This window comes from Xenopus laevis, chromosome 9_10L (assembly GCF_017654675.1).
Source record: "Xenopus laevis strain J_2021 chromosome 9_10L, Xenopus_laevis_v10.1, whole genome shotgun sequence".
Classification (NCBI taxonomy): domain Eukaryota; kingdom Metazoa; phylum Chordata; class Amphibia; order Anura; family Pipidae; genus Xenopus; species Xenopus laevis.
The window spans coordinates 43,398,614-43,541,012 of NC_054387.1; the positions used below are offsets into that span (position 1 = coordinate 43,398,614).

The following is a 142,399-nucleotide window of genomic DNA, read 5'->3' on the forward strand; positions in this document are numbered from 1 at the left end:
ACAGATTTGCCCGCTCCCCTCGGCATTTTCGAGGAATGATCTTCAATCGCAGCCATTTAGCATCTCTTCAGCGTGGAGACATTAAAGCCTATTCATGTTGTGCTGAAGCAATAATTCTGGGATTTATGGCTTGTCATTCCTATAAATTTATTTAAAAGAGAGAAGCTGGAGAGCAAATAATAATGTTATTTCTAACTCTGTTAATGGGGCAGTAACCATGCTATGGTCATTGTGCCCCTAACTGGAAACATACATTGAAAATTATTCCATGGCATAATTAACACGTTCCCCACAGTCCATTAATGGACTGGTACATTAATAAAAGCCAATTCAAAGCAATTCCTGCATGGAACCTATAGGCTAATGCCACAGGAGGCTGAAACCTGACCAGCTGAAAAATGCAGGCCAAAAATCAGCCCCAGTGCTGGCATCAGCCTTCTTCTTTGCATGCACCTGGAACCATTGCATTGGGTGGTGGAATTGAGTTTGCATTTTGCAGCCAAAATCTGCTACGTTGCCATGTTGCCCTACCATGGTATACTTCAATAACCCCCAACCAGTGGCTCATGATCAACATGTTGCTCACCAACCCCTTGGATGTTGCTCTCAGTGGCCTCAAAGCAGGTGCTTATTTTTCAATTCCCGGTTTGAAGGCAAGTTTTAGTTGCATAAAAAACCATGTGTACTGCCAAACAGAGCCTCCTGTAGGCTGCCTCCACATAGCGGCTACCAATAGCCAATCACAGCCCATATTTGGCACCCCCGGGAACTTTTTTTATGTTTATGTTGCTGGCCAACTTTTTTTACATTTGAATGTGGCTCACAGGTAAAAAAGGTTGGGGACCCCTGGAAAACATACTGACTCTCTTCTGACACGTGGCCAGTAAATATGGGGTCTTGGACAGCTGCTCTTAGTCTGTATTGCTGGATTTAAATTATAAACCAAACCTGACATACTGAAGAAGGGGTCCTTGTCAATTTCTTTGGCCCAGATTTTCCAGATCACGAAAGAGCCCCAGGGCCCTATAGAAAACAAATTCCCATTAAAAAACATTCTAAATCAAGCTCACAATTAAAATGTAAACCACTCTCAGCTCCCCCAACTGCTGTTGGAATTGCTTTATAGACATTGCCTTTTAATTGGAGGTATAAATTTTCTTTTCTAATTATTTTTTTTTTTCATTCTTTCCCGGTATAGATCCTGGGCTCCTGATATATTGCACCATTCACTAGTCTATTCCTCTATACAGTTTAATGTGTTGGGGATTTATTTTACTTTAATGGTGAAATATGAAAAGCCTTTATTATTTCTGTTGTTATATGTTTATTTATACAATAATTGAAGAGGCTGGAGAAGAGGATGTAAGAGCAGCCCAGCAGACAAAAGAGGAAAGAACACGATTATTTGAAATCCCATATAAAATAGCTGCACTGAGACAAATGCTCGAGGAAGAGGACAATGGGTGCTTGGAGAATGCTAAAATATGTCATGTAATTTTAACTTTATAAACAAGGCCCAGGGTACGGAAGAATGGGAGACCTTGAGAGACATTATGAACATGTGCTGGGTAGAAGAGCCAATATCAGGGCTTTATATTGTCTTAGGAAACAGTATTAACTATAAAGAAGAAAAAATTTAATTCAACAATAGTTACACCAGCAATAAATCATAATATGGGGAGAGAGAGGGATAATGGATTATAATGGATATATTCAAGAAAATATAGTAGGATTCCAATGCTATTCTTTCTCATTATTTGCAGGGTTTATATTCTAAGATGTAAACAGTATGGTGTGAGCAAACAGCTTCCAACATAGATCATTTCTTCTCTCTGTATATGTATTTTAATTTTCTCTTAGACAGTATACATATGAGATCAATATGACTTTATTATGCCAGTAGGAAGTTTAAAGATTTACATAAGTAAACTGCTCACGGTTTGTATGAACCGGTTTGTATCAACTAAACTGGTTAGAGGGATGGAAGACTTAAATTATGAGGGTAGTCTGTCAAGGTTGGGGTTGTTTTCTCTGGAAAAAAGGCGCTTGCGAGGGGACATGATTACACTTTACAAGTACATTAGAGGACATTATAGACAAATAGCAGGGGACCTTTTTACCCATAAAGTGGATCACCGTACCAGAGGCCACCCCTTTAGACTAGAAGAAAAGAACTTTCATTTGAAGCAACGTAGGGGGTTCTTCACAGTCAGGACAGTGAGGTTGTGGAATGCACTGCCGGGTGATGTTGTGATGGCTGATTCAGTTAATGCCTTTAAGAATGGCTTGGATGATTTCTTGGACAGACAATATATCAAAGGCTATTGTGATACTAAACTCTATAGTTAGTATAGGTATGGGTATATATAATTTATGTGAAAGTAGGGAGGGGTGTGTGTGTAGGGATGCTGGGTTTTCATTTGGAGGGGTTGAACTTGATGTACTTTGTCTTTTTTTCAACCCAAATTAACTATGTAACTATGTAAGTATGAATGAGAGCAGAGCAGGCAGTAACCCAAAACACTCTCCTTTGTCACTGTCCCTATATATTAGGCACCTATCTAGTGCTACCAATCCCTATTTCTGCAGGGGAAATGACAGAAGAGAAGGGAGAAACCCTTCCAACTCTTTCCCCTTGTCTCTATATATTAGGTACCTACCTAGTACTACCAACAGAGCTAGGCCAAGACAGAAGGGTGCCTAGGCCATCATTCACCCCCACTTGCCACCTTCCCCCACTCCACTTGCCAACTTTTTCTGGACTTTTGTTTCTGTGTTGGGGGTCACCCAATATTTTGCATGCACTCCAGGTTGTGCAGGTGACCCACAACGGGGGTCTTCTACCTCTATAGTTACACCAGTGCTTAAAGAATCCCTATACTTCCTCCTTATCTCTGTCCAGGCTTGCTTTTAGGCTACCCAATTATACTGCCACACCTATTTGTCCTACACCCAGTCTTGGGGGCGGAGGGAATATCTAGTCTAGAAAGGACAATTTTCAGGGCTGTTTTACTAAAGGGGCAATTGCCCGGGGCCTACAAGAACTCACGGAGTATGGCACACCTGGCACCCATGTCAACTTCATACTACAGAATTTCTTTATTTCCTACTTTATTATATTCAAGTTCTCTGTCTTGAGAATGGACGTGTAAGAAATGTCTTAGGATAGCAATAGGGGCCCACCTATGAGATCTTTGCCCCAGGCCGACTGGTACTGTAAATCAGCCCTATAAATTCTCAACTGAAAAAAAAAGACATTCTGTTCAGGGCCTCCTTTTTAAGAGACAATAAAAATGGAATGGCTGCGTATGATGCTAGGAGATGTCACTCGGGCGCATGACAAATGATGACATTCCTCTGAACACACCATCAAGCGTGTGCTGAGTGTAGAAACAGTTTATGGGGGAAAAGATCAATGAATAATTTGAATATATAAATAATTTCAAGACTGCCAGCACAATATTGTTATTTATTAAGAGTATTTGCTGAAGGACACCGATATCCTTCTGGAATACTGACTGGTTCTAGCCCTAACCCCTGCAATACCAAGGGGCTGGTCACTTGAGCTATTCTAAATAAAAGTAGTTGTGGCCTAGAATTGGTCTTGTCCTGAAATGGTGATACTATTGGACCACACATTTGAAACTCACATACAAATTCAGCCGGAATCAGTTGATTTGAGTGTTTCATTCAAAGCACTTGAATCTGATTTACACTACAGACAGACACTCCAACTACAATCAAACTGATGTCTGTAGTCTGAACCAGCCCTTGAGCACTTTTGCTTTACATCTTTTGAAGGACAAGTAAGCAGAAAATAGCTCCCGCTTTGACTTGCTCTGAGCAATGATCCCATTCCACCTTCTTTCCATCAATCAGCAGATTATTATCTCATCTCTATCATTCTGTCTTCAGAGGAGCCCGACCATTATACATGAAAGGACAGAATTATTAAAATACATGTTTGTCTTACACAGTTTATTGAATCTTCAAAGGATTGGGCCTCAGTTGTGGGAAGGCCTTTCAAGAGGAACCTTTACCCCAATGTTTCTATATACTGTATCTGTAACCTTGTTATGAGCTAAGGGTTTCCAGCCTGAAGACCAGGTGAGATTTGGGATGAGTGCTTATTTGTGCCCTGGGTACCCCCTGGAACTATAGCAGGGTGACTGTTAGCCCAATGTTTCTATATATCTGTAACCTTGTTATTGGCTAAAGGGTTCCAGCATATAGGTCAGTTAGGGTGAGATTTGGGGAGAGTGCTTAAATGTGTCTTGGGTACTCCTAGAACTATAGCAGGGTGACTATTACCCCAATGTTTGTCATTATGAGTTAAGGACTAGGGGTAGGAAGACATAAGAGGTATATGCAGGGGTGTAACTACAGAGGAAGCAGACCCTGCGGCTACAGGAGGGCCCCGGAGGTATAGGGGCCCCATGAGGCCCTAATCCATATAAAATTATAAATAGATATTGGTAAGACAGGTCAACCTCTAGGGGGCATGAAAAATAATTTTCTGTGGAGCCCAGTAATATCTAGTTACACCTCTGGGTATATGCCTAGTGCCCCCCCCTGTTGTGCCTCTTCTGTCAACCTCTAGTTCTGACTTTGATGTTTGTAACCCTTTTACAGTTATGTAGTTGAGGTCCCTTATTCTAAATGATGAGGAAATTAGAATCATCGAGTCAGTTTGCAACCATAAAAGAGACTGTGTGCCACAATGTATTCCATTCTGTAAATTACAAGGATATTGGAAGTCACTGAGGGGTTCTGTGACCTTATAAATGCACAAGGCTGCAGGTTGAGTTATACAGGGAACTCTGAGTATCACTCGTGTATTATAAGGGATAATGTACCCCCTACTGTAAATTATAAGGATATTAGAAGTCATTGAGGGGTTCTGTGACCTTATAAATGCACAAGACTGCAGGATGAGTTATACAGGGAACTCTGAGTATCACTCATGTATTATAAGGTATAATGTACCCCCTACTGTAAATTATAAGGATATTAGAAGTCATTGAAGGGTTCTGTGACCATATAAAGGCACAAGGCTGCAGGCTGAGTTATACAGGGAACTCTAAATATCACTCATGTATAATAAGGGATAATAAACCCCCTTCTGTAAATTATAAGGATATTAGAAGTCACTGAGGAGTTCTGTGACCATATAAAGGCACAAGGCTGCCGGCTGAGTTATACAGGGAACTCTGAGTATCACTGATGTATTATAAGGGATAATGTACCCCCTACTGTATGTTATAAGGATATTAGAAATCACCAAGGAGCTGCATGCCTATTTAAAGGTACAATTACAGATGCAATAACAATTCCCCGTTCAGTAGTTTATTATAATCCTACCTGAACTCAGCACAGTTCCTACTGAATATTCAAGAAAAGAACAAGCCATGCTATTTGTCTTGATTTCTTTGCAGCATATTGCTATGTTTCATACACACTTTTTTCACCAGTTATATTATGGTTCAGTGCCCAAGCTGAATGAATCTGGACTGAAGCCAGAGTTTTGATTTTCCAATTTCTGCCAGTTTGTAACATAGGGAAAATACATTTTTTTTATTACACCATGCTGGTTTTAAGGGGAAAAAAATCATGCTGGAAGCCATATTAGGGTTTATAGACAATCAGTGGCCTATAGCATAAGGGGATTGAGTACACATGGCCATCAGTGTTCTTTTGCAATACCTTTACTATACTTATTCATGTGTGCTCCATGGTGATAGGACATTGGAAAAAATATACAGAGGAGCTATATATAGCTATTCATTCATCTACCCCTCTGTCATGGGCAGACCTCTTAAAGGAATAGTTCAGTGTGAAAATAAAAACTGTATAAATAGATAGGCTGTGCAAAATAAAAAATGTTTCTAATATAGTTAGTTAGCCAAAAATGTAATGTATAAAGGCTGGAGTGAACAGATGTCTAATAAAACAGCCAGAATCCAACTTCCTGCTTTTCAGCTCTATAACTCTGAGCTAGTCAGCGACTTGAAGGGGGGCCACATGGGACATTTCTGTGCAGTGAGTTTGTAATTGATCCTCAGCATTCAGCTCAGATTCAAAAGCAACAGAAATGACCCATGTGGCCCCCCCTCAAGTCTCTGATTGGTTACTGCCTGGTAGCCAGGGTAACCAGTCAGTGTAAACCAAGAGAGCTGAAAAGCAGGAAGTTGGGTTCTGACTGACAAGTTATACATCCAGTCACTCCAGCCTTTATACATTACATTTTTGGCTAACTAACTATATTAGAAACATTTTTTATTTTGCACAGCCTATCTATTTACCCAGTTTTTATTTTCACACTGAACAATTCCTTTAACCCTTTTGGATTCTTTGGGAGTCAACCCATAAGGGTAACTCCTAGAAGGTTGATGTCTATTCATGGGCAATCCTGAATATCCTGTTGGTGTTCTCTTTCACTTATAAATACATTGTTTAATACTTAAGTTTGGGTTTTATATATATATTCATATATATATAGTAGTGCTCAATGGAACGGATAACCAAAAGTCCAGTAAATGCTTGGGTGCCAGTCTGATTTTAAGCAATATAAAGATCCACTAGTGACAGCACTCCAAGGACAGTAATCAAAAACAACAAATAGAGTAAATTAAAGCAGGTTTATTAAATCCAACGTTTCGGTTCTATACTTGAACCTTCATCAGGGAAAGGACCTTTCCCTGATGAAGGTTCAAGTATAGAACCGAAACGTTGGATTTATTTCCCCAGTTTTTATTTTTATACTGAACAATTCCTTTAAACAGAATAAGCTATCACAACATCACCTGGCATGGCCTTCAACAACCTCACTGTGAAGAACCACCTACACTGCTTCAAATGAAAGTTCTAGTTCTCTTATCTAACGAGGTGGCCTCTGGTGCGTTGATCCTTTTTAATGGGAAAAAAAGGTCCCGTGCTATCTGTCTATAATTTCCTTTAATATACATGTAAAGTGTAATCATGTCCCCTCGCAAGCTCCATTTTCCAGAAAAAACAACCCAACCTTTATAATCTACCCTCATAGTTTAAATCTTTCATCCCCTTTACCAGTCTAGTTGTACATCCCTGTATCCTTATTAGACTAAAACCAAAACTGCACTGCATACTCAAGGTGAGGCCTTACTAGAGACCTATAAAGAGGCAAAATGATGTTTTCATCCTTTAAAGGAACAGTAACACCAAAAAAATGAAAGTATTTAAAATGAATGACAGTGTAATGTAGTGTTGCCCTGCACTGGTAAAACTGCTGTGTTTGCTACAGAAACACTACTATAGTTTATATAAACAAGCTGCTGTGTAGCCATGGGGGCAGCCATTCAAATGTAGGATGATACACAGTAGATAAGTACTGAAGAATCCCATTGTATACTACAGAGATTATCTGATATATGCTGTGTACCCTGTGCCTTTTCTCCTTTTTCCCAGCTTGAATGGCTGCCCCCATGCCTACACAGCAGCTTGTTTATATAAACTATAGTAGAGATTCTGAAGCATACACATCAGTTTTACTAGTGCATCGCATCGCAACATCATATTTTCATTACTTTAAAACACTTTAATTTTTTGATGTTACCGTTCCTTTAAAATGCCATTCTTATACAAGACAGCACTTTTAGTTGCCGCAGAATGACACTGCCTGGATTACCACAATTTATCAACAGAAGTCCCCAGATCCTTCTCAATTAATGAAACCCCCAACACACTGCCATTTAGTGTATGACTCACATTTATAGTATTTCTACCAAAGTTCATAACTTTGCACTTATCAACATTGAACCTCATTTTCCAATTTGTTGCCCAAATCACTCTGCAAAGTGGTAGCATCCCGCATGGAACTTATAGTAGAACTTACAGTATATATTTTAACCTTAACCTGGTGATCCCAAATCCAGCATGGATTTGGGATCAGGGTGAATTGATGCATTTATTCAGGCTTCTATAAAAAAATAATTTTGATCATTCCCATTTTGCCCTCCAATCAAATCAAATGATTGGTGTGGACCTATTTGTCCTCCACTCCACCCAATCAGATAAGGATTGTAGCCTAATGAGTGAATCTGAATGTGAATAGCCTTGGACTGACACACTGGGAACCAAGATTATATACCTTGGGTGCCATTGAGTACTATGCAGTTTATATACCCTGATTTTAAGTTTTCCATTATTTTTACACCATTTTTGTGGTCTCACCAATACTCAATGCATAATGCATTTCCCCGATTTTACTGGACTTGACATTTTTTTTCTCGTCCACTGAACGACATTAGATGAGGGTTCTACTGCATGCGTCGGGAGGTGTGGGTGGTCTAAGGCTCAGGTCACCACTTTTGATGTTCAAGAAGACTTCAGGCAATTGGTGGCTCTCTGGTCAACTAATTTCCCTGTAATAAGATGACAATCGCATAGTGATACTGTATATGGAACTATAAAGGCATGTAGGGTTACAAAGGGCTTACAGGTGCAGCTGAAATTATGTTATGTAAGTTTGAGCAAAACATTTTTGGCAGAAAGTAATTTATAATCCAAATATTTGCAGAATCAGAACATTTCAATGTAAGTTCCCCAGAGATTCCCAAGAATTTGGATGTTAGCGGAAATCTTTGTACAAAATAGAATGTTTGAGGTGGGGGATTATAGTGTTATCAGTTTTAACACAATATTGCATCATTTGACGGGGCTAATTATACTAATTTTATCATTGTGCTTGCTGCATCATCAATAACTGACCTCTGCACAGTGGCAAATATTGTCGGGCTTGCAATTTCCAATGAGGCAACATTCCTGAATCCTTGATGTAGTTTTAAAGTTAAAGTCACAGTGAAACTATACAGTATATATATATTATACTATTATTATACTATTTTTATGAAAGAGAGTAATATAACTGTCTATCTTTATCATATACTGGTTATACACATCCTTATCATAATTGGCTATGCAGTAAATTAAGTGATTCTGCATGGGCTGTTTTTGTTTTCTGCTGGATAGAGGAAGGTAACTGCAGCTGGTCTTATCACTCTTGCTTTGTCTTGTCATAATTATAAAAATAAATACATTTTACACAGGGAAGAGAGACTTGCAATAGGAAAATCCTTCTCCTGTTTAAATTACAGTTTATTTCACAAGCTAAAAAATTAATGTATTTGTTTGTTTTGCAGACATGTGTTTTTATGGTAGTGTTACTGTCTCTTTAATTACAACCTGTTCTACTATTTACCAACCTGTTTTACTATTTACTTACTATTTCTTACATTTTTTGAGAACTGTTTTAAAAAAGTTACATTCCTTCCTTTCTTACAATATTGCTTTGTGGCTGAGATTCTAGCTATCTTTATAACAGAGCATTCTGTCACAGTGGCTGCACAGATCCTATCTGATACCCATTGTAAGCAGAAGCCATGTTCTTACCAACTCACAGTAAACAGTAAAATAGAACTGGTTATATTTAATAATAGAAAACATTCCACTATTACTTACACTATTAAGAAATTCATTTAATTACACAGACATACATACATGTACAGACATACATCCACCCAAAGAAGCATGGCTGAGGAGGGAGGAGTGAGGAGCAAGGACCCAGGTCGGATGGCTGAGGAGGGAGGGGCGAGGACCCAGGTCTATGGCTGAGGAGGGAGGAGCAGGACCTGACAGCTGAGAAGGGAGGAGCGAGGTGTGACGTCTGCTTTGAGAAGGGGTGAGTGGAAAAGCAGGCAAAGTTGCATTCCTCTAGCATAGGAGATCACATACCGGAGATGGATTTCCCCTGACAATGTCCTTATATGCATTCCGTACTGCTCTCCTGCTGATCTCTCTGACTACTTTACTGAGCTGGCTGACTACTGTTACTTTGTATCAACAGCCATTTGTCCTCAGCCTGCATCCTACAAACCCCACAATTCCCTGCACATGTGATTTCAATAAGGAGCAGAACATCATAGTGCAATGCATTGTGGGTTATGTAGTTCCTGCATGTTGTCTGTAAGCTGTGGAGAAGTTCTTACAATTTGTAACATCAGTGTTTAGTCCCTCCTTCCCAGCCAGCATTTCAAATGATGCAGAAAGAGAAGAACTGTTACACAGCTGGATTTCAGCATAGAAAATGCCATTTATTCATACTTTTTGAAGAAACAGGTAACTGTGATGGGTATATTAGGGGTTTCTGTATTATGTGGGCCTCTTTATCAAATTATGGTTTGGAAGCCCGAGTTCCCCTTTAAGATTTTTCATTTAGATTTTGATATCACACTGCTAACATCATGAATTTGTAACAGGAGCACCCCCTGCTGTGGCTGAAAAGAAAGCCGAAAAGGAGGAGCCTGAAGGATGAGATATCATCTGACTCTTTACCCTTCAATATAAAGAAAGCTAAAAATGTAATTAATGTAAAATGCAAAAGTGCTGGGAGGAGCACAGTGAGCAATTTTACACTGAGCGGGTTTGACTGGGTATATGTCCCCTTTAAAACAAAATAAATCTTGTTGGTGTACTTCAAAGTTCTCCTTTGAAATATTGTAAAGCACATTAACAAAGTTGTTTGTACAATCCGGCTCTAGGGAAAATATTGGCATTTGCCACTTTAGACTGTTGTTGCTTTTATGAATACATTGCTTTGATACATTGGTCTGGACATAGCACCAAATGGCAAAAATATGAAAAACAGGTTTCTTGTACACCTCATTTACACAGATTTATGAGAATCCGATGGTTTTATTCCAATACTGTAAATCAGCGGCTACTACTAATATGTTATAGTGGTTTTGTACTTTTTTATTTATACGTTATGACATCATAAAGAATGTTGTTACATCAATCTGTCCCATGCGGCCTAGCTGCAGGCAGCGATACATGCATCCTCGGTGCTTGTAACGTCTAATAAATGAATCTGTACCCTCTGTTTGTCCATTATATAGAACGTTAATAAACCAACCATTTGGCTTTTGGAAAATGTATTGAGTAATTGGATGACAATGAAATAGGCCTGCACAGAGAAAGGTTGAGAAATGCAATTGTATATGTATTTACTCATCCCCTTACATCATCCTGCACATCATTACATCATTCCTAAGGTCACGCAATGCTCAGTGTGGGTCTGCAGTACTGTGCATATTAGCTAATTCCTTCACACTGAAAACTAATGTTATAATATTGCATTCCATACTGTAAAAAAGAAAGCAGAGGTTACATGTACCCATAATACCCTCTACCGTTAATAAATTAACCACCACTGCTTAGTAGATAGTAGTATAGAGGATTTACTGCCATGAACACAGTTCCTCTGAAAAATGTCCTGCTATAAACCCATCACTCATTGCACAGGTGTAGAATAATGCAGGGGGCGCCAACTTTATTCTTGCCATTGAGTTATTGCTTGGCTAGCTTTTGGTTACTGAACTGATAAGCCAGAGGAAGAACCATAATAGCTTAAATATTGCACATATAAAAGCATTTTAACTGAGGATATCTTGGTAAAGTTTTAAGAAGTAGTGGTAAGAAAAAACGTTTATCTGAGCGTTCATTTCTTACAATAAAAGAAAAGGGGGTCATGTATAACTGCCAAGACACTGTTCATTGCACTCTGTTTTGGAGCACAGAAATCTGTGGCACCCCAATGAATATAACTGCCTGTATTGTGCAGTTTTATATTTAAGAGGGCTGGGCAGTGGCAGCAGGTATGCGTCTCACCCCCAACCTGCCACCTTGTACGTCATTAAGATGCACAAGTTAGAAATCAGCAGAGGATGCAGACAGTCTGGGCCCCGTGCTGGATTTTTTCATCCGGCACAAAGTGCAGACCACAGCCAGACGATGGAAAGAAGTGCCAGCTGAATAAGCATTAAGTGGTTTCCTCTTGCTCCCCTTAGTGCTTTGCACTTTAACCCCAGTCTGTCTTAAAGGGCATGTAAAGGGAAGAGAGACTTGCAATAGGAAAATCCTTCTCCTGTTTAATTTACAGTTTATTTCACAAGCTAAAAAATTAATGTATTTGTTTGTTTTGCAGACCAGACCACACTGAGCATGTGCACAGTCTTGGTCTTGCAAAGATGTATAACAAAGTTACAAGATGGTGACCCCCTGTGGCCAACTTTGAAAGCATAAAGCATTTGTTTGATTAGGCTTGTGGTGCAGTAAGTTCATGTTTATGTTTAAAATACAGCATTTCTAGCCTTATTCTATTTTAGAGTTTACTTCCCCTTTAAATGACCCCTAAGGTACTCCAGACAAAATATCCCATTTCTATATATCCTTTCCTCTATAAAAAACAATATAGCCGCTCACTACCATATGTGCAAATACAAATATACATAGAATGAATGTCCTATGTAGACAATAAGCTACACTCTGAAACTGTACTCTTTAAATAGCTTTATAAACATGTTTTATTGTTCTGTTTATTTGGGCTGACAGAACGATCGGAAACGAAAGAAGGTGAGGAAGAGATAATACATCATGCACTGGCCAACATGGTGAAGAGGATGGAAGGAGAATGGGTCAAAAAGGCCCATGTCCTGGTATGCATGGCCATAAAGTTGGGCAATATGGTTACAATTAGTCAGACTGTATGATGATATCTAGGCATTTATGGTTAATATTTTGACATCTTGACACCATGGGGGTTATTTACTAAACTCCAGAAACCCGGAAAATTTGTGTTTTTTTAGAATAAAATCTGAATTCTTAGTGAAAAAAAAAATCACAAATTTTTTGAAATTTATTATACCCTGAGGGTGGAAAAAGTCAGAATCCAAAAATCCGGCAACTCAGACCTGAAGAGGTTGCATACAAGTCAATGGGAGAAGTCCCAAAGATTTTTTGATCTGCGCTGGGATTCGTGCAATAATCCAAAGTTTTTGGGGGGTTTTGGCAAAAATCTTTGTTTTCGAATGGAAATTACGAAAAATTCGTATTTTTCACGATTTTTCCAGACTTTTCTCCACAAACAACATTTTTGGCAAAGTGTATTAATAAATAAGCTGAAAAAACCTGTGAGGATTTGGTCGGATCTTTTCCAGAAAATATTGAGATAAATTCGGAATTTGATAAATAACCCCCCAATATGTATAAGTAGCAATCTACACAAGGAAAGTTCTGTGCGTACAATAAGTTATATGCCATACTATACTATCTAAGTAAAACAAAGTGTCAGCCCCCACCTATGTGTATGTATGTCAGGGGTGACTAAAATGTAGATGGGGATCTACCAGTAGACCATTAGCTGGTGATCAGAAGATCTCAAGACACTGTCAGCAAACAGCTTGACTAGATCTTCCTCCTGTTTCATTCAGATATTTATTATGTTAAGGCTACATAAGAAATAGTTAAATATAGCAATATACATTTTCTCAAAAATCAATATAATATTCAAAGTCATATTTTCTATGAAACTGAACAATGTTTTTATGGCTGTAGATGATAATGGGACACCATCACTAAGGGGCAGATTTATCAAAGGTTGATCATTTAAATTTGAATTTCGAGCTATTTTTTGTATACTTCGACTAGGGAATAGTCCAAATTCGATTCGAATTTGAAATTAAGTCAAAAATTTGAATATCGAAATTTATCATGTACTGTCTGTTTAGCCTATGGGGGACCTCCTAGAACCTGTTTGGAGTCAATTGGTGGACTTTTGAAAAATCTTTTATTTGGGAAAAACTTTGAATCGAATTCGATCGAATGCGCTGTTCCTGCGTGTCATACACTTCGAATACGGACCAATTTGATCAAAAACGGACCTATCAGGCCAAAAAAACCCTTTGAATTCAAGTTTTTTCAATTCAAAATTCAACCCAAAATTCAACTGTAAATATGCCCCTAAAGGTAGACCCCGCATTAGTAAAGTATGGGCCTTCCTCATTTATGTAGTTATACTGAGAATAAATGCTTTGTGTAAGCTATTCCCCCATACTGCACTTTAAACAGAACATAATATAGCAGATCCCACCCATATATATTAAATAGGTATAAATAAAACATACAGATTGAGCAATACATTCCATGCACACATTTAAAAGAAGAACTCTCATGCATTTGGAATGCAGGTGGCTATAGAGTAATTATTATTATTATTGATAATAATAATAATAATAATAATAATAATAATAATAATAATAATAATAATAATAATAATAACACTATAAGTATTTATATTTGTATTGATAATAATAATCAATAAATTATTAGTATCAATATTATTATTAACACACAAGTGCCAACTTATTCTGCAGAACTGTACAACAGAAGAGTGTGTAAATGAAGTACTGACATATATAGGACCTTATTTTATAGGAACACAAGCCCTGTCTTATTCACATTTATTCCCTAGTAACCTGTGCCCCGTTCACTTGCTTTCTCTGCCCCCCATCATGGTGCCATTGCCTGGATTTTTAAGAAATGCAGTATGATTACCAGTGAAATTACATAAACAGATCAACTGCTATTTTCCTTTATTCTAAAAAATAAAAGAAATTCAGACTGATTTTTATAATTCTCTGGCCTCCTCTGTCAGCGCCAGATAAAGCCGCAGCATGGTAGAAAATCTATTATTCTAATAACCCAAAGCAATTAAGTGTAATTGATTTGTTAAAAGCTGGTTAGCATGTCTTCCAGACTTAGGGCAGATTGTCCCTATTGTCTAGTAATAAAGCCTGGCTCACGGATCACTGACACCGCATGAATGGCAAATTGGGAACAATATGCAACGCTTGCGTGTAAGTGCATTAAAGTATTTCCTGCGTTCTAGTTGGAGACACCTGGTATATGTGTTGGAAGTTTATCTTAATGGGCCAGTGCATGATAAATCTCGAAAATCAAATTCGAATTTTTAAAAATTTGTAACAATTCCCTAGTCGAATTTCACAGTTTTGGCCATAAAAAAAATTGCATTTGAAATTAGAATTAGAAAATTTGAATTTTCACTTCGACCCTTGATAAATTTGCCCCTAGATGTTTACATGATTTTCTAGTAGAGTTAAGTTATAAAGACCCAAATTACGGAAAGATCCATTATGAGGAAAACCTCAGGTCCCGAGCATTCTGGATAACAGGTACCATACCTGTAGTTGTGCCAGATCTATGCTGAGCCTGAAAAACATTACCTATATAAACTAGTCATAGTTTTTAGTATGTTTTTAGGATGTGAAATAAGATATAATACATTTTCAATAAAGATAACATTCAACTGGTTGCTTATTTTGCTTGTCATGCCTGGATTGGCTGCCAATCATCTCTTGCATTGCACCAAAATTATTGCCTACTAGTAGCAGATCTGGATATGTTCATATACAAGTTAGCAATGGGCGAATAAACTCGCCAGGTGCGAATTTGCAGCCAATTTCCACGTTTTGCTGGCGTCTAATAAATTAGCGAAAATTCGGAAGCATCAAAAAACATTATTTGGACACCCATTGACTAGAATGCGGGTGTCAAAATTGACGCGAACATTAAAATTGAAATAAAAATATATTGCTGCTTCATGAATTTCGAGGGGAAATTCACAGATTTTTCGGCGAAACGGGACAAATTCGCCAATCACTAATTACTGCATGTAATTAAGGACATGATCGAGCAAACAGGGCCATAAATGGTACAGGTATAGCAAAACCATGGCTATAGCCAGTAGAGTCCGAACTTGTACGTGTATTCTTCTGTACAAAACACAATTAGGCATGGAAATTTCAAGGTTTAGTGGCACATAACTTATAGACCAGAGAAGATCCTGCAGAGCAGAAGGAAAGGTTTAATAAAAACGTACCGTCCCAAGGGCAAGTGGAGGTCATCCTTTATGAAAATCTGGTATCTCAGGGCTTCTATTTATGTGTAGGTATGAGCTCAGTGACCTGTAGTGACAGTATAAGATGATATTGTCATAAATGCTGGATTGATAGACAAACGGCATCTTGAGAGAGACAGGAGATGATCCAGATTTGAGGAATGGTATAAATGGGCCCCATTTTATTTAGTTGGCAGCGTTGGCCAAGGCAGACAAGGCTAATAACCTGTGTCCTCTGGTGGGTGGATCTGCCAACTATTTAGCATGGGGCCCATGACTGATTAGGGGCCAGAGGCAAAAACCTCCTCTGCCCTTCTTTAAACCAGCACTGATCAATCACCCCAATTTATACCCTACCCATCACTGCATACTGAGACGGCTTGCTTCCAGAGGCAAGGATGCAGAAGGAAATCTATATATACATCTGATGGCAATGTTGTGGAAGAAATTACTATCTCCATAGCCATTAAAATGGAAGTGAGTCATTTTAAGCGACAACCAAGAGAGAATCAATATAGCAAGAAAATAAAAGGCTGCAGTAATGCAGATAAAAGGGGTCGTAATTGCTGAAGATCCCTTAACTAAATGAAGATTTGCCATGTTCCCTTGTAAATAGACCTAACATTTAGCACTCAGCAACCTACATTCATTTTTATTCTCTTCAACACCTGCACCATGGTAAAAGGAGAATAAACCCTGTCTCTCTAGATTAACTCTCTCTTCCTCTTGCCTATAGTATAAAATCCCATTGGAAAGAGTAATGCGTCAGCTGATCTATTATTGTCATTGGCCAGGGGTCCAAATGGACTGATCAGCAAGACTGGGCCCACCACCTCACCAAATGACCACATCTTTGTTACAGAGCCATAATAAGATTAATAAAATGAGTATGGTCCAAACAAATCTTATTAGCATCTCTGTGGAGCCTGAATTAAATATGGAAAAGGCAGTTGGTGATAAACAATCCAGTACCATTGCCTCCCATTCATTATGTTGGACCCTTACCGCTCTAAGTCCTCTTTGAACTGGTTCTAGGAAAAGGTATTCACTTCTGGACATTATTGTGATTGTGGGGTACAGCAGGTGTTATGAAACAACAATATTTTTTTACTATGAAGGAAGATGTTATCTCCACTTTTTCAACATCATTGTGTGGCAAATGGTACAGAACATCCAGCCTTTATTTATTTTTAATGTTAAGCGTAGCAAGTCCACATTTTTGTTCTCCCGAGTTAAGTGACCTCCACTGTGAAGGCAAACACAACCAGGACCCTTTGTGATATTATACACATAACTAGCCCAAAAAGCTGTGCACTCTGGAACCTATATTGGGCATGCTCCCCAAATAGCACCCTATTGGCCCAGCAGTATTAGCTGTTATTGGTCCTATCATAGTTCAGGACTGAACTGGTCTCTATAATGGCCTACCAAGAATATCATGGGATTGGCCCCCTATGGAAGCTGCCTTTGGCTGGCAGAAAGAATCAATCCCTGTTCTGCAGTTATGACAGGGGCTGTTCCCATTCTGGCTTATAAAGGTGGTTGTCAAGAATTCCAAATTGTTAGTATTTTTATATACATGGAAGATCATAGAGACTGCCCAGCTGCAACCATCAGTGACATGCTCCAGTGACCAACACCGACCCTGGCATTATTCTTAGACAGAACCTCTAAGTGAAGGCTGGCTACCATTGAAACTCTAAGGAAATTTATAACGTGGAAGTTGCCATGCTACAAAAAAAAGAGCCTCATTCACTAAAGGAGTTGTAATGCACTCCTGGAGACCAGCGCGCATTGCTACCTTTAGACGCACTGGTCCCCAGAAACGTGCATGCGCGTCTATGTGCATTAATGATGCACTGTGATGTCGGCGTTCGTGCTGACGTCATGCAGGGTGCCAAAGTTGAAATTTAAAGGGGCCTTTTGCTTGAACTGAGTGCCCAAGCTGGTTCTCAGTTTTTCTGACTCAGCCGAGCCTTAATTTTGTTTGGATCTTCTGATATTTACCTTTTGCCTGTTTTTTGACCTCCGCATCTTGCTGCCTGCCTTTTGACCTTTTTGCCTGTCCACAACTGCCTGATCCTTATACCTTACTCCAAATACCTTGGCCGTGTTTAGGATCTTCGCCTGTTCCGCAGCAGAAAGTCCGGGGCTCAGTGAAAACCGGAATAAGGTGAGGCTCTCCAACAGCACCTAAATTATATTCTTTCTGTACTTGGGCTCCTATACCTACAGATCATAATAGGAGTTTTGTGTGTGTGCAACTATGCCCATGTGTTCACACGGCTTTATAACATCTTAATTGGCCAAAAAAGACTAAAACTCCCATATGTGAGGCAGTCCTGAAATTAATTGATGACCCCTCTCGAAACAAAAGATGCGATTGATAGATAAAATATGTTTTGCTGTTATACATTTTTGTTTGAACATTGCTTGATATTTATGACAAATCCATTTATCGTATCCATGCATACTCACTGTATTGTTTTCTCCATCCTTATTGAAACTCAACTATGTATTTCAAAACCCCAATAAAAATGATTGAAAAAGAATCTTAGTTGGCCACTTATTTACACTAAGGTGCATATTTATCATCAGTTTATGGGAGTTAATAAAAACTCCCATAAACTTGAAATTCGAAAAAAAACACCAATCGAAATTTATTAAAATATTCGAATTTTTTAAATTCGGGTGAATAGAATCGACCTGCAAACTCCACTCGAATTCGAATCAAATTAGATTCAAGTTTTTTCAAAAATGTTTTTTTCAAAAGCCCACAAATGACTCCAAATTGATTGTTGGAGGTTTAGATGGCGAATAGTCGAATTCAAATTCTTAAAGGGACAGTACATCGAATTTCTAATTTTTTTAAACTCAAATCGAAATTTGGACTATTCCCTAGTCCCTATTAAAGTAAAATAAACTCAAAATTGAAATTTAAAAATTCAAATTTTCTATTCTACCCTTGATAAATCTGCCCCTTGGTCACATGTGTCAGTGAGATGTGCACATGATGCACATCTCAAGTTACCCGCCAGGATATACAACTGTTCCGTTATTTCCGATTGAGGCATGCATTCTATGCTCAATTCCAATCATACCAAATCACACCAACGCATCTGACATGGGAGGCCAGATTATGGGATCCAGACCCAAAGAAAACACCATCTCAACTGTATAACATAATCCAAACCTCGCAGCCTGTTTTTTTTTATGCCTTCCTAATCTCCCTAAGGGACAAAATGGTCCAATTCAAGATGGTCCACCAAATATACATCACACCCCAGATGCTCAAGGTTATGGGTAGATCAGAAGGAGTGAAATGTGCAAAATGCGGTACAAGGGAAGTAGGGTTCCTCCACCTAATCTGGGAATGTCCTAGAGTAATATCATATTGGAAGGAAGTAACTCAATATAGTAACGAAAATCTCTCTCTCCCTGGAGTCACTACTCCTGAAATGTGTTTGTTAGGTGTAGTAGATGAATTAGTGCCCTTACAAAGAACTAGAACATTGTTACGCTCTATAATGTTCTATGTAAAAATGTTTGTAATTATGAGATGAATGAGTCCCAATGCTCCCACACTTCAACAGTGGATTGACTTAAGAAATGCTACTCTGCCCCTAATTAAGTTCACTTATAATGCTCGAGGAACTCCTGATAAATTTGAGAGAATATGGTATCCATGGCTGGATGGCAACCCCCATGTATTGTTACTAGATGGTAACTAAACCTTAAGTATAAATTGGGATAAACTGAGATGTTTTGGGACCAGGTGTCTCTTGACAGGATGACAGCCACTTCTGATATGTAAACGATTGTACCCAGTATTTTCTGTAAGTGACAAGTATGATTCTTATATTATCATTTATTGTTAATTTTCTTTATTTGTTTGTCTAAAATGCAAAATAAAAACCTAATAGAAACCTTATAGAAAACATTTCTGAAAATCCAAGTTGGAATACAATAATAAAGTGATAATGTCAGATAATAAGTGTGTTTTGAGCACTCAGGCAGCCACTAAGAAATGTAATACTAAGGGGCAGATCTATCAAGGGTCGAATTTCGAAAGTGGAAAATACAAAGAAATTCGGCCATCGAATAGAATCCTCCGACATTCGAATTCGAAGTCGGAGGATTTTATTCATCGTACGATCGTATTCCGATCATAGTATGATGGTACTCCGATCATACTTTCTAATGATTTTATCGTACGATTTTCCATCAAAACCCAAAAAAAAACCCAAATATGCTCTGGCAGGTCCCCATAGGCTAACATAGCACTTCGGCAGGTTTAAGTTGACGAAGTATTGAAGTCAAAGTTTTTTTTAAAGAGACAGTACTTCGATTATGAAATGGTCGAACAGTCGAACGATTTTTACTTTGAATCGAAGTAAAAGTAAATTCGAATTTTTTTACTTCGAAAATTCCCTCAAATTCACTTCAACCCTTGATAAAACTGCCCCTAAGCCTACATAAATTGGAATTGATAATGAAATTATATTTTTGCATTTCTATCCATTATTGGTTAGACCACAGTTTGTGTCTGGGGTGTAGTTATGAAAATCTATCAAAAGAAAAAAACAGGAAGCAAAAAAGGCATAAATAAGGCCAAGCAGATTTATTAATTAATTAAAAGGATGATTCAAGCTATAAGGAAATGCTTTATACACTAACCATTTTCTATGGTACAGTATATACAGTACTAGGTAAATAAAGGATTTATCCAATGATGACAAGATATTAATTTGTTGGGACAGAATGGCTTAAATGTCTTTCTAGTATTTGAAAAGTAAGAGGTGGGGAAACCTTAATGCCTACTGTCTCATATAGAAAGGCAAGTTAGTCTCTCCCCTGGAAACACTCCTTGCTGGGGTAAAGTCAGTTATTGTCTCTTCTTGGTTTCAGAGTAAGTAGATTATTTTTCTTGGGGGTCAGTTGGTTTCACTTCTTAGAGAAAGTTGATGTCTCTTGAGTAATTTGGTGTCACTTTTTCTTGAGGGCAGAGTAAGTTGGCTTCTCCTGTTGAAGGTAGAGCAAGTTAATAGGGTAAGCAATGGTGTCGATGCACATCAAACAGCAATAGGTGTTCATAGACAAGCAAGGTATGGCTTTTCAGAAAGCTTGAGCTATTTTAATTTAACCAGAAACAAACAAGCAAATACTGTTATGGATTTCCCTGAGATGTTTGCAAAAGAGTAAAGCAAAGAGTCCAGTCAAACATCTCTCTGTTGGAGATGATACACAGTGCATAGAAAATCCACTTAATGAATGTTCCTTAGAGTAATACATTAAACAGCATGGATGCTTAAATGCTAAATTTGCTGATTAAATTATTTGAGTGTCATGTTTTCCCCAGCTCTTATTTCCCACCCGTTCTAACCATACCCTACAGACAGATCTCCCTCCATGCACATTGTATCTTATTGGGACTGTCCTCTAACTAGCGATGGGCGAATAAATTCACCTGGCACGAATTTGCGGCTAATTCCAGCGTTTCGCCGCCAGCAAATACATTCCGGACTCTCTTGTGAAAATTCACTGGTGAAAATTGAAAATTCTCCGGCGTCAATTTCCGATTTTCACGATTTTTTCCTGAAAATGTCAGATTTTCAATATTTTTTGTGAAAACCTTCAAATCTCAAAATTTTTGAGTGAAATCCTTCAAATTTCCAGATTTTTGAGTGAAATCCTTCAAATTTCCCGATTTTTTAGTGAAAACCTTTGAATCTCACGATTTTTGAGTGAAAAGGTCCGAATTTTAAGATTTTTTAGTGAAAACGTTCGAATTTCACGATTTTTTCGCACATTTTTCGCCTGTTTTGCAAATTTTGCAGGAAATTCATGAATTGCTCAGCGAAACGGGACAAATTCTCCCATCACTACCTCTAACCACATACTGTACAATGTGGGACCAGACTGGCAATCTGGTGATTCCGGCAAATGCCAGAGGGGCTGCTGTGAGTTACAATAGACAGTCACTATTTAGTGTGCTTGCGGGTGGCTGATTGGTCCTCTTTGTACTTTGAACTCAAGGGCCTATTTTGAATCCCAGTCCAGGCCTGAACAGAAGTCCTGACCTTTTCATCCCAGTGGTCCCCAAACTATAATGTTGGCTCCATTGGGGGGTGGTCTAGTGAAAACAAGGGTCCTCCATAAAGGCTAATTAGTGTGTAATATAGGGGTTTGTGAATCCCTGGAGATATAGACAGAGATATAGACAGGTGATTTTTAAGATTACTATATACACAGAACACCAACCAGGTTGTATGATAGACCAGGCAAGTCTTAGCCATGCCTTGTTCCTCTCAAATGTGCCCCAATTCCGCCTGGGTCACTCCCTCTAACGGAGCTCCCTAGAGGATTTAAGGCACATTTCATTACTTTTTAGTGGTGGGGGGGGGAAATTCTGACAGCATATACTGTAACTAGACTGTTATTGCCAGTGACAGGGTGGGAGGGGGCATGTCTGTATATGTAACCATATGAGCTAATGGGGTGCCTGAGCAAGGTTTACCCTACATAGAGCAGCCTAAAGGAAAAGTAACACCAACAAATATAAGTGTTTTAAAGTAATGAAAATATTATGTACTGTTGCCCTGCACAAGCAAAACTGATCTGTTTGGTTCAGAAACACTACTATAGTTCATATAAACAAGCTGCTTTGTAGCAATGGCGGAAATTAATAAAAGGCTATATGGCACTGGTTAAATAGTGGATAACAGATAATGTTGAGTGTAGGAACTGTAGAAAGGATTAGAAGTCAGCACTCACCCATAGAGCATAATGGATGGCGTGCAAGTCTTTGGTGGCCACTTCCACCTGTTCTGTAGACACAATCAGCAAGCAGACAGCACCACATGTTAGTAATATCTTAAAAGGCCTTTATTGCAAAAGGGCTTTTTCTTTGGACAGAAATACAATAGCGACGTTTCAGGCTCACAATCGCCTTTCCTCAGCTGTGTCTTTTCTCCTTTGAATGTCTGCCCCGATTGCTACATATAAACAATAGTAGTGTTTCTGAAGCAAACACATCAGTTTTACCAGTGCAGGGCAACATTGCATTATATTTGTATTACCTTAAAACACTTTCATTTTATGATGTTACTGTTCCTTTAAGAACACAAAGTCTTATGACCCATCACTGTATAAAGGTGGCCATACACAGGGAGATGCGCTCGTTTGACGATGTCACCAACTGAGCGAAACTTTCCCCGATATGCCCACATTGAGGTGGGCGACATCGGGCTGATCCAATCATGGACACTAGGGCCCAATGATCAGACCAGAATGGAGGCAATACGGGCGGTTGGATCGCAGGACCACATCACCGAACAGATATGGCCGCAATCCGACGGGATTTTTTACCCTGCTCGATCGGCATCTGGCTGGCATTCGGCCAAATATTGATCGCCCCACACACGGACCAATTCTTGATCTGTCGGCAGCTTTTATAGGCCACTGTATGGGGTCCATGTAGTGTTACCACCCGGCCGGTATTTTACCGGCCTAGCCGGTAAAACACCAGCCAAGGCCGGGGCCGGTATTACAAATTTACCGGCAATGTAGCTGCCGGTAAATTTGTAATACACTTTTAAAAAGCCCGTGGCCTGCCCCAAGCCTGCTCCAAACGTACCTTTTTTCCTGGACCTCTTGCCAAATTTGCACGTTGGCTCCGCCCCCTTTGACGGCAGCCAATGGCGCGCCCGCGCCCTGCCCCTTTACCATCACGGCCCCGCCCCTTTAAGACCGCCCCTCCACCTGCCGGTAAAGTTTATTTTAAAAGGTGGCAACCCTAGGTCCATGGCATATTACCGATACACCTTTTTTAGGATCAGTAATGCCATACAGTTTTTATTTGTTTATCCAACACTTACAAAGAAAAGAATCCTTTGCAACAAATCTCCTATTTTTTATGTGAGCAGTCTTATCTGTTATTCTCTGTGCAAGCATGTGTCCTATAGCCCTATTGCAACTTCAACTGCTTCCCCCATGGCTACACTGCAGTTTATTTATATCAACCGTAGACGTGCTTCTGCTGTAACATATTTTTTTACCAGTGCATAATAACAGTTGATTATGCATATGAAACCCTTTATTTTTTTTGTGTTACTGGTCCTTTAATAAAAACCCCTATAATAATAGAAATCTGGAATAGGATATTCTGTTGCTAAAGGCTTAATGGCACATATCAAGCAAAGTCTTTATCTTGTGAGTAGGTAAAATACAGTATTTGTTTTGGAAAAGCTGTAGGGTGACAATGGAGTAAAAGTACAGTATATATCTTTATAAAAGCTTTAGTAAGAAAGAGATTTAGCCATTACCCTTTAGTGCTGCTGCACTTGCAAGCCCAAGAGAGGACCTTTTGAGTATAAAATTGCAGATTGCAGTAATAAGCCTGGACTTGCAGCTGATTTAAACGTGTGCTTCTGATAGAGCGAGTCTGTTTTTTTTCTTCCTGGGCCTTAACAGCATTGGTTTTTTTGTGTTTATTGCTTCCCTCATCCCGGGCAGTAATTTCAGATCCGGCAAGGTGTTATTAACCTCATATTGCAGCCATGAACACGCAGTGTCGGTGTCAATAACTGCGAAGGAGCCATATTGATAAGCATGCGGGATGGTGCTGCCCACTCAGGCTTGAAATAAAGCAGATGGCTCTCCCGGACTCTTTCCTTCTGCCTGAATTCAATCTGATTTTTATTTCCTTTGCATAATAAAAACCTGAGTGTTTTTGTGGCTCAATAAGGTATCCTGTACATATCTGTATATTATTATTTCAGGGCAAATAGCTATTTCTTTTTATCTTAATGGAAGTGCTGAATTACTTTGGGTTTAATATTAGGTGTTCTTTATAAATAATGTGCCATGGATATTTAACTGTTAGAGGAGTGAGCGAGTTTTATGTTTAATGCCTGTGTTTAATTTACTAGAAATGAGCTAAATGTTTCTCCTTAACTGAAAATCATAGCAAGACCTTGGTTGGAGAAGGTGAAATTGTTCCATTACTGCAGGCCACCATTCCCATTAGGTAACATCACCAAGCCCTACCCAAACAGTAGATAATACTCATTTATTTTTTAAGCATTATATTAGTTCCCAAACATATTGGGCCAACAGTAGTGGATGAGGGCCAGTCATTGCGGGGTAATGGGCTTGGGCCCAAATATGTGTATTGAGTTACAGAGGGTTCTACAATTTGCCTAGGAGGGGAAAAAATTCCTTCCTGGCTCCAAAATGGCAATAGAACTAGTACCTGGATCAACCTATATTATGAGCTATCTTGTATCTGGTTGCTAGGGTCAAATGGAGCCTAGAAACCGGGCCACTGTTTCTGGAAACAGAAACAGAAATATGGCTACATAGAAAGTGAAGTTCTAAAATCAGTAAACTATGACCCTCACACACAAATGTTGGTATTGCCGTCAATCCAGTTTAAAAATGACAAATATTGGGAAGAATGAGATATGCAAAGAACATTTCCACATCAAAAATGGGTCCCATTTTCACATTCCTAATCCCCCCTAAAAAAACATGGTCTACCATGTAAGGTAAAGGTCAATCCACCTTTGACGTTGTATAATAGTATGTCCGTCTATATAATCTATCAATCTAATCAAACGATGTAATCTATCCATTTTTATATACCTAAATAGTGTCTAATTTCTATGTTAAGGGTGGGAGGGGAGGAGAGAGATAATGAGAGGGAGATATTATATTGAAGGTAAAGTTACACTAAATCAAACATTCTGCATTTGTGTAAGGCAGTGATCCCCAACAAGTAGCTTGTGAGCAACATGTTACTCTCCAACCCTTTTGATGTTGCTCCCAGTGGCCTCAAAGCAGGAGTTTATTTTTGAATTCCAGGCTTGGATGCAAGTTTTGGTTGTATAAAAACCAGATGTACTGCCAAACAAAGCCTCAATGTAGGCTGACAATCCACATAGGGGCTGCCAAATGGCCAATCACAGCCCTTATTTGGCACCCCAAGAACATTTTTCATGCTTGTGTTGCTCCCCAACTCCTTTTACTTCTGAATGTTGCTCATGGGTTCAAAAGGCTGGGAATCCCTGGTGTAAGGAATAGCATCAGAATTTTGTGAACATTCTGGCATTTGCTTATGGATGATTTTTGTCTTTTTTTACAGATCAACAGCTAAAAAAACAAGCACCATCCACAAGACAATCTTGTGCTATAGCCAGGCCAGGCCAGGATTTGTGGAAAGGCCACCAAGGTCCACGCCTAGGGCGGCAGGATTTTTAATTTCCGGTGTGCTGGTCCTCAGTGCTCTCGACCTGCTGATGAAAATTTTTGTAGGTGAAGGCAAGTATGAAATGGGCCTAGGCACTACGTAAATCTGGCCCTGGCTTTAGCACAAAAAAGCAGCTTGGCCAAAGAAAAAAGCACATCTTCTAATAGTTTAACAATGGATGCTTTTTCAAGTCACACTCCTAATCTAACAGAAAACAAAATTGCCCATCATCCTGAAAATATAATAGAGGATCACATTGCTAGTAGGGATGGGCGAATTTTTTCGCCTAGTTTCGCCGAAAAAATTACGCCCATAGACTTGTATGGCGGCGTGCGTCAAAAAAAAAAGACATGTGTCAAAACAATTTCGCTGCGCGACAAAAATTTTTTGACGCCCATAGACTTTAATGGGCGTCTGCAACATTTCGCCGGTGGCTAATTTTTGGCGAAACCAAACGGGTCAAATTCGCCCATCCCTAGTTGCTAGGCACCATCCATCTTTTCCTAGCTGGCCAGCACCACAACCATTTCATGTTTATGGTGCAACAATACCCAATGTATATGTTAGTTATAACCTAACAACAACACCACCACTTTATGATGTTCCATCAGCTACAAATCATGATCCTTTTTTACACACTTATCATCCACACCCTTATTCCAATGTGCCTCCTTATATGTGGCCTACACAAAGGACTTTTTTGCAACAAATTATGCCTACAACATCAATGTCCTCTCCAACTGTAACAAATACTTAAACACTCAAACACTGCATTAGAAGAAAATAATCCAAGATCTTTACTGAGTGTTTGAGCAAGCCCAACTATTGAAGTTGCTGATAATGCAACAATCTGTAGTGACAAAAATGTAGACAATACAAGTCATCCTGTAAGTGGAGTAGAATGTGAGGAAGAAGCACAATCCCATGATGATGTTGTATCTTCAGAGAAGAATCCGGAACCATCTGAATGTGCGCTGGATCCATTACAAGTGTTGGATAAGGCATTACAATCTTTCAACCTTCCTAAATGCAAACACAAATAAGATGCTGAATTTGCATTGTAATAGAAATAGAGAACTTAAATTACATTTGCAGCTACTAAGAATGGAGAATTAGAATTATGATTTGGTCGCAACACTGAAAAGAATGTTGCACAAACAAAACTTGACCACACAACACCTGTTTGAAATCAGTCGTCCATTGGCATATATCGCTTCATTAATGAGTAAGCTTGTAGAAAACACTCAAAAAAGTGCTGACATAACTCCCATATCTAGTGTGGACAACACACAAACCACTTTGTGATCTGGTATTTGACACAATAGCCAAGGAAAAAGAGATTTTGCAAATAAGATTGCCTGGGTTACGTAACCGACTGAGATAACAAAGTGTTATACCATGTCCCACTTCATATATTCCAAAGAAAAAGGCTAAAAAACAAATACAGGCACAACTACGGTAATCTGACCACCAACAGATAATATCTGGGTGTCCAATCCCATTGCTTATTGTGGAAGGAGAGGGGAGGATGTGTGACTTTTTTGTCTGCTGTGCGTCACGTGCAAAACTGACCATGTGCTGAATTTTTGCTGTTTTTTTCGCGAAACTCAGAAATTCTTGGCGAAACCGTACATGATGAAAAAATGATTACTAGTTACTCATTGCAGCCAATCAGATGTTTGTTTTCAAACAGAAAATCAGTAAACGTTACCTGCTAATTGGTTGCTGTTGGGTTACTAGACAAGTATCAAGTTTAAGGATAAAGGCAAGTAAAGCTACTGGGGGAGATTAGTCGCCCAGCGACAAATCGCCTCTTCTTCGGGCCTCTTCTTTCCGCTGGCTAGAATCCGAATCGCCGACGGGATGGCACTCACGAGGAAACTTAAGGCGACTTCGGAAAACGAAGCTTTCCGAGTGCCATCCCACCGGCGATTTACATTCTAGCCATCAGAAAGAAGAGGCCAAAAGATGAGGCCATTTGTCACTGGGCGACTAATCTCCCCCAGTAACCTTGTCTGCCACTACCCTATGACCATTTATTACATTATCTCACAAGGAAAGCCAAGATAAGTTGAGCTATGGTTGTGTCACTTATGGGATTGGGAAACAAGCAACCAATTTAATGGAAAAGTGGGTTAACCTCCAATCTGTTGCCTTAGAACAATATTGTTTTTGGGTATTGGACTGATTTATACAGATATTTAAAGGAGACATTTTGTGTAAAAAATTAGAATGTACCAGTGCATTATACTCATTTAGAAATAGAAGAATTTTGCTTAAAAATGTAGTGTTTATTGAATATTTCAGCAAAAACCGTAATAATCCCTCCCTTCTCTTCCACTTCCTTCTCCCTGAATTCCCATGTTGTACAGGGGAGCCGGCGGCACTCAGCTCACTGCACTATAGGACAGGAACCAATCAGCAGCTAGCAGGACCTGATAGGGAACTAAAGCCTGTCTGTGCTTGTGTGGCTGCAGGGCTGTGATTGGCTGTCCCCCTCCTAATGTGCTTCTGGCAGGGACCGTTAGGACACGCCCACCCCTCATTTGAAACACAGACAGAGAACATCTTTAGGGAGCTCCAATAAATGGGCTATTTTTAAAGATAATATGAATTTTTAGCACCATGTAAAATCAACAACATATATCACTTATAATTGCCTACAAAATTAGAGGTTTTTTTTATTTATCCTATACGTCTCCTTTAAAGATTCTGATTTTGATTCTGCCTCCTTCCTCTCTTGCATACTGCTGTTACAGATAAAAGGTGTAATTTAAGGTGCCATTTATCTAGCATTATTTCAGGGAGGGGAAGAAAAAACATATACGTAGTGAGACAATGGATCAGGCTTTCCTACAGAATGAAATGTAAACCTATACTTTAAAATTCAGTGTGAAGATGAACAAGAGAGGAATAGGAAGAAAAAGGAGTGATAAAAACAGGAAGGTGGGAAGGTTAGGAATGTGTTCAACATGTGTTCAACCCTGATATAACCAGAGGAGGTGGGAAATGGGTGGTGAGTTTTCCTGCTTTTCCACGGTTCTCTAAGATGCAGTAGGACAACTAAGATTGTTGGTGCTGAATACAAGAAATCTTTGGTTTCTAGAATATAATTTAAACATGCTTTACTTCTGTCATTTGCTACACTACTTCAGACCCGCAAATGCATCTTGTATACAAACAAGAGTCCTCCCCTTCCTATAAAACAATATAAAGTCAAATTAGGATAAAACAAAAATCTCAACAAAATTAAAAGGTTGTCTGCTTGTTTTTGCTGCACTTTACGACACTGACCAGACCACAGACAGATTTGTAAAAACATTAGATTTTTGATTACAAATGTAAAAAAAAAAATAAAAACTACAAGAACATTCACTATATTTTTCAGCTTGTAGTGAAAAGTAAATCACAACAAAATCATTTAAAATAGGATTGTGTGTAATTGAACTGTCAACTATATATGGCTGTTTATAGATAATTTAAGCATAAAATATATGACTGGTAGAAAGTACACAAACATGATTCAATTAAGATTTATTTATCCATAAACCAAAGTGACTATATTTCCCTCAACGCTTGATACACTCAATATGCAATTAAACAGAGACCAAACTTGTTTTAGAAAAATATAGGTTGCCATGATAAATTAAATTCCTAGGGTGGGTACCAAAAGTGATGTATCACACCTGCTGGCTAGCATCATTATTTAATATTGTAAGCTTCGCTGGAGCAGGAAGAGGAAGAAGAATGCTCATAAATGAGACTTAAAGGGGACCTGTTACCCAGACATAAAAAGCTGTATAATAAAAGTCCTTTTCAAATTAAACATGAAACCCACATTTTTTTTAAATTAAGGCAGACAATTACTTTTCATTCCTCACTTTCTAGTTGCAACTGCACTTCTCACATCCCCCCCCCCTCCTTGCCACCTAATTGTGCAGCCAGTTCTTGGGCAGGGCCAACAGGCACTTAAACAAGGTTTTGGCAAGATGCAAAGATGAACTGTTAACAAAATGGCTGCTACCTGCTAAATATGATTGCGAATTCCAAGACTCAAGGAAACAAAATCTAAAGAGGTTGCAAATTATAAATAAAGTTTATTTTGCTTAACACCTTATAAAAAAGAATTTGGGATTATTACTTCCAGTGACAGTTCCCCTTTAAGATTATAAATAATTTCATAATTCAGAAATTGTTCAGTTGGACAGAATGGGAGACTTTCAGTTGCACAGTTGTCGTTGTATTGGCATCTCTAACAGCACATACATTGTGCAATTATGCTATTAATAGTTGGTTTGTGCAATTATATTGATCTTAGAGGTCTCAACAAACTTGTGGGCCAGTGATTACAAACAGTGGTTTGCTAGCAACATTCACATCAACACATTTGATGATATTGCTCATAGGCCAATCACAGCCCTTGTTTGGCACTCCCTACAAATTTTTTCATGCTTGTGTTACTCCCCAACTCTAAGTACATTCAAATGTGGCTCACCAGTAACAATTGATCTGGGAAGACTCAAAATCAGGTTGGGTTTATGTGATACAGTGAAGATTACAACCACACTTGCTTAATGAATGATGCCCATTAAGCAAACACTTCATCTGAAATGGCATGTCCTCAAATGGAACCCTCACTATTAAAGGAGAAACAAACCCTTACCAAAAGGATCTGGTGGAAACGCATCAAAGTCAGTTGTGTAGTCCTACCCTAAATGGAAGAATAAAGAATGTTCTAAGCCTTCTCAGAGGAGTAGAGGTAGCAGAAGAGGGACACCTTCATAATAATGCCCATCATTTGGGAATTAGATATTGGACAGGTAGGTGCCCAAATACTTTTGGCCATATAGTGCATCAGCACCTGAATGTATATTTATTTAATTTTTTTACCCTTAGCTCTTATGAAGCTTTTTGGGGATTTTTACAAAGATCTGTGGCAAATGTGCAATAGACTATTGTTGGCTAGCCACAATGTAGTTGCCAGGAAATTTGTAATACCCTTACCAAAAGGCCTTGGCTCACCCTCAATCTGCCTGAAACGTACGTTTTCTCTGCCAGGATGGCACCTCAACCCGCCTTCTGGCCATCTTTTACAGCACAATCTGCCCCTTCTGCCCTCCTTTTCTTCCCGACCCCCATTGGATGGGTTTATCAAAAGGTGGCAACCCTAATTGCTAGGCCAATAAACCTCTTTAGATTCCAAACTCATCATAGGTCAAAACAATATACCTGCTCTGAAAAGCTGAAACTATTTGTTACTCTGTTATAAGTATCCACTATCCTTCATTAGCACATTAGGACAATTTCAATTCATTGGAGAGATGATTCAGAAGCCTGCGTTCCTCTCTTTATGGAACTTAAACTCTCCAATTGGTCTTGTGTGCCATTACCCTTAGCTACAGAAAGTATATGTTATTTTTGTATTGTACCGTTTAGGCACCTGTTGAACTGAATCATTTTCCAAACTGTTCCTCCATCGTTTTAAAAAAAATAAACTCAACAAATTTTCCTTTTTTCAATTTCCTTGATATGTCATGCAGCAATGTATATTCTTCTTCCATGTTTATCTTGACATACTTAATATGTGAATAATAATCTGTTGTGTTTATGAAAACCCAATAAAATTGTTGTATGCAAAAAAACAATTTTCCTTTTGTTTTTGCAGAAATCGTCATGTTTCCACTCTGGGTTACCTGCAGTGAAACCAGATTCAGACAACGAAAATTTTGCAAGGCAGCCAAAACGGCGGTGCATATTTTTATTTCTTCTTTCCAGACAACAACCTGAAATAATCAGGAAACATGCAATGTGCAAAAGAGACGACAGAATTAGCATATATAATACATAATCTTCATTAACAGAGGGAGTTCCGTGTTCAGATTCCCAGAGACTTTGGGTGAATATATTAGCTCAAAAGGTGAATGGAGCAGTGGATAATTATACCAAATAATTATACAACCCCTGCAGTTCCGTTCTACCACCTCACACTGTTATCTTTTGTATTTATTACCCAGCCCCCGCCAGCCTTTTAATATGAAATTTCTTTATAACCCATTCAGTAAGCTGAAGGAGTTGAAGCCTCTGACAAGACCTTAAAAGGAAAAAATAAAAGGTCACAAAGGAAAAATGTTTCACGGCTGCAATTTCATTAAAGGAAAACTATACCGCCAAAATGAATACTTAAGCAACAGATCGTTTATATCAAATTGAGTGGCATATTAAAGAATCTTGTCAAACTGGAATATATATTTAAGTAAAGATTGTCCTTTTACATCTCTTGTCTTGAACCACCATTTCTAACTGTAACAGGAAGAAGTGTGGAAACAAAAGACAGAACTCTGTCTGTTTATTGGCTCATGTGACCTAACAAGTATGTTATGCTTGTGTGCACCATGAATCATACGATCCCAGGGGGCGGCCCATATTTTTTAAAATGGCAGTTTTCTATTTATGATTACCCAATGGCACATAATACTAAAGAAGTATATTATTATGAAAATGGTTTATTTACATGAAGCAGGGTTTTACACATGAGCTGTTTTATGCAATATCTTTTTATAGAGACCTACATTGTTTGAGGGGTATAGTTTTCCTTTAAGCTTACAGGTGATGTAGCCAACGGCTGTAAGAGTTGGTCAGCAGAGCTATAAGTACCCCTAATAATACCACTATTACAACCTAAGTAGGTAATGTCCCTTTTTAAAAATAGCATTTGCCAGGACAGACCTCTGTTGGGGGTGCCAAAATTACCTCTTATATGATTTCCTTATTATATTAAAGCTTCCCTGCCTCAGGGTACAACTATCTAATAGTTGCGGTGGATGCAGGAGCCCACCAATGAGATTATTGCCTTGGATCTACTGGTACCTTAAATCAGCCCTTGCTGCCAACCCTATAAAATCAGCTGCATTCACCATCCTCTAAAAGCTGTAGTATTTTGAGCCCAGTAGAATCCCCTTTCCAGGGTATGAGTTGTCTCATCTACCTAAGCTGAAGACCAATCATTTATTGGAGGAACCGTGTAATATAAAATCACATTTATATAAAAGTCATCACCAAACACTGCAGCTGTCGACTGAAGATTTGTTCTTTATCTGTAATAATATTTCAGCCAATGTACGTACCAGCACTTTGATGTAGACAATGGTAGTAGCAGCTAGAGTTCCAGAGTTTGGGGGCACATTTACTAAGGGTCCAATTTCGAAGTGTAAAAAACGTTGAAATTCGACCATCAAATTGCATGACTACGATATTCGAAGTCAAAGTTTTTTTTAAAGAATATGGCCAAATACGATCGAAGTAAAATCGTTTGATTAAATCCTTCGAATCGAACGATTTTCCAAAAATAAAAACTTTGACTTCTAAAAACTTAGCCAAATGTTGGCTATAGGTTCTAGGAGGTCCCCATAGGCTAACATAGCAATTCGGCAGGTTTAAAGTGAGAAAGTGTCGAAGTCGATGCTTTTTAAAGAGACAGTACTTCGATTTTCGAATGGTTGAATAGTCAAAGCATTTTCACTTCAAATCGAAGTCAAATTTGGCCTATTCGATGGTCGAAGTACCCAAAAATTACTTCGGAATTCGAAGTTTTTGAATTCGAAAATTCACTTCGAATTCACTTCGACCCTTAGTAAATGTGCCCCTAGGTATCCCTGGGATAGTTCATGTGAGATAACATCAGGGGAAGCTTCTCTGTGGCATATAATATGAAAGTATTTTCCCAGTTGCAGTGAGGCAGCATTTCTGTTGTAGCTATAGAAAGGCTTGTTGAACTTGAGAAGCAGAGGACTCAGGGTAGATGTTGTGTGTCCTTTTTCTAGTAGTTATACATAGAGATACAAGTAAGAGCTCATATAGTAACAAGGAAAGGGCTGAACTCAGTGCGGCTTGTTCTGATCCAACGCGATGAGAGGAAGCGGAGATGGATGAACCGAATATAATGTAAGTTATAGACCTACAAGACGCGACTGTCGGATGAAGATGCAACATGCGCCGTTCATATACGTCAGTCGTATGCACGCAGCTTGTAGGTCGGACATTCCTATTATATTATATTCGGCGCATCCGTCTCGTCACATTCACTTCCTCTCATCTCGTCGGATCTATAGAAGGAGGCCCATGTGGTTCAGCCCTAGGAAAAGGTTTTGGGGCAATGAACAAGTTGAAGGGTAACGTAATACTCTAGAATGAAAATGACACATCACATTCCCTCCCTTACTCAAATAAGCCCTATTTAGTTTCCAGCTGATCCAGAAATGGAAAAAGACTCATGTGAAGTTGTCTGAAGAATATAAATATTTCCTGACACCAAAATGCCAAGTGAACCAGTCCCCAGGGCAACCTTGTAATACATATAATTATTTTTCTCATTCACAAGACATCCAACAATTAATTGAATGTACTGTATCTATTGTGTATGCTATTGCAATAGGTTCCTTGCACTTAAGTTTCTCTGTGGTGTCACTGTTTATTCTGGGCAGCAATGTATTTGTTTGAAACACATTAGCAACCAAGTGTTGTAGCATGAGTGGGCAGCATGAGGTCTTCTGTCTTGGAGATGAAGCTAATTAGCATCTATAAACCCACACATCCCAGAATCCTCAGCTGGCTCCAGTTAGTCAAGCATTGCTGTTGAATCTAAAGGTGGAGGCACACAGGGAAATTTACTCGCCTGCGATAAATCCTTGCTACTGTTGGCGACTAATCTCCATAAAATGCCTTCCCAATGGCAAGAATGTGAATCATCGGCGCGATGATTCTCCGAAGTTGCCCAAAGTTTCCTTATGAGGCAATTAAGTTAAAAGATGGTGCTCACAAGGTGGTTAAGAGAGAAAAAAATTTTTTGCATTTAAGTTTTTTTAAAACATTCAGTACAGTTTTTTAAAATGTATTTGATGGGAATTAATAACCAATTTGTTTGAAATTTTCTTGCAAGAATATTTATTAAATAATTTCCTCCTATTGCTCCATATAACCCTCCCTATAACTCCGCCTATTGCTCCATATATCCACCCCTATAACTCCTCCTATTGCTCTATATAACCCTCCCTATAACTCCTCCTATTGCTCCATATAACCCTCCCTATAACTCCTCCTATTGCTCCATATATCCATCCCTATAACTCCTCCTATTGCTCCATATAACCCTCCCAATAACTCCTCCTATTGCTCCATATAACCCCCCTATAACTCCTCCTATTGCTCCATATAACCCTGCCTATAACTCCTCCTATTGCTCCAAATATCCATCCCTGTAACTCCTCCTATTGCTCCATATAACCCTCCCTATAACTCCCCCTATTGCTCCATATAACCATCCCTATAACTTCGCCTATTGCTTCATATAACCCTCCCTATAACTCCTCCTATTGCTCCATATAACCCTCCCTATAACTCCCCCTATTGCTCCATATAACCCTCCCTATTACTTCTCCTATTGCTCCATATAACCCTCCCTATAACTCCTCCTATTCCTCCATATAACCCTCCCTATTACTTCTCCTATTGTTCCATATAACCCTCCCTATAACTACTCCTATTGCTCCCTATAACTCCTCCTATTGCCCCATATAACCCTCCTGAATGACTCCCCCTATTGCTCCCTATAACTCCTCCTATTGCTCCATATAACCCTGCCTATAACTCCTCCTATTGCTCCATATAATCCTCCCTATAACTCCTCCTATTGCTCCATATAACCCTCCCTATAACTCCTCCTAATGCTCCAGGTAACACACCTAGCTAAGATAGAAGCTGAAGATCAACAATAACTGAAAGGGCCACAACAAATGTAATTCAAAGTCTGCTACCTGGTTGGGGATCACCACATAGATCGGTGATCCCCAACCAGTGGCTTTTGAGCAACCTGTTGCTCCCCAACCCCTTGGATGTTGCTCCCAGTGACCTCAAAGCAGATGCTTATTTTTCAATTCCAGGCTTGGAAGCAAGTTTTGGTTGCATAAAAAACAGCTGTAGTGCCAAACAGAGCCTCCTGTAGCTGCCAGTACACATAGGGGCTACCAAATAACCAATCATAACTCTATTGTGGCACCCCAAATACTGTTTCATGCTTGTGTTGCTCCCCAACTCTTTTTACAATTGAATGTGGCTCATGGGTAAAAAAGGTTTTGCACCCTTGTCATAGACCATGCGACATCTAATGACAGCCTCTATGAATTGATGCAGAACAATGTGACAAACACAACACTGAGCTATATAGCCTTTTTTTATTTGCCAGGCGTTCCACTTATAAAGATTGAGGATGAATATTTGGCGATTTCCTTTAGGGATTTTATCTCCCCCTGCGTTTCCTTCACTGCGCTGTGTTTATTCATCTGTATGTGTTAATGAGCTAAATACAAAGCACTGCTTTCAAATGAGCTGTTAATGACGGTGATTAGGGAGAATGGGATTAGAGATTAATGTATCCAGGATATTACTCCCATACTACTGCTGGGCTGCGGGCGCTTCCGTACAGGTGGAAAGTAATGGGTGGGTGCAGATGGCTGAGTGATAATTATACAATGGCAGGTTAATGAGGATGGTCTGTGCCATTTTCTACTTTATATTGAATAAAAAGCTCTTCTAGGGTAAATCTGGCTTAATGTTTAAAGTGTTATGCCACTGGTTTCAGCTGTAAACTACAGACAGCAGGTGACAAACCTGTTACTTTGGCTGACTAGGTAAGCTGGGGCTTAAACAGGGAGACTCCAGAAAAATAAATTGACACGGCTGCCTTTAAAGGAAAACGAAACGCTAAAAATGAATATGGCTAAAAATGTCATATTCTATATACTGAACTTATTGCACCAGCCTAAAGTTTCAGCTTGTCAATAGCAGCAATGATCCAAGACTTCAAACTTGTCACAGGGGGTCACCATCTTGGAAAGTGTCTGTGACACTCACATTCTCAGTGGGCTCTGAGCAGCTGTTGAGAAGCTAAGCTTAGGGGTCGTCACTAATTATCCAGTAGAAAATTAGGTTGACCTGTAATAAAAACTGATGCTACAGGGCTTATTATTAAATTCTGATGCTAATTGCCCTGGTTTTTGTGCTGCTCCGTAGCAATTATCTGTATTAATTACTAATCAGCCTTATATTGTGACATATATTCTATTGAACTGTTTATTGTGAGTGGTTCCCTAAGCTCAGTAATTGACAGCAGCACAGAGCATGTGCAGTGAATCAGCAGAAAAGAAGATGGGGAGCTACTGGGGCATCTTTGGAGAAACAGATCTTTACTGCTAAAGGGCTGTGGTTGCCTTGGGCTGGTACAGAAGCCCAAAACATAATGTACAACATTTCTAGCTACTTCTTTAGTTAGGCTTTAGTTCTGCTTTAAACTTTGAGAATGAGACATATACTAGAAGGGCAGAAGCTCAGATTCGGGGAGATTAGTCGCCCAGCGACAAATTTCTTCTTGTTCAGGACGACTAATCTCCCCGAACTGCCTCCCGCCAGCTATGTAAATCACCGGCGGGAAGGCAATCGGTGCGCTTGCCTCACAAGGAAACTTCGGGCGACTTCGGAAAACGTATCGCTCCGAGTTCCATCCCGCTGGCAAATTAGGCAGGTCGGGGACATTAGTTGCCCCAAAGAAGAGGCGATTTATCGCCAGGCGACTAAATCTCCCCGATCTGAGCGTGTGTCTATGCCCTAAATATATACTGAAACTGCTTATCAGTAAGTACCCTACTGGGACCTCTGTAGCTTTAAAAATGTTGAGAAATTGGTGCTTAATAAACATTTTCTTAGTTTTCTATTAGCTATTAGTATAATGCCTAAATGTATTCTTTTTTTTCCTGCTGTGACCAACTTATTCATGCTGTTTGGCAGATGGAGATTCCAGGTCGCTGACTCTTGCTGGATTCACTTTGCTAGACCAGAGAAAACATTTGCATGCTCCCTCAGTCTAACAAAAAAACATGATAGGAAAAAGATCTACTATAACTATTTGGATTTTTTAATCAAAATGACAGTTCCACAATAAATACCATTTGTAGGAAGGTAAACTGTAATTATAAATCGGGGATACTGTTCAATTTACCAGCCAATAGGGATGTAGCGAACTGTTCGCCGGCGAACTAGTTCGCGCGAACTTCGACTGTTCGCGTCTGCCGAATGTTCGCGAACGTCGCGCGACGTTCGCCAATATGAGTTCGCGTTCGATTCGAACAAAAATCATTCGACCATTCGACCATTCGATTCCTTCGACCGCTAAAATCGAAGGATTTTCGTTCGAATCGAACGATCGAAGCCATTCGATTGAATGAAATCATTCGATAGAATGGCTTCGATCGTTCGATTCGAATGAAAATCATTCGATCGAACGATTAAAATCCTTCGATCATTCGAATCGAACGATTTTGCGGGTGTTCGAAGTTCGCGAACTGTTCGCGAACTGTTCGCATTTTTTGCCGGTGTTCGCGAACGGCGTTCGCGAACACATAAACGGCAGTTCGCTACATCCCTACCAGCCAATGAAAAACAGAAAATGGTTTCATCAGCACACAGGAATCTGTGGGATCCAGAAGTGCATTAGCAATGACCTTGTAGTGAGTAGTCGTAGTTTATAAAGAAAATTGCCTCCCTGGAACAGAGCGTGCCAGACATTACTGACACGAAGCATTTGCCCAGCAGAACATTCTCACACCTCCCCTGGGTCTGTTATTTTGGTTAAAACACTGACCTCTTATTCCTCAACTCCCATCATTCAGAAAATTCTTTCTATGCCTCCACTTCTATTCTGTTGTATATGAAATCCATTAATGCGCTACCATTCCCTTAATACCAAGCCTGACAGAGAAATGGCATTGTTCTCAGATGCAGTACACAAAGCTCAGGCAGGGACAGGGTTAATCCCCAGCAGCCACCGGTTCTGTAATTGACAGCGGGTTGCTGCACTTGCTTGTAGTTGTTATCCACTTGTAAGGGGAAAGGTTATTGATCGCGAAAGCCTGCGGGGACGTGGTGACCGTAACGAGACACGCACGGGTTACTGCAGTTCCCTCGCCATTTAATTCCCAGTTTGTTAAAGGATGGATGGTTTTAAAAGATGCTGTTGAGCGTGTGATGGGCCGCCTATCAAGCAGTTCTTTAAAAGTGATTTTGGAGTCGGAAAAGTATCCCATGACTTCTCAACCATGCTACATTTCTCTAGGTTCTAAGCCCTCTTTTGTTGTCAAAATATTGGTTAGTCCCCAGTTTATACCCTTAGACTAATGTCCCTAAGAATGGATACTCTGCTGGTGGAGAGACACCTATAAACGCCCAGTACTGTCCTTATGACTGCCATGAAATGTATAGAAATAATTTCCATTAATGAGTTCATAATTGCAGGTTCAGCCTTGCCTAAGCTGCCGTTGTCTCTCTGGTTGGCATGTGCATAGCCATAACTGGAACTCTGGGGAGCAGGGATAGTTCCCTGTGTTTCACACAGCTGGTAGAAATACCAAAAGAACAATAGCCATTCCCAGGTAGTAATTATAATTCTGCAAGAACAGCCCCTAAAGCTGGCCATAGATGCAAAGATCCAATCGTTTGAATCCTCGAACGATCGGACTTCCCCATCTCCAGACCTGCCACTAACCATTCTGATCACATAAAGTATTAAAAGAACAGATCAGCCGATGTTCTGCCCCTGAAAACAAATGTTATGTCCAACAAAGCTGGTGACAGTCTCCCACTGAAAATAATCCGACCGGCAATACATAAAGAGAAATTATCGGCTGCAGACAGAAGTCGACCAAACGACCGATCTCCGTGGGACGAACAATGTCGGGGCTCTCCACACACGGTCCGAAAATCAGATGATCGGATCTTTGCGTCTATGGCCAGCTTAAAGGGATACTGCATGGGAAAAAAAAAATTTTCCAAAATGAATCAGTTAATAGTGCTGCTCCAGCAGAATTCTGCACTGAAATCCATTTCTCAAAAGAGCAAACAGATTTTGTTATATTCAATTTTGAAATCTGACATGGGGCTAGACATATTGTCAATTTCCCAGCTGCCCCAAGTCATGTGACTTGTGCTCTGATAAACTCTTTACTCTTTACTCTTTTCCCCCAGCAGCCAAACAAAAGAACAATGGGAAGGTAACCAGATAACAGCTCCCTAACATAAGATAACAGATGCCTGGTAGATATAAGAACAGCACTCAATAGTAAAAACCCATGTCCCACTGAGACACATTCAGTTACATTGAAAAGGAAAAACAGCAGCCTGCCAGAAAGCATTTCTCTCCTAAGGGCTATTCCACACGGGGAGATAGCCACGCGTTTGCGGTCGCGGCGACAAAGCGCCGCGCCAGTCGCCGCGACCGGCGCAGGCGACAGTTTTGTATGGGCGCCTATGTAAAAACGCCTGTGCTAACCACACGAGGCGATGCGCTTTTCAACAGTCGCCTGAAAAAGCCTGGCGAGGCATTTTCAGGCGACTGTTGAAAAGCGCATCGCCTCGTGTGGTTAGCACAGGCGTTTTTACATAGGCGCCCATACAAAACTGTCGCCTGCGCCGGTCGCGGCGACTGGCGCGGCGCTTTGTCGCCGCGACCGCAAACGCGTGGCTATCTCCCCGTGTGGACTAGCCCTAAAGTGCAAGCACAAGTCACATGACTGGGGGCAGCTGGGAAATTGACAAAATGTCTAGCCCCATGTCAGATTTCAAAATTGAATATAAAAAAATCTGTTTGCTTTTTTGAGAAATGGATTTCAGTGCAGAATTCTGCTGGAGCAGCACTATTAACTGATTCATTTTGAAAAAAATTTTTTTCCCATGACAGTATCCCTTTAAGTGTGTTCAGTGATATATCATAAAGCTGTAACATAATAGGTTTTCCTCAGTACTAAGTGACTATGAAGATTTTCATTCATCCAGGTCATGTTATATCTAGTAAAGGTCAATCTAAAAACAACTGGACTTTTATTGATTACTAGGGATGTCGCGGACTGTTCGCCGGCGAACTTGTTCGCGCGAACATCGGCTGTTCGCGTCCGCCGCAAGTTCGCGAACGTCGCGCGACGTTCGCCAATAGGCGTTCACGTCAAAATCGTTCGACCATTCGACCATTCGATCGCTAAAATCGAACGATTTTCGTTCGATTCGAACGAAAATCATTCAATCGAACAATTAAAATCCTTCGATCGTTCGAATCGAACGATTTTCGGATGTTCGAAGTTCGCGAACTGTTCGCGAACTGTTCACAATTTTTGCCGGTGTTCGCGAACGGCGTTCACGAACACATTATCGGCGGTTCGCTACATCCCTATTGATTACTCAGCAAATCCAGTTGTTTTTAGATTGACCTATATTAGTAATAAGTACAATTCAGCAGGAACAGCCCTAACTTTGCTTAAAACCTATATAAAGAGATACTAGTGAGTCTCAAGTTTGGTGGGACCCAAAATGAATGATATCCTTTACCTTGCCCATAACCTAGTCTACATATTTATGTCTGGTCCTTCCCTCTCCCCACACAGACTGCACTCTCTCCACGTTGTAGCATATATAGCTTCTCAGCTGGGCACTTAGAGATGGCTGGGATAAACTGTCTAATTTCTAGAAGTGTTCTCTGGGCAACAAACATTAAAACACAACTGAAGATTCAGTGCAATCATTCATAATCCCAAGAACTCGGCAATTAAAAGAAAAACAGGCAAGTTAAAGCAGTAATTTTCTACAAGAACATAGTTTGACAATTGTCCTATTCTCTGTCCTCAAGGAAAGTTGATGGGATGAAGGAGGAGTATAAACTGTACAGTGACTGTTCAACCAATCACTGCATTTATGGAACAAAAATAATCAGAACCTTAAAACAGAGAACCCATAACCCTGGTAAATGGTGAAGGTTCATAGAGAGTGATAAAACTATAGTGACCTATTGGTTAAATGGACACCATGCTTTTTTTTTTTTTTTTGTCACAATGTAGTTTTCTCCCACAAAAATTCCAGCCTAATTGTTGGGCACATAAACTTGGGCTTTGTAGTTAAAGGGAGGGTTATATCAAGCAATAGACAAAGTAATATGGAGGGTTTTTTAAAGCAATAGGAGGAGTTACAGGGAGAGGGTTATTTGGAGCAATAGGAGGAGTTATAGGGAGGGTTATTTGGAGCAATAGGAGGAGTTATAGGGAGGGTTACATGGAGCAATAGCAGGAGTTATAGGGAGGGTTATATGGAGCAATAGGAGGAGTTATAGGGAGGGTTATATGGAGCAATAGGAGGAGTTATAGGGAGGGTTATATGGAGCAATAGGAGGAGTTATAGGGAGGGTTACATGGAGCAATAGGAGGAGTTATAGGGAGGGTTATATGGAGCAATAGGAGGAGTTATAGGGAGGGTTATATGGAGCAATAGGAGGAGTTATAGGGAGGGTTATATGGAACAATAGGAGGGGTTATATGGAGAGTTATATGGAGCAATAGCTGGAGTTATGCATAGGGATATATGGAACAATAGGAGGAGTTATAAAGAGATATGGTAAGCAATGAGATATCAAATCCAAGTACATATTTCGGAATATATTATGTAGTGGAATTCAGTGTTTAACTATTCACTTTTCAGCAGTAGCCTAACCTGTAAAGGCTGTAAAGAAGGTTTGAAATAAAAAAATGCCATTATGCCAAGAAACTGACCAGCAGAGAAGGCATTTATAGGACAATACACCTGATTACTTTAATGTACTTGTGCAGTGAGCACTTATAGATACACGCTAGAGACATCCTGCTGCCTTTGGGCAATTTAACACCAGATTTCAAGATGGATTTCAACCAGCGCTGGTACCTGTGATGGGCTCTACAGAGTCTGTTTATAATTGCCTTAGAATTAACCTCTTTATGAGCAAAAAGTATTGCAAATCTCTGAGCAGATAGCAATTGAGCTGATGAAGCCCACTTCTCTATGTAAAGTAAACATCGGGCAAGCTTGCCTCTGAAACAGTTAAGTGCCGGCAGAGTGAGCAATTCCCATTTATCTGTTATACGCACATTGCAACCTGCTGCGTCTCTCCTTCCAGCAGATTCTGTACCATCATGCTTTGCTACTGCCACTCTCCCTCCTCACTGCGCTGCAATTACAACCCCCCCAACACCTGCCCCAGGCTCTGAGTTTGAATTACTGGTCTCACCGTTTTTTGTTTTTTTCTTAAATCTCAGGTTTGTTATAATTTACAGGGAACGACAGAATCTGAAGGCTGACTCGCTTCTAGGAGCTGTCAATACCTGCAAATTCAGTAGTGGTGGAACACAATATATTGTTTGTCATTTTCAATATACACACACATCTGTTTCTCTTCATGCAGGAGTTGGGTGTCATATTAATTGACAGTTAGATCCAATATATCTTATAGGGGGGTTCCTTTTGCCTAGAAATATTAGAGCTCACTCTATTAAAATCACCAGATATCATGTCTCTCTAGATGCAGAGTTTGTGCAAAAGGCAGTTAAGGTGGCCATAGACGCACAGATAATATCGTACGAAACTAATTTTCGTCCGATATTCATTGCGTGTATGGTGGAAAAAGAGCCGACCGATATCGGCAGAAGACTTGGATATCGGTCGGCTCGTCGATCGGGCTGGACGGAAAATTTTGATCGGGTGCCTTTGAAGGGACCCAAACATCAGCCATTGTTAGTGCTGAATCGTCAGATAAAGGTAGAATTCTATTGTTTCTTCCCGTATATCTACCTGTATATCTGACGATTCAGCTCTACACGTGTGTACTGAAATGAACGATCTTTCTTGGAAAGATCGTAATTGTTACGTCTATGGCCACCTTTATTCTGTTAAGCTGGCCATAGATATTGAGATTTTTAAAAGATCCGATCCTCATTGTGAGACCACGATTTTCTCGGAACGATCGTACGAATTGACCATCAACTAAAAAGACAAATTTGCCAGGAAAACAAAGGGGAGCTGCCTGCTTGGCCCTGCAAACATAGATAGATTGCACTGGGGTCGAAAAAGATTTTTTGACTTGGCCGATCAATTTCCTGACAGATGTCGGCCGGAAAATCGTAAGATGTACGATCGTTCGAATCCCACTAACCGCACGATAATTTCGAAGGATTGGTCGGGCTTCCCTAAAATTGGTCGTTCGGCAAGAAGAATCGTCGCGTCTTTGGGAGCTTTAGATTTTGTTTGTACTGGAATCTGTTATTTGAGTGAGCTCTAAAACATCTGCTAGGAAAGGAAGCCCCCCTATAAGATATATTGGCTCTAACTGTCAATGTATATCTGACACCCAACTGCTGCATGAAGACAGAATGAAGAGAAACAGATGCTGAGAGAGGAACAGTGAAGATAAACTTAATTATTTCAGAAATGATGCAGAATATTTAATTGATTGTATTTAGAAAGCTTCTTATTTCAGTATGATAAAACATATTACATTTTCGCGACAGTTCCCCATTAAAGTTTATTTCTAATTAGTGCATAAGAACCAATGTTTAGGTCCCTTTGCGAGCCTTGTTTTTTGTTGCAAGTTTTGTGTTTTGATTTTGCACACCCAGCCATTTGTTCTACTATACTGTGTGCTACTTTATTTCATATATATCACTTACACAGCCCTCTCGAAATGGAAGTTTGCCTCAGTCCCTCTCATAACGTATATTTGTCTCACTTTTGGGCAATGGGAAGTTGGAACCCCCTGGATGCCAGATGTTTTAGCATGGTCGTTTCTGATGGGAAAGCATTTTTACATCAGAAAAAAAGAAAGAAACTCATCTCCAAAATGAGAGGATAGAAGGTAGTAGCATATTTATCTTGATGAGCTCAGTTTGAGGGTAAAAATGGATAAACGTCCCACCTATCCCACCTACAGCAAGAAAAAAGCGCCTTGGTGTGCTAAAATCCCCCGTTTTACTTTCTTATCCAATGTTTTGATGTTAATGTTGGCAGTATGAGCAAAGAATGACCTCAATTCAGTAATTGCACTCTAAAGTTTACATGCAGGAGAATCCATAATTAAAATGAAAGGAAATCAACTCATTTGAGGAGCTTCCATTCCTGAAAACCACATCCAGCTTGTCTTTTTATAAATCAAAGTACTACATTGCCTCTGCTTGTAAGGCAGCCAGCATTTACTTGAATGCCAGCCCATAAACGATAAATGTTATTTTAAAGAATGATAGAACTGTACGGTTTTAGAAGTCCTTGACTAGAATTAGCCAGAAGAAGAATTAGAGGAAGACGAAAAAGGAGAGAATGAATCAGATTTCTATTTCTTTGAGTTGTGTATAATAATCGTAATAATAATGTGAGTTTCAGTCAACACCCATGGTTCAATTGAACCATTGTGATTGGATATTGGTGACTGTTTCCATAAAGGCGTTGTTCACCTTCCAATCACTTTTTTCAGTTGAGTTATTTTCAGATTATAAACAAAGACTTTTTTCAACTGCTTTTCATTTTTTACTTTTTCCCATTTTCCCAAAATGTAAGTTTAAAGTTTAATGTTCATGTCTCTAGTGTTTCAGTCTGGCAGCTCAGTGATCCTGGAGCATCTGAACAGTTACAATTTGCTTCATTTAGTTGATACAATTAGTTGATACATTTCTTCGCAGTAAATGGGGAATATTAGCAACTATTGTATCAATTCACCTTCCTCTGGATCAGTTTGGCTACTTTTACTTACACACAAATTTTGTGTTGATGGTTGAATGGAAGTTTTTTTCATCTACTGTTATATTGCATTATTTTGAAACTGCAGTAAAAAAGCAGCTACTGTTTTTGCAAGGGGACCAACATATAGCTACATTATAATTTCTATGAACAAGGTCTCCCATAAATGACAGTTAATATATTCCTTGTGTTTTATGTGAAAGTAGACCAATAAACATGCTTTAATGTTAAGCAACCCAAACATTAGCCCTGATTTCCAGTAACGGGGATGAACTGAACTTTGTCTATACTTTTGATAAGAGAGTACAATGAATATTATTTTCAAATTAGTCTGGGCTTTGTCTATATCAAGTGAAAAATGACTGTGTATTTAACCATGCAGTAGGAGCATCAGTTAGTAGCACTTTGTTTTTTTCCAGTGCTTATAATATGGGACCCGAATCAGCTGTTTCTCTGCCAGTGGAAATTCACAGGTGAAGAAACATTAAAGGGATACTGTCATGGGAAAAAAAATTTTTTTCAAAATGAATCAGTTAATAGTGATGCTCCAGCAGAATTCTGCACTGAAATCCATTTCTCAAAAGAGCAAACAGATTTTTTTATATTCAATTTTGAAATCTGACATGGGGCTAGACATTTTGTCAATTTCCCAGCTGCCCCATGTCATGTGACTTGTGCTCTGATAAACTTCAATCACTCTTTACTGCTGTACTGCAAGTTGGAGTGATTATCACCCCCTCCCTTTTCCCCCCAGCAGCCAAACAAAAGAACAATGGGAAGGTAACCAGATAACAGCTCCCTAACACAAGATAACAGCTGCCTGGTAGATCTAAGAACAACACTCAATCGTAAAAACCCATGTCCCACTGAGACTCCTTCAGTTACATTGAGAAGGAGAAACAGCAGCCTGCCAAAAAGCATTACTCTCCTGAAGTGCAGGCACAAGTCACATGACATGGGGCAGCTGGGAAATTGACAAAATGTCTAGCCCCGTGTCAGATTTCAAAATTGAATATAAAAAAATCTGTTTGCTCTTTTGAGAAATGGATTTCAGTGCAGAATTCTGCTGGAGCAGCACTATTAACTGATTCATTTTGAAAAAAAAATTTTTTCCCATGACAGTATCCCTTTAACATTAGACATTAGCCTACCCAAACAAAAAAAATCACCCTCCGCCTATGCAGGTAGGTGAGTCGTAATTGCTACAGCTGTTGATCACAATGATGGGATCATTCTGTACTAATCATCATTAAGGGGCAGGAGTCATTCTACTCAGGGGGGGGGGTTTCATCTAGATTCATATAGATTGGCCAGAAAAGCCAAGAGACAATCAACCGAAAAAGTATTTCGAAGTCTATAATTAAGAAGTAATTAAATCTTCCAAAAGGCAGATTTTTCAAGCTTCAGGTACCTGATGGGGCTCTATTATTATATATAATAAGCAATGCTCCTTTATGCACCTGATAAATACACACATTATGCAGAGGAGCAATAATATCCAGAAAACATTTTCTATCATGTACTGACTGTATATAATGTTTATATTTCATAAACATGGTTTAGCATCTGTGCATATTTATATTAAGCATGTATACAGACAGTTCCAGAGCCAGACATACTGCATGAGTCAGGACTTACCCAAAGCAACCTGCCTTCAGCATTATACTGCCTTAACTTAATGCCAGGAAACCATCATGAGACAGCAATAAGGAGACTACTGGTGGCACTTCAATTTTATTGTATTGAATCAGTTGTTCCATTCTAGCTTTGGAACATCCGAAGTCATGAAGTTACCCTTTTATAAAAAAAAAAAAAATGATTAAAATAAATACAGACATTTTAGTCTAAACACTTTAATTAGATATAAACATCAGTGTTTAAGAATGAAAAGCCCAAATAGCACATGATATATCCCCTTTGAAGTCATTTTAATCTGGAGTTTAGTTGCTCTTTACCCAGAAGAGCTTCCACGCACCATGGATAATATATCCTATCCCTTCCAGGTAAGATTGAGCAGTATTTGGAGTCAGAGGAAGGGTTAAAAGGATTTCATATAAATTGGATTTATTTATTGCTTTTTTCCTATATCAGAATCAAATAACCTATTTTCTGGTTCCACGACTGGCCTGCAGAAATGCAGGGGCTTCAGCTATCTAGCGAGGATTTTCTACCCGGTGAAAAAAAGAAAAAAATAAATTTTGCAGAGAGAGAAAATCTTCTCCTTTTAATTGCTGCTAGAATAAACCTTAGCAAGTAAAAATGCATCTTAAATCCAACATGAATAAGTACATCTCTCAGGCATCTGGCCTCCAGTTAAATCGCCTAATGCACCACTTTTCTCTCTGCAATCCTAATTCAGCTGTGCTTTATTGAGAATAAAAAACGAATATACGAGCGCAGCCATGGTTGTCCTAAAATGCGAGTTAGTGGAATCTTTTCTCATTTAAAGGAATAGCAAACCATGTTACAGAAGCCACAAGTCAGTGTTATAGACTTGGATCAAACCTATATCTGATACTAAAGTAGAGGAACAAGGGCCACACAAAGGGGGGAGAAGAGTGCAGCCAAAGACACTGTCCATTTCTTTGGCTGGCAACATTTCTCTATGCTGGCAACAAACACAAATGGTAGTCTGCATCAGTAATCATGGCATCGCACCACTAGAAGTTAACAGGGCCCTCCCCCATGGGGCCCCATTTACTAGCCCACTGGGCTCATAGGCCCCCTGGCTGATGGACCTTGTCAACAATTAAAATGAGCCCCAATGGAACAACAAAATGCCCTTATGTGCTTGACCACTCCAATAATCTGCCCCCAAGATATACCACTACCATGGAAGCCACAGCTTGGGTTGTCACTTTTCATAAAAATAATACTGGACAGGGAGCAGATAATATCAGGAGGTGGGATGATGTTAGGGGCAGACGTGTGGTGCCAGAGGTGGGGCTATCATGTGCCATGTGACTGATGGCTGACCACCACGTCATACTGTGTAGAGTCCTGTCCAGATTTCCATCTAGGCTGTACGATTCAAAAGATGGCAACCATAGCCACACCCCTTTCAAGGCCACCTAATACTGCTTTTCCATTTCAGGGTCCCCCTCTGCCACAGGGCCCCTGACTACAATGCCTCTTGTGCCCCCTGACAGCGACCCTATCTGCACAGATCAATAAGCATTACACAATATATACCAAGCTACAATAACAGTGATCATGTTCCAATAGCAATATATAATATCACACAAGATGACTTAGAATCAGGTCATTGATCAAACAAAAAGCATCATGGATAATATATCCTACCCCTTCCAGGTAAGATTGAGTGTATAAATATGTTAAAAGAGAATTTTATTTCTCTGTGGATTCCATGCAAAACCGGTAACTTCTTCCCAGGAAAAGGATAATATGGTATGTTTGCTTTTCTGCTGTCTAAAGCTGTGCTTAATCTGCTCTATACACAGATACCAACCTATCCATTTAGCTCCAATGTTTACAAAGCATAAAAGTAAAGAGTAAGCAGTAAAAAATAAAAGCTTCCATAAACTAAGCAGAAGATTATTGGCTTTTTCTTTTAAAAAAAAAAAAGTTAAAATTTCAGATTTGGTTGAAATCTTAACGTTTTGCTGAATATTCTTATGACAAAACTATTTTTTGTCATATTTTTATGAAGATATTTTGTTTTAAAACACATTTTCTATATATTTTTCTTTGCCTAGGTCCTTGAGAAATTCTGTTTTTGGCACAGTGTATCTGCTTGATATTTACTTATATACTTAATATCTACATAAAACAAGGTGGCGCTCTAGGCACCGCCTCTACCCCACCCCAATCCAATACAGCTTGGCTCTCTCTCTCAAGAAGGCTAAATCTAAGGTTTAGACTGCACTGCTTAAAGCTTTGCTTGTTTTAGCTGTTATACACTAATAAAAGTGGTGATTTATAAACGCAAGAGCAGTATGAAAAATGCAATTTCAGACTCAAATTGCCATGTTTTTTATCCATAATGCAGCATATCCCCCCATAGTTCCAACATTGCCTCTGCTGCAGTTGCACCCAATGTGTCAAAATGCTTTTATACAGGTATATGACCTGTTATCCAGAATGCTCTGGACCTGGGGTTTTCCAGATGACGGATCTTTCCGTAATTTGGATCTTCAAACCCAATAGACTGGTTTTGCTTCAAGGTACAGTTTTATTATTATAGAGAATAGGGAAATCTTTTATTAATATTTGGACTATTCTGATAAACTTGAGACTATGCAAGATGGCCTTTCCATAATGGGTAACTTTCTGGATAAAGGGTTTCCGGATAATGGATCCCATACCTGTACTTGCACTGGATGCAAATCAATATTTCTACCATTTTCAGTGGAGGGGATGCGTTACTCCTAGAACGCATTTTCAAAGTGACATTTTACTTTGATTCAGTGGAAGCTGGTGCACCTAGTGACACAACCCACCTTTCACTATAGAGCACCCACACTTGCATGTGCATGTGCATTTGTAAATGACCCCTAAAACTTTTTTCCCCCTGGCGCAAGCAAATTTTAAAAGGACGTCTCTTAGGATCATCATACTCAGGTTGAGATAACCAGCTGATCAGGCCCCTCCAGTCCAAATCAGCGTCTTATTGGTCCATGTATATGTAGCACACCCATGGGTGGAACTGAGAATGGTATTTAAGTAGTTTGCAACTCCCAGCAGTGTGTGTTGACCCCTTTAAGCATGTTACCCTCAGATGGATCCTGTATGTCTCCTGGTGCACAGACCAACCAGGTTGGAAGTCACATCAGTCCAGTGGGTTGCTTCAAACACATAACTTGTTTATTGAACAAATGGCAGAGGATCTGTTCACAGCAATCAGGCAATATAGATCTTCAAATACATTCACAGCAATCAGTGGAAAACCTTCACATGTTCAGATATTACAAGCAGACACCCGTCAGGGGGTAGTGCAGCCTGTCTTGGTCCCAAGCACTATGGATCCCATGGGGTATCTTACTCCTGGGCACTTGCCCTGCTCTTGAACTTATCCACTTGTGTCCCTGTCTGTGTCACCGCAAGGGTACTAACCCCAACTTCTCTCATTGTTGGAGCCAGAAAAGCTGCTCACTAATTGCACTGCCTCTAACTTTCGCTCCTAGAGCAACTATTACAGAACTACTGACACTAAATAAAACTCACCCTAACCAGGGCCTGTAACCTGCTCAGACCTAAGCCTGTACCCATCTCCTCACAAGGTGGGATGCAGGAAGAGAGAGCCCTGAGCATGTGTGCTCTCCATTTTATACTCATAAACACTGCCACCTACTAGGCAAGCAATGAACCAGATCAGATTACTGATAACATTTAGGAAAAGAGTATTACACCCAGGGCTCACTAAGGACCACTTTAGGTGTCCAAACTACAGGGAGAAACTGCCCACGGAGATGCCTACCCATCAAGGTCTCCACATATGGCTGCCCCCCCCTCCTGACTGTCTGGTATGAGCAGGATAGAAAATCCTATTGGATGAGGTGCATTGAAACGGTTCTCTGATCTCTCATCAGGTCTCTAAGGAAGTACTTTGTTACGAAATGCGTCAGACCTTGGGCTGGTTTTAAACAGACTTCGAACCGATCAATCATTAACTCAGGTGCGCTGCAACCTCCAGTTTACGTGGCAAGATTGCCTTCCATAGCGACAGACTCGGAGAGGCAGCACCCGGGTCACACGAAGTGGGTAAGACAATTTAAATATAACCGCTTGTGAGGGATTGAACATTGGGACAGCTTTTGTTACGGGTGGATTTGCCTAAAGTTTCAAGAGCAGGGTTCTGGACTGCTCTTGCACGGTGAGCAACTATAGAGCCCAGCGAGTTGTGTTCTAACTGGATTGGTGGGAGAAAATCACATACGAAAAAACTCCCGAGCGGAGTGCTGGATTTTTTGTACTCTCATCCAAGAGGCCTGCCTAATCCCTTGTTATGAACTTAATGTTGACCTGGGGGCCAACAATCGGATCAGTCTAATATAGCCCTCCATGTGAGTGTCCAAATCATGCAAAGATCCACTCGTTTGACAGTCTAACGTCTATTGAACTCTGATGTCAATAGATGCACTTGCTCTCAGTTCCATAATGGAGGTGGGACTGATGCTGAGGCGCCATGCACTATACATAAGTGCAAGAAGTGGCTTTGGACACTGGTTAAGGTGGCCATACACGGGCAGATTAAAGCTGTCGGTATCGGTCCTTAGACCAATTCAGCAGCTTATCTGCCCGTGTATGGGGGCTTTCAAAGGGTCTTCCCGATTGATATCTGGCCACAATATCGGTCAGGAAGATGTAATTTTTCAGGCGATCGACCCGTTGGAGCCCATTGCTCCTCGTTGTAATCCGATCGTTCAGCCCAAGGGCCAACGTTCATATTAACCCAATATAGCCCAGCCGTTGGTGGGCATATCTGGGAAAGATCTGCTCGTTTGGCAATGTCGCCAAACAGGCAGATCTTATAGTGTATGACCAGCTTTACTTTAATGAATTTAACTAATTTGGCAAAAGTTACATGACCACAACTGCATTTAAGTAATAAATGAGCCAAGTGATGTACAAGTGATGTTAGCCAGAAGTACAGTATCTTCTTAGTGGGCCTTCTTTCCATCTCCACAGGCTCCCGAGGTAACAAACCCAAAACACAGGTGACAGCTTGCACCTCACCAGCTGACTTCCGCCACTGTCTTTAAACATGTTCCGCCTGCTTAGCTAAGGAAATAAATAAATGGCCCTGGAAGAACCACAAAGCTGATCTGAGATGGAGGCATGAAGCCTGTGTGCTATTGGCGGGAATCAAATTCAACTTGCTCCAAGGTGACAGCTTCTGCTAAGCGTGACTAGGCCATGACCTTTCATGAAGCGACTTATATTGTAATTATCCGGCTCTGGCTGTGTTGGTACAGGGCCGCGTGACTTTGCCTGCCGCAAGGTCAGAATTATTGGCATTTATAATCTTGCTCATTAGTCAGTAAAGAGGCTATCACAATGAATGAAATGGAGAGAAGGCTTTCCATAAGGAGCACTAATCCCTGTCCAATTGCAGCATGGCTTCCGTTCACGCAGGGCTTAAATGAAGAAAGCTTATTTACCCAGGTTCACCACACCCATCTGGAAATATTCAGATTTTCTAGCATTGCTTCCCTTTGAATGCTTAATGGGTGAATAAAAACATTATTTTTTTATTTATAATTATAAGGCTGATTCAGGGCTGCCATACAGCTTCCCATGTAAAGCAAAACTGCTCACTAATATGCCACTTGACTAGTTGAAAAGCTCTTATTAACCACCAGATATATACCCACACCGTATTCCAATTAGTATATAAATATATCCCTATAGAGATAATCCATAAAATGTAACATTCAACAATAGTCCCATGGGCGCTAGCTGTGGTGGTGTCCTTCCAGCCAAAATGTGCAAGTGTTGGAATGCAACAAAATATTACTGCCCATGGAGCCTTCATAGCTAATTTGAACTTCAGGCCCCCACCACGGAGAGTGTCCACTACCACATCTTGGGTACTACTCAACATCTTAGTCAGGGCCCTTTAAAGCTGGCCATACAGCTGAAGATAAGCTCATTTCCCATATCAGAATCTTTGCCCAGCATGGCCACCTTGTACTGGGTAATAGCAGCTTAAATATACCCGTGTATTGCAAGCTCAAATTCCATCCTGCATACTTAATAGCAGTGCTATCCAATTGGCGACATGCTGGCTGCATCTGGTTCGTGACCCCCCTTGTGTGGCCCCTCACATGAAAGTCTGCATGCTGTGACTGCTTACTTTGCTTAAGATTTCAAATGTATCAGTACTGAGATTTACTGGCCCCTGCATTGTTTACTCCTTAAATTCACACTGTAAAAGCCCTGTATTGTTCCAGCCTGTAACACCTCTATTGTTCACACCCCAGACTCAGACTGAAAGTGTCCACATTGTTCACCTGTTCACGCTTTGTAGAAACTGCTGGAGGGGCACCAGCACTGTGTCACTTTATGTGACATAGTATGAACTGTTCATCTAAAAGTAGTCCTAATAGGTTTCCCTGTCTACTGCTCGGTTCTGCCCTCCCTATACTCCCTGTGTGTCCAATACTCTACCTGCCCTATGCTCCCTGTGTGTGTCATACTCTGCCTGCCATATGCCCCCTGTGTGTGCCATACTCTGCGTGCCCTATGCTCCATGCATGCTCCATACTCTGCAGGCATTATGCTCCATATTTGAACCATACTTTGCCTACCCTATGCTCCCTGTGTGTGCCATACTCTGCCTGCCCTATGTTCCCTGTGTGTGCCATATTCTGCCTGTCCTATGCTCTCTATGTGTGTCATACTCTGCCTGCCCTATGCTCTCTATGTGTGCCATACTCTGCCTGCCCTATTCTCCCTGTGTGCCATACTCTGCCCGCCCTATGTTCCCTGTGTATACCATAAGCTGCCTGCCCTATGCTCCCTGTGTGTGCCATACTCTGCCTGCCCTGTTAGCATTTGGAAATAGTTGTCAGGGCCCCTAAGGTGTTTTACCACTTGCTGATTGGGGGTGGGGTGCTGTGTTATCCACAGGGGAGGAAGAGGCATATGGATTTAAGGGTTGGTTTTAATATGACTCAAATATTTCACATATGAGTAATTAGTGATAGCTCTGCAGTGAGCACCGACCATTTCTTTTTTTGGAGTAATACCACCATTAATACATGGTCTTAAAAGTTTATTGTGGTAACATGGGTGTGGTTTAAAAAGAGGGAGTGGTAAACACTGGTTTCCATTATCGGCCCTCCACCACATAGGCCAGAAAAATGTCAGCATTTGGTACCACAGAAGTTTGATAACACTGCTCAAGAGAAATGTGACCCAACTAAAGTTGCACTTTATTTCACCTAACATTGGCCTAAGACACAGAACTAGGACTGCTTAAAATGTTAGAGAGGTGGTATATACCGTATACTCAAGCTTGCAAGTGGGGAGCATGGTAGTTAGGCAGTCGCATAGGGTATGAGAGAGAACCAAAGTCATAGCAGGCCAAGTCCAAAGAAGTTGCAAGAGCAACTTGGGAAATGCTCCCAAATAACAGGATATGTCAAGCCAGGCATGTGTGCTACAAGCTGAAGTTCAGGCCAAATTTATAACTCCTACAGCATCTAATAGCAAATAAGAGTCAGTGCCCATACCCTAGTGCAAAAGTGAATTGACATCACCAATCGTGACGTAACACCCAGAAGGTAACTTTGATTGGGGGATATCCATGCACTTGGTGCAAAGGGCTTTAGTACAAGAGAAATCGTACAACAGCACCGTGCACCTTATATTTTCGATGCTTTTGGGTGCTGGATTCTGGAAGGCAAAGGGGACACAAGTTTTTCATTGTTATAATCTTGCCCTGTTACACATGATTCTCCAACTGCTGCAGCTCCCACTGAATATACTCTGGGCAGGGCCCAGGGCAAAGGCTTTTATCTGGCACAGCTCTGATAATAAGTGGTTTCTACCCACCTTCAAGAGTTGTTTTCCATCCAGTTTTAGCAGAGCAAGAAGCCCCCAGGGGTTGGCATCAGCAGTATGATCAAAGTGTTTTGTTGTGTCACGGAGATCTAAACATGGAAAGGCTTTTTAGATCTGACGTCCTACATCAACTACTTTCCCTTTCTTAATTAAAATGTCACAAAAGAAAAAAGCTTGACTGACAGTAATCACATTAAAGTGACATTATAGTCCTTTTAATTTAAGAAAAGCTTTATTTCAATTTGGTGGGTGGGTGAAAGCTGCAACTGATCCCTGTACTTACCACCTGCCCTTTAGGCAGAGAATTGACTCAGGGTAGAACTCCACGGGCGATTTCGGCATGATCTGACATGCTTCACAAAAACGCAGGCATCAAGTCGGATACAACAGAAATAAGGTCAACGTTGGATGATGTCGCAGCGTTCATCTGACGCGACACGACTGTAAGATGCAGAGACTGCACGCTGCGTCTGCATTCGACTGCTGTGTCGCTTCGGATGAACGATGCGACTTCATCCGACATTTCCATCTCTTACCCTATTTCCGTCGCATCTAACTTGACACCTGCGCTTTTGCACAGCGCGCCAGATCGCCGCCAAAAATGTCCGTGGAGTTCTACGGACAATTTCGTGTATAGACCCATAACACTGTGATGCACAATGCTAGTGTACAGCAGTACCTGCTGGAAGGTGTTGGGTAATGAGATGCACCTGCTAGTAACTTCAGAGCAGCTGAGAGTAGTTAGCAGAACCTGACAGGTGAGGCTATTGGAAAGTACAATGAATGGCAGCAGCCTGACTCCGTAGAACAGACGCTAGGGCAGATGGCAGCAAAGCACTGGTTTAGGTTAGCAGAAGAAAAAGGGTCTGTCCTTTCCAATAAGCTTTTGTCTATGTCTTTGTATGTTTGGCACCTATCTGCTGCCTCCATTAAAGATAATAAGTACCCAGTCCACTGATTGCTAAGGAAAAAGATTCTAATCTACAGTGCAGCTTTGATTATGCAGCTTTGATTAACACACCAATTCTGCTGCAAGCTCTGCCCATTTGCAGTCCATGAATTAGACTGTTCTGTTTGCTTGGGCACCTACCTGCCACAGAGCCCCTGACAGAACTCCACCGTGAGTACTATCAATCCCTATTTCTGACGGAACAGGGAGCAGGGTTGATCCTATCAAATGTGGGGCCCAATTGGGACCATGTTGGCGGGGCCCCTAGACAAAGTGTTGCTGGCTACTGACACACCAAGTATTTAGGAAAATAAGGGCATACAGGCACAAAATAGAAAGGAAAGGGGCAGACAAGATAATAGAGTGAGAGGGATGAAATAGGGACACATAATAGGGGCACACAGGGTAAGAGAGAGAGGGAGGAAATAGGAGAGTGGACTGGGCCAATTAGTTTGGGGCAGGCTAGGCCGATTGAGCTTGGGAGCAGGCTTGTTTGGATTGGGGGCAGGAAGGGCCTATCAAGGTTGGAGGAAAGCTGGGCCTATGAGAGTTGGGGGATAGGCTGGCTTATCAGAGTTGGGGGTGGGCTGGACCTATGGATTTGGGGATGGGCTGGACTCTCAAAGTTTGGGGCAGGCCAGGCAGCATCATGTGCTGAGGGAAATATTATCTGTGCTGCCCTCTGGTGCGGGGCCCCCAGAGGTGCGGGGCCCTATTGGGCCCAATTGGTCCAATAGGCCAAAGGCCGGCCCTGACAGGGAGTTATCCTTCTCCCATGTTTCTGTTCTGTATATTAGACACATATCTAGTGCTACCAAACTCTATTTCAGAAAATGAAGCAGAGCAGGCAGTAACCCTTCCAGCACTTTCCCATTGTCTCTGTTCAAATATATTAGGTGCCTATCTAGAGCTACCAATCCCTACACTTATGTACTGTTACCAATCCCTGTTGAGGTCACTGGTTGCTGTAAGGAGTTGTACTTTAGTACCAGCTAAAGAATAATGACATGTATCATATATAACTGAGCTAGCCTTGAAAATGGCATTTTAGTATGTTTATTTGCAAGAAGACATTTCCATGAAGGCTTCATAAAATGGAAATCAGACCCAGTTCCTCCAATGTGTTTCTTTCACTTTAAAACAGAGCTGTCCTTGTGCTTAATGCAAATATTGTAAGTGTACTTACTTTCAATTGCCCTAAACATAATTTAGCTAACTGTGCTACTTAAGAAACACCTCTCAACTGCACCATAAAAGCCAATATATGAGGCTAACATTTTTTCCCCTTCCTTTCACAAAATCCCATAAACATAGGCTTGTTTCAGCGCCCTGTCAAACGCTGTTCTCCGGAGCCCAATTAAAAGATCTGATTTATCATAGTGCAAGGAGAGAGATTTTCATATCAGCATTTACATAAAGATCTCATGAGATTACACTGGCAAGTCTAAAACTAGGAGATTGCTTCACTCTTTCTGCATTAAATCCCCCATCCCAAAAACATAGATTTTATTGGCGTCCGTATAAGTATGGCGGGATTACGTACGGGTCAGGGAAAAAGTTCTGAAAAGCAGGGTAGGTTTCTCCACGTTTACATTAATGGTCTCAGCGGATGCATTTAAATATAGTGTATTGCTGATCGGTTTCTGCTGAATGTCTTCGCACAGTACATTTTGTTCTAGGAAGGACTATTGTGTTCTCCAGTGTGGTAAATAAAAGTTGACAGTAGGGTTTTATGCACTGGATAAAGCACCTTCCCCCCAAAAAAACTGGATTTTGCCAAGCAGCTCAAATCCTGAAATATGTGGCTCTTCGGTTAATAACTTGAAAATTGTGCGGGCTGAGGAGCTTGCTCTTTATGTAAACAGCTTAAAGATTTACTGAACAAATTCAGATTTTACACTAAGAAACATAAATGCAGCAGTAAAATAATAAAGCCCACATAGCCCACTAGTATGGAAGTAAGTCTTCACTGAACATTGAGTATCAGTTACTGGTAACCTTGGACTGGTAAGCGGCTACGGTGGATGACGTTTTATCTTTGTAAAAGCCCTGTATAAATAACAAATAATCTATTTAAAAATGTCCGCAGGGCAGAAATACACTGGGCCCAATAAATTGGCATCCCAGTCCTGTCCCGCATGCACGACGGTGACTTCAAGTGTCAGCCAATTTGTATTTGCAGAGATGTGGCCAATTAGTATTTTCCATGTTATAACATGTTCTAGCTGTTTTATAAAAAAAAAATGTCTTAATTTAGGAGAAAAATCGAATTTTCTTCTGAAGGCAGTTTAGTTTATTTGTGATAAAATTCTGACTGGTTTAAAAACGAAGTGGCTTTTGTTTAGGCAAGTGCTGGCTAACGGTTTGCATATAGTAGGCTGATTATTTACTATAGTACGTGTGTGGGAGGCAAATTGTAATGAAATAATGTCATCGGCAATCTTGAACAGTCTGGGGCCGTAAAATAAATTGAAGGACCACATCTGTCCTAAGGGCATCAAGTTGGTTCCACCCAACAAAGACACGCACATATTTAATATTTAACAAGCTATTCATTTTCCATTTATATCAGCCTGTGACATCACTGGAGCGGCAGCTAAGGGGACATTCTCAAATAGTAGACATTTCCGGCTCCGGATTGCCTTGCCTTTAATTTCACAGGACCTCTAATAAAATTGCACGTGTGAAGGTTAGGCAGATAAGTGCTTGTCATTGCCTTGTCCCTGGTAGCTACAAAAGACCTCATTTTCCTACATGCTTTGAAGTTCTCATGGGACCTGTTTATTTGCCAAGTAGTCATTTCATTTCACTCTGCACTTTGATAAATATTTTACGTTTCCCAGATTCCTGCTTTTTATATCCTGCTGGGGCATTATGTTAGGACTTAAACCGCTCATTGATTTTATAATCTAGGGGTTTCACGATCTCCTGTTCTGTCTATGAAGATTCTCATTTATCCAGATCATGATATACAGTATCCAGTAGAATTAAATCAAAGGCAACTAGACATTTGTTCTGTTTGCCTCCCTCTCAACCCATCTATCTTTTGGTAATACTGTAATAATTACAGTTCCACAATAAAACATCTATTATAGGCAGTGTCGGACTGGGCTGGCAGGACACTAGAAAAAAACCCGGTGGGCCCCAGCCCTCATGGGCCCCGGCCGGCCCAGCCATACTCCCCCGATCGGGCTCCCCCTTAAAAAACTTACACCACCATGCGTCCACGCGGTGTGACGGCATTTGCACAGATATGAGCCGCACCACCATTGGTGCAGGCGCACGCCACACCGGCAGGCACACGCCTAAACCGGTGTTCACTGAGGCGTGCAGAGGGAAGCCTGGAGGGGCCATCATGTGGCAATTCCGGTGGGCCCCCATTACTCCAGTTCGACCCTGATTTATGGGACCTACAAAGTTTGCCTTAAATTCTCTATGGCTTAATTCAGTAAATATTTACACTAAAAGGTAATGCTTTTTGGGCTACTATTTGGTCATATTTGTCACAAGGCATGCACCCTGGATAAAGCATTAGCAGTTATGTTTGTCAGTGTTGGTCTGCAATGGAACACATGAGTTAACAGAGCCCATTCTTTTTTACTGTGCCTGTACCCAATGTACCACACTAAACCAGTGCTATGCATTAGGTACAGGCACAGTAGAGTAGAAATGGCTCTGTTAACTCATTCATTGTTGTGCAATGGAATGTGAAGATACTGTCCAGGAACACATGTTTAAGAGACCTTAAAAGGGAAGTTAAAAATTGTAAATGTTTTTACTAGAAAGGAGAGATTTTAAAACATATAAATCATTCAGTCAAAAATGATAGAAAAAAAATGCCTGTTCTCTAAGAAGGGGCAAGTGTAAGGCAACAGAATTATGGGACCCATGATAGAGACTAACCTCAGTAACCGTTTTTAATCTGGTGTTCACAAACACCTTTTTGGGGGGCCCCTGATTTTCAGTGGAGACACCAACAGATCTGGCAGAGAAGGCAAGGATATGCACAGGTGCAAAGATTGTCCTTTTCCTGCGATCGTAAGAATGGGTAACCTTTCCCCCTCTCAGCACCTCTGCCAGATTTAGCCACAAGTGTGGCAGCAGGCAAAATGGAAATAAAGGGTTTTTATTTTCAATATATAGGCACACTGTGGCTAAAAGGACAAGGAAAGGCTGATATCTATGTGTACCAACTTAGGCAACCCCCAGTGATTGTAACCTCTAACCTCAGACCCTGGACCAGTTCTCCTCTCTCGCACCGACCTGAGGTACTATTATAGAGAGTGCTCCATGATGTCTTGCTTTGGTCCCTGCAATCCTTCCTGCTGCCCTGGGCATTGCACACACACAATAAAGCAACATTGTGACTTAGTAATGGAAAGCCAAAGTTTTTGCTTGCACGTGCTAAGAACCCAGAGCAATGAGGATTGTAGAGACTAGAAGTAAGATGGTGTCACCACCCAGGGTCTGCGGCTAGTGATAAACCTTTCCTTTTCTTTCAAGAGGAAACCTGGTGTAAAAATATTTGTCAGTGCTAAGTACTTGCACATTTTTTGCATTCAATTTGCGTGGGACTGAAGTCCATCCAGATATTGAGGCACTCGATTTTAACTACAGATCTGTGAGGTCCTGGATACCTTTGAGGACCTCAAACCTGAGCAGAACAGGAGGAGGAGAAATACTGGCAAAGGATAAGGGCTTCTGGAAAGAAGCTTTATGTAAAGAGACATGAAAAGAACACAACGTGCAAAGGTTGGAAGGAAGGATTTTTAACAGAGGATTCCTTTTGGCAGTAGTGGTGAACAGTCCAGTATAATAAAGCCCTCTACTTGATGGAGTTTGAGGTACTTAGTCAACAGGCAGGCACAGTAGCAAAAATAAAATGCAGGGGGAGAGCAATTATATATATTATTATTCTGATGAGGAACATATTTAATCAGGGCTCGATACAGCTGTGATTTACAAAGACCTGAAGCAAGATAAATCAAGGAAGGTAGCAGGATAATGGCCTTAAAGGAGAATTCAACCCTAAAGTTAAAAAACCCTACCCCCTACCGTACATAGACCCCCCCCCTTCAGCCTAAATGTTACCCTAGGCAATGTTACCCCTAGGCAAATGCCCCTAACGTTTTATTTACCCCTCGGTGCAGATTCAGGCAGCAGAGTTCATGGGTGCCATCTTCTTCTCTTTTGAAATCTTCAGAATGAGACCAGTGTGGTGGCGAATACACAGTTGGAGCAATTTTCTGCATGCGCCGAAACTCATGAAAATTGCCGAAGCGCCGGTCTCATTACGAGGATTACTGAAGTGGCTAAAGATGGTGCCCACTTGAAATCAGATGCCTGAATCTGCACCGAGGGGTAAGTAAAACATTAGGGGCATATGCCATGGGGTAACACTTAGGCTGGGGGGAGGAGGAAGGGGGATCTATGTAGGATATGGGGGTAGGATTTCTTTAACTTTAGGGTTGAATTCGCCATTAAACACAAAAAGGGGGCAATCTAAAGATAGTCCATTGTTCTACGGGTGCCCACATAGGTTCATAAATGTGGTGAAATACATACACAAAGCAAGTAGAGGAAAGGAAAGGGAGTATAATTTTCCCTCTTTTTTTGTGTGTAGAGTTGGTGTTCAAAGAGGTACCTGAATAGGGTAGTAGACATACTCAGAGTAGAAAACGAAGGAAGTAGCACTTTCTCACTTTTTGTATCCAGCGTTGGTAGACACAGACATTCCTGACTCAGGGAGAATATAATAACTTTGTCCCTGTTTTTCATGCTAAACTGGTGCTCAGAGTAGATCCCGAGAACCTTCTCTGCAATTAGAAATAGTGTTGCAATAAAAAAAGTGTTGCTTCTTTACGTTTGTAGGATCCCTCTGTAAAAGCAAGTATTTGACTGATTCTATCTCAAGCATGAGATAATTGAATGGTTGAGTGAAATCTCTATCTCTCTCTCCAATTACTTTTGTAGCTGTTCTCCGTAAGTGTTCTGAAGAAGGACCTAAGCTTTCTGTGCAACCTTAGCACCGATGCAGTACCATTGCATTTCATATTTCAAGGGGGTGAAGCTTTAAAACATGAATTTTGAACAGCTCAGAACTTGCACCATAGCCGTTCACATTTCACCGTCTGTTTTGTTTCCAATTATAATTTGTTAAGCATGAATTGCAGGCTGAGTAATTAAATTTGTCTTAATTAGTATGTGTTGCTACAGAAGGCTTTTCCAGCGAGATTTTTTTTCATCCGCAGCTGAAATTTGCCTCGTGCATAATCCTTTATTTCCATAATTGCCAACGCAAGATGTTGAAATATTGTAACCAATCTCTATCGTGGCGTTATAAGTAAGTTGATTAAAATTGAGGAATGCTTTGTGAGCGCCTGATTTAAATATATTATAAAAGTAATCTTTTCTAAGGCCATTTACTTCTCCCAGAGAGACTTCAGGAGCAGATTTAACCCCACAAACTAACAAGAAATTGTTTTGCTTCTAATTTAGATTTAAATATGAATTGTCAGCCGTCAAAAGATGTATATATGTTAATCTTCAATTCTTCTGGCAGATGCAGGGAAAGTGTGTAGGGCATTTACAATCCTTGGAACGCATCTAATGGAACACATGTTGGCACAAATATAATGGAACACATGTTGGCACATTTATAATGGAACATGTGTTGTTACACATATAACATGATGCATTCTTGAGAAACACATGCATTTAAGAACACTTTGAATCATATTCATGTGCTGATTGACATGGATTTTTGACTGTGCTAGGTAATGCTTTAGAGTGGTGTTTGAAGTCAACTGCTAACAGTGCACCTCTCAGAGCCATGCTAACTAGAGATGTCGCGAACTGTTCGCCGGCGAACTTGTTCGCGCGAACATCGGGTGTTCGCGCTCGCCGGAAGTTCGCGAACGTCGCGCGACGTTCGCCATTTTGGGTTCGCCATTGTTGGCGCTTTTTTTTGCCCTCTCACCCCAGACCAGCAGGTACATGGCAGCCAATCAGGAAGCTCTCCCCTGGACCACTCCCCTTCCCTATAAAAACCGAAGCCCTGCAGCGTTTTTTCACTCTGCCTGTGTGTGCTGAAGAGATAGTGTAGGGAGAGAGCTGCTGCCTGTTAGTGATTTCAGGGACAGTTGAAAGTTTGCTGGCTAGTAATCGTTTTGATACTGCTCTGTTATTGGAGGGACAGAAGTCTGCAGGGGTTTGAGGGACATTTAAGCTTAGGTAGCTTTGCTGGCTAGTAATCTACCTTCTACTGCAGTGCTCTGTATGTAGCTGCAGTGGGCAGCTGTCCTGCTTCTGATCTCATCTGCTGACTGCTGCAATAACAGTAGTCCTTGTAAGGACTGCTTTTATTTATTTTTTTGTTGTTTTACTACTACTACTACTACTACTATAAGAGCCCAGTGCTATTAGTCTAGCAGTGTTGGGGAGTGGGACTGGTGTGCTAATCTGCTGCTCCTAGTAGTTCAGCAGCACCAACTTTAATTTTTTTTTTTAATATTCATTTTTTTTTTACTTTTTTTTATTTTACTACCGCTGTAGTAGTGTATAAGTTGACCTTTTAGGCATTATTTGCCCTGTAGGCATTATTTGCACACTGTTTTCTTCAACCCGCCATCTAGCTGTGTGACCTTGTTCACATTCTGTCTAAATATCCATAATATTACCGTCTCCAGAAAAAACACCGGAGTGACTTTTTTCAAGCAGCCATAATATATTTTACGTAATCCGTATCCACCGCTGTAGTAGTGTATACGTTGACCTTGTAGGCATTATTTGCACACTGTTTTCTTCAACCCGCCATCTAGCTGTGTGACCTTGTTCACATTCTGTCTAAATATCCATAATATTACCGTCTCCAGAAAAAACACCGGAGTGACTTTTTTCAAGCAGCCATAATATATTTTACGTAATCCGTATCCACCGCTGTAGTAGTGTATACGTTGACCTTGTAGGCATTATTTGCACACTGTTTTCTTCAACCCGCCATCTAGCTGTGTGACCTTGTTCACATTTTGTCTAAATATTGATAATATTATCGTCTCTAGAAAAACCACTTGAGTTACTTTTTTTCAAGCAGCATTCATATATTTTACGTAATCCGTATCCACCGCTGTAGTAGTGTATACGTTGACCTTGTAGGCATTATTTGCACACTGTTTTCTTCAACCCGCCATCTAGCTGTGTGAGCTTGTTCACATTTTGTCTAAATATTGATAATATTATCGTCTCTAGAAAAACCACTTGAGTTACTTTTTTTCAAGCAGCATTCATATATTTTACGTAATCCGTATCCACCGCTGTAGTAGTGTATACGTTGACCTTGTAGGCATTATTTGCACACTGTTTTCTTCAACCCGCCATCGAGCTGTGTGACCTTGTTCACATTTTGTCTAAATATTGATAATATTATCGTCTCTAGAAAAACCACTTGAGTTACTTTTTTTCAAGCAGCATTCATATATTTTACGTAATCCGTATCCACCGCTGTAGTAGTGTATACGTTGACCTTGTAGGCATTATTTGCACACTGTTTTCTTCAACCCGCCATCTAGCTGTGTGACCTTGTTCACATTTTGTCTAAATATTGATAATATTATCGTCTCTAGAAAAACCACTTGAGTTACTTTTTTTCAAGCAGCATTCATATATTTTACGTAATCCGTATCCACCGCTGTAGTAGTATATACGTTGACCTTGTAGGCATTATTTGCACACTGTTTTCTTCAACCCGCCATCTAGCTGTGTGACCTTGTTCACATTTTGTCTAAATATTGATAATATTATCGTCTCTAGAAAAACCACTTGAGTTACTTTTTTTCAAGCAGCATTCATATATTTTACGTAATCCGTATCCACCGCTGTAGTAGTGTATACGTTGACCTTGTACTCATTATTTGCACACGGTTTTCTTCAACCCGCCATCTAGCTGTGTGTATTATCGTTTCCAGAAAAACCAACTGAGTTTTTGTTGTTGTTGTTGTTTTTTAAAAATAATGCCAGGCAAAGGCAGGCCGCCACGCAGAGGCCGTGCTAGGGGCCGTGCTGCTATGCAATCCTGTGGCCCTAGCAAATTGCCCAGTTTTAAAAAGCCAATGACCCTGAACTCCCAAAATGCTGAAGAGGTAGTTGACTGGCTTACACAGCACACCCCATCCTCTACCGTTTCTAACTTTACCACAACATCCTCCTCATCCTCCACTGCTATGGCCACCCCACGTAACACTTCCTCCACCACCGGTGCCCCTTCTTCACTGGGGTCAGAGGAGTTATTTTCCCATGAGTTTCTTGAACTGAGTAATGCGCAACCATTATTGCCAGAAGAAGATGAAGGAGATGAGGACCTTACACCAGATTTAATTCTGGCAGAGAACACGATAGAGATGGACATAATGAGTGATGAGGAGGAGGTCCCCGCTGCTGCTTCCTTCTGTGATGTGTCAGAAGAAATTGATGCATCTGAGGAGAATGATGATGAGGAGATTGATGTTTTGTGGGTGCCTAGTAGAAGAGAGCAAGAGGAGGGTAGTTCAGATGGAGAGACGGAGAGTCAGAGAGGCAGTAGGAGAATAAGACTTAGAAGAAGCAGGGAGGACAGCCCGCAGGGATCAGTAGGGCAACAACATGTATCGGCACCTGTGTTCAGCCGGCCAACGCACCCGCCATTGCCGCCAATGCCGCCAACTTCTACTGTTACCGCCAGATCGCACACTTCCAAAAAGTCAGCAGTGTGGGATTTTTTAATGTGTGTGCCTCTGACAAAAGCATTGTAATTTGCAATGAGTGCAGTCAGAAACTGAGCCTTGGTAAGCCCAACAGCCACATAGGTACAACTTCTATGCACATGAGCGGCAAGCACAAAGCACTTTGGGAGCAACACCTCAAAGGCAACAGGCAAACTAAAAGCCACACTCCTTCTGGTCCAGCATCTTACTGCTCTACCTCTGCTCTCCTTGACCCGTCTGAACCACCCTCCACTCCGCCTTCCACCTTGACCACCTGTTCCCATTCCCAGTCATCTGCCACCAGCCAAGTTTCTGTGAAGGCCATGTTTGAGCGTAAGAAGCCAATGTCTGACTGTCACCCCCTTGCCCGGCGTCTGACAGCTGGCTTGTCTGCACTCTTAGCCCGCCAGCTTTTACCATACCAGCTGGTGGACTCTGAGGCCTTCCGCAAATTTGTAGCAATTGGGACACCGCAGTGGAAGGTACCCAGCCGCAATTTTTTTCTAAAAAGGGAATACCACACCTGTACCAACATGTGCAGAGCCAAGTTACCGCATCTCTGTCACTTAGTGTTGGGCCAAAGGTCCATATGACTACTGACGCATGGTCCTCCAAGCATGGTCAGGGCAGGTATGTCACCTACACTGCCCACTGGGTGAACTTGGTAATGGCTGGGAAGCAGGGAATGGGTAGCTCAACAACAACAGTGGAGTTGGTGTCACCGCCACGGATTGCACGCGGTTCTGCCACCACCTCTACTCCTCCATCGCTCTCTACCTCGTCTTCTTCTTCTTCTTACTCTGCTGCTGGGTCCTCCTTCTCCTCCTCCACACCTGTGCACCCCCAGCTCCCCCTAGGCTATTCGACGTGCCAGGTACGCCGTTGTCACGCTGTCTTGGGGATGACGTGCCTGGAAAGCAAAAACCATACCGGATCTGTACTCCTGTCATCTCTGCAGTCACAGGCCGATCGGTGGCTGACCCCACACCAACTGCAGATCGGAAAAGTGGTGTGTGACAATGGAAGCAATCTGTTGGCAGCGTTGAGACTAGGCAATTTAACACATGTGCCCTGCATGGCACATGTGTTAAATTTAATAGTCCAACGTTTTGTCTCCAAGTACCCAGGATTCCAGGACGTTCTCACCCAGTCCAGAAAGGTGTCGGCCCATTTCAGATGTTCCTACACAGCCATGGCACGCCTTGCTGACATTCAGCAGCGCTACAACATGCCAGTCAGGCGTTTGATTTCTGACAGCCAGACTCGCTGGAATTCAACGCTCCTTATGTTGGAACGTCTGCTGCAACAACAAAGGGCCGTCAACGAGTACCTTTTTGAACTGGGTGGTAGGACTGGATCTGCACAGCTGGGGATTTTTTTCCCCCGTTACTGGGTGCTTATGCGCGATGCCTACAGGCTCATGCGACCTTTTGAAGAGGTGACAAATATGGTCAGTCGCACCGAAGGCACCATCAGCGACCTAATACCCTTCGCTTTCTTCCTGGAGCGTGCCGTGCGACGAGTGACAGATGAGGCTGTAGACCAGCGTGACGAGGAGCTGGAAGCGCACGATTTCTGGTCGGAATCACCAGAACGAACCCAGGCACCTGCTGCAACGCAGGGAGAGGTGCCAGAAGTGGAGTCAGAGGAGGAAGGTGGCTTTGTGGAGGAGGAGGAGGAGGACCAACAGGAGCAGGCTTCCCAGGGGGCTAGTGGTGACCTTTTGGGGACCCCTGGTCTTGTACGTGGCTGGGGGGAGGAGACCGTGGATGATGCAGTCCTTGATAATGAGGAAGCGGAGATGGATAGCTCTGCATCCAACCTTGTGAGAATGGGGTCTTTCATGCTGTCATGCCTGTTGAAGGACCCCCGTATCAAGAGGCTTAAGGAGAAGGACCTGTACTGGGTCGCAACGCTACTAGACCCTCGGTACAAGCATAAAGTGTCAGAAATGTTACCAACATACCACAAGTCCGAAAAGATGCGGCATTTACAAACCAGCCTGCAAAACATGTTGTACAATGCTTTTAAGGGTGATGTCACTTCAGGAACTCATCAACATTCCAGGGGCAGAGGTGCCAGTAATCCTGCCACGAGCACACCTGCAAGGACAAAGCCCTTTGGCCAGTCTGTAACGTCAGACATGCAAATGTTTTTCTGTCCAAGGCAGCGCCACAACCCTTCTGGATCCACCCTCAAAGAACGCCTCGACCGGCAGGTAGCGGACTACCTGGCATTAACTGCAGATATCGACACTCTGAGGAGCGATGAACCCCTGGACTACTGGGTGCGCAGGCTTGATCTGTGGCCAGAGCTGTCACAATTTGCCATGAACCTCTTGTCTTGCCCAGCCTCAAGTGTGCTCTCAGAAAGGACCTTCAGTGCAGCAGGAGGGATTGTAACTGAGAAGAGAACTCGCCTAGGTCACAAAAGTGTCGATTACCTGACCTTTATTAAAATGAATGAGGGGTGGATCTCGGAGGGTTACTGCACGCCGGAAGACTTGTTCTGACTTCTATGCAGCTGTCCTTCTCTTCAAGCCTCATGACTCCACACACAGCTGTCCTTTAGCGTCCTCCTCCTCCCTCCGCCACCGTTACAAACTAGGGTGCAAACCCTACTGGTTTAATTTTTTCTGGCCTCTGTGCTTCAGTGGCTGCAACCAAAAAAACTGGGCAAACAATGTCTACAAGGTCAACGTATGGCAAAAAATGACTATTTTCAGCATTTATATGGCATATTTTTTCTGGCAACTGTGCTTCAGTGGCTGCGTCCAAAAAAATGCATATTTTCTGCATTTATATGGCATAATTTTTCTGGCCTCTGTGCTTCAGTGGCTGCAACCAAAAAAATGCATATTTTCAGAATTTATATGGCATAATTTTTCTGGCCTCTGTGCTTCAGTGGCTGCAACCAAAAAATTTATATTTTCAGCATTTATATGGCATAATTTTTCTGGCAACTGTGCTTCAGTGGCTGCGACCAAAAAAATGCATATTTTCAGCATTTATATGGCATAATTTTTCTGGCCTCTGTGCTTCAGTGGCTGCAACCAAAAAAATTTATATTTTCAGCATTTATATGGCATAATTTTTCTGGCAACTGTGCTTCAGTGGCTGCGACCAAAAAAATGCATATTTTCTGCATTTATATGGCATAATTTTTCTGGCCTCTGTGCTTCAGTGGCTGCAACCAAAAAAATTTATATTTTCAGCATTTATATGGCATAATTTTTCTGGCCTCTGTGCTTCAGTGGCTGCAACCAAAAAAATGCATATTTTCAGCATTTATATGGCATAATTTTTCTGGCAACTGTGCTTCAGTGGCTGCGACCAAAAAAATGACTATTTTCAGCATTTATATGGCATATTTTTTCTGGCCTCTGTGCTTCAGTGGCTGCAGCCAAAAAAACTGGGCAAACAATGCCTACAAGGTCAACGACGTTGACCTTGTAGGCATTGTTTGCCCAGTTTTTTTGGCCGCAGCCACTGAAGCACAGAGGCCAGAAAAAATATGCCATATAAATGCTGAAAATAGTAATTTTTGCCATACGTTGACTCAACGTATATGGCAAAAAATGACTATTTTCAGCATTTATATGGCATATTTTTTCTGGCAACTGTGCTTCAGTGGCTGCGACCAAAAAAACTGGGCAAACAATGCCTACAAGGTCAACGTATGGCAAAAAATGACTATTTTCAGCATTTATATGGCATATTTTTTCTGGCAACTGTGCTTCAGTGGCTGCAACCAAAAAAACTGGGCAAACAATGTCTACAAGGTCAACGTATGGCGAAAAATGACTATTTTCAGCATTTATATGGCATATTTTTTCTGGCAACTGTGCTTCAGTGGCTGCAACCAAAAAAACTGGGCAAACAATGTCTACAAGGTCAACATATGGCGAAAAATGACTATTTTCAGCATTTATATGGCATATTTTTTATGGCAACTGTGCTTCAGTGGCTGCGTCCAAAAAACTGGGCAAACAATGCCTACAAGGTCAACGTATGGCAGTTGTTTAAAGAGAACAGTAGATTACTAGCCAGCAAAGCTACCTAAGCTAAAATGTCCCTCAAATCCCTGCAGACTTCTGTCCCTCCAATACAGAGCAGTATCAAGCAGATTACTAGCCAGCAAACTTACTATCATCTGTCCCTGAAATCACTAACAGCTCTCCCCCTACACTATCTCTTCCAAGCACACACAGGCAGATTTTTCAGATACATTTTTGCCCTTGATCCCCCTCTGGCATGCCACTGTCCAGGTCGTTGCACCCTTTAAACAACTTTAAAATCATTTTTCTGGCCAGAAATGTCTTTTCTAGATGTTAAAGTTCGCCTTCCCATTGAAGTCTATGGGGTTCGCGAACCGTTCGCGAACCGCTCGCGTTTTTGCGCAAGTTCGCGAATATGTTCGCGAACTTTTTTTCCGACGTTCGCTACATCCCTAATGCTAACACAGGGCCAAGCCCCAGCCTCAGATGCCTCCACTCGGCAGCTCCTCTCTCTCCTCCTCCATCTCTGCCACTGCTCCCCAATGCTCCTCTCTTCCTCTTCTAGAGGAGACAGGAGAGGTATGTGCCTAAGGTCCTAGTGCATCAGACCATTGTGCCCCAGCCACGTGCCTCTTCTGTCTACCCCTAGTTCTGACCCTGGAACATCTTCTGGCAAACAACTGGCTTGGAGTGCATTACTGATGAGTGCAGAGCCATCAAACCTGTGTCAACCTTGTGGTGGAGGATTGAGCTGAGCATGTGAGCAGTACAGTACAGCTTCAAAGGAACTATGCTGGGCACAACCCGCCCAAGCCACTGCAAGGGAACCTGCAAGCACAGGAAAGATTGTTGGCGCCCCCATAATATAAATTACTTTATGCCTACTTGAAAAGAGAAGTGTCATAGCTGTTAATATGCATCTAAACATCATAAAAAATTCAGCGGATGTTGTTTCATTTTTTAAATTTTAAAATGTATAAAAAGGTTTATTATCTATACACAAAAGCAATGAATATCCAGTAAACAATGTCGGACTGGCCCACCGGGATACCAGGAAAACTCCCAGTGGGCCCAGGGGTCAGTGGGCCTCTTGCTTCTAACCATTTGGCCTATTTCATGTTCATTCCCTATTTCTTTATGGAAACAAAGAGTCTTAATAATGGAAGAATATGGTATAGTATGTAGAGAAAAGAGACTAGGAGAATAAGGAGGTTGAGCGAGTAGAGGAGGTATAATAGTTTGGAAAGTGGGCCCTCAGCCTAAGGTTTTCTGGTGGGCCCCTGACATCCCAGGCCGACACTGCCAGTAAATTATATCCTTATAAACAGAGCAGTTATAAATGGAGCTTAGTGATGTCATTATTGTCACATGACTCTCTGAAACTTGTGTATTATAATATATAAAGTAGCCCTTGTTGGAAAATATGAGGTTATTAGAAGTTCCATGACCTGTATAAAAGCCTTCAACCTCGTGTTTTTATATGGCCATGGAATTCCAAGATAACATATGATATCTAGTGATGGGCGAATTTCTTCGCCAGGCGCGAATTTGCGCGTTTCGCCGCCAGCGAATAAATTCGCGAAACGGGCGCGAAAATTTGCGGCAAAAAAACGGGACTCCGGCGCCGTTTCGCGAAATTCGCTAATTTTTCGGCGAAGCGAAACGGCGCAAATTCGCCCATCACTAATGATATCCTTATATTTTACAATAAGGGGTACTTTATTTACTATATTAAAGTTTTTGAGAGGAAATGTAATTAAAGGTGCACATTTTACTATTGGTCTAATCTCCTATAGCACCCAAACAGCAGGTAGCTTTTACCAGTAACGTAACTGGAGGGGGGCGGGATGTGCCGCCGGGCCCCGCCCCCCTTCGTACCAGATTATTTTACCCAAAATCGGCCGATGCAGCCGGAAATCAGCAGTGCGTGAGCTACCGGGGGGCCCTGAGGGGGTGCGGGCCCTGGCCCAATTGCACCCCCTGCTCCCCCAGTAGTTCAGCCACTGGCTATTACTTCTTACCTGTTTCAGTAATCTTCTGTGAGTAGGGCCCTCTGATACACTCTGTAACTCTTGTTTGTTAAATGATTGTTTGCTGCATAACTTTCTGGCGCTATATAAATAAATAATGATAATGGGTCAGCTCAACTAGAGTGAGGGAATTTACAAAAGATAGCTTGAAATGGTAAAATGTTCATATACATTAGAGAGTGATATAAAAAAAACAATTTAACAAATATCATGACTCTGTCTGCAGTGTTTCTTCAATTTAACCCTTATTGGGGCATAATAAAAAAAAACTCCAAAAATATCCAGGAGGGTTGACCGTTTTGGAAGTTAATGCAAAAAAACTAAACCGATCTTTTAGCTGCCATTCTATTTTGGGTTCTGTACCAGCCCAAGTTGACCAAAACCGTTTAACAGTAAAGATTCTTGCCTTCAAATGCTCCCAATAGCTCCCCATCTTTTTTTCTGCTGAGACACAGGACAAGCTCTGTACTGCGTCACTTACCTGAGCTTACAGACTGATTCACAAAATACTGTATATATAGAATATAGAAGTCATTATACAAGGCTGATAAGTTATTCATACAGATTCATGGCAGTAGAGAAACCAGTGCTGTCTACATGAGAATTAATAATCAGTGCAACAAACTCCAAGCTTAATTGCTTAAAGGACCAGTAACATCAATTTATTTTAAAAAATATGTTAATCGACTTAAATATCGACTTAACAAGATCCAAGATAGGGAAGTTCCTACGGCCAACCCTGAAGACCTGTTTTTTTGCTATTATAGGCATGCTAAGCCTCTAAGCTTGTATAGTAAGTTCAGTGTCTAAAATAAAGCTTTTCTAGCCATATTCTTTATAAAGCTTTAGCTCTCCTTTAAGTTCTTATAATAAATTTGTGGAATTCTCAAAAGGTAATTCAAAACCATAAAAGTGATGCACAGAATGACAAATTAACATTTACTGAATAATCCAGAAGCACACCAGAATCTTGCTCAATGAAATAGGTGCTTTATTTAGCCCATGTGTATCCGAAAAAAGAGGGCAACGTTTCCCTTTGTCAATCCTGTCTAGAGGCTTCACAAAGGGTCCAGAAGGACCCGAAACGTTGCCCTCCTTTTTCGGATACACATCGGCTAAATAAAGCACATATTTTATTGAGCAAGATTCTGGTGTTCTTTTGGATTATTCTCTACATGTACCTCTGACCCCGTGCAAGGGAAGGGTCTTCTGGTTGAGCACCCAGCACTTTCAACAAGTGGATTTTGAACAGGTAGAGCACCCCACAATCGTGCCAAATTAATATTTACTCTCTTTAAAACAGTTTTACTAAATGTAGAACACCCTCGGTCTGTGACTAAGCATGAGCGAGCTTTTTGCATGAAAAAAAAATGAAAGGAGAAGGAATACCATTTATACATTGGGGTTCAAAAGTTAGGCACCCCTAAGTGACTACTTTTACTTACCGGGCCGGTGCACCTATCATCAGGGTTCTTCTAGCGTGCACCTGCTTCTTCAGTTTGCAAATTTCCTGGGGCAGACACATGCGCGTTAAAGTTCAGCTTTTCACTCCACTGCGCATGCACAGCCGCAAGAAGACCAGAAGAAGCAGGAAGAGGATCTCTCCGTGGTGCTCGCTAGAAGAACCCAGGGCCGGTGAAGTTTTCTGCTGATAAGAGCAACGGCCTGGGGTGACAGGCAAGTAAAAGTAGTCACTTGGGGGTGCCAAACTTTTGGCACCCCCAAAGGTAAAATGGTATTCCTTTTCATTTAAGTCATTAAGGGAAATGTATATATTTAGTGTGGAGAACAGATTATTATACATTGCCAGAAGACAAATAAAAATCATATTAAAGTGAAAACAATTTAGTTTTCCTCTGGCAAAAAACAGTGACCTGTAGCAGCTGGTTTTATTATCCTTTTGTAAACATGAGAGTTGTACTAGTCTCCCAGTAATGTGGTTGTATTTTTCAGTTTGAATCAGATTCTAATTATTTGTAACAATTATTTGGGTGGGATGGGCGGCAGCAAACCAGTCATAATTATAACTATCAAATTAGCCAACTTAATTGCCTGAGGATGTCCAGAATAAGAGGATATGGAAGTCAGTTTATAGATGTAATCAGGGTCAGACTAGGTTACTGTTGACCTGTGACCTTTGATATTATGTGCAGGCTCCTTGGGTCAAGTTTCTCTAGAAAGTTCCTGGTTCTTTAATAGGGTTGCCAACCGGCTGGTATTTTACCGGTCTAGCCATTAAAACACCTGCCAAAGCCAGGGCCGGTATTACAAATTTACTGGTAATACTGGAAAATTTGCAATACCCTTAAAAAAAGCCCTTGGCCCTCCGCTAAAAAATTACCTTTTCTCTGCCTTCTGGCTATCATGTGATATAGCTCCACCCTTTTACATCTCAGTCCCCCTTTTACATCACAGCCCACCCCTTTTGTTTCCGCCCCCACCACCGACCAGTAGAAATTTTCTAAAAAGATGGCAACTGTATCCCCTATAGTCCGACCAGATAAGTTCCCTCTATTTATAGACCTGCACCCAACCTACTAATCTCTGATGTCACAAAAGGGGGTGAGGCACCTATAAATAGAGGCTGTCAGTGTGAGGTCACGGATGGGGAGAGCGGAAGGAAGAGCTCAACCTGAACTCACCCGCGACCCAGAAAGCTTGTGCAGAAGTCGGCCTGAATCAGCCTGACCCGCACTGAGACTGTTTAGTAAATAATTTGTGGTACACTGTGTCGGGGCCCGTAGGCACAATTTGGAGTGCGGACCAAGGAGGAAGCCAATAGGCAAACACAGTTCGCAGTACAATGGATTAGGCAGAAGAATCGTCAGTTCAGGCAAAGGTCGTCCAGGCAGCAAGGTTTCGTGGTCGAGGTTTCAGGCAAAGGTCAGTCCAGGCAGCGAAGAATCAAGGTCGAGGTTTCAGGCAAAGGTCAGTCCAGGCAGGGAAGAATCAAGGTCAAGGTTTCAGGCAAAGGTCTAGAATCAAGAATCAATCATACGAAAACACCCAGGAACTCTAGATAGAAGAACCTATACTCGGGCACTGAGAGAACCTTCTGGCGACCTTAAATAGGTGGATTTTCGCACCAAAACGCGCTAGGTGACGTCACAGGATGTGTGTCAGAATATGCGCCAGCGTCTAAGGATGCGCCAGCGTAATACGCTGCGTGAAAACGCACTGAGCATGTTCCTGTCGCAGACATTCCTAACAGAATCCGCAATGGGAAATGCCTGTGAGAGCTTTAAAGACCTGGGAAATTAATACTATAGAGATGCTGAACCTTTAGCCTGGTTCAATGATTTCAATATATAAAATACTGCATTTGAAGCCATATTCATTTCTAGGGTTTAGTTCTCTTTTGAACTGGTCTGTGGAGGTCAGTACAATGAGAAGCCCATGGATCTCTTTCAGGCAGTTATGTCTATTCCATTTCTTGGGCAGTTTTTAGGTACCAAAGGCACAAATGCAGTAGACCGGACCATTACTGGGTCCCTAAAAAGCAGTAGTTAATATTGTCTAGTAAGTCAAATGGCTTCCCTCAAAGGGCCAACAGAGCTTCTGATGAAGCCCCATTTGGAGAGACTAAGACTGGATTCTCTTTCCCAAGGGAAGGTTGCTGATGAGTCTGTTTCAAATAGGGCCTAGGATTCATTATAAGAAGACTCACATTTTGAAGTGCTTAATGATGCAGCTATGAGACTAAAGGCATAATTCTCATGCATTTCACTAGACATCATTTATATGCAGAACACAGAATACATTGTCAATCATGCGGGTTAGTAATGCCGTGCACAAACTGAATTTTATGGGAATATCCTGTTGTATGTTTAAATGTCACTTAACAAGGGGAATCTCATAGATACTGACGGTAAATGCCATGCTTTGCAGCTGAATTAATTTAGAGTTTGGCCCGAAGAACAATCTCTAGGTTAGAAGCTGGTTATTAAATGGCAGCAGGCCACCATCGCATGTGTGTTAGATACACAGCAGGGTCTTGTTTACAGAAGAACAGTCACAGCTCCAACAGTGGTCCCAGCTAAAGAGTAATAGAGTGTGAGAGTGTGTAAGTGAGTGTAAGAGTTTGTGAGTGAGTTTGAGAATGTGTGAGTGTGTGAGTGAGTGAGAAGGAACAAATACATCAAATGCAGACGGGAACTATATCAGCTATCACGTATAATATGCAGAGCATTATCTTTTGACGTAAGTAATATGCAGAGCAATATCTTTTGACGTATGTAATATGCAGAGCATTATCTCTGTAATTTATAATATGCAGAGCTATATTGGAAATATGCAGAGGTTTATCTGGTGTCATGTGCCATGCATGCATAATAAGCAGAGCTTTCTCTGATGCCATGCATACTTTGCATAGCTTTATCTGGTACCATGGGAATATACAGATTGTTGTGTGGTGCCATGCATAATAACTTTTAGCTTCAGCCCTAAGGGCTCTCCTTTCCACTTTTAAGTCTACAAGCTCTGTATCTATTGGAATGTTTTCCCTGAACAAACTGAATCTGAGGCAGGGAAACACCCCTAAATGGTATAAGATACTTATTACAGATAATTTACCCTCCATTCTCACTGTATCCGTCATATGCCTCCATAGATTCACTGAAGGTAATACGCACCCAGCCTGGATTTGTAGGCAGGCCTGGGCCTAGGGCTGCAAAAATTGTAGGGTGAGGAATATGGAAGGTTGTGGGGTGTGAGTGAGGGGGTGGGTCCAAGCAATGGGGGGGGGCTAGGAGAGCAGCATCTTGAAATCTGGACCTGGTGTGCTACTGTTGCCATGAGGCAAGTTGAGCAATTTGCCACTGGCAACTTTAAAAACCAAATTTCTAGTTATTAAACAGGAAACTTGACTCTACTAGACAGAGAGCACAATTGCACTCCCTTCACTGCAGGAGCCACCTCAGGGGACAGAATTGTCACTGGGAACACCTTGAGTATGGGGGTGCTGCACCAATGAGGCAGTGCCATGACCAGAACTAGAGGTAGGCAGGAGAGGCATGTGCCTAGGGTGCAAAGCTGGAGGGCGACAGGCACATACCGTCTCTGCCGCCTACCACTAGTCCAGTCCCCATTGTCCACTCTACTCTACTTGTGCCAGGCTGTTCCCTTCTCCAAGTGAAAGGGACTGTGCACCTGTTTGCATGCATGTATATATGCTTGTTTGAGTGTACAAACCTATTTGCATTTGCGCACACATCAGGGGGTGGAAGGTGACACAACCGGCCAGGTTGCCCAGTGTGCCTGGCCGCCTGGCCCAGGGCTGCCTGCAGTTAACTCTTGTGCGGGGGGAGCAGGAAGGGGGGACTTTGGAGGGTAGGGGTTTAGTTCTCCTTAAAGATACACTGCCAGGTTGTAAAAGAGCCTCAGAGACTGTTTGATGATGAAGATTACTGGATTGGTGGATGGAAAATTAAATTCAGATTGTTGCAAGATGGAGGCAGAATGAGGCATTTGTCCCATAACTCCATTGGGTTAGATAAAGGCATCTGTTTTTATTCTGGCCAGCCCTTAACCCGCCATAAGTGTAGATCAAATCGGAGGCAGGCCAAGCCAGCCAAGTGCTCTAGGCAACCCAGCCACCTCACCCACACAATGATGAGCTGCGCTGGGGGCTACAATACATTATCCCAAAATGCACCCTAAGTAGTCTTTGGACTGCGCTTCCCTTGCCATCCAAGATGGCCAACCCCATAGTTTAGGAGTCACTGCTCCAACATTGCTAGCTCTTATGATCTTCTGTTTGTTTCATTATCATTTTTACTTAATTTCTCGTTTTTGCGGTACTTGATAGCCATAAAAAATAATTTCTATGTCATTTTTCCTGTCCGATTCATAGCAAGCCAATCTGTGCAGATTTACATCACCCCCACCCCCTCAGCCACCACGCTCTCAGCAAGGAATTTAATGCTTCTTTCTCATGCACTCTGTTGAACCAATATAAATTGCACATTGAACTCTGGTCTTCAGATCATAACCCTGTTCTGGTATTAATCCCCATTTAAAGTCTATTAGTCAGGCAAAGGCTTAATCAGGCTTCTCTGTCTTCATTGCTTGAAATTATTCATAGCTTATCTCTGGAAATTGAATCTGGGAAGGCTCATCACAATGTAGTTTTGTTTAATGTTTTAAAGGGAGTAAAATGCTTTATGGCACATTGTATGAAAGTCAGAAGAACAATGGCTGCCTATAATCCTTGAGTATTGGAAGTAATAGATGAATGATGGTTGGGGTATTGGCTGGAAGTCATTAAAGTGCAATGACATGTGGGGTGCTTGCAGGTATTTTATTGGCAATGCCATTTATAAGGCCACTCCATGGTAACTGGTTGTGTGGAAAAGCACGCACTCCTGCGCCCACCGTTTTTGTTAAAAACAGATGTTTATTCCAAGGGTCCTGACGTGTTTCGTATCCAAAGATACATAGTCATAGGCACTCCATGGTAATTGCCTGGAACATGCTGGTGTAGTGAGGGTCCAGGAGATTACCATTTAGGCCAGTGGAGCTATGAACCATTGCCCTTACACTGAGTAACGCCCAATACTTTACTCTGATCAGTGTGAGCTTCTGTAGGCTGGGCTCCTTAGGATCTTCTTTACCTGCTCCCAATCCGTCCTATGGTTTTGTCTAACTTTTGATACCTGTATTGGCTCAGCCCTTCTGGGATGTGCCTAGTGACATCACTGAAGGGTTAAAGATGTGTGGTGATGTCAGCAGAGGGGAAAAAACACTTAAACCCCATCTGTCCATCTTTATTTTTCTTTTCAGCTTTTAAATGGGTGTCACTGATACTGACAGCCAAATAACTCTGTGGCTCTATGAGGCTACAATTTTCTTGCTATTGTTACTTTCAGGTCCTCTCCAATTCATATTCCAGCCTTTCATTTATATAACTACCTGGTTGCCATGTTAAAGGGGACCCTTCACAAAAAAAAATAGTCTAAATCCTATTCTATCACATTAGTCAAGCAAAATGAACTTTAATCACACTGTATAAATTATTTGAATCTTGTTTCCTTCAGTCTAGGAATTCATAATTACAACAAGCAGGCAGCAGCCATTTTGTGGACACTGTTATTAAGACAAGCCTTGCATCATCTCTGAATCTTGTTTGTGCACCAGAATGTCCATCCCCATGCCCTGGCTACACAATTAAATGGTGAAGAGAATGGGGGAATGTGGAGGAGAGCAGTGACATCTAGTAAGTGCTGAATGGAAAGTGAAAGTAATTGTCTGCCCCGCCTCTATGCCACTGGAATAGAGGAGGGGCAGACAATATTTGATTGACAGCTGAGATTTTCAAATGAGCTTACAACAGCTATGAACCCTTTAATAAAAAACAGCAATTGGATTTCATGTTTAATTTGAAAAGGACTTTTATTATAAAGATTTTTGTGTCTGGGTGACAGGTCCACATTAAATTACACCCTAGCAACTAGATAGCTTCTGGAATTCCATGGAGATCTGCTGAACAAAAAGCTAAAGAGGAATTTGAGGTATTTAGCTTTCTATTCTGCAGCTCTCCAGTTTGCAATTTCAGCAATCTGGTTGCTAGGGTCCAAACTACCCTAGCAACTATGCATTTATTTAAGTGAGACACAGGTATATGAATAGGAGAGGGTCTGAATAGAAAGAGGAGTAATAGAAAGTGGCAATAACAATAAATGTGTAGCCTTCCAGAGCATTTGTTTTTTTTAATGGGGTCATTTGAAAATTGGACTGGGTCAGAAGAAGAAGAAGGCAAATCATTCAAAACTATAACAAACAAAAAAATAAGACCAATTGAAAAGTTGGTTAGAAATAGCTGTTCTATAGCTTACTAAAAGTTAACTTCAAGGTGAATCTCACCTTTAAAGTGGACCTGTCACCCAGACATAAAAAGCTGTATAATAAAAGTCATTTTCAAATTAAACATGAAATCCAAATTATTTTTTTTTTCTTATTATTAAAGCATTCATAGCTGTTGTAAACTCATTTTAAAATCTCAGCTGTCAATCAAATATTGCCTGTCCCTCCTCTATGCCTTAGGAATAGAGGCGGGCCAAGCAATTACTTTCACTTTCCATTCAGCACTTTCTAGGTGTCACTGCTCTTCCCACATTCCCCCAGTTCTCTTAACCATATAATTGTGGTAATCAGGGCATGGGGATGGACATCAGGTCCCCCATTCTGGAGCACAGAACAAGACTCTGAGATGATACAAGGCTTTTCTTAATAACAGTGTCCACAAAATGGCTCCTGCCTGCTTGCTATAATTATGAATTCCCAGACTGATGGAAACAAGATTCAAATAATTTCTATAGTGTAATTTAAGTTAATTTTGCTTGACTAACATGATAAACTAGGATTTGGAATAGTTTTTTTGGGTGACGGGCTTAGCTTTTTACTACTTCAGGAAGTGATGAATCAGCCATTTAAACAGTGACGGACTGGCCCACAAGGATACCAGGAAAACTCCAGGTGGGCCCAGGTGTTAGAGGGCCTCTTGCTTCTCAACAATTATTTATGGGAACAAAGAGGCTTAATAATGGAAGAATAGAGTATCATATGTAGATAAAAAAGACTAGGAGAATAAAGAGGTTAAGTGAGGAGAGGAGGTATAAAAGTTTGGAAAGTGGGCCCTCAGCCTAAGGTTTTCTGGTGGGCCCCTGGCATCCCAGTCCGACACTACATTTAAATATGTGCAAGTACAAATCTCCTACCACAGATGTGCAATAGTTTGTATAAGAAATTGCCACGTATATAAATTCTGCATGGGTAATAAATCACATTGGCACATTTGCATGCAAAGCGAGGAGGAGGGGATATTGCACTAATTAGAGAAACAGGGTCCCTATAGCACTAACAAAGATAGTTTACAAGCAAAACGCTTCAGGATATTTAAAGGTCAGGTAACACTTGGGTGCTTTACATACAGTATTTGTTTTTCTAGTGTATCTTTGCTGAACATTCCCAGCTCTGCATCCAATCAAAACAATCCACAAGAAGACTGCAGAGATGAAGCAAAGACCCTGTACATATTCATACTCAAGTTAGAATAATAAATTATCGATCTTTTATTGGAAACAAATGCCTCCCCCAAACTGTCATGAAGCATGTAGTGCTCCAACCCTGAGAGCTAAATAACCTTTACTGGGACTGGAACCAACTGGTTCGAATACACACGGCCTTATCCAGATGCACAATTTAGCTCCTAACCCTAAGCTTCTACCCTCTAGAGAGATTTACTTTTAATTAAAGCCAATTCTGGCAATTCCAACCACTGTGCATTAAAATCTATATTGAAAAGGGAGGGAAAGCAAGTTAAGGAATGAGATATTGCTTTGAACAGGGATTTTTTCTCTTTACTACCCTATGGTCTGCAGATGCCACCTGATAATTCTTTCTTTGAAATCGATGGTTGGAGGAACATTCATTATTTTCTCAGCATCAAATTAAATGATAGCAATTAGTGCCATCAAAAAACATTAAAAGTAGATTTCAGAGTAGTTTTCAGTCCATGTTCCAGTTCTAGTTCTATGGTTCCTTATATTAAAAGCTATACTTTTGCCCAAGGAATCGAGAACTCTTACTTTGTGAGTCCATTATTTTCCTCCATGAGAGGATCTTAAACCATATTCACTTCAAATCATACATTTTCGCTCAGGCGTGAATCCTCAAAAATTGTAGGTAGGTAGCCAAATAACATAAGGTTGGGCTTGCCTACAAAATAAATCCCATAACCAAGTCTAGTCTTTAGTTTTATAGACATATAAGATATAACAGAGGAGCTTATTTTTGCCAGTAAGGAGGAATCAATAATCAATTGGCTATATTCACCTATTACAAGATGAAATGTGCATTTTTGGTGGGCAGGTCTTGGTTTTTAAAGGGGTTACATGAACTTTAATGCATGGGTATTAAAATATATAAAGAGGTAGAGACCTGACTGTGTGTGTTTTTTAGGAAGCAAAGAACCTAGCCTGGTTAGAGTGAGGCGGACTAAAAGGAGCCAAAAAGCCCTTCATGTGCAAAACATGCAGCATAAGGTATTCTTTTGCCTCGTGCCATACTGTATATATAGCACTGCCTTAATACCAAAAATGAGAGTTTAACCCACACAAAAGGCATTATAGATGGAGACATGCACATCACTATGTCCCTTTGGCCAACTATGCATCCAGAACCACTGGTTTTGTAGCACAGATACAGCCTAAGGGTTATGAGCCATATTTCCAAACTTGCAGACAGACTTTTTCCATCTTTTTAGATCTCCTCAGTGCAAGATATTGGAAGATGGCTTCTGAGTAGTTAGGACTTGTGGAGCAGTGAAGCAAAGAACCTGGCCTGGCATAATACCTTATGTGAGAGTTTTGGTATTAAGGCAGTGCTATGTATATGGCACCAGGCAAGTAAATACCTACTGTTTTCAGAAGGCTTTAAAGTCCCCATAGACCAAGTCCCCAAGATTTTTCTTTGGTGAATGTCCGTTTTTAGTGTAATCTAACCAATCCGTCAAATTATTGTGAGGTTAGTGGGAATCGAATGATAGTGCATCTAACAATTTTTCGTCCAACATCTCCCAGAAACTTGATCGGCCAGGTTATAAAATTATCATCAGTCACAGTGAAATTTATCTATTGTCCAATTATTTGCAGGGATAAACAGGCAGCTCCCCTCAGTTTTCCTGCCATCAACTAGACAATATCGCTTGGAATGGTCTTTTTAGTTGATGGACTAATGGTACATTTAAACGATCGTTTCCAGATAATCTTGGTCTCACGATAACGAAAAGATCTTTTAAAAATCTTCACATCTATGGCCAGCTTAATGCTGCATGTTTTTTTAGGATAAATGTAGTTCCATTTTACAATTGTAATATTTCAGAACAAGACAAGATTAAATGCAGCGATAATTTCTGTGCAATACCAGCTTCATTTATAATACCTCTATAAGTCGTTCCAGTCTCAACTGCAATACCCCAGAACAATAACGGCAGTGCCATAAAATTAAAAATCCACCCGTTTGGCCTTTGGATATCTTTCCCTGGTATGCCTACTTCAATCACTTACTGGCAAATGAAATTATGGCAAATAAAGACCATTGGGGTAAGAACTCTCCCCAAATGGGTTTTTAAACCTGCCCGACCAACATCTAGCAAATTTTTAGCCAGATATTGGTTGGGCTGGTCTGACAGAGGACCTCGTACATCCAATAAGTTGTTCACTCAGTCAAGGACAAAGTTGGCTGCTTTGTCCTCCTTTCTAGCATTTCTCACACTACACACAGGTTAATGCACACAACTTAATTGCAAGGTGGGTAATGACCTACCTGAATCAGGTTTTAATATTTACAATCCCCATGAAATGTATTTCCAAAATTCTCTCTTTCCTTCTGCTTCTCTAAGTATGGGTTATTGTTTACAGTATGTTCTTAAAAGCCATCAATATTTCACAAGGAAAAGGCCTGGCATCTCTACTATAAGTTTTCCTGAACAAATCTGCAAGGTCTGCAGATGTCTGCATTAGATAAGATGGCTTAGGATGTAAGCAAATACATGTCACAGTTGTTGATACAGAGTTGCTTAGATTGATTACACTTTCCTAATGAAGGAACTCAAGGATGAATGCATATTAACTGTGGATATTAAGATAAGATACATAAGAGATCTTGAGAATTAATCAACATAATCACTAATATAGGATTCTCTGATGCGGCACCTAATAGTAGAATGCAATGAGGGAAATGTCAGAGGGAATGGGTAGGAACAAGAATAAAGATGGCAGTAGCACATTGCCTCCTATATCCTGAAGTATTCCTGCTGAATTGTGCTTAGTTCAGGGTGACATAGTAATGAAAATATTGCTGAACTGGCTATATGTAAATATAGGGGCTTAATCCCACTCCACTGGGTTTTCTAGGGTTTTCTTGAAGTTCATTTTCAAATTAATGCTTAGCATGCTAAAGGCAAGGCTGTTCCAAAACAAACCTAAATTTTGTTTTTCTTTTTGGATTACTTAAAGGGAACCAAAAACACAACAACCTGTTCAGCTTACCTAGTTTCATGGTTGCTGATATAGCCTGGATATAGCACATGCGCATGAATTCATGAATTACTGTATGCTGCATTTCAAAGTCATTCTTTGATTTAGGAAAGAAGAGAAAGAAAGCCAAAGATAAGGGGGGGCTAAGAAGTTAAGAATCACCGGGCTGCTCTCTCTCAATGGAAAACAACACAGTAGCCCTATGCATGAAAATTAAATAAATACATCAAACTAGTGGGGGTTATTTATCAAAGGTACAGTTTGTGAGGTTTTTTTTCTACCTCAAATAAACTTACAACTCGAATGTTTTCTTATATATGAAAAAACCCAAATGTAAAAAACTTGATTGAATTCAATCGGGGGAAAAACTGAAATATTTGAATTGATCGAGTTATTGGCGAAAAAAAATCAAATACCTTGAATTAATTGAGTTTTCTAGCGTAAACCACCATTAAAACCTGAAAATCATGAAGACTAAAAACAGCTTCAAATGGTTCAAAGGACCAATGCCATTGACTTCGACATGACCTTGACAGGTTTTAGTTCAGATTCGGGCTTTTAGCAGCTTCAGGGCATAATAAATCTAAAAAGATTTTTAGTTTTTTTATCCTTAAATTTTTAGTGAAACTACCCTTGAAAAACTAAAATTTTAACACAACTCGACCTTTAATATATAACCCTGAAGTGTAGCACTGATCACCATCTATGGCCAGCTTAAAGCTTGGTCAGGACAGGCTTAGTATAAGCAGGTCTTGGAACAGGCCAGAATCAAGGCAAATAGCAAGCACGCAGGCAAATGAATAAACCAGGAGATGAGCAAGCATCAGATAAATACAAGAACAAATAAAGAGACTTCAGACACCAAACCCATGTTTGAGAGATAAGAGGTTCTGCATCTGTGTCTCTGGACCTTCTAGGTTGGGTCAATTAGGGAAATTCGGAATAAGTATTCTTAAAATTGGTCACTATGATCATGGTTACAAAATCTGTAACCTGCTTATATGGGGCATCACCAAATGCTGGACCAAAAACAGGAACTGAACCCCAGTTATTTTAAAAACTCTGATTTAAGAAGATACTGAGAAGCAGATAAAGAAGAGTTCACATTCAGCACAAACTATAAAATCATTGATAAAAATGATACATGGCAAAGAGACAAAGCAGGTAAACGATGGAATGAATGATTGAAGCAGTATCTAGGAGACCTTTACGCATAACAAGGGATTTAGAAAGGGTACCTAAAGGTCTGCAAGATGATGCTGAATTGTAAAGCAGGAGCCAAAGTTATGAGCTGGAGATAGTTGTACTATACTGTGGTCATACTAATGAATGGTCTTCACAATGTGTGGGGAATCCCTCCAGAAACAAGCAGGTTGGTGAGCAAACATGGTATTTTCAAGGGCCTTAAGGCAAATTGGTTAAGATTTAGCCAAAGGAATGCGGGAAGTCAAGCAGAAATATAATTGTGGAAATAACAATGTGGCTCTCTCCAACATGAAGTTATAAAAGCAAAAGCACTTTATGTAGGGTTGCCACCTGGCCGGTATTTTAGGGAAAAACGATACAAATATAGGAAGGCCGGTATTTTTTTCCAGAAAAGGTGGCAACCCTTACTGTATGTGATGGACTTTACAGAATTCAGAAAGAGAAGACAAGTGGTAGTAAGTGTAGAACATAGTGTTCAAGATCATAAAGATGACATTATTGCATGCCCTTCCAGTGGGTGTGTTAATGCAGTAAACTTGGGGGAACTAAATCAGATCACGATGGGATAACGACACTCAGAACTAGACCATTACAGAAGTCCTCTCCAGTAGTAAATATTAAGTGACAGAGAAGGACTGTGTCATTTATAACAATCTATTTTGCTAAGGCCAAGGAACAACTATAAAGGCCAATTTAGAAAGTGCATAGTTCAGTAGAACTCTGAGAGACAAGCAGGAAAAGGCACGTAGGTGCCCCTCCCACTCTTAAAGGAGAAGGAAAGTTGCAAAAGTCATGTGCTGCCAAGTGACTGTAATCACTTACCTGATACCCCAGGCTGGTGCTCCTGTTTTCTTGCAGAAAATTAATCTACTATTTGAGAGATCGTTACACTCATTTTTTTTTATTTATGCAGAAGCCGCTGTGTTGATTGGATTTTAAATGTGGCAGGGATTTTGTGAATATGTACAGTGTCGGACTGGGTCATCAGGGGCCCACCAAAAACCCTTAGAACAGGGGCCCACCCAAAAACCTTTAGACCACGGGCCCACTCTAAGTATTAATTTCTTCCTTTCCTTACTCAACCTCTATTCTCCTATTCTCTTTTCTTTACATACTATAACTTATTATTCCATCTATGTAGCCTCTTTATTCTCATAGAAATAGGGAATGACCATGAAATAGGCCAAATGTTTAGTAGCAGGAGGGCCCACTGACACCTTGGCCCACCAGGAGTTTTCCTGGTATCCCGGTGGGCCAGTCCGACACTGAATATGTATACTGTATATGTGTAAGTCTAGACCAGTGATCCCCAACCAGTAGCTCATGAGCAACATGTTGCTCTTCAACCCCTTGGATGTTGCTCCCAGGTGCCTCCAAGCAGGTGCTTCTTTTTGAATTCCAGGCTTAAAGGTAAGCTTTAGTTGCATAAAAACATGTATACTGCCAAACAGAGCCTCCTGTTGTCTGCAAGTCCACATAGGGGCTACCAATACCCAATCACAGCCCTTATTTGTAGGCCCAGGAAACTATTTGAATGCTTGTGTTGCTCTCCAACATTATTTTATACTTGAGTGAGGCTCATGGTTAAAAAAGGTTGGGGACCGCTTGTCTAGACACTTGCCCTTTGGATGCCTATGATTAATTGCTGGGTTCAGCATGAAACGCATTAGGCCTTTTTGTGGGGTGTAATGATTTTTAATTTGTATAAACAAATTATTATTATAAATATATAATATTTATATAATATATTTTATAATATATTATTATAAATGCATGAGTATACTGTATATATTTTATGTGGTCCCAAAATAGTATTGGGCCAAGGAGTATTGGCGGAAAGCATACTACCTGCTCCTGCATCCTGCCTGAACACCCTCACCAACTCACTCACCCCCCTCTGAGTATTAACTCCAACTCAACCCCATTCTCCTGCTTGGTCTGCACACTAAAGCCCTGTCCCTCCTTCTAGTCTCCATGTCTGCATTCCCCACCACCTGTCTATGCTCGCTCACTCCCCTCCAATTGTGACCCCAACAAGTTGAGCCTATGGGGTCCGTTTTCTAAAGTGCGGTAAAAATATGCGCACAAAATATAGACAAATTTATTGCCGAATGTTTTCTCAGTTTACTAACCTGCGGTAAATATAAATCTACGAACCTTCTTGTGCAAGAATATGTGTTCGCCAGTTATCGCATTCTCTGAAAATAAAGCTACGTACACATTAACTGTGCGAAGGACAAAATTAACGCCATCTATAAAATGGTAAATTATTTTTTCACCAGAAAAGAAATAATCCCATAACACCTTGTTTTACCCATCATTCTTGTTCCTGTTGCCATTCCTGACAAGAGAAGAGAGAAGTGACATTATCAAAGATGTTTTGGATTATTTGTTTGTCTGCTGCTACAGCAGCTTTTTTATCTGAAAGACGAATTATGGCTAGGAGGGACCAAAGGCTTCGTCAGCCTAGATGAAACTACATTTATATGATGCACACAGATCATATGTTTATGATTTTTTTTTTATATGATTCTATTGGCAGGGGGTAAGTCTTGTGACTGAATGTATTGAAATGTGGATTTATATGATGCATACATGTTTGATTGGGTGAAATCTGATTACTGTGTTGCTGATATTCATAAAGTTTAGCAGTTTTGAAGATACATATCTGGGCATAAATCATGCCATAATAAATGCCATAAAAAAAGACTATTTTATAGCATAAATATTTGCTTAATTTGTCGCCAGAAAATTTGCAACTTGCAGAAATTACCGCTAATGTAAGATGGTTCGTTAAGGTAGTTACAGTCAGTGATCGCAATGATTTCTGAGTGCATCGCAGTTTAGTCAACTTAGTTGCTGCGAATAATTTGGCAGAAACATATTTGCAGCGATAACTTGCAGAAACATAGTCGCATTTACCGCGCTTTAGTAAACAGACACCTGTGCCTCTTCAACCTACATCTAATTCGAGCCCTGAAGTAAATGAGCATTAAGGAGTGTTATTTAGAACGCCTTTGTGCTACTACAGTTGCAGCAGGGGAAGTAGTAAATGAGGCTCATACAGTCAAAAATGGTCTAAGCTTACTGGTCAACGAGCAGCAACATTTACACCACCCTGGAGTTTTATTATGTCCTCATAAAGCTGGTGTAGGTTGAAAACATTTCCAAACATGTATTTATATATCCTTTTATGCCTGAAAGAAATGTCATTGAGCAAACTCTGCAGAACAAACTTGGCGTCCTCCCATGGAACACATTCTAGAACCTTTTCAAGAGATATTTTTGGATGTTAAAAATCTGTATTTTCACATTATTTTTCAATTATTTTTTTAACGTAATTGCAAGCCTTTGCTTTGGGAAATGATTTGCATTCTGCTGCCGACCTGTTTATCCGTCTTTGGTTTTGATATTTTGCAGGCTGTGTCCTTAGTGACCCAGAGGCCATGGCAGCATGTAAAGAGCTCTGATGCTCTACTGCAAATGCTTTCCTACTCTACTTTAAAGGCTATTAGTGAGAAAGGTGAACAATGGCTTCTGCTGAGTTTTCCTGTCCCTGCCTGAACTTGTTCCATAACAAAGAAACAACGTTCTCTGTAGTTCACTTAGTGTTATGGGTTCTTGGCAGCTGTGGCTATTAACCTGTAAGTGAATGTATGCTCTAAGGGCCCAAAATATGGTATGGAAGTTTCATTACATACTTCCCAACTGTCCCATTTTTGACAGTTCAGCAGTCCCGGATTATTACTGAAAATGTGCTGACTTTCTTTGATCTCCTGCACTGAACAGCCAGAAAATAATATACAGTGTTTCTGAAAGGTTATTAAAAAAGAGGCTTTTGGCATAGAGCCTTGAATAAGTGGCAGCTGCACTTAGATACATTTGTAACAATTTAAGATAAGCAAAGATGCAATTGTAATGCTTTAAGATTAGCAGGTCTCTTGGGAGAAATGAGGCTTGCAGCTTAAAGGGCAATTCTCCTTCATTATCAAAACTGTAATAACATAAAACCTGACCCTAAACTCCCAGAAATGCATAAATGTGTTCAAACATTAGCTTGTCAAGTTTTGTAAAATGGATGTGGTATTTAGGGGCTATGGCCATGAAATGGGCATGGTCAATACGTTTTTCAGTGCTACGAGCAGCAAATCTTTTTGTCCTTCTTTCTATTTTTCAAATGTAGGGAGGTATAGTCGGGCAAAATATTGCATTCTGTGCTTGTTTTTTTAATGCATTTTCCACCCTACCCTCTTTAATAAAGGAGATTTTCCCCGTGTATCAAAGACCTGTGTGATTGCACACAGGTCTTTGATACCCGGGGAAAATCTTATCACTACCAACCTACCAGCTTGTATTCCACATTTATGGTAAATGTACTTACCAGTTAATTTGTGTTCCCCAGGCCTCAGTTCTACCTCCTCTTTCCTCTCCGCCAATATTCCCCTGCCTAATCCACATTCTTCTCCCCTTCCACTCCCTTTATGTCATAACTCTGCCCCTTTTACTTCATTATATATGTATTAATATGACGTCACTTGCCAACGTTGAACATGAACCATGGAGTCATTTGCATAACCATATAGGGGGTTATTTACTAAAATCCCAATTTATCTCATTATTAATATAAAAAAAACTTGACCAAACTCCCATGCCGATTTTGCCTTATTTATTAATACTTATAACTCAAATTAATCAGATCTGGAAAAAAACTAATAAAATCGAGCAAAAACCCAAATTGTACAAAATTTTCAGGCTTTTTTTCCCAGAATCGCTCGAGTTTGTTCCCGAAAACCCCTAAAAGGTTGGGTTTTTGGGCTAAACCCACCGAAGACTACAGTAACTTCAATTTGGGATAGGTGCCTCTCCCATTGACTTATACAGGACCTCGACAGGCCTGAGTTGGTGGATTTTTTGGATTCAGGCTTTTTGCAGCATCAGGGTATAATAAATCTCAAAAAATTCAGAAAAATGTGAGGTTTAATAAAGAAACCCCCATAATGTGCATTAATGTTTCTGTTTTATTCAGTTACCTCTTTGTGAGAATTTAAGGCCAACTGACAGTTTAACCCTTTAGGGATTACGCAGTTTAATTCATATATCCAATAGACTCTTTAAAGTAATACAGTATCCATATCCCCACCCAAGCTTTAGCGGGGACATGCTCTATTGGCATGCATCTGGAAGCAGCTGGGCTATGCTTTGCTTCTGCCCAATGTTTAGCCACTAGTTGCTGGGCAATGTCCCGCCTCTTGTGTTTTTCTTTATCCTTTTCTGTATCTAACACTGCCCTGATACTGCCGCTAATGCATCCCACTGCGCTTTTTGCTTAGAGCTGTTTTACTGGTTTACCCCACTAGATAAGACCACAGGGACATTTTATAATATATCCAATCTTGCTAGTGGTGCAAGTCATCCTCTGCTTTATAGCATCATTTTTACCCTTTCGGAGATGTGTAAAACAATTGCCCAGAATTAGACTGCTACACATAAGACACCAGTGCATCTCAAGCTCAAGGGAGCTGTCATAGAAAATGCTGCTTCTGGAGCTTTAAAGAGGTGGTTCACCTTAAGTTAACTTTCAGTATGTTATAGAATGGCCTGTTCTAAGCAGTTTTTCAATTTTCCTTTGTTATTTCTTTTTTTATACTTTTTGAATGATTTGCCTCCTTCATCTAAATCTTTCCAGCTTTTGAATGGGGGTTACTGACCCCACCTAAAAACAAATGCTCTGTATTGTGAAAAAGTTGTCGTTTTTTTGCTACTTTTTATTACTCATGTTGTGCTCCAGGCCTCTCCTATTTATATTTCGGTCCCTTATTCAAATCAATTCATGGTTGCTAGGGGAGTTTTGCTAAAATTGCAAACTGGAGACCTACTGAAAAAAAAGCTAAATAACTTAAAAACGACAAATAATAAAAAATGAAAACCAATTGCAAATTGTCTCACTCTCACTCTCTACATCATACTAAAAGTTTATTTATCTACAGGATCTGAGGGGCTTAGATTTTCCTTTAAGCTTTTTCCTCTCCTGTAGCTGAGTTTTAGCCTATGGGGCAGTTTATTGGACAAACTTTGATTACTTGACACAATTGACATCATCACACATTGCTGCATATAATTTATGCCTACCCCATACTGGCTAACATAATATATATAATTGAAAGCATCATTTTTATACTTAGCCCCAGCTTATTTTTAATATAGCATCTCCTTATGATTTGTGTCATACCAATTTGGGGGGGGGGGGGATACCCTCTTTGCAAGAATTCCATGCACAGATCTTCTTACAATACCTGTAGGAGATATTTCACACTTGCAACATGTTGCACCATGTGCCATTAACCTTATTTTTTTACAATTTTGTTAAGGGGTTGTTTGTTTTATTGTTTCAATGATTGCACTATTTATATGCTACAATTCTAATATATATATATATATATATATACATATATATATATATATATATATATATATATATATATATATATATATATATATATGTGGGTTTTTTCTGTAATTTACTTGAGATTACTTTTATATACAGTAAATAATAAATAAAATCTACAGAGAAAAAAGTAAACATTTCCAGCCCATAGTACAATAGCTAGTAGTAATGATACCACAGCTCCCTCTAGTGGAGAGTGTGAAACTTCGAGCAACTTCGGAAAATGAAGCGACGCGTGTGTCATAACACAGGCGACTCTCCTTTCAGCCGGCGCCGGAGAAGAGGAAGCGGTTCAGGGAGATTAGTCGATTAGTGGCCAGGCTCTAAATCTCCCCGAATCGCCTGGTGTGGACTAAGCCTAATTAACTGCTCGTGATTAATATTTATTGGACTGTTAGACACAACATGTTTCGGGCCTTTAACGCCCTTTCTCAAGTGTAACATACACAGACACAAAGTGAACATTTAAACACACCCACTCCACCCCTTGATTCTCAACATCCAATCTGGCTTGATATATAAATTAAGAAAAAAGTTCAGTTTTGTGTCCACAGATGATCAAGATGAATCCAATTTTCTTCCACGTTTTTAAAGAAATAATCAATGCAGCAAAGTCCATTCAAATAGATACATTTGTATAAAGTGAAATAAATACATAGTGTCTGAAGTGCTTGGAATCACATGGAATAAATACATAGTATTAAAAGTACATGAAAGCACCAACCTTTTAAAAAACTAAATTTAGATACAAACTTTAATACAAAGAATCAACTTGGTGGTACCACCATTATAGGTCTACCCCAGCTTCATATTTAAAACAATTAAAATACTTGAGGCTATTAAAAAAACGACACACCAGCGCAGTTGCATGGGGTTATGTTTATGATTTTATTTCCACCTGCTAAAGTGACCCAAGGGCAGGGAAGGTGAGACAAGGTTATTGGTTTATGTGCAGAAACACAAAGGTGGTCTCAGCACTCAACTCTGATCTCATCAATTAATATCATATTATCTCTCAGAACAAGAAGAACCACAAGTGTCAAAATAGTTTTTTCCCTTTTAGAGTTCCCTGTTAAATGGTCTGTCCCTTGAAGGAATGAATGGAATTAATGACCGTGATGAGCTTAATGGAGCTGTCACAGTTCTTTATAGCAGCCATAGATTTTCCATTCGTTCTCTGCGTAGGGCTTCACATTGCATTTTGCTGTATGTTTCTAGTGCAGTAAGCTGACAATCAGTTATTAGGGACCCTATGCACAATGCTGGGTCTTTTCTACCTATATGCTATAATATCAGAGATGGACAACCCATGGACCTGAAAGAGCTCCAACTAACATTTAATTTGTCCTATGATACTATATTTATTGTATATATATTTATGTAGGGAAATGAGAGCAGAGCAGGCAGTAATCCTTCCAACATTTCCCCTTGTCTCTGTCCATATATATTAGGTATCTATCTAGTGCTACCAATCACTGTTTCTGTAAGGAAATGAGAGCAGAGCAGGCAGTAACCCTTCCAACATTTCCCCTTGTCTTTGTCTCTATATATTAGGTACCTATCTAGTGCTACCAATCACTATTTATCTAGGAAAATGAAAACAAAGCAGACAGTAACCCTTCCAAAATATAAAAACCCCATATATTAGTCAACTATTTAGTCCAACAAAGCCGAGTATAGGTTAACCCATTTTGGCCTCTTATCAGACAACGAGAAAGGCAAGTGTGTGACTGCCACATCTCCGGAACTTATTGACCAACTGATCTCTATTGATGATTTCAGACAGATCCCCTTTATTTCTGACAGTGGGCCCTGATTTAGAGTGCCACCTAGCAAATCAAGACAGTTTTCCACACTATTTACATTATGATACATAGGGGTCCGTTTACTAAAGCGCGGTAAAAGTGTTCACACAAAATATAGACAAATTTGTCACCAAATATGTTTTCGCCAGTTATCGTATTCGCTGGAAATAACGCTACGTACACATTAACGCCTGGTTTACTAAACAGAGAAATGTGCAAAAGACTAAATTTACGCAAGAATATTCGCAACATTTTACCGCCACCTATGTAGTGCCGTAAAAGTATTTTTTTGCTATAAAATTCTCAAGGGGCAGGAAATATCCCATAATCCTTTTTTTTTTACCCATCATTCTTTGCTGACAGGAGACAGATCTGTAGCTATTGCTGACAGGATGTTTTGGCTTCTGCTTCTATCTGTTGCAACAGCAGCAGTTTCAGCTCAGAGGCGTATTATTGGCAGCGGCATCACAGTCCAAGGATTCGTCAGCCTCCACACTTTTTTGGTTTCATTGTGATTGGCTACATTAAACTGTGCATTTCTATGAAGCAAAGAGATTGACTGGTATGATTTCTTGTTCCTATGATTCTATTGGCAGAAGGGTTTATATGATGCAGACATGTTTGATTGGTGTTACTCTGGTAATGTTGTTGGATGGTATAATCGTCAGTCAATAAAGTTTATGAGTTTTGAAGATGCATTTCTTTAGTAAACGGACCCCACAATGATTATGCTTTCCCAGGCTCCTGAGTTTGTCCCCTTTACCTTTGGTAACATGGCTTTATTATAATTATTTGTTATAATTTTAGGTTTAACTAAACAGTCACCTAAACTGACCTTCAGACTGCCTGCACTTCCATTGGGTCATAGCCATAAGTGGGAACTTCTGCACCAAGATGACTCTGGAATGGTGAAAACATACCTCCCAACATTTGAAAAATAGAAAGAGGGACAAAAAGATTTGCAAAAGAACAATCTCCACCAGTGCTGACTTCTTTAATTCTTCTTTAATTCCTTATTCCCAAGTAATAGGGTCCAACAGGGTAAGAGGGAGCACCTGTCCTTTAATGACTAAACTATCTTTCCTCAATTGGTGGAGGGTGCAGGGCCTTTATATAAATGGTGAATAAGAGGCCCTGTGCCCTAGGCTTTTTCCTTTGCCATCCCAATGGAACATGATGCTCTATAGAAGGATGGTGGAAGATAATTATGTTTTCTTGGGTCAGAAAGACTCTTTTATCACCAACAGAACAAAGGTGCCTGGCTTTAAAAGCATCATATACTATATTAATTTATATTTAATGGTTCCTGCATTGTGGTGTCTATTATGGATCATTTGGTTCACCTTTAAGGTAACTTTTAATATGTTATAGAACGGCCAATTCCTAACAACTCTTCAATATGTTTTCATTATTTATTTTTAATACTTATTTGCCTTTTTCTTCTGACTCTTTGCAGTTTTCAAATGGGCGTCGCTGACTCCCTTCTAAAAAGCAAATGTTCTGTAAAGCTACACATGTATTGTTATTGTTACTTTTTATTACTGATCCTTCTATTCAGGCCCTCTCCTATTCAAATCAATGCATGGTTGCTAGGGTAATTTGAACCCTAGTCCAAATTGAAGAGCTGCTGAATAAAAACTCAAAAACCACAAATAATAAAAATTAAAAAACAAAATTGCAAATTGTCTCAGAATATCACTCTCTACATAATACTAAAAGATATCTCAAATGTAAACAACCCCTTTAATAACGTTAAGGTGGCCATAGACGCAAAGATCCGCTCGTTAAGCGACATCGCCAAACGAGCGGATCGTTCCCCAATATGCCATTAATCGCTATATCGGGGGTAATCTGGACGTTCGGGTCAAAATCAAACCTGTTTGATCGACCAAACGACCGATCTCCGCGGCACGAAAGATGTCGGCACTCTCCACACACGATCCAAAAATCGTACGAATCCTCGATTCGTACGATTGGATCTGTGCGTCTATGGCCAGCTTTACTCGCTAAACGGGTGCTGCTGATTCAGGGGGTCCTTTACTAAAGTGCAGAAATATATAGAATTTTTTTTACTCACAATGCATTCCAGTATAATTAGGCCCACCGCACTCTACATGCAGATGCTAGGAGTTTCAGTCCTATGAGAGACAGAGTTGTATTATAAATAAAGTGAGTAAAGAGGTTTGCCTCTAGTAATTAGACAGGTCAATTCAATTACTGAAATGCACCCATAACACGCAGAAACGTAACTAGAGGGGGGCGGGCCCTGGTGCGGGATGCGCAGCCGGGCCCCCCTCCGTACTCAATTTCCTGGCCGGATTCCAGTGGCGCGCAAGCTGCCAGGGGGCCCTGAGGGGGTGCGGGCCCAGGCCCAATTGCACCCTTTGCACCCCCAGTAGTTACGCAACTGAGAACACAGGCAAAAGACAGGCAGGCCATTTAAAACATGAAAGCACAATGTGAGTGTAAAAGCATGGTCAGGGCATGGCCAAGACAATACACAAATGGAGAATAAAACCCCAGGATTGACATCTCGGAAGTAGGGGTCAACTAATGACAAATAAAGCAGCCATAATTCCAACAGAAGGGGTGAATGAAAATTTGCATGGTGCTGCAGTGCATGGGAAATTGTGCAGTAACCCTATATGTGGATAGACACTAAGGGGCACATTTACCTAGGGTCGAATATCGAGGGTTAATTTACCCTCGATATTCGACCGTCGAAGTAAAATCCTTCGACTTCGAATATCGAAGTCGAAGGATTTACCACTATTCCTACGATCGAACGATCAAAGGAATAACCGTTCTATTGAACGATTAAATCCTTTGTATCAAACGATTCGAAGGATTTTAATCCATCGATCGAAGGATATTCCTTCGATCAGGAAATTGTTAGGAAGCCTATGGGGACCTTCCCCATAGGCTAACATTGGCCTTGGTAGGTTTTAGGTGGCGAACTAGGGGGTCGAAGAAATTTTTAAAGAGACAGTACTTCGACTAACGAATGGTCGAATAGTTGAACGATTTTTAGTTCGAATCGTTCGATTCAAAGTCAAAGGTCATAGTCGAAGGTCGAAGTAGCCCATTCGATGGTCGAAGTAGCCATATTCGAAATTCAAAATATTTTTCCTCTATTCCTTCACTCGAACTAAGTAAATGGGCCCCTAATAGATCTTTTTACCAGACTTCCCTTTTTTCCTGTACATATAAATAAATGTTTTCCCTCAATATCATTGGTAAGAATGTATAAAGGGCAATATGTTTTTATTGCCTGGATGTAGCTTTCCAAAAGAGGTTTATTAGCAGCTAAAAAATGATGGCATTTTACAACCTGGTTTTTCTTTTTTTCAACTATTGTATTGTCAAACCTGAAAATATCTGTATTAGCAATCACTGTGAAGTTCCATAGCCATATAAAGGCCATTACTATCCTCAGATAATACAGGGGGCACAGTGTTTTCTTTTAACATATTATACCCAATTCCTATTACGTACAGGGATACTTACGACACATAGAAACTAATACTAATCACAAAGTGGCGGAACTTGTGAGATTTTTTGAATGGTCAGATCCTCTGTATAACAATTCTGATCTTTAATTTGAAATAAAGAGCCCTTTAGTTGTATCTTGTGTTGTTAGCAGAGTATCTGGGTAATCTGGAGGTGCAGTAACAGTCAGGACTCTTATCAATCAGTTTGATGCTGCAAGCAATTCTGACACTTTCTTCTCCTCACTACATGCAGAAAAAAAAGGGTGTAACATCATAGCTTGGAGGCTCTTCCCAGAATGTAAGTTTTAATACAATTTTATGAACACACAACAACATGAGCACTGACACCTACTGGCAGAAGTAAATAATAGTATAACACAGCATTTGAGTGAGAAGGATTTTGTTGCTACACTCACTTGTCTAACACCCCCTCTCAACAAATACTTCTCATATTAGTCCCATCCTTGTACTTAGCTTCTCAAATTTGAAACTTAGTAATGGCTTTGCCGTAGCATCTGCTATCATATTGTCAGTCTCACATACCTACCAACCGTCCTGTTTTCCAGGGGACAGTCCCGATTTTGACATTTCAATCTGCAGTTCCAGATTGTTACTGAAATGTCCTGGAGATTCTCTTTGATCTCCTGCACTGAACAGCCGAAAAATATACAATGTTTCTGAAATGTAATTAAATAACAGGCTTTTGTCAGTGAGCCCAGAATACTTGGCACCCGCACTTAGATACATTTGTAACAATTTAAGATAAGCAAAGATACAATTGTAACTATTTAAAATAAGCAAGTCTCTTGGGGAAACTGTGACTTGAAGCTTAAAGGGAAATTCACCTTCATTAGCAAAACTGTAATAACACAAAAAACCCCCACAAATGTGTTCAAACCTTCCATAACCTGCCAAATTTTGTAAAATGGATGTGGTAATTAGGAGGCGTGGCCATAAAATGGGCATGGTAAAAAAAATTCAGATCTTTTTGTCCCTCTTTCTATTTTTCAAATGTTGGGAGGTATGGTCTCATATCTGGCCAAAGATATCAGCTAGAAGTACAAGATTGTCAAGCTCTGGCCAGCCCTCCTCACTGCTGGTGTCTGAGCATTGGGCTAACCTGAGCACTGAGGTACTGCCCCTAGCTCTAGTTTCCCTGTTCTTGCCTTGCCCTGCTCTTGCCTAGTTTGTGTCCTGTTCCCTGCTCCTGGTTCTTGCCCTTTCTGTCTTACTCCAGTGTAAGGAACTCCCTGGTTTCGAACCAGGGACCTGCTGTGTTCCAGACACTGCTCCTCCTTATTGAGTCACAGGAGGCGGGTTGGGTTTGGCCTGGTTCTAAGAGGACTGCTGCTTTGCTGCCTCCAGGTCAGTCTGTCCTAGTGCACCCCCTCGATCCAGCTGAGAGCAATTATGAATTAGAGCACTACTTAAGCCTGTTCCCCCCAACCCCCCTTTTCTGGATTATTAGCTAAAACCACTGACTCCTTCCTGTCTTGTTCCTGAAACCTGTTATGCAGAATTCTTGTTTTGTTACTGAGTCCTGAAATCCAGTTTTTCCTGCTCCTGAGAATATTCCGTTAATCCTTGTTTCATTCTTGTACCCCTTCTTGATCTGTTTTTGACTTCCCGGAATTGACCTTGGCCTGATATCGGACATTGCATGAACTCTGCATGTCTTGATCTTTTTGCCTGAATCTGATTCTGTTTGTCTGCAGCCTGCCCTTGAATTTCAGCTTGTTTTTGGATTTGTATTTTTCTTGCTGTATATATTTTTCTGCATAAGGCTGCATATATTTTTTGTTCAATAAATACGCTAAATTACTCGGCACCTTGGCTCCTATCTGCAAATCAAAACAGCCATCCCTCACATCCAGTCCTGTCTGCTCTCCAGTCTTAATGTTGCAGTCCTGTCTGGTCTATGCTCCAGCTGTCCTGCATCAGTCTTCCTGCTTTGCCTCCTGATCTAATTCTGCTCTTTTCCTGTCCTTGCCTTGTTCTTGTTCACCCTTGTCCAGCTCCTGTCTGCTTTTGTCAGTCCTGCTCCAGTCCTGCTCTGCCTTGTCCAGGCCACTGCTGGCTCTGTCCTGTCCTGCTCTGCCTTGTCCAGTCCTTTGCTTGCTAATTTCTTATTTGGCCTGACCCTGATTCTACGCCCTTGTCACTCTGTTCCTGCCAGCACTGTATTAACTCTTGCCTAAAAGACTCACCTTCTCACCTCTGCCTCCTCAACACCCCCTAACTATTTATGACACAAGATATAAGCAAAAAGTGAATACGGGGGGAGGTGGCAGATGAGCCAACATAATTTATGTCCAAATCACATTTTATACTCTATATTATAAATTTAACCGTTTCATATTTCTACTCCTATTATATTGTTATCTGTTCATTTTATTATGATTGGATAGCTTATGTATTTACCCATTCTATCCCTAGTCTATATTGTCTTTTAATAGTTTTTTATCCAAGTCTATCCCTAAGTACAAAGTAAAAGTTTTTATTCTATATATTATGTATCTACTAAATATTTAATGTCTATAATGTAATAAAAGGCACTAAGTTTACCCAGGAGCAGTAAACCATAGCAACCATAGCAACCAATAAGATATTTGCTTTTAAACAGGTGACCAGTAAATGCTGCCTGCTATGGGTTACTGCCCCTGGGCAAACTTAGTGCCTTTTATTACATATAGGTGATTGTGTGCTATCACAGCTAAAATAAATTCTCATTACAGCTTAGAGCTGATTTCTTTTTTCAAAATAAGAACAGACAGACAATATGACAGACACTAAGGACAGAATTAGTAGATAAATGTCTAATTATTTATTAGAGAATAAAAAGATAGGGCTCTAAAACTTAATTAAAAAGAACAGGTGACATAAGACAGTAGAACTACAGAGATAGAAGATAAAACAGGACGGTAGACATTAGTGCCTTTTATTACATAACCCCCAATGTAGTTAAAACAGCTTGGAGCAATCTGATTATTTTTTTCTTTTTTCAACGTATTAATAGGTGGTACGTATTTTCAGTTGGTCCTTATTGTCTTTATTGTTCATCTGTCCTAATTGTAATGGCACCAAGCTGTGCAAGGAAGTGTGCATAGCGTAGGACTCGCGCGCGCACACACACAGCTTCAATGATTGCTAGCCTGTACTTAGTGGTTCTGCTTGTGGGTTGTGCCAGGGTTGGGCACTGCTACTGGTGGTCACTGGAACATGGGGGTACAGCTATGGGGTTACAGCTATGCAGTCTCTATGATCTTCCATGTGTTTAAAAAGACTAACAATTTGGAATTCTTGGCAACCACCTTTTACAAGTCAGAAAGGGAACAGCCCCTATCGTAAATGCAGAACAGGGTTTGATTCTTTCTGCCAACCACAAAGGCAGCTTCCAGAGGGGGACAATCACATGATATTCTTGGTAGGCAATTATAGGGACCAATCCAACCCTAAATTGTGATTGTGCCAATTCTAACTAATACTGCTAGGCCAATAGAGTGCTATTTAGTGAGCATGCCCAGTTTAGTCTAAGTATAAGTTCCAGACAGTACTCAGCTCTTACAAGAGGACTTGGGGACAGTTATGTGTATTGTATCACAGAGGGTCCTGACTTTGTTTGCCCTCACAGTGGGGGTCAGCTACTGGGGAAGAACCGGGATGCCACTGGCAACACTTAACATTAAAAAGAAATAAAGGCTGGAATTTCTGTGCCATTTGCCACACAATTATGTTGGGAAAGAGGCAGGGGCGTAACTATAGAGGAAGCAGACCCTGCGGTTGCAGGGGGGCCCAGGAGTGTAGGGGGCCCAGTGAGACCCTAATTAATTAGCAATTTTAATATATCTTGGTAAAATAGGCCAACTTATAAATATTTTGGGGCTCTAAATTGAATTTGCTATGGGGCCCAGTAACAACTAGTTACGCCACTGGAAAGAGGAGATAACATTTTCTATGGAGTAAAAAAGTAAGTTGTTTCATCATTGTCCATCTGTCATTATCCGTCAGACTCTTGTCCCTCTGTTAAGCTGGCCACAGACGCAAAGATCTGATCGTACCTGTCACGAACACGGTACTTCCAACCACACGTGACTTTAGGTGTGGTTATCAGGGGTCACTCACTCAGTGTCTCACCCACCTTGCACACAGGTTAGACTAACACAAAAGCACCCCAAACACCAACCAACACCCACAAAACTCATTCGCTGCCACCATCTATCATTCACAGGCGATAGAAACCTAATGTGACTATTCCCCTGTTCTCTCTAACAGGTAATAACTCACAATACACCAATGCAATACACACTCTCTCACTATAGTCAGTTAGTTCCTACTGACTCAACAAGTACTTCAGTATGCAGAGGGTTAAGGCTCAACTCTTTCAGGCTAGGTTCGTTTAGAGCATCAAAGACAATCTTATTAAATTCTCTTTAATATTATAAAAGGTATAACAGTGCAATATACAAAAAGATGTTACAAAAAGAGACATACATTCAATAATACGATTACAAACAGTTGTAAAATAAAAGGGAAAACATGGAAAACCTATACTTAACTTCAAAGATATAGAATTCCTGGTCCTGGAGGCAAGGGGAAACAAACGGGATAACTTCCAATCGCAATTGGTCCTCCAAAGTAAATCCAAAGTTTAGTCAGAAGAGCTGACTATTTATTAGTGATTTCAGGGCATCAGGTAACTGCACACTCCCCCCTCTCTCAGGAATGTAAGGGGGCGTGGCCTAGCAGGACACAGATTGAGTTTTTATGACCTCCTGTGAGTAGGAACTGGACCAAGAATATAATGACCATAACTCTCCATTGGAACATAGGAGAGAGATGATTTTATATTCATTGATTATTAATTCTCTCAGGGATTCCATAGATACTAAACATCAATACTGTGTGACCTACACCTGCCCAGATATCCACATCTTATACACAGAGTACCAAACCTAGTCATGTTTGGACTCGTTTGAGATCTGAAATTGCCTTGAACCCATCATCAGTTTTTTATACTGTTGGTACAACAGGTATGGGTTCTGTAAGGATAAATATATTGGAGTATACATTATATGTAACCTTTACTTCACCTTTGAGGGTCTTGCTGGGAACATTAAGTTCTCACTCCTTGGGCTTTCCCCCTCCCCATGGAATGGCTCTTATCAGCCAGGGCATGGAGGAGGGCATGGCAGCTCTGACCCCTCTGACCATAGTGAAAAGAGACCTGTTATGTGTCTGATTTAGATGCTGGCAGAAATATTTCTCATGATACCTTGGCCTGTTTTATTAACTACTACAGGCCTGTATCATGACAGTACCAATCAATGTACGATCGGACTTTCCCATCTTCCGACCTGCCACTAACCATTCAGATCAAAGTCTTACCATTCCGACCAAATAAAGTAGTTAAAGAACAGATCAGCCGATGTTCTGCCTCTGACAGCAATCGTAGAATAGGCAAAGCCAGTGACAGTCTCCCACTGAAAATCATACGATCAGCAATACACGCAGATATATTATCGGCAGCCAACAGAAATTTTCTAACCTGTCCGATCGACCAAACGACCGATCTCCGCCTCACAGTGGGGGTCAGCTACTGGGGAAGAACCGGAATGCCGCTGGCGACACTTAACATTAAAAAGAAATAAAGGCTGGAATTTCTGTGCCATTTGCCACACAATTATGTTAGGAAAGAGGAAATAACATTTTCTATAGAGTAAGAAAGTATGTTGTTTCATCATTGTCCATCTGTCATTATCCGTCAGACTCTTGTCCCTCTGTTAAGCTGGCCACAGACGCAAAGATCTTATCGTATGAATCAATGTACGATCGGACTTTCCCATCTTCCGACCTGCCACTAATCATTCAGATCAAAGTCTTACCATTCCAACCAAATAAAGTAGTTAAAGAACAGATCAGCCGATGTTCTGCCTCTGACAGCAATCGTAGAATAGGCAAAGTTAGTGACAGTCTCCCACTGAAAATCGTACGATCGGCAATACACGCAGAGATATTATCGGTAAGACGGTAACCAACAGAAATTTTCTAACCTGTCCGATCAACCAAAGGACCGATCTCTGCTGGACGAAAAATGTCGGGACTCTCCACACACGTTCCGAAAATCGTAGGAATCCTCGATTCCTACGATCAGATCTTTGCGTCTATGGCCAGCTTTAGTCTGTCTGTCTATCAGTCCTTATTGTCCATTTGTACATCTGTTCTTGTTGGAGGGACAGAAAGGACAGACAAAGAGAAAGTACAGACAGGAGAGACGTACAAAAATGATATGTACAGAAAGGACAGACGACAAAGTGGAATGGAGAAATGGACAGGACAGACAGATGGGTGGACAATAAGGACTGAAAGGAAAGACGGACAGACAGACACTTGGACAAACCAGAAAGAAAATCGATGGACACAAATGACAGATTCAAAGAAAGTACAGATGGCCAAAATCGACAAAAGGGACAAATGGTCAGGCGGAACAGGCAGACAGAGGGACAAAAAGGACAGACAGACAAAAAGCATAGAGCAAAGTTGGATAAAAAGTATAGATGAAGATAAAGGACAGATGCACAGACTGAAAAAAAGAGAGACTGGCAGATGAACTGTTAGGAAAGATGGACAAATATACAAAAAGGACAGACATAAAAAAGGACCTATGAACAGGTGGACAGAAGGACTAAAAAGGACAAGTACTGTATATATATATACACATACAGAGGGACAAAAAGCATAGATGGGCAGACGGCCTCTTTGTTTGTCAGTATAGCTAATGTGCCAAAAAGAAGAAATGGAGTCTGTACCTGTTAGGTGGCAAAGTGCGGTGCTCCCAGTTTTATTGGAGGTGCAGATTACAAACACGTGTGGCTCATAAATTTCGGGACTAGCTCAGCCCTTCCTCAAGTGATAATTGCCATAGAGGCGTACACTGAATTTATACAAAAATGTAATGCTGCCATCTAGTGACCAACTATGGTCCAATTTTATGGTCCCATAAATATATCTTTAGTGCAGGCCAATTAAATGTCCATGTTTAAAAATACATAGACCAAATCTGAGGAACTTCCAGAGTTTCAAATATCCCCCATTAATGTGAGCATTACAAAACAAAACAAACAAACAAAACAGCACAAAATTAAACACAAGGTTTCTAGCAAAATTATTATACTGACTGACTAGATCAGAGGGAAGGAGGTTGCTAACTAGGGTTGTCAACTTTTTTTCTTGACGAAAATGGGCAGGGGGCAGGCCGGTGATGTAGGGGGGCAGGCCGGTGATGTAGGGGGCGGGCCAGTGATGTAGGGGCGGGCCAGTGATGTCGGGAGGGCATCATGAGGCAGGGCGTGTGACATCAGGGGTGGTACCGATGACAAATCAATTAGTGATTGGCTGATCACCATGTCATTTAATTTAATGTCCTGTCCAGATTTCCTAATTTGGAAATCCGGACAGGAACTTTTCACATGGGCAGCCCTTCCAAAAACCAGGCTGTCCCGGTGAAATCCAGACATGTGGCAACCCTATTGCTAACTCACTCATTTTCAGGTATTCTGCATCATTCTCCCAAGCTGCAATGTATGAAGAGGATGGTTATTAACAAAGATCACAGGAAACATTTATAGTTTATATAGTAAATATTTTCAAGCCTTTGGAGGCCAACGTATCCAACAACCATATCCAGTAGGTTTCCCTTTGTAAAAGCCTGGGAAATTCCAGGAACAAAGGGGCCAGAGCTGCAATATAAACTGGAGGGAGAGCTGGGCCTGCCCTGTTAATACAGGGAAGGAATTCTGTTTTATAACAACCCCTTCCTCTATTGGGAATATGAACCCAAGAGGAACCCACACATGTTACTTGATCGGTTCATGTAGTCTTATTCCTGTTTTGGGTAACTGGTCTTCTTGCCTTGACAAGCTATCTGCATTTTGATGCTGGGTTCCTTGTCTGTACTGAATTGTAATATTATATGGCTGGAGGAAGAGGCTCCAACTAAGTAAATGCCCATTATCCCTAGACTCTATTTAGCCAACTAAGGAGATTGTGATCAGTGATTACCATGATTTCCCTGCTGTATAGGTATTGCTGGAACTTTTTTAGAGCCAGAACCAGAGCTAGACAATAGAAGTTTTTGTTGTAGAAGTTAATGTAGGCCACAGGATATTCCTCCCCCTTGGCATTCACCTGACTTTAGGACTGCTCCCAGTCCAAAGGTGGAGGCATCTGTGTGAACCAGAAAACGTTGTTTGAAGCCTGGTGCAGCGAGAATGGGTGCACTGGTCAGGGCTTGTTTAAGTGATTTAAAGGCCTCTTCACAAGCAGATGTCCACAGCATGGCTCCAAGTCTGGCTAAGGCACTGAAATCGGGAATACATTTATGATAGTAACCAGCAGTAGGAAAGCTAATACCTGTTTTTTGGTCTGGGGAGTAGACCAGTCACAGATAGCTTCCACCATAGCTGGCTATGGGCATAACTGTCCACCTCCCACCCGGTGTCCTAGGTACTGCACCCAGGGGAGTCCCCTGGACTGGCTCCAGTGACCCTGACATGGGCTCCCTTAGCTGGAACCTCTTTTAGGGATTTGCAAATGAGGAAATCCAATGAGTCAATATAGAGGCTGGAGTACTGGAGTGATGGCTGTCCATAGATGAGTAACCACCATATTTCAGGGAAAGATAGATGCACAAAGTAAGGGCAAAGTCTTAATGTGGAACCACCATTTACACAGCATGAGAAACCAGCTGGTGGAGGCCAGAGCAGGAAGTCTTGCGGACAAAAATATACAACCTGCCCTGCCAACGTATCCTAAAATGGCCAGAAAAAATACCAGCTGCAGAACACAACAATACATCTGATAGTTTTGAGGGGGAAAAAATTTAATTTTAACCCCATGTTTTTTATCAGGGGAAAGAATCGGCAACAGAACCCTAAGGTAGGGAGCCAGGAACCTTGGGAAGAGAAGCCAACAGACTCTTGGCTTCCATCACGGAATGACCCTTTATGGAAATTAACAAGGGAAGTAACCACCCACAGGAACCCAGTGCAGGGACCTAGGTGTCCTTGAGAGAAAAGCCAGCAGAACAGCCCTAAAGGGATGTTCCCTAATGGGAATTAATAGGCCTGGATAACTACTTCCCTTCCCAAGGCACCAGGGACTCTGCATGGGCTCCCACAGCTGGTTTCTAACCCTGGGTATATCATGGTTCCCTAGGCTTTTCCCTTCTAACTTCCCAGCTATACTGTATGTTGGTTCCCAATATAGGGACCCTGCTCTGATTACTTCTCTCCCCAAGTCTCTTGTGATCTTTCTCATTGCTCACGCATAAGGTTTCTTCTCTCTGCGGATTTTGGATAAGGGCAGCCCCTGGAAAAGAACCTTGAAAACAGGCTGCCAGTTTCTTACCTCCAGGTGTCTTGCACTAGGCAGGCACACCACATGTTAATTTCCATAAAAGGGTGTTTCATAATGGGAACAAAGAGGCTCAGCTACTTACTTCTTTCCCCAAGGCACTTTGGACCCTGCCCTGGATTTCTGAACCCAGTTCCTATTGCTGGAGTCTTCTTGAGTGGGGTGTTCTCCTTTTAGTTTCACTACTTGAAACTAAAACATTCTAAAACAAAATTCATTATATTTTCTTCCCTGTCCCTCAGATCTCACTCACAGTTAACAACATTGCCTTTCAATTGACCACACAGGCACGCTGCCTAGGAATGATCTTAGATTTTCATCTGTCTTTTTCTCTGTGCATCCCAACACTTGCCAAATCTTGTTATATTCAGCTGCACATCAATGCCTGAATATGATCATATCTCAGTTCAGATACAACTAAAATACATATCCAGCCTCTTATTATCTCCCGCCTTGACTACTGCAACTTACATTGTGCAGGTTTTCCAGCAAGTTGACTTTTACAAAGCCCCTAATCTGTCCAATCTGTCCTAAATGCTGCTGCTAGACGTATTCATCTATCTCCCCTCTCAACATCAGCTGCTCTCTTCCACATATCCCTTTACTAACTCCCAAAGTCCTTTAAAATCAAAATTTTCTGTGGTTTATTTGTGTCAACAGATCCCTCAGCACCCTCATCAATTTTAAATTCACTTTTACTTATTTTCCTTATTTTGCCTGAGCCACATTCAAATTTAGGAAGACAGCAGCAGCTTAGGGAGCTAAATGTACGGCTAAAGTATTGGTATACAAAGGAAGGCTTTGGGTTTCTAGAGCACTGGACTTATTATTACTTCAGGTTCAACCAAACCAAACCTCTTTACTTAATTTTTCAGGATTCATTGAGATCTGGCATAGTGCCGAGAGACTGGCGAATTGCTAATGTGGTGCCTCTATTCAAAAAAGGATCCCGTTCTCAGCCTCAAAACTATAGGCCAGTTAGTCTGACGTCAGTGGTAGGAAAGCTTTTCGAAGGGTTAATAAAGGATAAGATACTGGACTTCATAGCAAATCATAATACTATGAGTTTGTGCCAGCATGGTTTTATGCGTAATAGATCTTGCCAGACTAACTTAATTTCTTTTTATGAGAATGTAAGTAGAGACCTCGATTCTGGGATGGCAGTGGATGTGATTTACTTAGACTTTGCTAAAGCATTTGATACAGTGCCACACAAAAGGTTACTGGTTAAATTAAGGAATGTTGGCCTGGAACATAGTATTTGTACCTGGATAGAGAACTGGCTAAAAGATAGACTACAAAGTGGTGGTAAATGGAACATTTTCTAATTGGACCAGTGTTGTTAGTGGAGTACCGCAGGGCTCTGTACTAGGTCCCTTGCTTTTCAACTTGTTTATTAATGACCTGGAGGTGGGCATTGAAAGTACTGTTTCTATTTTTGCAGATGATACTAAATTGTGCAGAACTATAGGTTCCATGTAGGATGCTGCCACTTTGCAAAGTGATTTGTCTAAACTGGAAAACTCGGCAGCAAACTGGAAAATGAGGTTCAATGTTGATAAATGCAGGTTATGCACTTTGGCAAAAATAATATAAATGCAAGTTATACACTAAATGGCAATGTGTTGGGAGTTTCCTTAAATGAAAAGGATCTAGGGGTCTTTGTAGATAACACGTTGTCTAATTCTGGGCAGTGTCATTCTGTGGCTACTAAAGCAAATAAAGTTCTGTCTTGCATAAAAAAAGGGGATTAACTCAAGGGATGAAAACATAATTATGCCTCTTTATAGGTTCCTGGTAAGGCCTCATCTGGAGTATGCAGTTCAGTTTTGGACTCCAGTCCTTAAGAGGGATATAAATGAGCTGGAGAGAGTGCAGAGACGTGCAACTAAATTGGTTAGAGGGACGGAAGACTTAAATTATGAGGGTAGACTGTCAAGGTTGGGGTTGTTTTCTCTGGAAAAAAGGCGCTTGCGAAGGGACATGATTACACTTTACAAGTACATTAGAGGACATTATAGACAAATGGCAGGGGACCTTTTTACCCATAAAGTGGATCACCGTACCAGAGGCCACCCCTTTAGACTAGAAGAAAAGAACTTTCATTTGAAGCAACGTAGGGGGTTCTTCACAGTCAGGACAGTGAGGTTGTGGAATGCACTGCCGGGTGATGTTGTGATGGCTGATTCAGTTAATGCCTTTAAGAATGGCTTGGATGATTTTTTGGACAGACATAATATCAAAGGCTATTGTGATACTAAGCTCTATAGTTAGTATAGGTATGGGTATATAGAATTTTAATTAAAAGTAGGGAGGGGTGTGTTTATGGATGCTGGGTTTTCATTTGGAGGGGTTGAACTTGATGGACTTTGTCTTTTTTCAACCCAATTTAACTATGTAACTATGTAACCTATATAGTTGTGATGGATTGCACCTCAATGGAAGGGGCTACGCTGTGCTAGGTAAAAGAATGGCTTAGATGCTGGATGGGTATTTAAACTAGACAAGGGGGTGAGCTACATAAAGGAAAATTAAACCATACTTACCGTGATTTTCCTTTCCTGGCCATTCTCCATATCAGCTATGTATGGGTTAACACATCCCCTTTTTAACCCCAGACAGAAGACACTCACCTCCCAAAAACTTTAAAGCCTTCCCACTCAATTACACAAGTGTCTAAGTAACAAGCTGCCAGGTTAATTATCAATAATGAACAGGGCAGGGAAAATGTTGCTGACATGAAGTATGGCCAGAAAAGGAAAATCATGGTAAGTATGGTTTCATTTTCCTTTTACCCTAGCCATATCCATGTCAGCTATGTATTGGGAAGTGCCCAACCTTAACCCATTGGGAGGGTAATATAATTAAATAATATTAAACTTAAAACAGTTTAAACAACTCAAAGAACATAAGTCCAAAGAAGAGAGATTATGTCCCTCATTCTAACCCAGCCAACACAACCATGTTAACCTATATACCCTTAAAGCAGAACCCCTGAAAATGACAGATGAAGGTCCTGCAAAATAAAACATAGGTTAAAGGATGAAATCTGCACACAAGAAAATTAAATCAGGAAGGTCACAATTACTAATTGCTACAATGATAATATACAGGAATTATATGAACCAACACCTTCAAAAGAGATGCATGCTGGCAAGTGTTCTCAAAATCAAACATTACAGTCTGACTGTGAACTGCTAAGTCTGAATGTAAGAAAATCAGATGCCATAAAATCTGAATTTTAGATGCCATAAAATAATTTTATTTTATTAAAATAATTTTATTTTATTAAAATAATTTTCTTTTATTAAAATAAATTTTATTTCTATAGTAAAGTCCAACGTCCATATCTTGACTCATTGATTATTCCATGCTCTGGGCCCGCTCCAAATTGGCAAAAATAAGGCAAACTGCCTGTTGTACAATTTCCCTGTAAATCATTAAAAAGGTAGAAATTAACATTATCCCTTAACATGACGTTGGCTGCTATTGACATTAAGCTGCAAAAAATAATCTGCCGTGCTAATAATAAGAATGATAAACATACAACAGTGCACCTCCTACTTTATCTTGGTATCCACCAAGAAGTCCCATTTCCATGGAGACAGATAAGGCGGTTGTCATGGGGACAACATCCATAGATTAGGGACAAGCACCGGATGTAACATTTACAAACGTGAAACATAAAGTGTATCAGTCAGCCACTATTTTAAAAAAGAATCAGAATAAATAGATAATTTTAACATAACTGGGGATATATGTAGTGTGGGACTCCAGACTATAGGGCTCATTAAAGCCATAAGTGCATCTGAAAACTTACACTTTTCCCCACAGTGAGTTGCATGCAAAACTACTTTAATTAAAGGCACTTCCATATAGTTGGGCTCAGCGCCGATCAGTCCTTCCTGCCTTCTGTTCTGAATCAGGTGCTCCTGTACCTATTGAAACACGGTGTAACATAAGGTAACTCAAACTCAGAACACACTCTAGCAGCCGCCTTTGGCTTTGGGTGGAGCCCTCCTCTACTCAGATGCCGCCAGGGCTTAATGTTAGAGGTCCAAAGAGCAAGGAATGGCTATGAAACCAAACAAGTTGAAGTAGAACGGGAACTGGAAGCTTAGTCAATGGCCAGACCGGGTCAGTATCAATCAGACAAAGCAGTAAGCAAACAGGAAATAGGGACATGGTCAGAGTCACAGGTCTGGATCAGAATCAACAGAAGCACAACACAAAATCAAAATCCGAAGAATGGTCAATGAATGGGCATAAGTCAGTACAGGTGGCAAAGAATCAATAGTCAAGAACAGGCAGAGTCAAGGACCAGGATTAGAACAGATAAAGCACACCCAGGAACTATAAAGATAGACTTACATTGTACAGTGACTACGCAGACAAAGTCTCTTGAATTTTCGATCCAAACGCGATGACGTCAGAAGCCACACAAATGCGCATCATTTACAGATTGGCGTGAAAGAGAAAGAGAAAGGAGATGGCAGGCGTCCTTGCCGGGAGCACGGATTACCACCAGGGAAGCCTGGAGCTAACACAATCTCCCTACAAGATGGTAGCTCCAAGGTTCCCTTTGTGTCCTGCATCAATAGGTTTACCAGTTATGACTCCAGGCAGACTTAAAAAAAAATGTTGTGCAATATAGGAAGCACACGTGCAGTTGTGTCCATTTTGGTGGATTTGATGCAATTGTGGAAGGCCCAGAGCAATTGCTTCTAGAGAATTACCCTTTTGCATCTGCAATGAAGCCGGAATTTTGGAGAAAACTGGTGCATTGTGGAAAAAAATATAGCAATTGTGCTTGAAATTGCTTTGCTCACTTTGTCTCGGCAAGTGAATGCACCCTTATCTATCGGGCTGGAGTGCCACACTCTCTGTAAAAAGGGGATGGGGGCAAACTCCTGGAATTTCTGCAATGGTGGAATGCAGTGTCTTTTGAAACAAGGTGCAAGTGAGGCTTTTGGACTTTTTTTTTAAAAAAATGCATCAAAATCAGGGGGGTTGCTGTGATTTCCACCCTCTGGTTTTGGAAATAAATGAAGGCAGATGGTTCTGTAACTCTTGCTGTGGCAGAGGGGGTGAATTGTTATGCTGAATGGTGAAAAGCAGGTAGGGTTCCAACCTTTCTATGCTGACAATACCACTCAAAGGGGAGGACTGTGACATTAATGGGTATGGTAGCATCATTAAGGATTTGGACTTCAGATAGGAGTTTTGTGCCTTTCCTGGAGAGGATTTTTTCCCCTTCCCAGAAGAAATATATTGTCAAATTTAAAATCAGCAGTCAATAAAAAGAAAAAAATGACAAGGGGTGGCATAAAGAGGGGTAAAAGTGATATACTTATAGTTTTAATGTTAGCATTAGTAATACTTAATATACTGCTAAAACCTACAGATGCCCTGTAGCTGAGTAGCTCTCATTGGAAATGACTAGGCAAGTGTTGAGGATGAAACATTTATTGGTTTAGTTACAAGGATTTAAACAATGCCTCCCAGTGACTTGTTTTCGGTTGTGCAGATTAAATCTACAGCGGGACCATTAAATATATATTTTGGTTAATGAAATTGCAGGTTTTGCTTCTGTACTTCCTTGGAATTAGAGTATTGATGCCAATAGTGTATTGTACAGTATAATCAGTTTTCCAAGAGATGTCATACTTATATTCTAAAATATCATGCTGCATATTCATTGTATCATTTTATCAGCACAACCAATGCACATAATGTGTGAATTCTGTTCCTGCACCAGGAATGCAATATTGTTGTTGTGTTCTGCAATGCTGAACTGTTGCTAGTGCATGTATGGGACTTATTATCTAGAATGCTTGGGTTTTCTGTATAATGGAGCTTTCTGTAATTTGGATCACCATACTTGTAGTCTACTAAAAAATGATTTAAACACTACAGAAACCCAATAGCATAGAATACAAGGTACTGTTTTTTTACTATAGGGGAAAGGGAAATCATTTTTTTATAATATTGATTATTTGATTATAATACACAAGAGTCATGAATATCCTGTAAATTACAGTATATCCTTATAAACGGTGCTTAGTGATATTTTTTTTGAATTTTTGTAAATTGCCCGAAACATGTAGTTTCCTGAACACAGAGAAACTATAATCAATGTCATGCCCTGAAAGTAACACCATTTCCTACACAAATGTAGTGAGAGAGGTTTTGACCACAACGTGTGGTTATCAAATCACACACTAATTTGCACAAGCTGTGAATTAAATACCCTGGAATTTTAGTAAATAATGGTATATTGTGGGTAAAGAACTTGGCAATGTATATACCAATTTCACACCCTCCTGCTCCTACAAACTCTCCTTTACACAGAGACTCAGACATACAATAACACACACACAAATACTCCCACACTTAGAGACTCAGACATACAGTAACATACTAACATCCCTCAAACATAGAAATACACAAATGATCTCTTACACATAGACTCCAACTATGTTTGTGTAGGTTTTGTGTTCAGTGGCCTCTGTACATTATCTGCAGCTCCTTAAAGTGGAACTGTCACCCAGACACAAAAATCTGTATAATAAAAGTCCTTTTCAAATTAAACATGAAATCCAATTTCTATTTTTTATTTAAGCATTCATAGCTGTTGTAAGCTCATTTAAAAATCTCAGCTGTCAATCAAATATTGTCTGCCCCTCCTCTATTCCAGTGGCATAGAGGCGGGGCAGACAATTACTTTCACTTTCCATTCAGCATTTCCTAGATGTCACTGCTCTCCACACATTCCCCCGTTCTCTTTACCGTTTAATTGTGTAGCCAGGGCATAGGAATGGACATTGGGTCCCCCATTCTGGTGAAGAAACAAGATTCTGAGATGATGCAAGACTTGCCTTAATAACAGTGTCCACAAAATGGCTCCTGCCTGCTTGCTATAATTATGAATTCCCAGACTGAAGGAAACAAGATTCAAATAATTTATATAGTGTAATTAAAGTTCATTTTGCTTGACTAATGTGATAAAATAGGATTTGGAATTTTTTTTTTGGGTGACGGGTCCCCTTTAAAGGAGAACTGACTAAAGAAGTAGCTAGAAATGTTGTACATTATGTTTTGGGCTTTTGTATCAGCCCAAGGCAACCACAGCCCTTTAGCAGTAAAGATCTTTGCCTCCAAAGATGCCCCTGTAGCTCCCCATCTTCATTTCTGCTGATTCACTGCACATGCTCTGTGCTGCTGTCCCTTTTGAGCCTAGGTACCCACTCACAATATACAGTACCTCATTTTCTGCTTGATAATTTGGAACAAACCCTAAGCTTAGCTGCTCAAAGCACACTGAACAATTGAGTATCACCAAGATGGTGACCCCTTTTGACAAGTTTGAAGTTCTAGATCATTGCTGCTATTGAGAAGCTGAAACTTTAGGCTGGTACAATAAGTGAAGTATATAAAATATGGCATTTTTAGGGTTTACTTCTCCTTTAAGAATCATGAATTTATGTGCAAACTTTGCATGCATTTTACAGAAATACCACAAGATGGTGCCACACTCCATAGTAGCAGTAGTAGTAGTAGTACCAGAAACGATTTTAGGATCCCCAACCCCTTGGATGTTGCTCTCAGTGGCTTCAGAGCAGATGCTTATTTTTGAATTCCAGGCTTGGAGGAAAGTTTTGGTTGCATAAAAACCAGGTGTCCTACCAAACAGAGGTTCCTGTAGGCTGCCAGTCCACATAGGGGCTACCAATAGTCACAACCCTTATTTGGTACAACCCAGGAACATTTTTCATGCTTGTTGTGTTGCTCCCCAACTCTTTTTACATCGGAATGTTGCTCATGGGTGGAAAAAGGTTGGGGACCCCTGCTCTAAGGGAATGTGCTATCCGGGGGAGAAGATCTAAATAGTTCCAAGGCAGAACTTACAGTTATATAAATGAACATGTAGCAGTTTTCTCCTTTTAGGGGATGTTTAGAAGAAAACAATAATACATTTACATCTCACAGTACTGTGTTACAGTTCAGTGGCAGTTTTATATTTCTTTCACCTGCACCAAATCTGGCCCTTAAACTACCTCAGTGAATGAATAAGTTGTTCCTCCTATATATGTGTTATACCCAATAAAGGTTTGCAGTTAAACATTAGCGCTGGGGGAATACTGATCCTTGCTTGTATGGAAGCCAGGGCCGTATTTATATATAGGAAATCCGGTGACGGAGATGAGGGGTATGGGGTACGAGCGGAACGCTGCTTGTGAAGTCACCGCACACGGCACATGGCGCAATCGCATACATTGAGTGATGTCAGCGCACCATCACATGACGTCAGCGTGCACAACGTAGGGGTGTGTATAGGTCCGATGCCTGGGGTGGCATTAGACCTAAATACAGCCCTGAAGGAAGCATGGGGGTCCTGATCCTTATGTACCTGGCAGCACCCATGGTTATAAATACAAATGTACACAGAATATTACATGCATTCAATAAGGAAACCCTCAAACTGTACTGCCTAATGTAAATAATATGGCAGCCCCCTCAAATATGCATATGCACAAATATGCAAAGAAGGAATGTTCTGGGCACAAAGGACACTATACCCTCATGCTGAACTTTCTAAGGAAAACAATATGGAACCTCCCATATGTATAAATACAAATATACAAAGTAGGCTTGTTCTTGGCATACAATAAGCTATAACCACCATACAGCAGAATTATTCTATGGGGTGGCATTAAAAGGTAGTGGGTTTAACATAAAGGAGGTGGAGTTTTAATACAAATAGGAGGGGCAATAAAAAAATTGGGCAAAGAAGGATTGAGGACAGATTATGGAAAGATCGTGGAATAAAAAAAATTAAAAAAGCTAAGCAACTACATTGTTGTTAAATTTGGCCTTGGCAGGGGTTTGCTGGCTAGGCCAGTAAATTAGCGTATAGGTGGCAACCCTACATGCAGCATATTTAACCATAACACACCATCTACACTAGGAATCATAATTAGGACTATTATATACTGTATATTACATGCAGATAATTCAAAGGCTGCAGCACCATTAGTAAAATATATTCTGCAGACTACATTAATTTCTAAGCAGCCACCTATAAAATGGTTTTTATATTTGATAAAAAGGAAACACCTTTAAACACCTTACCCTCTAGTCAAGAGTCAAGAGTGAGTTTATTGTCATTTCATCCATATACGTTTGTACAGTACACAGTGAAAGGAAACAACGTTCCTCTAGGACCATGGTGCTACACAACACAACATAGATGTACCGGACAACAGACAAAAAGTGCAAGTGCAAAAAAAATGCAACTCCTGCAAGACAGGACAGCATAGTGCAGCGACAGGACAAGACAGTGCACACTCAACATATGATAGTAGTAAGAACATGATAAAGAACATGATAAAGTGCAGATGTGTTCATAGAGAACAATTGTATCCAATGGCTATTCATCCATGGCGTACAGTGGCTGTGTAACATTGTGGTATATAGTAAGGTCAGATGGAGTGTGTGTGTGAGAGAGATCTGTCCGGTCCCTGAGTATTCAGGAGCCTTATGGCTTGGGGGAAGAAACTGTTACACAGTCTGGTAGTGAGGGCCCTAATGCTTCCGTACCTTTTTCCAGATGGCAGGAGTGTGAACAGTGAGTGTGAGGGGTGTGTTGGATCAGACACAATGCTGGTGGCTTTACGGATGCAGCGAGTGGTGTAAATGTCCGTGATGGAAGGAAGGGGGACACCTATGATCTTCTCTGCTGTCTTCACTATCCTCTGTAGGGTCTTGCGCTCCATGACCCAGCCCAGACCGTGATACAGCTGCTCAGGATGCTCTCGATAGTCCCTCTTTAGAAGGTTTTGAGTATGGATGGTGGGAGATGGGATTTCTTCAGCTTGCGCAGAAAGTAGAGGCGCTGTTGGCCTTTCTTGGCTAACTAGCTGGTGTTGTGGGATGAGGTGAGGTTCTCCGCCAGGTGGACACCAAGGAATTTGGTGCTTTTGACGATCTCCACATTAGAGCCGTCGATGTACAGTGGCAGGTGGTCACTCCTAGTCTTCTTAAAGTCGGTTACCCGCTGCACCTCCTCTCTGTATGGAGACTCGTCATTATTGCTGATGAGACCCACCACAGTCGTGTCATCAGTGACACGTGACACGTGACAGTGAGTCCTGTGAGTTTCCTGGAGCGCAGATCAAGCAAAATGAAGTAACAGCAGTCAGGAGAGTTGCTTCAAACCAATAAATTCTTTATTCAATACAGGGCAGGGGATCTTGGTACAATCAGGCAATACAATCTTCAAAGACATTCAACAGTACCGTAACTAGAGGGGGCGGGCCCTGGTGTGTGACGTGAAGCCTGGCCCCCGCCCCCCTTCGTACTGCCCGCATTTCATTGGCGCATGGGCTGCCGGGGGGCCCTGAGGGTGTGCGGGCCCTGGCACCCCCTGCTCCCCCGGTAGTTCCGCCACTGACATTCAATACAAACAGTGGAAACCCTCCACACTTAATAGTAGTAAACAGTGTCAGACTGGCCCGGCGGGACCCCGGGAAAAAATCTCATGGGCCCCAGCCGGGCCATACACCCTCTCACCATATTTTGAATACCCCCCAAAAAAATTAATTTCGGCGCCGTTCGCACATGCAAGCTGGATGGTGCAGTTCGTGCCTTGATGCGTGTGTGGTTGCCAAGTGGTGCCTAGTAGGGGGTGGGCGGGGAGGCCGGAGGGGGGCCCTGGACAGCGGTCCCGGTGGGCCCTGAGCCCCCCAGTCCGACCCTGGTAGTAAACTCAGATCGGGCTGTCTCAGGGTGGTACAGCCTATCTTGGTGAATCCTCCCCAGCACTAGGGATTCCACGGGTTAACTTGCTCCTTGGCACTGTCCCTGTTCCTGAGCTCATCCACTCATGTCCCTGTCTGGAGCATCGTTCACTGCAAGGGTACTAACCCCAACAACTCTGCTTGTTGGAGCCAAAAAGCTGCCCCCTAAATACACTGCCTCTAACTTTTGCTCCTAGAGCGACTATTACACAAACTCTAAATAAACTTTCCCTAACCAGGGTCTGTCACTGACACTGACTCCCTTTTACACTTTTAAACACTGGCACTTACTGGAAAGGAGACAATAGCTGCCAGGGTAGATCAAAAGACCACTTAGGTGTCCAAATATATAGGGGAAGCTGCTTGAGAAAAAACACTCAACCCTCAGGGTCTCTACATATGGAATATAGAACAGCCAGGAAAATGAATGCCACCATCTTGGGTTTTCAGACTTAAAGGAGAATAAGATTTAGCCAGATTCTCCCTCCCAGTCAAAACACCTTTTAAATAAACAATTATTGAACAATATAATATATGTGAAGCAAGGCAGAGCCTTATTTATATACAGCATGTCCCCAGGGTGACAGCTTTAAAGGGGTGGCAGTCAGGTGCCTATATGAAATTGTTTTTGTTTTTTTAAAAGAAAAAATAAATGATCTCCCCAGCTAGCACCAGATCTTTCTGTCTAAATCCAGCAGTGGAGCTGGGGGAGTGAGGGGTGCCTGGGCCATGCATTGGTGAAGTGACATCACACAGACACACACAGTGCGCATGCACATTTGCCTGAGGGGGGGATGTCCTTAGGTACGGTTCCTAGGGTGCCACTGGACCAAAATACAACACTGAGGAGAGGTGATGCTGACTAGAGTGTTGTGTGCAGTTCCTACCATGTCCTGCTATGACAACATTTTGCAAGTTAAGGTTGGCTGCGGAACAGTCCCGCTTTTGACAACTCAACACGCAGTCCCACTAGGGTTGCTACCCGGCCGGTATTTTACCGGCCTAGCCTGTAAAATACCTGCCAAGGCCGGGGCCGGTATTACAAATTTACCGGCAATGTAGCTGCCGATAAATTTGTAATACGATCAAAAGGAGCCCTCGGCCTGCCCCCAATCCCCTGCAACTTACCTTTTTTTGCCTCTTCTAGCGTCCGCGGGTCTCCGTCTTGTGGCCCCGCCCCTTTTGATGTCACGCACCGCCCCTTTTGACGCCACACCCCACCCATTTGAGGCCCCGCCCCCAGCAGGCGGTGAAAAAAATTTATAAAAGGTGGCAACCCTAAGTCCCACGTTTTTACTGGAAAGTCCCGACTTTCTCTGCACTGAACAGCCAGAAAAAGATACAAAGTTTCTAACTTTATTGGCTTTTGGCAGAGCGCCCAGAACAGCTAACAGGTGCAAATAGATACTTTGTAACAATTTTGAGATTAGCAAATAAGTAGTTGTAACAATTTAGATAAGCAGTTCTAGGACTAGTCTAGGACTGCCCACCAAAATGGTTTCAATTAGGCCCCACAGTTGGTAGGACCAGCCTTTGGAGGGGCTGCTGTTGTGATTAGGGTTGCCACCTTTTCTGGAAAAAAAACCCGGCCTTCCTTTTTTTTTTCTTTCTTCCAATTAATAAGATTGGGATCAACCATCATTTTTACCATCCAGGTGGCAACTCTTACTACAAGCGAAGCCCAATAAGGGCTGTGTGTAGTAACATGCCAGACGACACCAGTCTGAGTGTTTTTTTGGAAACAATGGGTGGCTGGAGAAGGCAATGAAATTAGTCTGGGGGTGCATTGTTTGTAAACACTGGGCTGGTTGCTGGAAAAGGTAGTGAAACCAGTCTGGGGGGGTTTTCTGTTGGAAAACAATAGGCTGATAGAGAGGTGGGAAAATCTGTGGGTGGGACTAGAATAACAAGGGTACTTAGAGTGGTAGTAAACAGAGAGGCATCATAACTAAAATGTGCTAACAACACTGAATACTGCTTGGGGGATCTCAAGACCCGTATTTACTAACTTGCCACCCTTAGGCCGGCTCTACTCATCGCCCCCTCCCCCGCTAGGGCCGTCCCCTCCACTTCCCCCTGTCCATCGCTGTCGTCTCTGCTTTAGGCTTCCCCCTTTCCAGTGTCTTAATACTCGGGAACAGCACTGAAGACTGACGTGAGTCTCCAGTGCTAGTTACTAATGCAGATGCGGCTGGGTGGCATGCCGCCCCTGAAATTCTGCCGCCCTAGGCCCGGGCCTTTGTGGCCTTGCTACATTTCAGATCTGTCACATTCTCTGCTCCACAAATTCAGTACTCAGCTAAAGGGGGTCTCTCATGAAAAGCTTAAAGCTGAACATTCAATGAAGAGGGGACTCTGAGACTATTTCCCATGACGGGGGGATTTTCTGATTCTTAACTCCAGCTTGAGACTTTACAATTGCTCAGCAAAGGTGGCAGAAGTTTGACATGTCTGGGGTGTGCTGCAGAGCTCTCTTGCTTTGTTTAAACTGACACAGGCAGCTGGGGTTTGGTTCTGTGCACCAACAACCCCATATACCAATGCAGACTAGAACCTTAGTTTATTTATTTATTTAATGGGGCTTCTGTTTGTAATACTAGTACATCTAGAAACGTCTTGCTTTTGGAATAGCTTTTGTATTATAAATTGGCCATCTTAGGGTCGTCCAACTTGAGCACAAAATAAACCTGTTTCGCTAAACTCAATCCAGCTTTCTTTGTTGGATGGAATTCAAATATTCTATGGAATTTTTAGAGGTGCATATATGAAAGGGTGGACTCTTTCACCAATCAATAAATACACTTCTAAAAATTCCATAGTAATGAATAAGAAGTGGGTCAATTTTTCTGTGGTGAGCTCCAGCATCAAACTGGAGCATTGGGGGCCCACAAAGGGCCATCCTGGCAGCCACCAGGGCTCCCCTCCTGACATCCAAACTCCCCCCCACTGCGAATATATGCACCGCGTAACCCTACATTGCGTCACACTAATCTTTGGACAGGGGATCTACTATGGTTTTTTCACGGTTTCCCACCGGCCAAGTCTAACCCTGTTGAGCTCTAATCTCAAATCTGCCTCTAAATATCATATTTTTTTACATGTACGTTTGAAAGTTGTACAGAATTACATTTTCCAATTTCCCCTTTATGTTATTAAAAATAGGAACAGCAAAATAAAATGAAGTTATCAGGAGAATGTTTATTTTTATTTCTACTAGAGGGTATGTATTTATCTTTTTTTAATTTCTTATTTCTGTTATTTATGTGGGTTTATCTACCAGGTGCTGCATTACCACAGTGTTTATCTGCTGGAGGTAGCAGAGATTCTCCCATAAAGATGTAGTAGAATGTAGCCACACACACGTGGAGTCAAACTTGCCACAATGGTTTTTGCAATGGAACAGCTCCTTTGGCTGTTATGGTATATTGAGAGTTATTGTTCAACACCAGCAACCTAAATACATGGCACGCACAACTGCACGTCTATCCTTTCATTTCCACATAGAGAGAAAAAAAACTTTACTTCTATTTTAGTTTATTCATCCTTCTTACATTTCACACTGGCCACTGCTCCAGATCCCAATATAACAGAATATCCCTAATGATACAGTGTATAACATAATAGAAATGTGTCACTGCTAAATGGAATGTGATATTTAGGCTGAGCACTTAAATGAATTAAAATCAATTCTCTGTTCTTTGTTTTTATTACAAAGTCTTCATCTTGCTAATGGCTAGGAGTCATAAATATTCGCCTTTGGCTCATGGGGATACATTAGTGCGAATAAGGATGCTTTATGACTGAAACTGGTAATTATTCCTTAAATGTATATATTGTGCCCAAAAACCAGATTACGGTATGTTGAAGGCTGTGCACCTGCAGTCCTAAGGCTGGTCATACAAAGGCCATATAAACTGTTCCCTTCAAACAAACTTAATTTGTAATTTATTGGCAGTCTATGCTGCAGCACACTGAACAAAATGGCTATAGTATGGCTAAATGGAAATCTGGCTATGTGAATTTTCACTGAAATGTAACATGCTCTTCACAAAAACAGCTTCATTATTAGGTATTCTACAGTTATCTCAAGATTAGGAGTAGCAGGAGCAGCTTACCCTTTGCTTCCCAAGCAAGAAATGTGCTCCTGGTAGTTCTTTCTCTACACTTCTTATGCAGAGCTCTGGGAAAACATGCCTCCCCATCTGAGGTTATAATACTCCAGGCAAAATGTATTTGAATGTCTTTTTGCATCGCTACCTGTTCCCATGGAATGGTGTGGTACTGAATCCTTCAAGCCTGCTCATACCCAGTCACCAGACGTTCCCTGGGGTTTAGAGCTCTGCTGTTGCTGTAACCATGTATGCATCAAATAAAGCTAAGTATAATCTGATTTATTGCTCTGTTGTGTAGTCTCTGTACACAGTCAGCTGTGTCCAGCGCAGATCACATGGTATAATAGCCTGCTTGACTGATATCTGGCTGACCTATTGGGCATGTTCCAAAATCCCAACAGGGATTTGATGACACAAAATTATGCAGAACTACAAGTTCCATGCAGGATGCTGCCACTTTGCAGATTGATTTGACTAAATTGGAAAACTGGGCAGCAAACTGGAAAATGAGGTTCAATGTTGATAAATGCAAGGTTATGCAACTTTAGCAAAATTATACAGTAAATGCAAGTTATACACTAAATGGCAGTGTGTTGGGAGTTTCCTTAATTGAGAAGGATCTAGGAGTTTTTGTGGATAACAAGTTGTGTAATTCTGGGCAGTGCCATTCTGTGGGCATTATGGCAAATAAAGTACTTGTAAACTTAAGACACAAAGTACGGAAGACTTTCTCTTAAGTTGACGTATATTGCTGTGATTCCTTTACAACAGGTAGACAGTGGCTCAACCTTTTCTCCTGATCTCAGAATATTAGGTTATAACATCCTAACATTATAACATTGCACGAGCTATGAACAAAACATTTCACATTGTTCAGCAATATTTTACATCTTGTACCTTTCAGACATACCATCATCCATACTCATTCTCACTGGCAGAATGACAACCCTATTTCCTTTTCCTGTTTTCTTTTATTCACTTTTCAGTAACAACAACTTTCACAGTTCAACTTAGGAACTCCAAACTAATTATACATTAACTATTTAACAATTCACATTTTGCCTCCTTACATACCGGCTTGCATAAAAAAGGTCATTAACTCTAAGGATGAAATCATAATTTTACCTCTTTATAGGTCCCTGGTGAGGCCTCACCTGGAGTATGTAGTACAATTTTGGGCTCCAGTCATTAAGAGGCATATAAATGAGCTGGAGAGAGTGCAGACTAAACTGGTTAGAGGGACGGAAGACTTATATTATGAGGGTAGGCCGTCACAGTTAGGGTTGTTTTCTCTGGAAAAAAAGACGCTTGAGAGGGGACATGATTACACTTTACAAGTACATTAGAGGACATTATAGACAAATAGCAGGGGACCTTTTTACCCATAAAGTGGATCACCGTACCAGAGGCCACCACTTCAGACTAGAAGAAAAGAACTTTCATTTGAAGCAACGTAGGGGGTTCTTCACAGTGAGGACAGTGAGGTTGTGGAATGCACTGCCGGGTGATGTTGTGATGCTGATTCAGTTAATGCCTTTAAGAATGGCTTGGATGATTTCTTGGACAAGCATAATTTCCAAGGCTATTGTGATACTATAATCTATAGTTAGTATAGATATGGGTATATATAATTAATGTGAAGGTATGGAGGGGTCAGTGTCAGTGTCTGTGTGTGTATGTATGGATGCTGGGTTTCATTTGGAGGCGTTGAACTTGATGGTCTTTGGTCTTTTTTGAACCTGATATAACTATGTAAGTAGGTGAGGACCTCATGGACAGATCTGCATAATCCCCAATTATAATCTAATCACTGGCCCATCAGTTTGATTGGGTTATCATAACAAAGGCAAACACAGGCCATTAGGAGAGGCCTGCATCAATGATCGATTTGATCCTGGCCCTGACAGTATTCAAAACCTACCTGATATATATCTGGCCAGTTTTTCACAAAATTGTTCTGTTGATAGACTGCTAGGGAGAGGAAGGGTGATATCACTTTATCTTGCAATGCAGCAGTAAAGAGTGACAGAAGTTTATCAGAGCTTAAGTCACATGACTGAGGGAACCTAGGAAACTAATATGTTTAGCTCCATTTTCCTTCAGTCTTAGTATTCGCAATCACAGCAAACAGACAGGCATCATTTTGTGAGGGCTCCTATTAAGACAAGCATCATCCCAAAATGCACCAGAATGGGGGAGATAATGTCCATGTCCATGTACAGGATTCAGAATTATAGACAGTGAGGAGGGAAGGGAATGAGAAGAGTGCAACAACTTCTAGGAAGTGGAGAATAGTAGTCAAAGTAACTGTCTTCCCCGCATAAGGCATAGGAGCAGGGCAGGCAATATTTGATTCACAGTTGGGATTTTTAAATGAGTTTGTAACAGGTGTGTATGTTTTAATTAAAAAAAAGAATTTGGTTGTCATGTTTAGTTTGAAAAGGACCTTTATTTTACAGCTTTTAAAAGATCCCCTTTAAGGTATTCTCCATAAAGCAGATACCTTGGGTAAACACAAAAAATAAGCCAACATTTCAGGAAAGACCAGGAATCAATCTGCATGTAGAGCCTTACTTTTCAATGTCTTTTACAGGCTGTATAAATGCCTGACTGCAGAAATCATCTTCCTATTTATTGATTTACCATTAAGAATATAATCTCCATGGATTTTCTGTACAATGTATTTACTCAGGCACTAAATTAAAATCTGCTACCTAATAAAGAATATTGAATCTGTGGGAGTAAAAACAAATAGGAAATTAAGAGAAATTAAGGTTGGGGGCTCGTTATAAGGGCTAAACAAAATTACTGCTTAAACAAGATGGACAGATGTATCCCAGGATTTATCAGTATCTATCATATCAGGGGCATGCAACCTTTTGTCACCATGGGTTCAGGTCCCTACAAGCACTGACTAGATTTGTAGCCCATTTTACAGCCCTTGTGTAATCACACACACACACATAGGTACACAACAAAATATATATTACATTTGAACAGTCAAAATTAGGTGTTTCAAGCCAACCTTGTGATGGGTATTTACCCAAGGAAGCAGGGGCAAGGAAGATGTTCTGTATACTGTTCCCGCTGTGTATTAGTTCATTGGCAACCAATTGACCAAATAATAGCCTTTTAGTGATATATAATGGGGGGCTTGTTAGAATGCTGTTTGGGCAAGCAAAATATAAGTTTCATTTGAGGGTATAGATGAGATTTTATTGGCAGCTTTAAGAACAGACATAATGCCATGTGCTACTCATATAGATAGACTATGTAGACACATATGGCAAAGTGGAAAGAATACATAAAGAAGGGAATTATTAAAAATAAAAATTTGCCATACATGAGAGCATTGTTTTGTTCTAGGGATGCACCAAATCCAGGATTCGGTTCGGGATTCGGCCTTTTTCAGCAGGATTCGGATTCGGCCGAATCCTTCTGCCTGGCCGAACCGAATCCTAATTTGCATATGCAAATTAGGGGCAGGGAGGAAATCACGTGACTTTTTGTCACAAAACAAGGAAGTAAAATTTTGCATATGCAAATTAGGAATCCGATTCGGTTCGGTATTCGGCCGAATCTTTTGCGAAGGATTCAGGGGGTTTGCCAAATCCAAAAAAGTGGATTCGGTGCATCCCTATTTTGTTCTATATAAATGTTGACGAAAGCTCTCTAGAAAGTTCTTTATTTATAGAAAAATGATCTGTGCAATATATACATGCATATACAGTATATAGAACAAAAGCACGCACACGGTGAATCAAGGTGAGAATTTATTGATGGGGACTCCACCAATAAATTCTTACCTTGATTCAACTAAGGGCCCCCTTCCTAAATAATGATTATTGCCGCACATGACCCCTACTGAAAGAACAAGACATTGGTGGCTAAGGGAAAATAGAAACTTGGTGTTCAGTGGAACTTACCTCTAAAGTTCAGTGGGCGGAATTCTTGATCCCACTCTGGCAGATTTCTTCGTTCTTCTCCAGCTGCTTCTTTGTTCTTCTCCAGTGGCTTCTTCTTCCACAGCAGCAACAGTAGCAGATTCTTCTTCCTTGGGCTCCCCTTATAACTTGAACTCCACCGGGCCCAGGATAACTGTAACCCCTGTGCCCCTGTGATGGCGGCCCTGCTAATGAGTATCCAAATAAAGTTTATTAAGTCATCCCTTTAAACAACATTAAAAGTTAGAATGTCGCATTTTAATAAAATGACAGCGTGCAATGGATTTTATTATTATGTGTCAATGCATTTGAAACATTTTAGTAACATAGTACATAGTAACATAGTAAGTTAGGTTGAAAAAAGACACGTCCATTAAGTTAAACCTTTTTACTTTTTTTTTAACCTGCCTATCTGCCAGTTGATCCAGAGGAAGGCAAAAAAAAAACCATCTGAAGCCTCTCCAATTTGCCTCAGAGGGGGAAAAATTCCTTCCTGACTCCAAAATGGCACTCGGACTAGTCCCTGGATCAACTTGTACTATGAGCTATCTTCCATAACCCTGTATTCCTTGTAAGGGTTCAAAGTTTAACACTTTTAATGGTAGAAGGCACAATTTGCACTTTGTAACTTTTAAAATTGCTTAAAAGGAAAGTTTAAAACTAAGTAAGCCTTATCAGAAAGGTCCATCTAAATATACCAGTAAACCCCCAAAGTAATGTTGCTCTGAGTCCCCTGTCAAAGGAAACACTGCATTTCTTCCCTTCTATTGTGTACACATGGGCTTCTGTATCAGACTTCCTGCCTTCAGCTTAAACCTCATTGCCCTGGGCAAGAGCATGCTCAGTTTGCTCCTCCCTCCCCCCCACCCCTCCCTTCTCTACTGTAATCTGAGCCCAGAGCAGGGAGAGACTCAGGCAGGAAGTGATGTCACACCACATTAATACTGCAGCTCCTATTCTAAACAAACAGAGAGTTTCTAGAGCTTTTTACTCAGGTATGGTAAAATATTCTACAGAATAAATATAGCATTCTAGCTTGTACTATTGCAGCTAATCTATTGGCAATAAAATGCCTCCGTAGCTTTCCTTCTCCTTTAAAGGAATTGCACATAACTGAATAAACCTTATTGGGTCATTCATTAGTTTGGTATCTTTGATAAAGGTCCAAATAAGGATTGGACATGAATGGTATGTGAATAAATAATGTATGTCGCGATAAAGTTTATTCAGTTATGTGTAATCCCTTTAAAAAATTCTAAAAGTTACAAAGTACAAATTGTGCTCTCTACCTTTAAAAGTGTTAAACTTTGAACAGGCTTGCCCAGTGCGCCTAGGGAGGCAAAATTTTAGGGGCAGCATGCTGCCCAGCCACATTGGGAACGACGCAGGATAGGATCTTTGCGAAAGATCCTAATGAGGACCGAAACCTTGGAGGACCGAAACTTTTATATCATGCATTACTAATAAAAAGGCAAAGATTTTACAAGGGTATGTCAGTTTGAAGATTTGTATATATATATATATATATATATATATATATATATATATATATATATATATATATATATATATATATATATATATATATATATATATATATATATATGTTAGCACATTTACTCCAGATAAGCCATTAATCCAGTGACACCGAGTACTATTTCCAAGGTTTGCTTCCTGGTACCCTTCACAAATACAGTAGATATACTACTGGAGCTCTTTGTGGCCATTGTTGACAAACATACAGCAGTATTTCAACATACTTTGTTAAAGGGATAGTAAAGGCTTGCTTAATTGCTTTGTCCTTTAACACAAGTAGGTACTGCACACTTGCAGGAAATTGCTATAATAGCCAAGAATGTAGCAGCTACATGCTCCACAATAATGGGCTATTAATCCACTAGCGGCTTTTGCCCATTTTGAATTTGTCAGAATGTACTATCCAAAAATATATGTTTTTCAGGGGTCACACTACTTTTTGTAACTTTTACTACTCATAAATCAATGTCAGTGTGGCAGTGTGTTTGTAAATGAAATAAGAATGCACAAGGTAGATTTTGGGGTCTTTACATGCCATGGACCCCAGACATTCATACTTAGGGTGTTTTATCTAGTTACCTAATGATGTTTGGGTGATAAGATGCTGTGAAATGGAAGTCTTGAGGTGACATTCGGAAATGGGACCAAAATCATCAAATTCAGGATTCAGCGGAATGAGTACTTTCCAACCATGTGGCTTTCTGCATGAGCATACTTTTTGGTTGCTTTACCCTTTATAAAATGCTGTAAATGTGTTGATTTTGCAGTAGCGGAAATTACAGATCACATGGGGTGTCTTGATGTTGGGGCCCCTATATGACACATACTTAAGTAAACTTATGCATATTGGACACTGAACTGTTCAGGGACCCCAGACATTCATATTTAGGGTGTTTTATCTTGGTACCTATTGATATGTGGAATTTAAGATAATGCAAATTGGAATCTTTCAGTTGTTTTTCAGAAAGATCATCAACATCACCAAATGTACGAAAGCTTTGTGGCTTGGTACTTTGGAGTAGAAAGACATTCATACCAAATATGGATTCGGGGAATGTGTTTCTTCGAAAAATATATTACTTTCTGGGGTAATGAACTTTTTGTACCTTTGACCCTCACAAAAAGCTGTAAATATGTTGATTTTGCAGGAATTAAAAAAAATGGGTTTTTCGATTGGGAAAAATGGGGAAAAGGGAACTAACTTTCTAAGAGCAATTGTACATCAATAATCCTTTGACTCTACAGCCACTACAGGAATTGAATTAATGTATTAAAAAGAGAAGAAAAGAAACCCCTATTTGGTGATTGTATTAAATTGACCATCTAATGTTGATCACACACTAAAATCAATGAAGGCTGTTCAGTTAAGTAGACCTTCACAGCAAAAAAACCTCAATGTACAATTCTGATCTATTAGCCCATGTATAATCAATTAATGCGTTATTACATTAAAAAAAGAATTTCATGAACTTATTTCATGATTCACAATACTTAATAATTCCAATTAATTAACTATATACAATAAATACATTTAGACATACATTTCAAGTGACATGTGCTTGCAATTTAACCAGTGTCTTTAAAATTGAATTCCAAGGACGAATACTGTGTTCCAATACATATCTGGTGCAAACCACAATCAATTTAATATAAAGTGACACTTGCTTAATCTCAAAAATGACTGTGCTTCAATTGTTTATCCTAATTTGTTAGCAAGGATTCAGCAGGGATTCCCTAGAACTAACCACCCTTAATGAATGCATTGATTCAGGACCAGGAGATTGGAATATGATATGAAATAGCTGGTGGAGTTGTTCCCTTAACTTCTACCTAGATTTTTTGCTGGACCCTGGGAACTCCATGTAGAAGAAGAAGGCTTAAACCAAAGGGCTGCGGTCTCAATTTTTATCTTCCCTACACTTTTGAAAGGAGAGGCTATTCTAGGCTAAAAAAAGGCAAACCCATTGGTTCTTAAGACTTTCAAAATCCCATAGAAATGAATGGAGATTGGAATTTCACTTTAGAGGACTGTGGCGATCTCTAACTTCACTCTTTGATAAATAAACCCATAGGAGTTTAACACATAAAAATTAAAACTGCTAGTCACTGTAACACATGTGGTGAATTCCAGCATTAAAAAGTAAAAGCAATGAGGATGAGCTATTTGATTGCCCTGACAAGTGTTTCGCAGTGGCTTTCTCAAAAGGAAAATGGCTATACCTTGATCTCTGGCACTTTCTTTCTTTATATTGGGGGTTGTCCCACCATGGTGATACATCACTTCTGCTCAGGTCCCTGGACGCACTCCTGAACGCACACTCATATTAGTGTGTACGCACTCGCATGCGTACGTCAGTGATCTGGGCAGTCAACTCACCACGGTTTCCCGTCCCTCCTATTTCGATTTGGGTGAATGTGTACTTTCCAATTACCTGTGCAGCAGCCTAACACTTGCGCTGCATCGGGATATATACACTACTACATGAGCCGATTAGAGATGTTACTATATGCTAGATTTTTTGCTAGACCCTAGTTCCAAGTTCTGTGTTGTAAGTTCCTAGTTCTGAGTCCCCTCCCTGTTCCTGTACCCTTGTCCTGGTTTCCTGCCTGCTTTGTGTGTATCTCCCGGTACTGACATCAGCCTGCTTTTTGGACATTCTCATTGACTCCATGCCTACTTTGTGTGAACTCCCGGTACTGATCTCAGCTTGTTCTCTGGACTTTCCCTTTGGAGGCTTCTAGGGCTTCTACATTTACGGATAAGAGCCACTATAAATCTACGTGTGGCCTTGGAGCTAGCAAGAAGAGACCACTGCTGAAGAGCTTTTGTCAGGGGCCGTCTCAAACACCTCTTGGGAAATTATGTATCCAAGAAAAGGGATATTGGGAACTTCGAAGACGCACTTCTCCAATTTAGTATAAAAAGAGTTTTTCGTTAGAGGAAAAAGCACTTCCCGCACCTAGGTTCTATGGCTGGCCAGGTCCTTGGAAAAGACAAGACTATTGTCCACGTAAATGAGCATGGATTGCCCTAAAAGATCCCTGAAGATGTCGTTCACAAATTCTTGAAAGACAGCAGGGGCTGCCTAAAATGTTTCCATTGACTTGATTGGGTTAAATTCAACCCATAAATAAAATGGCATAAAATACTACAATAGGCCAGGGTAAAAGTACATTCATACCTTAGAAATTTAACATTTATTTTACACTGCTTTTTACACCCATTTCCAGCATAAATAATTTTCCACAGCATGATAAATACAAGCCTGAATTGCCAGCTGTGCCTGTATTTATCATGCTGTGTAAAATTCCCAATTCCCCTTGCTCCATTTGCTTGCATGTTCCTGCGCTCTCCCCCCGATTGTTTGTTTATGCATATTCCTCCTGTTTTGGGACTTATATGGGATTTAAATCCCCTGCACACTCAATTCTACAAACTTTGCAAAAAAATGTTGAAGCAGCTGAGCATCAGTCCTGGATTTACATCACTTGTGTCCCTACGCCAGCCTCCATACACCACCCACCCCTGTAGGCATGAGGGTGTGTGTCTTATTTGTGCGCATGCACTCCGCTCATTAACCCCCCGATCGCGCATATGATACTGGGACTGGAAAATAAGCACTCAGGAGATTTAAAGAACTCCAGGAAAAAATAGTGTGTGGGGGAGGGCTGGTGCACATCCTGTACCCGGGCCTGGGAGAGGTTAGTTTTGTTACTGGCTGGGCGGCATGCTGCCCCTAAAATTTCACAATCTTAGGTCTGGTCCTTTGCAGCCTTTCCACCAATCCGGGCTTGGATAAATATTAGGAATAAATCGAATCCACTAGATATTACTGGACCCACAGCAATTTTTTTTTTCAGGCCCCCAAAATGCCTAGAGGTTGACCAGTATTGAGCAATATGTATTGAAATTGTATATGAATTAGGCCCCATACCTGATCCCCCCTGCAGGCGCAAGGTCTGCTTCCGCTGTAGTTACGCCCCTGAATCTTAACCTTTTTAGCAGGATTTGGATTTTTGAATTGAAAATGAACCCTATCTAAAAAAAAAATGCCAGTTTGTGTGCATGCTAAGCATCATCTTTTTTGCCTGTGCTGTGCAATTTTCACCACCAACGAGGGCTCAGATTTGTTTCAGTACTTGTCCAAGGGGGATTCGCCGAATACAAGTTAGGAGGCGTTGGGGCATTCCAAATAAATATATCCAAAATCGAATATATAAACCCCCAAAAGAGGGAATACGTATAAGGAGCGATCAGCGTGATAGAAAGGAGGTAATTGCAGGAAGTCCACGGCAGCAAGCTGAGTCTGCAAGTGTATCTTTATTGGGGTAGTGAACAGCACACTACATGTTTCGGGCAAGGCCCTTTATCAAGGAGCGATCAGCGCCTGTGGCAACAGAAATAAAAAACAAACATAGCGCAATACGTTTGCAATGTAGAATATCACCCCGTGCTTGCACTGGATGTTAAGTGGATGTGTTTTCCCCTTTTTCCTTCAGGTGGCTATTAGTGAATGAAAGTGGCAATTCAAGTGAACAGAGGGGCGGAAGAGTGCTTTTCCTGTGAAAATAAAATATATTCCAAGGATGCAGGTGCCTCCACCTTCTATATAAAATGCCTACTTACAAACCACTGGCGTGGTATAATGCGTTTAATATGAAGCTCTCTCAGGTTTTCTCCTCCAGTGTTCAACTCCTTCCAGGTTCCCAAAGTAGGAATACAAACCGATGATAGTGTAACACCGTTTATTTAAAACATAATTAAAAGCAATTAAAATTTACACTCACATTTCCCTTGCGGGTTTTTGCGCATTGAGTCCAACAAACAGTTTTTCTGGGGTCCCCAGAGGCAGTCCTGCCAGCTCGCTCCAAAAATCTTTTCTGCTTGCTCCAGGTGCCTTGGTCCAGGTTGTTGCGTCCCCCAAACTATGCCTAACGCGTTTCGCTGGATGCTACCAGCTTCCTCAGAGGCGTCTCTACCATCTTTGTTTGTATCCTTCCTTTTAAAGCCCATTCCAGCGTGTTCGTTTGATTTCCGCTTTCACTTCCGGTTTATGCGTTCCAGCTTGTGCGTTCCAGCGACTTCACTTCCGGTTTGGCGCATATAACTCTCCATCTTCTATGTACTGTAATGTAAGCTGGTATATTTCTCTCCCGTGTCTTCTTTTCATCACTCCTCTGGCTTAATACCCCACCAGGCCACAATACAACAACCCAGCTCCACAAAAGGATATATATATATTTCTAACAACATGTTAAAATATGCAAAAATAGTGATCAGAGGGGATCATGGGAGATGTAGTTTCCCCTGTTTTTTTATATGTTCAAAAAACTTTGTTTTCATCCATGTATACATACAGAAAATACATACTTTTTTTATATAGCATTTAGAAGTAACAATGCAGGGGAGTCATGGGAAATGTAGTTTCTCTGTTTTTTTAAAATGAAAAATTCTTTCATTTCATATATTTTTTACATATTTCTTCTCATTAATTTCTCCCGCATATATTAGTTCTAAATTTTTTGTGTTCAATATCTTTCATAAAAAAGCTCTTAAGTTGATATCAATATTTAACCCTTGTGGTATAAAAGTGTGCATCTTGTAAATCCATTTGCTTTCCTCTTGTAGTGTTTTTCTCGTTAAATCTCCTCCTCTCCAGTCTTTTTGTACTATACTTATACCCCAAAATTTCAAATCTTTAGCTTTCTGATTGTAACAAATAAGAGGAATAGACAGAGCAGATTTATTGAAAGAGAAAACGAAGGAAGAATCAACTAATGAGCAGCCAAGCTTATCGTTTATTACCACATACACCCCTGGGGCACAAGAAATAAAAAGAATTTTAAATAGACATTGGAATATATTAGAGGGAGATGAACTCTTAAAAGGGAAAATCCCCCAAAGGCCAAAGGTTATATATAAAAGGGCAAATAACTTAAGCCAAATGATAGTGCGTAATTTCATCCCCACAGAGAGAACACAAGGTAAAAAACCAAAGGAGGAGTGGAAAAATAGATTTTTGTACTTACCGTTAAATCCTTTTCTCTTGTCCTACATTGGGGGACACAGGCACCATGGGGATGAAGATCCTGTTGCTTGGAGAAAGGACACTAAAAGGTTAAAGTGGCTCCTCCTCCTCCTGCTCTGGGCTTCATCCCCGCCTACCTCCTCAATCCTCAGTTTTCTTTTAGTGTCCTCAGAAGGAGGATGGACACTTCGTGGCTGGGAGCAATGGTACAGATTTATTCAGTATCATGCCACTACTAGGGGTCAGTGTTTCTCTTCCAGAACCCCTCCAGCCAAGGACTTCTGATCTGAGGATGCTCTATAGCCTTCCCGCTCTATGGAGGCTGCAGGCTGGGGAGCTCCCCCCCACACTACCCTGGGCACTGGTTCCCGCTCTCCGGAGGCTGCACCAGTAGCCACGACGGAGGGTATGTCTTTTATTGAGCATTCCTGGCTGGCACAAGGAGGTAAGTCAATTCCCTCCTCCCTCCCCCCATTACATGCTGCCTGTCAGCTCTGCAGAAAGTCATTTAGTTTCACTTTCACTGCTATTCTCTCACACAGATTTTCCTAGGCATTTAGTTTCACTTTCACTGCTATTCTCTCACACAGATTTTCCTAGGCATTTAGTTTCACTTTCACTGCTATTCTCTGACAAAGATTTCCCTAGGCCAGGGATGTCCAAAAGGTAGATGGGATCTACCAGTAGACCTTTAGCTGGTCATCAGTAGATATAAAGACACTGTCAACACACAGTTTGTCTAAATCACCCTCCTGTTTCATGCTTTTTATTTGATATTTATGTTAAGGTTACAATATACATTTTCTCATGAATCAATATTAAGTCATATTTTCCATGGAACAGAATTCTAACAGTGCTTTTATATATGTAGATCATAATGGGACAACAGCACTAAAAGTAGTCCCCGCATTGGTAACTCAGTGCCATTCCCAGCGATCTTTCGCGCCACCATCTGGCGATGCGTCTATTTCATTGTGCACGAGTCGCTGCACACGCGCCTCACGGGCGCCATCTTACTAAGGTACTATACCAAAGCCCGGGAAACCTCTCTGGCGGCCATTTTGGATCCGCATCTCTCTCTCCAGTACTGAGCGTTTCCAGCCTCACTGTCTCTCACAGAGAAGAACAAGGTACCATTCCTTCCTACCTTGGTGAATAGGTAGTTACACTTCCCTTACTCTTTCTCTAGGGGATTAACACTTCCCTCTCTCTATGGGACCTACTGTGGGGTTTTTCACTACTTCCCTCTGTCTCCACAGATTGCACTCTAAGGGAGAAGTGGTTCACTCCTCTGGACTCTCCTAATATTCCCCAATATCTTACTTACTGGGTTGCACTACATAGTATAGCCATGACGGGCAGGGCAGATGACCAGTCCCTTCCCAAGCAGGCAACTGCATGTACCACCAATGCAATTTAGTATTTGGCATGGGCTACTTGCAGACCTAAATTTGCTAGTGTTTTGGCTGAGCCAATATGTGAAGCCTGTAAGACTGCAGCAGTCACTGCACAATTACAATCCCACACAGCCCTACCAGCCAGCTCTGCGACAGCTACGGCTAATCAAACGAGCTTGGATTCTGAATGGTGTGCGCTCTATCTCTAGCGGGTCTACAAAACCTAGCCAGAATTCCAGAGACTCTAGATACCGTCCTACAGCACCTATCTACAGAGCCTCACAGACCGGTCACTCAGCAGTCGGTCACAAAGCGACCTCCCCTTTCCCCACCTGTTTTGCCTGATGAACAGGAAGAGGCATTGGGAAGAGGGACAGATCCTATCCGCAGATGAATAGGATCAGGATACCCCTAGATCAGAATGAGAGGTCGAGAGCCTGATTCAGGCACACCCCACCTTTAGCAAACCAATAACATTTTCAAGAGGCAAAAGAAGTCTTCTTGTGTCTTTCCAGCCTATGAACAGCTGGGCGACATTGTTAAAGCACAATGGAAAACGCCAGACCATAGAGTCCAATTTTCCATCGCTTTACTCAAACTTATCCTTTTACTTTACAGACCTTGGTCTTCAACCCCAGCAGTGGACCCACCCGTCTCTAAATTGTCAAAGACCACCACCATTCCAGTAGTCGATGCGGCTTCCTTTAACGATCCTATCGACAAACGTCTTGAGGGTTTCTGCAAGTCGATTTTTACAGCAGCAGGCAGAACTCTCCGACCTATTATTGCCACCCCATGGGTATCCAGGTCAATGGAAGTTTGGGTGGAACAGGTGGCCCAACCTCTTTCTAGCTCCGATAGCGGACACAAATATATAAATTTGCGTAGCAGTCCTGGACGCGGCTAAGCTCGTCACATGGGCTTCGGCATAATCCATTGCAGCCAGACGTTTCCTTTGGCTAAAAAACTGGTCAACAGATCTTACCTTGAAGTGGTCTCTGCTTGGTTTCCCATTCTCGGGGAAAAAAAAAAAAAAAAAAAACAACTTTTTGGTGCTGAACAGAGAAGGAAAATTCTCAAGCTACAGAGCCAGAGGTCCTAACATGAAAAGCAACAAGCTCCGACCCGCCCCAGATTCCAGTCAAGGCAGAGCACTTCTTGGTCAGGAGGCAGAGCAGCACCTAAGCCCGCACGGGACAAAACGGCCTCCGCATGAGGAGGTGCCCACCCCTGAAAGCTAAACCCTTTGGCGGACGCTTAAGTCACTTTCGGGAGGTGTGACGGCATAGAGTACTGGAACCCTGGGTCCTACAGATCATTTCTATCTCATAGAATTCGCTCAGCTACCTCCGAGGTGATTTTCCATCTCAAGGCTCCCTACCACAGAACCCAGGCACTCAGCTTTCCATGGGGTTCCAAACGCCCTGACTGCCTCCGCGGTAGTAATGGCGGTCCCTCAAAGGTAAAAGGGGCTTCGGTTTCTACTTAAACCTGTTTATAGTACTCAAAAAGGATGGATCTTTTCACCTGGTGCTAGACCTAAAGGCACTAAACGACCATGTAAAGAAGCACCACTTCAAGATGGAATCCATCCAGTCAGTCCTAATGTCCCTGGACACAGAGGATTTCAGGGCGGTGATCGACATCAAAGAGGCATACCTGCATGTCCCCATACATCCCAACCACCACTGGGTCCTTCACTTTTCAGTGGCAGGAGAACATTGGCAATCCCTGGCACTCCCCTTCAGACTATCCTCCGCGCAAAGGCTATTCACAAAGGTCATGGCTGCGGCTCTAGAGGACCTGCGACTGCAGGGAGTGAGTGTCGTACCATACCTGGACGACCAACTGGTAAAGGCCCGTTCCATGGCACTGGCCACAACTCATCTCCAGACACTAATGCTGTTAGGTTGGCAGATAAACTTCCAAAATTCTCGATTCATACCTTCCCAGAGTACTGAATATTTAGTGCTTGATCTAAATTCTTCATTGGGAAGAGCCTTCCTTCCCCAATCCAAGATCACCTCCATGCAGGGGCTCCTGCCATCTCTGCAAAAAATGGATCAGGTACCTTTAAGGTTGCCATGAGAGTGCTAGGGACTATAGTGTCATCCTGCGATTCCATATGCGCAGCTCCACACCAGAGCCATGCAGAGCCTTACTCCAACACCAGAGGAGGAACTGAGCGAACCTAAACTGCAGGATTCCCCTATCAGATCTAGTTTGAACCTCTATCAGTTGGTGGCTTTGACCAACAACACTTCCGTCAGGAAAACCCTTCCCCAATCACCAGTGGACAGTCATCACAACAGTTGCCAGTCTACAGGGTTGGGGAGAAGTATTGGGAGACCTAACCGTACAGGGACGTTGGTCACAGAAAGAACTACTCCCCATCAACATCCTGGAATTAAGAGCAATCTACCTGTCATTGCTCCAATGGTCAGGCAGACTTCAAGATCTACCTGTAAGAATACAGTCAGGCAATGTGACAGCGTTGGCTTACATCAACCACCAAGGAGGCACAAGGAGTCAAGCTGCCCTCGCAGAGGCACAGCAAATTCTTCTGTGGGTGTAAAACACGGTACCAGCTATCTCCGCAGTTCATATCCCTGGAGTGGGCAACTGGATAGCAGATTTTCTCAGCCGAGAGACCTTAGATCAGGGAGAGTGGAGCCTACACCCAGAGGTTTTTTCAACTGATTCTGGCAAGGTGGGGCACTCCGGAAGTAGACTTAATGGCATCCAGGTACAACAACAAGCTTACGAGGTTCTTCACAAGAAGCAATGACCCTCTGGCCCTAGCATGGACACACTGGTGGTTCCGTGGCAGTTTCACCTAGCATATGTCTTCCCACCACTGGCACTTCTGCCAAGTGTAATCAAGAAGGGTAGAAACAGTTGTAGTGGCACCCTACTGGCCACACCACACTTGGTTCGAAGAGCTCATAAGTTCATCAGTGGACGCACCATTCCACCTTCCAGACAGAATGGATCTGTTATCTCAGGGACTGATCCTCCACCTGAGTTCACCATGGCTGGATTTAACGGCATGACACTTGAAGCCATAATCCTAGCCAGATCAGGAGTTCCAAAAAAGGCCATACCGACCTTACTAAGGGCCAGAAAGCCCGTCTTCTCACGCATCTACCACAGGGTATGGAGGACATTCATATCCTGGTGTAAATCTAAAGCCGAAGACCCACAGTCCTGGGACGAAAGTAGCCTATTGTTATTCCTTCAGGAGGGTTTAGAAATAAGGGCTGGCACTCAGCTCACTGAATGTTCAGGTATCAGCCTTATCTATCCTTTTTCAGCAGCAGCAGCTTGCAATGCTGCCCAACATCAAGACCTTCCTACAGGGAGCATTGAGGATGATACCGCCATACCGTCATACAATCCCTCCCTGGGATCGCAATATGGTACCTTCTGTATTGCAGGAGCAACCGTTCGAGCCATTGGCTCAATTCCATTAACTCTGCTGACTTTTCAGGTAGTTTTCTATTAGCCATCACTTTGGCTAGACTAGTTTCCGAACTAGCAGCTCTATCTTGTCGTCCACCATTTTTGATTTTTTACAAGGACAAGGCGGTGTTGAGACCTACCTAGGATTCTTCCTAAGGAGTTCCATCTTAACCAGGACCTGGTGGTTTCTTAATTTTGTCCTGAACAAAAGACATATTTGGAACAGTTACATATGTAGATGTGGTTCGTTCTCTCAGAACATATACCAGGGCTACCAAGAGTAGAAGAAAGCTAGACAACCTCTTTGTCTTACCAGAAGGACCACTGAAAAGCCTTAAGGTATCTAAGGCCACCAATGCAAGATGGATTAGGTCAACAATCTTGAAGGCCTGTGAGGTACGAGGTAAGGCCACACCCTTCCAGGTTCAGCTCATTCTACTTCTTCACTCAGCACTTCTTGGGTGGTTCGCCTCCAGGCTTCAGCAGAACAGGTCTGTAGGGCTGCAGTGTGGTCATCCACACACACCTTTTCCAAATTCTACAAGGTGCATACATCGCCTCAGCCGAAGCGAGCTTCGGCAGGAAAGTGTTGCAGGTGGTTATTCCCTGAACACTAGGGGTAAAAGTCCCGCCCTCATGGGTAGCTTTGGGACGTCCCATGGTGCCTGTGTCCCCCAATCTAGGCAAGAGAAAAATAGATTTTTGTACTTACCGTTAAATCCTTTTCTCTTGTCCTACATTGGGGGACACAGGCCTTCCCTCCCTGTATTAGTTCGTTAATATTGATCAGGTAATATCTTATATAATTTTTGTTGTTCAAATAGCAACAATTTCAAACAGCAGGTGGTTCATACCGTGCTTAGCTTGCATTGGGGAGGAGCTCCTTCTCTTCACATGGGCAATTGGTAGGGCTCGTCATCTCTTCTTCGGTCAGAAAACTGAGGATTGAGGAGGTAGGCGGGGATGAAGCCCAGAGCAGGAGGAGGAGGAGCCACTTTAACCTTTTAGTGTCCTTTCTCCAAGCAACAGGATCTTCATCCCCATGGTGCCTGTGTCCCCCAATGTAGGACAAGAGAAAAGGATTTAACGGTAAGTACAAAAATCTATTTTTCCACTCCTCCTTTGGTTTTTTACCTTGTGTTCTCTCTGTGGGGATGAAATTACGCACTATCATTTGGCTTAAGTTATTTGCCCTTTTATATATAACCTTTGGCCTTTGGGGGATTTTCCCTTTTAAGAGTTCATCTCCCTCTAATATATTCCAATGTCTATTTAAAATTCTTTTTATTTCTTGTGCCCCAGGGGTGTATGTGGTAATAAACGATAAGCTTGGCTGCTCATTAGTTGATTCTTCCTTCGTTTTCTCTTTCAATAAATCTGCTCTGTCTATTCCTCTTATTTGTTACAATCAGAAAGCTAAAGATTTGAAATTTTGGGGTATAAGTATAGTACAAAAAGACTGGAGAGGAGGAGATTTAACGAGAAAAACACTACAAGAGGAAAGCAAATGGATTTACAAGATGCACACTTTTATACCACAAGGGTTAAATATTGATATCAACTTAAGAGCTTTTTTATGAAAGATATTGAACACAAAAAATTTAGAACTAATATATGCGGGAGAAATTAATGAGAAGAAATATGTAAAAAATATATGAAATGAAAGAATTTTTCATTTTAAAAAAACAGAGAAACTACATTTCCCATGACTCCCCTGCATTGTTACTTCTAAATGCTATATAAAAAAAAGTATGTATTTTCTGTATGTATACATGGATGAAAACAAAGTTTTTTGAACATATAAAAAAACAGGGGAAACTACATCTCCCATGATCCCCTCTGATCACTATTTTTGCATATTTTAACATGTTGTTAGAAATATATATATATCCTTTTGTGGAGCTGGGTTGTTGTATTGTGGCCTGGTGGGGTATTAAGCCAGAGGAGTGATGAAAAGAAGACACGGGAGAGAAATATACCAGCTTACATTACAGTACATAGAAGATGGAGAGTTATATGCGCCAAACCGGAAGTGAAGTCGCTGGAACGCACAAGCTGGAACGCATAAACCGGAAGTGAAAGCGGAAATCAAACGAACACGCTGGAATGGGCTTTAAAAGGAAGGATACAAACAAAGATGGTAGAGACGCCTCTGAGGAAGCTGGTAGCATCCAGCGAAACGCGTTAGGCATAGTTTGGGGGACGCAACAACCTGGACCAAGGCACCTGGAGCAAGCAGAAAAGATTTTTGGAGCGAGCTGGCAGGACTGCCTCTGGGGACCCAGAAAAACTGTTTGTTGGACTCAATGCGCAAAAACCCGCAAGGGAAATGTGAGTGTAAATTTTAATTGCTTTTAATTATGTTTTAAATAAACGGTGTTACACTATCATCGGTTTGTATTCCTACTTTGGGAACCTGGAAGGAGTTGAACACTGGAGGAGAAAACCTGAGAGAGCTTCATATTAAACGCATTATACCACGCCAGTGGTTTGTAAGTAGGCATTTTATATAGAAGGTGGAGGCACCTGCATCCTTGGAATATATTTTATTTTCACAGGAAAAGCACTCTTCCGCCCCTCTGTTCACTTGAATTGCCACTTTCATTCACTAATAGCCACCTGAAGGAAAAAGGGGAAAACACATCCACTTAACATCCAGTGCAAGCACGGGGTGATATTCTACATTGCAAACGTATTGCGCTATGTTTGTTTTTTATTTCTGTTGCCACAGGCGCTGATCGCTCCTTATACGTATTCCCTCTTTTGGGGGTTTATATATTCGATTTTGGATTTATGTACAGTTGAGAGACTGTGAAGGGGTCGGCAAGAAATAATCTAAGAGACTGACATTTTTTCATTGGGCTGCATTTTGTAAGCTTTATTGTTTTTATCCAAATAAATATATGTTGCCTATAAATGCAGGGAGAACTTCATATTTAACACATAGCCGAACACAGTGAAAATGTTTTTTTGCCCTAATGCGGGCAAGCTTGCGTCTCCCAATGCATGTTGGGTAATGCAGTTTTTGTTTAACAATTTACCAACTGCCAAGTCTAATGTAAGACTACAATACCCAGCATGCAATGGGACTGACTTGTGTAGAAGTCGTAACTTACCAGATTTTGGGCTCTGTACCCGAGTCTCCTGTCACTTTTAAGCATTCTTGCATTTTCCGGTGACTCTCCTCAATTTCAGACAATTTTGGGGCAAAAATCTGCTGGCCACCAAAATGTCTAGAGGTTGAGGTGTTTTACCAATATTTATTGATATTGTATATGTATTAGGGTCTTATATTACCTCCTGGGCCCCCCTCTGTAGTTACACCGCTGGTGATAGGTCAAATCTGTCCCTTTTTGTATCATATTTTTGGGCTACTTTAAAGTGCCTTTTGGCTAGTTTTGGGCTGGTTTTGTAGCTGACTTTGGCTGGTTTTGAAAATTAGACCTGGCAGTGGCAACCCTGCATAACAGTGCAATGCCAACTGCAATAGCCACATATTATGCTCTCAGTACTTTTCTTTCCCCATCTCCTTTCTCAACCATCTTTAACTTTATTTTGCACTAGTCTCAACTCTCAACATGCCATTTCTATTTTCTATTCTTTTTTCATTTTCTCCTATCATCAGGGTTGGCAGGTCTAATTTTCAAAACCAGCCAAAATCAGCTATAAAACTAGCAAAGAGGCACTTCAAAAAGTAGCCCAAAAATAGCACAATACTGTATGTGCAGTGAAAAAAAAGTCTAAAAAATGAAGGAATATATATGAGAATATATCTTTTCAAATTTTTCCATGAAGCAAAATGGGACAGATTAGCCCGTCAACCGGGGAGTAGCTACAGGGGGGTTGACCCAGAAGGTATAGGTATCTAATACATATACATTTTCAATAAACGTTGGTAAAACAGCTCAACCTCTAGACATTTTGGTGACCAGCACATTTTTGCCCCAAAATTGTCGGAAATTGAGGAAAGTCACTGGAAAACGCGCAACTGCTTAAGAGAGACGGGAGACTGGGGTACAGATATAGTTGCCACCTTTTCTGGAAATAAAATACCGGCCTTCTTATATATTTATCTTTTTTCCCTATTAATAGCATTGGGATCAACTATCATTTTTAAAGGCCAGGCCGGTAAAATACCTGCCAGGTGGCAACCCTAGTACAGAGCCCAAAATCTGGTAACTCCCGACTTCTACACAAGTCAGTCCCATTGCATGATGGGTATTGTAGTCTTAGGTAAATATCAAAGACATGCACAGTTTCTCGCTTAAAAACATTTATTGGTGCATATTAACCACAAAAGTATTGTAGTCTTACATTAAACTTGGCAGTTGGCAAATTGTTAAAGGGATACTGTCATGGGAAAAAACATTTTTTTTCAAAATGAATCAGTTAATAGTGCTGCTCCAGCAGAATTATGCACTGAAATCCATTTCTCAAAAGAGCAAACAGATTTTTTTACATTCAATTTTGAAATCTGACATGGGGCTAGACATATTGTCAATTTCCCAGCTGCCCCAAGTCATGTGACTTGTGCTTTGATAAACTTCAATCGCTCTTTACTGCTGTACTGCAAGTTAGAGTGATATCCCCCCCTCCCTTTTTCCCCCCAGCAGCCAAACAAAAGAACAATGGAAAGGTAACCAGATAGCAGCTCCCTAACACAAGATAACAGCTGCCTGGTAGATCTAAGAACAACACTCAGTAGTAAAAACCCATGTCCCACTGAAACATATTCAGTTACATTGAGAAGGAAAAACAGCAGCCTGCCAGAAAGCATTTCTCTCCTAAAGTGCAGGCACAAGTCACATGACTGGGGGCAGCTGGGAAATT

At 41.0% G+C, this 142,399-nt stretch overlaps 1 long non-coding RNA gene across 1 annotated transcript; it reads right to left on the reverse strand.

Moving 5' to 3' along the window:
* Positions 1-20,396: 20,396 nt before the first annotated feature.
* On the reverse strand, positions 20,397-103,997 carry LOC121398204. The gene is made up of 2 exons (XR_005964177.1): positions 103,686-103,997; positions 20,397-20,812 (listed from the first exon to the last, which is right to left on the reverse strand). It is a non-coding gene; the product is annotated as an uncharacterized LOC121398204 (long non-coding RNA).
* Between the last annotated feature and the right edge of the window lie 38,402 nt (positions 103,998-142,399).